Below are 144,179 nucleotides of genomic sequence, written 5' to 3' on the forward strand. Positions count from 1 at the left end.
TAAATCCAGTCTGTTGCCTGATAGGACATTGAACAATTTTAAATGAACTTGTGAAATTACCAATAATGAAGTTTTATTATTTTCTTAATTTCCATTATTGCAAAAACATATTCTGCATATTTATTTTATCCTTTTTTTGGTTTTGTATCACAACTTCTAACATTATGTGTGTCAGTGGCTCCTAAGAACACCATGCCATACCGGTGATATTAATATGTGCCTACTCAGTGTTTAGAAGGAATCAGAGATTCCAGACTTATATATACAATTGCTATTGCTATGAGGGTTAAATAAGATGCGAGTGATAAAACTTATATAGAATCACACTGATGTACGTGTGATATACAGAACCAAGTGGGATATAAATTGTGAAACAAAATTATGTTAATTAACTTGCATTATATTTTAATTATGTTTCAATAGTTTAGACCACAGTTTCCCAACCTTTTTATCCCATCGCTCCCTTCTTCAGAAATTTTTTTCTTCCATCGCCCCCCAACGCAATCTAACCCATAGGATACTATCTTATTCCTGTAGCTTCTACCGCCCCCTTGGAACATTCCATCGCCCCCCAGGGGGCGTTAACGTTGGGAATCACTGGTTTAGACCATTAAGATATGTGAGTTAGCAGTTATTAAATTGTCTTCTAAGTATTTTATGCTTAAGATTTACAGATTTTTGTTGAATTCACACTGATAATTAGAATAAAGTATCGTTATAGATATCAATAGAATAGACATGTCATGTTTGGCAATTTTTTTCTTTTCCAAGAAGAATAAATGCAGATTATAAAAGATGATGATTTAACAACATAAGTTTGACAATGTATGGGTTCCCTCTTTCTGAGCGATGATAAATTCGTTCAAAGAAAAGATTTGCATGCATAATTCTTTATTCATGCATAAAATATGGATAATCCTCTTTGGGAAGGATAAACTAAAATACTCTAACGATAAAAATTTGTGGGAATGAATTATTAAAAACTTATCAATAAATCTTGCAAGTTTAATGCTGGATTAAATTAAAAATTAATACTATTTTATAAACCCTATATATTTCTAATAGCTTTTAATTGGGTGATGAATATTCTGGTGAGTGAATCTTTGCTTTCCCTAAGTTCCTTGAATGATAATTTTTTTCAATGAAGCAGTGGAGATTTAACTTATTGGCCACATTTTTTGTTTCTCAACAAGTAGTATTGTAGAAAACTAGAGAATTCTGAATATCTTTGGCTAAAGTGACAATTTTAATCTCAGTAATTTTTTTTTAAAATTTTGATAGCAACACCAATGTTTGAAAAAATGTCATTTTTGTTGAAAACAATTTGATGGACTCAACAATCAGCTATGTAATTTCCATCATTAATTTTGTTTTCCATTACCAGATATGTATTAGTGGAGAGTGGAATTTGAGTGCTTCATCCACATTCTGGAATCCAATAGATTTTGTCATTTCAACTGCATCACATTGTAATTTGTAAGCTCATTTTCAAGAATTTAATTTTCATTAAAATCAACCTCCAGGTCAAATTGCATAGGTTTGAATTTTTTAAATTAATTTCTTGAACTTTCAAAATAAGTGCATCTGTGTGTGAAGTCATATAATTTTCAGGGAATTAATATCCAAAATAAATTTCATAGGCTACAAAAATATGCTGATAGTTTGGCAAATTGAATTTTAGTTTGTATGATGTTAATGGTTCATATCCCACATACTTAGTGTCATAGATTAGAAAATTTTATGGTCAAAATTGGAATTTTTAAATTTATTGCTATATTTGCTCGAAATTGTCAATTAGGTTATACTTTTAATGGCAATCATATATAACTGCACAAATGCTAGTCCTAGATTATCTCAAAATTTGACTTTTTTAAAATAATTTTTTCTAAATTATAATTTTTTATTAAAAGAATGTAAAATTCAAGAGGCATAGATCATAAATTTAAGATAAATATGAGATATGAAGAGCTACCTATATTGGTCAGATGTGACACCCAAAAAGAAGAAAATGTTGTTAGTTCATGACACAAAATTATCAGTTTAGAGTTAATAGGCAGGGGTTCTCGAATTTTTTCCACCCGTGACTCCTGGAGCAGTTTAACAAAGAATTTCTTTGAAAAACCTTTGTTTTGGGCCACGCTCCATGGCACTCCTGACAAAGGTTGGCGATGCAGTTTGAGAAACACTGAATTAAAGAAAAAATTGCTCATTATAATGTACGTGGTACATGCTGGAGAAAATTCTACTAAATGGTCCACCCATAAACATAGTAAAAAAAAAGAGACATATTTCATGATAATGCAGTATTTTTACACAAATTTTGTGATGATTTTGTGATCTTTTCCCCATTAATATTGTTGTGGGTGTTTCAGATTTAATGTGGAAACTTAATAATTGCCTGTAATATGTATGTTTTAGTCAGTTTTCCAATAGAAACAGAAAATTCTGTTCAACGATGTCTTAGAATATATTCCCATTATATATATATATATAAAAAAGCCAAAAATAGGAAATTTGAACTTCCAATCAATTTTAATATCAATTGGTAGTTGTTAGCACTGTGAGGATAAATTCACTTACACAGGATATTAATATATATGTGGGCTTCTCGCATACATTTTCCATTGAAAACTAAATTCCATTCAAGCATCAACAAAAGTATTCTCATTAAATTTTTAATAAATTCTTGAAGTAATTAAAGCTGCTAGCATATTGTTAGTGGCTGAATGTTGAAGATTTGATTATATAAATGGGAAAGTGCTAACATTGATTGTATTTTTCTGTTTCGATTTTAAAAACATGCTATTTTTCATGCGATTTGTATCTAAATTTTGATTAATAAAATATGTAGTTTATATGATCCCCCCCAAAAATGTTTCATCATGAATGCAACTTCCATTGGTTCCTGTGCATCTAGTATTTATATAATAAACAAAATTTCATTAAATGTTGAAGTTCAAATTATTGGTTTGCTGACATACTTAACGAGAAATAAGAACTAAATATATACCATTTTTTTGAGTATTTGAAAATAAGTTTAGGAGTATCCCACATAATTAAACTTTATTTCAATAAATTGCAGAGATCATTTTGAGGTATAATCTGTATAACAATAAAATGATTTTTCATGAATCATAAATTTGATTTTTTTTAAAAGAAAAACATTTTCTTTTGAAAAAAATTTATATTTATGAAAACCCATGCACATACATATTTTATCTCATATAGCATCTAGACCTGCCAACCTAAACAAGTGGGCTTCAAAAAGTATAAAGCTCAGCCTATGAGGTTGTGGGCCAAGGGTGATAAATAACTGAATCTAGTCGTCTTTTTTTAGACGGGGACAGTTTTAATACTCTTGCTTTGAAGTATTTTTTTCCTTTCAATTTGAAAAACAAATGTATGGTTTTTAACATTAAAAACAAAACATGGTCTTCCCTTATATGTGAACAGTAAAATTCTAGCATACTTTCATTTGCTCTTTCTTGTGTGCTAACAATGTGCTTGTCCAAAAAAATTCTACAAAAGTAAAATTTACATACGTCTCTGGGAAAGCATAAACTTGGCAAGAAAAGCATTGTTAAATGTTGGCAGGTCTATTAAATTTTGTATCATAATGTGAAGTTTTCTACATAAACATTTTTCTTTTAACACGGAAAACCATAATGAAAGCGTCCTCTAAAATGTTCACTTTATTTATGATTGTTCCCAGAAGAAAAAAGTCCAGGTATTTTATTCATTAATACTGAATATTTTTATGTAAAATTGGCTTTGCTGTGATGGCAATATGAAATTTTACAAAATGTTAATTTTTTAAAATAAATATATATACTAATTTAATTTGAAAAAAAAGCATGAAACTATAATGTTGAATTTTAATTTTTTTTTCTGTTTGATTAATTCTGATTTACTATTTGCAATATGATTTTATTAACATTACACACATATAATTTAATTTTTTTCGCATCTTTATATTCTTTGCGTGGCAAAATGTTTCTTGGCATCAGTAGATACTTCCATTCTATTTTTAGATTTTTATCAGACATGCCGTATGGAAAAACAAAAATATAAGATAATTATTTTCCCCTCTAATGATGAAACATTAATCCATTCTATGTGTGCTTTGATGTGCCTTCTGTGACCTAGATGCAAAGTTGTAGTTTTCTTCCTCATTCAGGATTTTTTTTTTTAAACTGAACTTCAAGTACTAGACTATTACAAAAAATTATTTGGAAAGATTTTATTTTGTAGAATCTGAGAAAAAACAACATAGAAATGTTTATTATATTTTTACTGAGAACTAATTACCTAATAACTATTATTCAAAATGCTTTTATTTAGCTTTTTTTTATTAGCGATTGTGTTGTCAAATGCTATCATTTGTTGATTTCACACAATTCAATGCGAGAAAAAAGTTCCTAAATTATATTGCGAAATAATGAAAACTTGATTTTATTTGAAAAAGTTTTGAATCAAATATTATATTCTTATTCTATTTATAAACATTAGGCCTATATCAAATGCAATTTGAATCTGGAAAATGTGACGTATTTTGTCACGACAAACAAAAATGACAGTTGGTTTACTATGATAGTTTTTATTATGTTTCTTCCCATGTTCTCAACTTCAAAAGAAAATTATAAAATTATGAGTGTTTTTGTTGTCTAATCAACTTATTTAAAATTTTTAGGAAAAAGAAAATTAATCTTGTATTTCTTGTTTTGTGAATCATAGAAACCGATTATAGATTCCTGTATAGAAAGCGTACCAGTACATACTGTGCTTCGAATTCTCGCTTAATAAAAAATATCTTCTTAGGTTATAAAGTTTCATATTTGAGAATTTTTCTTTCATCAAATGGTGCATTGTTTTCATTATTTATCTGGTTCAACATTCGAAAAATGTTTTGGAACTTTGACAAACATTTATCAAAACACAAATGAAACACACAAAAATTCCCTTTGATATTTTTAGAGGAATTTTCAACTTTTATAAATTAAAATTTTATTACATGAATTTCTATAACTTCAACATCTTTCAAAAACTTTGTACAGATCTGGAAGGTTTGCTATTTGAAGAACAGAAGAATCCTCTGCAAAGTGTTTAGGAGGTTGAAGTGATGACTTAAGAGCAGGGTAGACAACGTGTTCAACTGTCCATATCCACGTGCTTTCATTACTGTTATCACCAGCCTAAGAAATGATTTAAAATAAAATACTTATACATTGCTATATCTGTACGAAGTTTATCTCAGCCTTTGGTCAATTTGTGTCTTTTCTTACAGTGCTTCCTAGTGTTTTATAAAATTATACTCAAATTTTTTGGCTATACCCGGAATAAATGAAACAACTTTCCATAGAAATCATGTTTCAGCAAACAAAATTATCTTCATTAGTTGAGATATGACTAATGGGGACAATATGAATATTGGGCTATGAATTTCTCATGCAAAATTAGGGAAACAAAAATTTACATTTGAAAATAATTCAATATCAGATAAAACAAACAGCATGTTACTGGCTAAATATTACTTTCTAATGCTTAAAATCAACCGAATGATGTATATGTACTATTTAAAACATTGTTTTAACCAGTCAGATGATTATGATGGCATATGCCGCCACGACGATTTTTATCGAAGTATTTCAATAATTTTTGTTAATGATTTAAAAAAACAGTTAAGAACACGAGTAAGTCAGTTTAAATGTATTCATAAAAAAATTTAATCAGAAAAATGTATTGTATTAGCTTCAAACTTTAAAAAAAGGAAAAAAGCGAGAAATTAATTGAACAGCTGACTGGTTAAGGATACAGTTATACAGGATGATTCAAAACTCAATCTACAAACTTTTAGGGGAGGTAGAAAAAACAAAACAGAATCACATAGCAATGTATGACTGGAAACCTCAACCTGATCAACTGGAGGATAAATAAAGATGCAGGCAGAAATGACAAGTCAATAATGGGTGGGAAAAACTTTATTTAGTGATACTTTACGTGTACACATTAAGTTTCAGAACAAGTGCCCAAAGTTCTTAAGTTCTTCAAAATAATTGAGTCAGTTCTGCTTTTTTTGTGATTCTGTTTTGTTTTTGTGTTTTCTACCTTTCGTAAAAGATTGTATGTTGAGTTTTGAATCACCCTGCATATATGTATGGAAACTTTAAGCCAGTCAAAACTCTACTTAATTTTGAGAGGAGGGGGTAACAAAAATTAAAAAAATTGCTTAAGAAAAACAAGTTATGGAAAATATTATTCTTCACTAGATCTTACTCCTTCAGAGAACAAAGCGTCTGTTTGGAATGCATAAAAATTTGCAGTCTCCCGGCAGAATGTCTCAAAACACTCTTTCTCTGTGGCCCATTCTACTTCTGTGGCCAAGCGAAGGATGAACATGGGTAGCCTAAGCATTTGTGGGATGTACTTGTCAAGAAGCAAAGGTATTGTTAAGAGATATCCTTCCTACAAAATCACACACACAGAAAAGAGATAAAAACTGATTAGAAAAATAGAATGAAATTTGAATTAATGAACTTATTGATTTGACACAAATTTAAATCAATACATAGATTTTATATGGATAAAACTTCTGGTACATAGTGTTAAAGGGTTAACAAGGCCAGAAATATTGTACATACCACTCTTAAACATACACATTTTTGTGTGTGCCGTTCATTCACTGTTCTCATTTGTGGTTACCGGGCATCTATTCAAAGAAACCTTGCAGTGACCCCAAAATTGTTACTTAAACTATATGCATGCAACTATAATTTATGCATTTTTAAATGCATGCTTTTTTTCTAATTTAATTGCTTTTCCAAATTTTTTTTGTTTTGAAAAATGAAAATTCACCCTCCCTTGAGAGTCTGTTGTCATTTTCGATTCATTATATGGGCTTGAAACCTGTCAATGCATGTCTAGTGTTATGCCAAATTAAAATCAGTCTTTATCTTAAAATATTTTTCATTATTTGAAACTTTTTTTGGTGGTGAACCTTGCCCTAGCCTGGCCATTACTGCGTTAAATGATGATAAAGACTACTAACATCATTAATTTCCATAGAAAAGTATTCATCCAGCATCTGGGCTTTTGATTTCAACAAATCAACAACATATGAAGCGAGTTGTTCTTTTGGTCCATCAGCTTCACACCACTTACTTTCTTCACAGTCAAGAGCAAGTATTACTAGTTCATACAGTGGTGCTGGATTCTGTAAAGGGGAAAAAACTCATTTTGCAATAACTGAATTGAAAACCTTAAAAAAATGTTAATTTATACAAAATTAAAAGATAATAAAATAATATAAAATTAAAATTCCTGAATCTCAAAATAAATGTCAAAAGTTCATTGAATACAAAATGTTTGTTAAATTATACTGTCATAAAGGTACAGTAGATTCTGCCTAATACAGTGGAATCTCGATAACTCGACTATCCAGATAACTTGACATCTATTATTCCCTTGGTTGGCCCAATACTAATTTCAATGAAGGGGAAATTCTCTAACTTGACACATGTTTGGCTTAACTCCCCTTAAGTCGACTACGATTTTTGTCCCTTTACCACGACTGGTTTTTACAATTGGCCTTGTGTTATCAGTTCTAAGAATTTTTTGACATTGTTCATGGGTATTTGGACAATCCTTTGTTTCTTAATTCTCCATGATGGGTCCTTTTTTTGCATTGGCGGTGGGGTGCATGTGAAGAATGATTGTTTGAAAGCTGTTGGTCGGTTCATCATTTTGGTGGCGTTTCCAAAAAAGGTCTCTCACTTCTTCTCATGGTCAAAAGTGTGGGTGATCCCTAAAATGTGGTGTGCTTGTGCTCCCTATTGGATGTTGACAATCAAAAACCTTGACATCAAAAGTTGAAATTTTCAAAAAACTAGAATCGGGAAAAACTCTAAGTGAACTCGCTGAAGAATATGGAGTTGCACGGAACACCATTTCATCATTTGAAAAAAATGAGCGAAAATATTTTCCAGCATTTGAATTTTCTGATGAACCAAGCGGAAAACGCAAACCAAGAAATCAGAATTCAGCAATGTAGAGGAAGCAACTATTTTGTGGTTCAAATCTCTTGATCTCACTCAATCCCATTATCAGGATCAATAGAAAGCAAATCAATTCAAGAGAAAGCAAAAGATTTAACAAAAAGTCTCAATCAAAGAAATTACCTATCTATCATATATACACCTATTATCTAATCTACCACACCTTAAGTATGAAAACTTTTCACAGAAAATTAGACAAAAAATTTGCAATATTGTGACTGTTAGAATGGACACAAAAATTTCTGTTTTAGAGACAGTTGAAATGATTGATTCTGCATGGAACTCAGGCACGAGTGCCACGATTCGAAACTGCTTCCGCCATGCTGGTTTTTGATCTGAGTCTTTGTAAAACGATTATTTCTCCGAAGATTCCTCCCAGATTAAGTGTGTAGAAAGCATAAATAGCACTATGGGTGATTGTATCGACGATGAATTAGTGAGTATTGGCTCTGATCTTGTAACTTCAGGACTTTTAGAAGATGACAACATTCTAGAATCAATCAACCAAAGCAAGTGCTTTGTTTCAAAGAAATAGAATCAGAAACTTCAGACGAAGAAGTATCTGCACCATCTCTCCATGATGCATTAAAAACTCTGTGATATGTCGCTTCCTGCACAGTCAGGAAAAAGCCAAACAATTGTGGGAAAAAAACTGAATAGTGTAGAAGAATTTTTGTTTTCTCTTTGGAAAGAAAAACAAGCAAATATACTTGATTATTTTTTATGAGGTAAATTTTTTTTATATGTTTTGATTCTATCTTGAAACAACCCCGAATTAAAATGAATGAGAATTAGTATTTTATTTAATACAATTGTTAGAATGCATATAATTACATGCACAAAAACAATCAGACAAAAATTTAGAGTGAAACCCTGCTAACTCGACATCCGCTTAAGTAGACATGTTTGTCGATACTTTTGGAGTGTCAAGTTACAGAGAGTCTACCGTAGAATCATTTTTGTAAGTAGATGATTAGGTATTTGCATTATGCCTGAGAATAAACTCCCAATTCCTCCAATACTACTGGTTGGCATCATCATCAGGAGAAATCAGATGAAACTGAAATGAACAGTTACTGCCAGCCTTCACTCAACTGAACCGTGGAAAATGTTACTTTCCTTTGATTTTCTTGAATTGGTTGTTTACTGATTAATCCAGAATACATGGTATGGTAAGCAAGTCAAGTCCAATCGAGCAGTCAGTCTGAAAATAGCCCTACATTTCTGCATATAAAGGCCAGTAAAATAGCCAGAATGAAACAAATCAACAAACAATATGGACAAATGTGAAAATTATTAATATTTGTGGTGAATAAATGACTAATTTTCATTCAATTAGAATCCAAACTTTCAGATCTGTCGTATATGTTATAACATCGTATGGTTTATAACATCTGAAATGTTTCAGAGCAAGTTTATTTTTAATGTACTCACGCTCAGGCGCAGAGCTGCAAAGTTGCTGAAATCTTTGAGCATTATTTGATAGAATAATTCTTCACTATAAGGAAAAAAAAATCCATTAAATGATTATAAAAGTAAAAAAATATGTATTGTTTGCTGATCAATACATTGGTTTACCAAAGTTAGTCATTTTATAATTTCCCCCCCCCCCCACAACTGAAAGTTCTTTCTTATGGAAAGCTTTATGTGAAATAAAGGTAATAAGGTGACCGAGATAATATATCAAAGCGCTCAGTGTTGAATGGCATTGTATCATTTTAACTTCATAAATTTTATCATATGTATGACTTCAAGTTTTATTTTTTTTCACTTAACTTTCTAATCACTTTAATTATACAGCAGCTTATAAAGAACCCACAATTAATGAGAGTCTGAACATTTATGAAGGAATTAATGTTTGGTACAATGTTTGTAATTGAAATTCTCTCACCCTTGGCAAGCATTTTTCTCTGAATTTCAGATTTAATAAGGAAACTACAAGGTGAATTTCAAAACAAATCTGGTAAAACTTTGAATTGTCAGTAACTTGCATTATGTGCATTTTGCAAGGTGAACAAAAGTTTTAAATAAATTTTGAGTAGATGAACTTGTGATAACACAAGTATGATATACAGGTATGTATATTTAAGCCTCCAAGACAAGCACTCATCTATATGGGATTTGTGTATTCATATTTTCTGTCAAGCATCACATGATGCTGACAGGGTTCTTTCTTTCACTGAGGGCAAGGCTGTCTTACTGAGTTCAGGGGCCCAGGCTCACGCCTTTAACAGGGTTCCTTCTATTATTTTAATTGGAAGACAAAATTAAACACAAATATTGTATGTGTATATTTATGCATGGAAACCTCAATAGTTTAGGGACTCTTGTTTGATTTAAACTCCTTGCCAGGTCCTTTGGATCCCATTCATTAAGGTGCCGCTGACTACATGGGTGGCATTCATAGTCCATGAAAGGCTACTACTACTCAACCGTACTTGTAAACATTTCTCTGGGAATTAGAATTAAATTTAAAAGTTTAAACATAGGCACTACGAAAAGATCAATATTGACCAGATTAGAGTTGAGCACAAACAAAATTGTAGACTGGGTCAGGTTGACAAGTCAGCCATAGCAGAGCATGCCCTGACCAAGGGTCACAAAATTCTTTTCGCGAACACCCAAATGCTATCGAATGACATGAGATATTTTCCACGTATTTTTAGAGAAGCAATAGAAATTCAAAAGCACAAGAACTGCTTCAACAGAAAGGAAGAGAGGATTAAAATCAACAGTGCTTGGTTTCACATTTTAAAAATGATGAGATTGAAACTCAAACATCATCCAGAGCCCTTAGGAACAACTTCGGCCTATGGGGAAAATCTGGCTCACCAGACCAATCCCGACGAGGCAGTGCAACTCAAGCAAAGAGAAGGCATAAATAGTAGCCTTTTGCCCGCCGTTACATAATTCTTGAAAATGTTTGCCACTCGTGCGAATGAAACATCAAAAGACAAAACTGTACTTCAGGGCAGCCAAAAAAACCTGAAAACTTTTAAATTTAATTCTAATTTACACAATGGCCACGAAAGCCTTTTTTGTTTCATTTCTCTGGGAAATTTACAACAAATTGTTGCATTCTGGAACGTTTCTGTATACGTGTGGCCTTAACATACTTATAATGTCAGAATTATGCATGTTTTGTGTTATACTAGTGCTGCCACCTGTCTTCCATGTTAGAAGTGAAAGTGGTAAGTTCCTGAATTTTTGTGTTATGCACATATTGTGTTGAAAGAGTGTTTTTCTTTCAAATATAGAACAACTCAGGTGTATCATCATCTGTGGGCGATTTACTACCTAGTGAGTTGTGCTGGAAATGTGTGTGTGTACCTAACAGTCTGAGTGCGTATGCAGTGTTGTTTGATTTTTCAGTGCCGCCATCTATATTTCAGAAGTGAAGTGGGTGATGTGTTATGATTAAATTACATTTGTACTGTTTGTAGGTCTGTTGCCCTCTGTGGCGAGACTTTTTACAGGGGAGATCGGTGAAAGAGTGTCTGCACTCTGTGGAGAGACTTCTTTGAATGCGAGATCGGTTACAGAAAATCAACTTCAGCCAACCAACCACTGTGGCACCAATAGGGTCCGAACCTGGGTCTTCATAATGTGAGTCCATCATGATACCCGCACAAAAAACTACACTGAAGAGCACTACTGCAAAGCTTAGTGATTATTGTTATATTGGGATTTCACAGTGTGTATTATAGATTTTATATTTGAGATTAAACAAAAGAACACAAAAACTTCAAGCGGAAGAAAAAATCCCACAATTTTACCTGAGTTTTAAAGTGTTGGCAATATATAACTTTGTCTGGTGCTGGAAGAGAGCTAATTTATAGTCAACACACCCAACAAAAGTATGATTCTGTATAATATCCAGCAAACCTAGAAGAAAAATAATATAAAACATCAGTGAAAAAAAAAGCTGTTGGAGTAATGAATGCCATTTTTTCGTGGTATGATATAATTTCGTGGGTATTTGGGCGTTAGTGTTAGCAAACAGTGTATACTTTTTTGACGGATTTTCTCAGTAATTTTTGTTTTTTTCATTTGGGCCTGATTGTTTTAGTGTTAGTGAATAGAAATAGTTAGCTAATATTAATAAGTATATAAATTGTACTTTGCATTGTAATACTTTCTACGGGTGTGTTGTATTCTTTACATATATATTTCTTTTGTTTGATTAAGTGTTGAGCATTTTATTTTACTTAATTTTTTGTATAATCCTTTATATATATTTTGCATTGTAATGTATTTTAGGTTATTTTAATTTTCTGTTAACGTTTCTCATTTTCCTATTTTGTAAGTATCATTATCTAGTTTTCAGCAATAGTGTTAGTATGCCTTGACCTCGATTAGTGTTGTGTAGAGCTTGTGACGGGAGGTTTCCTTAATCTAGGGGGATAGTACCTGAAAGTTTCAAGTGTAAGAAGTGTTTGGATAGGGCAAGGTTGAAGCGCTAATGGGAGAGAGTTAGGGTTTTAGAGGGTCTGGGTATAATGGAGCCACCTGTTGTCAAAGAAGCAATCTCCAGAAACAACAGTTTAGAGGGCGTCGTGGATGAGGTAGAAGGGGAATTGTGATAGGGTTTAATTATTGGCAGTTCTATGGTTAGGGAATTGGGGAACAGGTTGCACAAGGATTTTCTGGGTTTTGAGCACTGTTTTCTTCTTGGGGGGAAGATTAGCAATGTTCAAGATGGTTTTCATCGTCAAAAATTCCCTGGGCGGGTAATCCTGTGAATAGGAGCGAATATTAGTGAGTCTCTGTCAGAGTACCAGGACTTAATATTATTTGTTGGGAAGTTCAGACGTGGCAGTGATTCCAGTACTGCCAAGGGGTATTAGGGTGTATAGGAGCATGATCCACCACTTCAACTTAGGCCTGAAGGACATTTGCTCTTCACTTGGGGTTGCGTTTTTGGAGCTTCCAGCATTCAGATAGGTGACTTTGTTGGGATTGGATTCACTGAATAGAAGTGGGGGGGGGGGGGGTCCAAGGAGGTTTATGATAGACTTAGGTCAGGTTTTTCACTCCCAGACCATGTAGACGGGAATGCCGTCACAACGGCATTAGTTAATGCTAATCACAACAGTACTAATGGGGAATTACCCACCTCTGACTGGGATGGCTTCTTGATTGGCACTGAATCACTGGGCAAATCAAAATGTGTGCTAATTAATACCAGGAGCTTGGATAATGAGAAAGATTTTTTAGAAACTATGATAGTTGTGGAGGGTCTAGATCTTATAGCCATTATATAATCTTGGGGAAACAATGGCAGGGGTGGGAAGTGACCAAGTCCATTTCGGAGCAGCTTTGGAGCAGCAAAATTCAGGATTTGGAGCAATTTTGGAGCAGCAAATTCAGGATTTGGAGCAATTTTGGAGCAGCAAAATATGGGATTCGGAGCAGATATTTATAAATTGGAGCAGTGAAATTAACAAGAATATTTTCGTTAACCCTCAACCCTTTTCGAAATAAAACTGCACTGTCTTTTGTTATCAAACATCTTTTCGTCAGCTTGATTTTTGTTTTTGGTGTTTTAGGCTTTTGACACCTTGTTTGAAAGAGCGGCTGTCATAAAAAATTTTGCACCCGTCTATTTAAGATAATTTTTGCTTACTGAAGGCACTATTTGCTGCCTTGAACAGCAGCACTTCAAATGAGCTAAAAAAAATTTATAAGTTTTAAATTTTTTTATACTTGGAAAAAAATTGTTGCAAAATGGGAGAGAATTTCGGAAGAATCAACTCTATGTTTGGCGATTCAGCACTCATTATCTGGCGAGATTGGCGATCTGATACTCACTATTTGGCGATATTGACGATTTAACGCTCGTTATTCGGCAACATTGGCGATTTAACGCTCGTTATTCGGCAACATTGGCGATTTAACGCTCGTTATTCGGCAAAGTTTCTAAACTAACATTCGTAATTCGGCGAACATGCGCTTTTTACTCCCGGAATGAAAATTTTTTTCACGAAACATCGGGATTTAACACAATGACAATCGACTACAGTAATTTCTGCTGCTTCCAGTGACTACTTTTTTTTAAACGGAAACACTCGAATTTGCACTTTAAAGCTGAAAGGCATTGCAAACCATCTTCAGTTCCACGATCACGGACAATATCGGGGTTTCGCGATGGAAAGCCCGATCAGGGGCCGATAGTTTTAGTGGAATAAAACAGAAAGAATGTTTCGTGGCTAGCAGGCAAGGGCGTCGGAAGCGTTTCGAATCTGTGGGTGCCCATCTTGAGATTCATGTAGGAAATTTCGATTTTTGAATCAATTCTGTGGGTGCTCGGACCCATTCTACAAACTTCCGTGGGTGCTCGAGCACCCCCGGCTCCGACGCCACTGCTAGCAGGAACAAAAATTTTTTGGCGTCCTTTCCGAAATTCCGGGCATACTGAAGTAAAATTCGCTATTTGGCGCAGAAAAATGCGAAAATACGCTATTGGAGCAGGATGGCGCAATATATTAGTTTTGGCGCAGTGCGGCGCAATTGGCGCAGAGTTCCCACCCCTGCAATGGGGATGAATCTTTCTTACACATCTCAGAATAAGATACTTTTTTGAGAAATAGATCTGATAGGAAAGGGAGTGGAGTGTTGATATACGTGATATCACGTTTGAAGGCTAGAGAGTGTAACGTGCAGAGAAGTGATATTGAAACTATATGGGTTGAGCTTGAAAACAAAAGACAAACTTATTGTTGGGGTTTGTTACAATCTTCCGAATAGGGATCCAAACTTCACGATGAAATTTCCTACATGTGTAAGCATAAGAGGGTTGTCATATTAGGGGATTTCAAGTGCCCGGGTATCAATTGGGAGAACCTTACAGCTAGAGATCAATATGAAAGAGACTTTCTTAAGTTGGTGCTCGATAATTTTTTGTATCAGCATATATCAGAAGCCACTAGTGGTACTGCTATTTTGGATTTAGTTCTCACTAGTTTCGAGGATCTTGTTGAACATGTTTCGGTGGGAGATGAGTTTTCTCCCAGTGATCATTGTGTCATTAGTTTCCTCTGTATTTTTTCTTCAAATAAGGTTGATAACAAAAGAATGGCTTCTTTTCTTTTTGAGAACTAACTCTGATGTTTTGAGAGAAAGGTTAGCAGGATTTTTCAAAGACCGGTTGCAATCAGTCGGGGGAGGGGGGCAAGTCAATGGGAAGAATTTAGTATGAAGCTGTCCTCTGTTTTGCATGATGTCATACTCTTTGTTCAAAAAAGGCTTATACATCACACCCTCTATGGTTCACAGATAATGTGCGTAACCTTTATCTTGAAAAGAAAAGAGTGTTCAGAGAGTATAAAAGTGGACGAGGTGACATCATTGTTTACTGATAAAAGAAGAGAGTTGAATAAAGTGATAAGGGATAGTAAAAAAGAAGTTGAATCTAGGTTGGCAGATAACATTGGCTCTGACCCAAAATCATTTTTTAGATATGTCAATAATGAATGTAAGGGGACAGTTGGCCCCCTCTTGATAGGAGGGTCAAGCTTAGAGAGCAATGTAAGCATGTGTAGTGCTTTCAATGAGTTTTTTTCATCAGTTTTTTATAGAGAAAACGATATTCAATACACGGATGTTGCATAGGGTTAATAGAAACCTCAAGGATATTCAAGTGGAAGATGTGGTTGTTCTTAAATCTTCTAAAAAATGCATGCGCAAGCAAAGCACCAGGACAAGATGATATCTATCCCAGGGTCCTGAGAGAATGTGCTAATGAATTGTTGGGGCCAGTCGTACAAATTTACAGGAGTAGTGTTGCTGAGGGTATCGTTCCTAAGGGATTGGAAACTTTCTAATGTTGTTCCGATATTTAAAAATGGTAGTGAAAACCGTGTCCAATTATCGTCCAGTGAGTTTGACGAGTTCCCTCTCGAAAATTTTGAAAATTATTATCAAAAGACAATTGGTGATGTAGATAGAAGAAAATAATGTATTGCTGCATGATCAGCATGGGTTCAGAAAAAGGAAGTCATTGTGTTTCAACCTTCACCAACCTTCTTTGCTTCTATGATAATATGACTAAGGCTTAAGGTAAGAGCAAAAATGTAGATGTTGTTTATCTTGATTTCCAGAAGGCATTTGATTGGGTCCAACATAGTAAACTCTTGAAGCGTTTATACGAGATTGGGATGGGGGGAAACTTGCTAAATTAGGTAGAATTGTGGTTAAGAGATAGGTCACAAAGGGTTACGATGAACAGGGAATTCTCTGATTGGACAGGTATCACAAGTGGAGCTCCTCAAGGAGGTGTCCTTGGAAGAGCTGCAACTAGGGAGGAGCAAGTGGGTCTGGTGCCCTTGGCACTGGACCAGAAGGGGCGCAGAATCCCTCCTTTAACTGCTTCTTCTACATGGCAAAGGGGAGCCAAAATGGCAGTTTACGCCGGGTGACAAAGTATTTAGTTGTGACCCTGGTCTTTGGCCTCATAATTTTTTTACTTTTTATCGATAAACTTGATCAGGGTATAGATGAGATTATTAACAAATTCACAGATGATGTGAAGCTAATGGGTGTAGTCTGGAATCAAAGCAATAGGGAGTTGCTCCAGACCAACTTAAACAGGATTGCAGCATGGGCAAATGAACGGAGCATGAGGTTTAGTGTTGACAAGTGCATGGTCACTCGTTTTGGTTTGAACACCCAAGTTTCTCTTACGAGTTGAATGGTGTCACTATCCCGGATGCAACAAGGGTCACCGATTTGGGAATTTTGATTCATGAGTGGCTTAGTTTTTCTGAACATTGTTCAGCAGTGGTCAAAAAATTACATATAATGCTCGGTTTAATTCTCACAAAGGTATCTTCGGGTTCTCCAAAAGTAATCATTCCACTTTTGTGGGGCTTACTTTGTTCTTGATTAGAGTATGTCGTCAGGGTTTGGAGATCATACCTACAGAGGGACATAGACTAGGTTGAGGGGGTGTAGAGAAGAACTATACGTGTCCTTGTTGGCACATGAGGCTTGAGTTATGAAGAAAGACTTCATTTTTTGAATATGTTTACATCGGAAGAATGCAGGTGTTGGGGGGGATATGATTGAAGTGTTCAAAGTTTTCGACGAGATGGATAGGATGGAACATGAATTATTAATACGCTGTCAGTCGACTGCTTCGACAAGAGGACACCAGTATCGATTGGTAAGGGACAATTCTAGGTTGTGGTGTTGCAGGGAATTTTTCTCTAATAGGGTTATTAATAAATGGTATAGCTTACCTACCCCCCCCCTTCCCGGGAGGTAGTAAATTCTAACACAATTGACATGTTCAAAAAGAAGTATGATAACATATTGGGGTAAATCGAGAAGCTATCCATACTTTAGAATAAGACAAACATAAATTTTGGGCATTGTATAATATTTTTAAGTGAGTTGTTGCATTTCAGAAATATATGACATCTATATTTCCTATGGATATTTTTTTCTGAGCCACCTCGTTAGGCATTTTGCCTGTTGTTTCCTTGTATTTGTACTTTCAATATTTTTTTAACGTATAAATTTTTAGGAATGAAAATAAAGAAAAATAGAAATATATACCAGCTTTTGTTTTATTGGTATTCACACATCTAATATCTCTTAATGATGCAAATTGTCGATGAGATGGAGAAAAGCTGAGTTGATATGCTAATTCAAAAGAGGCCAAGACAATACTATTCACTACATGTTAGTCTTTTTACCCCATTAACAGAAACAGATCATTCACAAACATACCAGGGTGACATGATTCGGAAACTTCTCTCCTTAAATTCAATACGCTATCTAATTGGATTTCGACTCTTGTTGGCAGATCCTCTACCTCCATATCATCTATGCTTTCACTGAAAAGTAACCAAAAATAAAGTTTATTTATATTTATCATTATACAGGGTTATATAAAACTATAAATGCAGAATGGGTGGGGGAGGGTTTAAAGTATAAAGTAAGAAAACAGTGTATAGTGCCGTTAAAAGTGTTAAAAGTGCAGATAATGTATATCAGGTAAAGTTTGTGGGAGGTGCAAAAAAGTAATAACATTATTGTGCAACATGGTACTGTATCAGTCACTAGACCACATTAACAAGGAAAAAAAAGTCCCCCTCCCCCCACAAGACACCTGTAATAAATATACTTAGCCATTTAAAAGGCTAAAACCTAAAGGTGTTATTTTGATATCATGTAGTGGCAATGGCACTTTTGTAAACACAACGTTTTTGTGTCTCGAGCGAGTAAGCTGTTTGTGCATTTTTACGCCGGAGCTTAGATTATGTATCTCTACATTTAACGTAATAAATAATCAGTTATATTAATGTTAAACCAGTTCTGGAAACATTATTTATAAAAAATGGTGACGAGGAAGTGTTCCGGTAAAGGTAAATAAATCGAACCTTGTACGCGCTGAAAAAGAAACTGATTACGCTACAGCTACAATGTCGAAAGTAGGCTTAGTTGGTCAGTTGTCGATTTACGATGATGCCAATGAAGATTTTGACTTGTACATTGAACGGCTTGAGCAGTATTTGCTAGCTAATGAAGTGGAAGATGAAAAATGCATGATTGTTGATCTCCGTCCTCGGTGCTAAAACATATACAAATACAAAGCCACAACAGGCAAATTGCCCAACGAGGTGGCTGACTTAAGAACATCATGGATCCCGAGAAATTTTTTGGAGGCTCTACCTACTACTGCTACACCACACATGCACCCCCCCCCCCGCGGAACCCCCAACGAATCGGTACATGCGGGAATGTGCGTGTAGTGAAACCTGACGTGAAATTTTTTTTTTGTTTCTCTGCAATGCTTGTTATGTGTAGTGCTGCCATCTGCCACCAGTTTTTCTAACTATGAGTGAAGTGTTATGATTGAATGATTTATCGTTGTAGGACTGTTGCTCTCTGTGGCGAGACTTTTTAACGGGGAGATCGGCTCGCATTTGCGCCTTGAAGTTGGGAACCACAGAAAACCAACTTCAGCCGACCACCACTGTGGGGTTCGAACCCAGATCCTCGCATCGCGAGTCCGTCACTATAACCACTCGACCACCACAGCGTCTATCCAAGGACTGTGAGTATGAAGAGCTCGTCAAATTGCTTCAAGAACATTTTTGTCCTGCACCGATTACTATCGCTGAAAGATTCAAGTTTCACCGACAAAATCAAAAGGAGGGTGAAAGCATCACTGAGTATTTGGTGGAATTAAAACGGCTTGCATCAACGAGCGTTTTTGGCGATTTTTTTGAACGAGGCTTTGCAGGATAGATTCGTTTGCGGTATTCGCTGCGAGGCAATTAAAATACGTCTACTGGTAAGAAAAACTTTGAAACTTGCAGATGCCATTGACATAGCTGTAGCAATGGAACTCGCTGAAGAAGGTTCTAGTAATACCAAGGTTACAGCGGCTGGACTCTCATCGAATGTAAACAAAGTGGGAAAATTGCCTTTTCATCAAAATAAGCCAAGATGGAGTAAAGGTGTTCATGGAAACAAATCAAGTTCTCAGAAATGCCATCGATGTGGTACATCACAAAATGCCGAAAAGTGTAAATACAAAAATTCTAGGTGCCATGCCTGCAATAAAATTGGACATATTTCTCCAGTATGCAAGTCAAAGCAGAAAAATTTCTCTGCTAAATGGTATCTACTGCAGATAAATTGGACACTGAAGAGCTTAATTTATTTTCAGTGAATTCAATTAATAAATTGAATAAAGAATCTCGTTTCTTGGTTAACGTACAGATCTGTGGTAAACAATTGGAAATGGAGTTAGATACTGCGGCAGATGTAGCCATTATCTCCGAGTGTTGGCGGAAGAAACATTTACCTCATGTTGTTCCCAAGTTTACAAATGTATTTCTTAAAGATTACAATCAAAATCCTATCGATGTTTCCGGGGAGGTGATTGTAGATGTCACTTATGAAAACCAGACCTCCACGTCCCGTGCTGTAATTGTTAAAGCCGATCGACAAGCATTGTTTGGAAGGGACTGGATAAAATGTTTCAAGTTGAATTGGCCTAAAATATTTTCCATACGCAAAGTGAATGAATCCGGTGATCCTGCCAAGAGACTGACTGATAAATATTACAAGCTTTTCGAGGAAAGTTGTGAACCAATTATTCATATCAAGGCAACATTGAAAATGAAGGAGCATGTTCAACCAGTTTTTTGCAAATCACGTCCTGTGCCTTATTCATTGAAGGTGAAAGTTGCCAAAGAAATTCAGAAATCCGTACAACGTGGAGTTTGGAAATTTGTGGAGCATTCTAGTTTGGCAACACCTCTTGTGATTGTGCCGAAAAATAATGGTGATGTTCGACTCTGTGGTGATTTTAGGGTCACTGTGAACAAGTATCTTGATCAAAATCAGTATCCACTGCCTACACAGCAGGATTTGTTTTCGACTCTCAACGGTGGAAAGTATTTTTCAAAGTTGGATTTGAGTCATGCTTACCAACAAATCGAACTTGATCAACGATCTCAAGAATGTCTTACTCTCAACACTCACCTAGGTTTAGTAAGCCCATCGAGATTGTTGAACGGCATAAATAATGCATCTGCAATTTTTCAATCATCAATTGAAAAGATCCTTCAGGGTTTGCAATCAGTGATATGTTTTCCAGATGATATTTTGATTTCTGGTGATACAATTGATGCACATTTGAAAACATTAGAGAATGTATTTCAACGATTTTCTGATTATAATGTCAAACTTAATTTATCAAAATGTAGTTTTTTGCAAGAAAGTGTAGAATTTCTTGGCCATATAATTGACAGTCAAGGTATTCATCCTACTGATGAAAAGATTAGGTGCATTAAGCAAATGAAAGCTCCCACTAATGTCACTGAACTCAAGTCATTCTTAGGTCTCTTGAACTATTATTCAAAATTCATTAAAAATTCTGCTATGCTATTGGGTCCTTTATATGAATTGCTTCATAAGGACACACCATGGAAATGGTCGTCTCAATGTGAAGAAACTTTTCAGAAATGTAAAAACATTCTATCATCAGATGCAGTACTTGTCCATTATGATGAAACATTGCCATTACGAGTATCTTGTGATGCTTCCCCATTTGGTTTAGGAGTTGTTTTATCACATGTCATAGACAATAAGGAATGTCTAATAGTGTATGCCTCTAGAACGTTAACTAAAGCTGAACAAAATTACTCTCAAATTGAAAAAGAGGCAGGAGCAATCATTTTTGCTATAAAAAAATTTCAGCAGTATTTGTTTGGTAAACCTTTTGTATTGGTAACTGACCATCGCCCCTTAATAAGCATTTTTGCACCAGACAAAGGTATCCCTGTAATTGCGGCAGCTAGGCTGCAGAGGTGGGATTTGTTATTATCTTCATTCAAGTATTTTATTGAGTACAAAAAGGGTTCTGATCATGCTAATGCTGATGGATTATCTCGTGCTCCAGTAGAATCTGAGACAGATGCACAATCTGATGTATTTAAGATTTCATATTGTGAGGATTTGCCAATAACTAGTTCAGATATTACCAAGGCAACTCGCAATGACCCAATTTATGGTTGGCTTTGAAGTATGTTCAGAATGGTTGGCCTGAAAGACTCGATATTGAGGCTTTAAAACCATTTTTCATACGAAGGGATCAGTTGTCCGTGGACTGTGGTCGTCTTCTATGGGGAATGCATGTGATCATTCCAGAAAAGTTTAGAACATGCTTATTAGATTTACTGCATGAGACACATTCTGGAATTTCCAAGATGAAAGCTATTGCCAGAAGTCATACTTGGTAGCCACAATTGGATAAACAAATCAAAAATCTTGTTCAATATTGTTCTGCATGTCAGAAAGTAAGCAAAGCTTTGCCAGGAACCCCACTTCAACCGTGGGTATGGTCCAAATTTCCATGGGATAGAGTGCATATTGACTTTGCTCAAAAAGATCAAAAGAATTATCTTTTGGTTGTTGATAGCCACTCTAAATGGTTGGAAGTGATACAAATGCCTTCTATTACTTCTGTTAGTACCATTGATGCTTTGCAACAGTTATTTTCTAGATACGGTTTACCGTCAGAGTTGGTTTCTGAGAATGGTCCTCAATTGGTTTCAGAGGAATTCAGATCTTTTTTAAAATCTAATGCAGTTATTCATACTCTGATACCAACATATCATCCTCAATCTAATGGACTCGCAGAAAGGTCAGTACAGACTTTCAAGCATGCATTGTCAAAAATGCAAAATGATCCAAATGATCATAGATCATTGAGTAAGAAAGTTTCTCAATTCCTGATGACATATCGTTCTACACCTCGTTGTACAACTGGTGTATCACCCGCTGAATTGTTTTTGCCTAGACAACTCAGAACACCATTCTCTCTTGTACATCCCAGTGTTCAAGCAAGGGTAAAAAAACAACAAGATTCACAAAATCAAATTGTATTATGACCGTAGTCATAATGCAAAAAGGTATTTTCAACCTGGTCAGAAAGTTTTTGTTCGATCCAGTAAGAATCATCAGTGGAGTCGGGGAACTTTGGTGGAACCCAAGGGAAGCAAGATATGGATTGTTAACATCGCTAGTGAGAAATATCTTGCTCACATTGATCAGTTACGCCCTGATCATGCTTATAATCCAGTGACTACTGATAGTAGTGAATGTGATATTCCTAGGAAATCAATTGCGAGTGAAAGATCTATTACACATGTTCCTGTTGATGAGAACATCACTCATTCATCACTTCCAAATCCCAGTGATGACAGCGGATCTTCATCTAGCTATGACAATTGTATTCCTGTGTCAGATGTCAAAGACAGTGGAGTGAATTCTTCTACTCTTGATAAGAACTGTGCAACAAAAAGTGATTCGGTGAATCATGATATTGCTGATAAAAGTACTGTACCAGTGACTCGTTGATATCCATTGCGTGAGCGGAAAAAGCCTTCACGTTTGATTTATGAACATTAACTTCTGTTTTGCATTCATATAATCATCTATGTATTTCATATTTTTTGGGGGAAGTATTGTAATAAATATACTTAGCCATTTAAAAGGCTAAAACCTAAAGGTGTTATTTTGATATCATATAGTGGCAACAGCACTTTTGTAAACACAACGTTTTTGTGTCTCCAGCGAGTAAGCTGTTTGTGTATTTTTACGCCGGTGCCATTAGATTATGTATCTCCACATTTAACGTAATAAATAATCAGTTATACTAATGTTAAACCAGTTCTGGAAACATTATTTATAAAAACATCAAAAAAGTTTCCTAGAGTGACCGCAGTACACACTGGCAACGATGTGTGGAACAATACCACACAGTACTTAATGTCACGTTTCATTGCAAAGACAATGGTCAACTGTCTCTTGTGCAGTTGTACAGTGTCATGTTCATATTCATAGGTGTCATCATATTTTCACTTCAGAATATGGAACACAGATGGCAGCATCAGCATAGCATGAAGCAAGTAAACTGAAGAGCCAAAAAAACTGGTACAGGCATGCGTATGCAAATAAAGAGATATGGAACCAATCCGAGTACGGTCGGCAACGCCTATATAACACAACAAGTGTCTGGCATAGTTGTTAGATCGGTTACTGCTGCTACAATGGCAGGTTATCGAGATTTAAGTGAGTTTGAACGTGGTGTTATAGTCGGCTTATGAGAGATGGGACATAGCATCTCTGAGGTAGCGATGAAATTTGGATTTTCATGTACGACCATTTCACGAGTGTACTGTAAATATCGGGAATCCGGTAAAAAATTAAATCTACGACATCGTTGCAGCCGGAAAAAGATCATGCAAGAACGGGACCAATGACGACTGACGCAAATCCTTAAACGTGACAGACGTGCAATCCTTCCGCAAATTGCTGCAGCTTTCAATGCTGGGCCATCAACAAGTGTCAGTGTGCGAACCATTCAACGGAACATCATCGATATGGGCTTTCGGAGTGCCCATATCGATGACTGCACGACACAAAGCTTTACGCCTTGCCTGGGCCTGACAACACTGACATTGGACTGTTGAGGACTGGAAACACGTTGCCTTGTCTGATGAGTCTCGGTTCCAATTGCTTCGAGCTGATGGACGTGTACGGGTATGGAGACAACCTCATGAATCCATGGACCCTACATGTCAACAGGGGACTGTTCAAGCTGGTGGAGGCTCTGTGATGGTATGGGGCATGTGCAGTTGGCGTGATATGGGACCCCTGATACGTCTAGATACGACTGTGACAGGTACATAAGCATCCTGTCTGATCACCTGCACCCATTCATGTCCATTGTGCATTCCGACAGACTTGGGCAATTTCAGCAGGACAATGCGACACCCCACACATCCAGAATTGCTACAAAGTGACTCCAGGAACACTCTTCTGACTTTAGACACTTCCGCTGGCCACCAAAATCCCTAGACATGAACATTATTGAACATATCTGGGATGCCTTGCAACGTGCTGTTCAGAGGAGATCTCCACCCCCTCTTACTCCTACGGATTTATGGACAGCCCTGCAGGATTCATGGTGTCAATTACCTCCAGCACTACTTCAGACATTAGTCGAGTCCATGCCACGTCGTGTTGCGGCACTTCTGTGGGCTCGCGGGGGCCTTACACGATATTAGGCAGGTGTACCAGTTTTTTTGGCTCTTCAGTGTATAACTATGAATACATTAGGTAGAGTAACCAGACATCCTTATTTTTATGTCATTTCCAGCTTCCCCCCCCCATTAATTCACTTGATTACTGACTGAGTCACTCATATGGTCACTCGTACCATCATTCACATGTTCACTCATACGGTCACACACGTACAGTCAAGGTAGGCAATATGACAGGTGGGGTCAATTTCCGATTCACTTGATTACTCACTGATTAACTCATATGATCACTCACTGGGTCACTAATATGGTCAGGGCAGGTGAAATGTTTGGTGGAAAATTTTCAATTCACTCGATCACTCATGTATTCACTCACTTGGCCACTCATGCGGTCAGGGGAAGCAAAATGTCACGAGTAAATGTCCAACTCACTCGATCACTCATGTGGTCACTCACTTGGTCACTTATACCATCATTCATATGTTCACTCATATGGTCACGCGTATGATCAGGGCAGGCGAAATGTCAGGGGGCAAATTTCCGATTCACTTGATTACTGACTGGGTCACTCATATGGTCACTCACTTGGCCACTCGTACCATCATTCATATGTTCACTCATACGGTAACGCGTACGGTAAGGGCAGGTGAAATGTCTGGGGATAAATTTTCATTTCCCTCTATCACTCATATGTATATTCACTCACCTGGTCACTCATGCGGTCAGGGGAAGCAAAATGCCCTGAGTAAATGTCCAACTCACTTGATCACTCATGTGGTCACTCACTTGGTCACTTGTACCATCATTCATATGTTCACTCATACAGTCATGAGTACGATCAGGGCAGGCGAAATATCAGAGATAAATTTCCGATTTACTTAATTACTCATTGAATCACTCATATGGCTACTCACTGGGTCACTCATATGGTTACTCACTGGGTCACTCATATGGTTACTCACTGGGTCACTCATATGGTCAGGGCAGGCGAAATGTCAGGGCGAAGTTTCCGGGGGCCAAACAAATGTACCGGGGACGAAACGTGCCAGGGGCGAGATGTCGGGGATGAAATATCGGGGCCAAAGGTTCTGTGAACCATCCCAATGTGGGCGCACAGGTGTCCTCCTTTCTGAGTTTTTGAATCTGGTAAGATTAGGGCCACATACAAAAACATATCACATGCACATGCTCCTACACGTACCAAGTTGTTAGCAATTCCTCAGAGGAATGTTTACAAGGTGCATGTATGGTTAAGAAGTTGTGCTGTAAAAATAAATTGCATGTGTAGAATGAGAAGTTATTTAGAAAAATACTGGATACAATATTTATGTAGCAAAATACTGTTGAATTTTTTTTTGAATTTTTCTCACCTATCCTGTGTACATGCATTATTCATACTATCAATAATATCATACAAAGTCCTCTTCCACTCAGTTTTGTGAAAATTTTTTTGGAAAATAAATTCTATTATTTATGTGTAATAATTTTGTCTTCTATGATCAACTTCTAGGTCAACTATAAGTAATTTAGACAGGAAAAAAAAATTCCAGGCACAGTGGAGCTTTGGTTAGCGAGCAATTTGTATAACGAGCAAAAATTTTTAAAAGATTTTGACTCAGTTAATGGGCGGTTCAGTTAATGAGCAATTCACACACACATTTTGCTCTTTTTTCCATTTATTTTCACGTTATCACAACTGAGCTGATGGTTTTTTGCTTTCCCCCACATACGCTATGGAATTTTGGGTAATATTCTCTCCTACAGTCTTCAGTAAGCATGCCTCAGTCAGAAATTTAACACACTTGTGAGTGTGAATATTTATGATACGAAACTAGATGCAACATAGCAGCGATGCATTTGTGCACCTGAAGTTTTTTTTAAAAAATTCTGCTAGGAAAAAAACTGTGGGTTGATTGCATCACTGAACATGACTTTGAGGGGCTAGCTCTTGAACAAAAGCCACTACTTGTCTAAGAGATTTTGTGCTTTGGGACTAGAGGTGCATGAAGATGACATCCAAGAACTAGTGGTGAAAAATGTCTAGAAGTTGACAGTAGATGAATTTATGGATCTCTTTTGCACACACCAGTAAGAGTTCATGGATGGTATCTCGTCTGAGGAAGACAGGAGAAGTCCCTCACATAAATTGAGATTAGAGAGATGTGTAGAATGTGGGAATCTGTGCAAAACTCTGTAGGCCTAGAAAAGAACCACCTAAATAAAGCTGTAGCAATGTGCAAGCAACGAATCTCTTCAATGAACACTGCAATTTACCATTTTCCTAAAAAAGAGGCAAAAGCAAGTGTCATTGGAGATAAGGTTCTTTTTGAAAGTCACCCAAAAATATTAAGTTAAGCAAACAACAGTGAGTCTGTAAATCGTTCTAAACGATAGTCTTCCTCTCTCTCATCGTTTAGAGTAAATTAATTTATAAACATTATTGTATTGTATGTTTATTTATGGCGTTATTTATATTATGTATATTTTATTGCACTATGTATAATTATTATTGTGTTTAATTACTGACATAATGTCATTTTTACTAGACATTTTTATGTGAATGAATAACTGTGGAACAAATTATCAGAATTTCCATTGTTTCTTATTGGGAAGTCTGATTCAAATAATGAGCTATTTGAATAATGAGCACATTGGCAGAACGAATTAAGCTCATTAATCAAAGTTCCACAGTATTATCATTTCAGTTTAAAGTCAAGAGAATAAGTTTTTCTTTTTACTACTGATAGAGTATAATAATTTTCATTACAATGAATAGAATCAGTCAAAAATAAAATAACAGAATCAATTTATTTTAAGTTTCATTTTGTCTTAATCATATGAAACGCAACATATTTAAAAAAAAAGTGAAATCTTGGTCAATATACAGTAAAACCTCAATAAGTCGTCACCTCAAGTTATAGAAAAATTATGACAGCTTAAGCAGAGTGACAACTTAAGCGGAGTGCCATCAGTTTCAATGTGCAATGTTGTGAAAATCATATAAATTTCAAGTAATATGAAATTTATTAAAGTATGAATCAAAATATTATTAATAAAATTTATAGATCGCGAAAGAATAAATAATAGAAATTTTTTACCTTTTTTATCGCTTATTACTTAAATTATTGTGGTGAAATGTACTGTACACTTTGATTTATACTAGTAATTTTTAATTTAGATTAACTTTAAGTAGCTTTTCTTCATAATAGAACTCTCTATTGCACATTAATTTTACACAGACATAAAATTTAATTTTAGTATTTTAATTCTTTTCAACAGTAGTTCATGACTACTACAAAGCAACTACAAAGTAATCTTGAACACTTTTGACTTGGTGGAGGGGTCCTGGGCAGGGAAAAGTAAACAGAGGACCTCAACTTGGGAAAGAATGTCTCTAATTTTTTTCAACAAAGATATTTTGTTGAAATTTCAAGCCCTAAATTAGCAGAGCCCATGCTTTCTATGATTATTTATTATCCGTGCCCGTTGCACTTTGACTTGATTAATTTGATTCACATAATTTTTGATTTCCTTGCACACTTTGACGTATCAATAAATTTTGGTTTTGCCGGAAATGCCCCATGGGCCAAAGTGCTTACATTGCTTCTTGCGACAGAGCCGGGGTGTCTCGCAGTTTCTCCAGTAGAGCCCATGCAGAAATGAGATCTAGCTTGAACAGTCCCCAACGTTTCAAAAACCTTAGTCGGCAAATGAACTTCCCCAGCGTAACTTTCGTTACTTAAACTGTTCCGTTTGGGTGTATATAGGATTTTATGGTGACTTTTAAGCATATGGCAATGCTGTTAACAAGCGCTTTTTATAATGGGAGCCATAAAAATAGTCTGTTCCACTTTCTCAAATTATTTCATAGTGACGAGTTAACCGAAATTAGCGATGAATAAACGAGTGTTTAATAACATTGTTGTCTATGAGAGGTGGAAGGACCTGAAGAAAAATGACGACTTAACCGGAGTGACGACTTAACGAGGTTTTACTATATTTAAATAATATAGGAAGAATTAATATGGTAATCTATATATTATAGAGGTGGCAACAAACTTGTTTTGAAGAAGTTTTTGTTCTTGCTCTGCTGACTTTCGTACTAGTGGCTGTCCAGGCTGAAAAAATGCATCTAACTTCTGTTCCTTGCTGTCGGTCCTAACTAGATGTTGATCGTAGGTCTTCTTTTCTGATGTGCCAGGGGACCTGAATGAAACCTTATTTAAGGAGTCTTGCACTGAAACAGAAGTTGATGGAAGCAGCGTCTAGAAAAAATGTCCAAAGTATTGTGAATTTGGGATTAAAAAAGTATAACTACTTTTAAAATATATAATACAAGGTGTTCTTTTTAAATAAAGTTTTTTGATAAAGAAATCAAAATAGTGGCTAAATGTCTCTAGTCTGGATGAAATGGAAGAACGTTATACCTGTGTCAGAAAACTCCTGGAAGAGTTAGATCCAAGAAGTACTGCATCTATGGAATGAACAATTTTTTCCGTAATCTCCTCTTCATAAAGGAATCGAACTTCATGTTTGGTTGGATGTACATTTACATCTATGTTTTGAGGAAGAATACTTAAGCTGCAATCAGACAAATGAATGAACATTAAAAAACAAAACAAAAACATTCATATATGATAAAGAAGTATATGCAAACATTTAAAGAATTCCAGGTTCAACTTGCATCAATTTGTTGGCAACAATGTGTGATACACAGGTATGTGCAATAAAATTCAATTATGAAAAATTTACACAAGCACAGTCAAATATGTATCAAAAATGTGAGAGTCCCAGTAAAATTTCATTTCAAAAAATTTGTTGCACATAGGCCTATAGAAATCAATCACATAGTGGATAAAACATTAGAATATGGAGTTATAATACCATAAAAAAATTTTCATAATTTTCAAAATCTTCTCTCAATAAATTTATGATGCTCTAGAACAGGTGTTTTCACATACTCTGGCTTGTGAAAAAAAGGGCCTAAGAATCCATAGCCGGCAAAAGGTATTCTTTAAAAAAAAAATCAATTCACACATTGCTGCTGTAGTAGCCATCTCACATAATCTGACGAGCAGAATATTTATAATCTATATATATAAAACTGATTTTGTGTGTGTGCGTATATGTTCTCTATGCAAATCTGCAATTTTAAATCCTTTGTCGCCGAATGGGACCCGACTTAAACAATAGGCTACTTTAAAATTTCGTCAGAGCAGGGCAAAAAACTGTCGGGCAACAATGGTTTGTGGGTCTCAGCAATCACTTTCAGAACGTTTACTTTGGTTACCATGGTTCCCTAGCGATGTGTTTCAGACGTGTATATACTTTTACAATGGTTTGCCACTTCTGTAATGCTATCAGTATATGTATAATAGTTTATATGCCTTTATAATGGTTTGCCACTTTTTCAATCCTCCCAGTAATGAGAGCTTTTTGAATAGACGTCAGAATCATCATCAGCTTCACTTTGAGGGTAAGGCACTGATTTCTATGATCCCCATAGAAATCAGTGTTAAAATTGTCGATTTTAACACTGAGAAATGCGGAAATTTAGTGGGGTTTTCTGCCACATCAATACTTTAAAAAATTGTATTGAATTCTCAATTTTTGAAATATTGAGTTCGCTTAGAGATATGAAGCCCAGAAAATTATATATGAAGTAATAAGTCGGACCTACTTTGAATTGGATGCAACAACATTGATTTCAACCGTTTATTTATATCTTCTCAAGCTCAAAAATGAAAATGTGTCTGTATTGTCTTTTAATATTCAACTGCATAAATTCATAAAGTTTATAGGTTGTTTTAGAATGAATTATGGGCCTATAAAGTACATCGAAGAACTTCCACAGCTTTGACTAAGCATTTTTGGAAGCAGAAACAGGCAGATGCATAACTTGAATTTCAAGGGGAGGGGGGAATCGAAATACCTAGCACCCATTGAAAAAAGAAAAAAGAAATTTTCATTTTTACGTTTCTTTAAATCTAGATTTGTGTATTTCAGGGGTCGCGCAGGAAGACGCCATATTGGTTAATTTGGACACGGTTTGCATGTTCCTTAAAGAAAGAGGGAGATATCATGTGATCCAAAAAGCCTCAATGAAGAAAACCTGAGAAGCGCCGGGTATTATACCTAGTAGTTTATATGTAATACATACCCACCTTGGGACCAAGCCTCACCATAGTTGCAATGTTCACTGGTAGAACTTCCCCCTCTCAGTTTTTTCTCCTCATGACTATTTTAAAAATTCAAATCAATTTTCTACAATTTGACCACACCCAACTCTGACGAACATTTAAAGTAGTCTTTTGTTTAAGTTTAGGCCTTTTTGCCATGAATATTCTTCATGAAATCAATGAAAGTTTGAGTGTTTGGAACAGGAAGTTATCACTGCTTCGTTGTCATCGACATCCCTCTTCCACTTTCTTTGTAGAAACTTATCCATGAAAACTTGATTACTTGAAAACTAAAGAAACTTGATTAATTATTAAACTTCTGCCCATTTGTTTTTTTCTTCAATTCAGCAGTTAAAACGTTTTCGGTTTTAGGGCCCATATGGGGATTCAATTCTTGAGGATGTGCTGACATCAAAACAAAGCAATCCTTTACAACTTACGACTACTATCAACCAGGTTGCTTCACTTTATTTCAAATTCAGCTCAATATTCATTCTTTGGACATGTGGTCTTTCTGTGTCATTGTTTTGTACTCGATAGGATAATAGAATTCAGAGAAATCTCCAATCAAAAGCAAATACTTTTGAAAAAAAAAAGACTTCTGTAGTTTTCACACACAATCCACCATAATTCACCGTATTTTATGATAGAAATCCACAGAAATCATGGACATTCCATAGTAGTTGACAAGTATGTAATATGCATTTATAATATTTATAAATATAAAATGCAAGATTTTCCAGAATTTTTTGATAAGAACATTAAGTAAATGTTATGTTACTAATCATCAAAGAGCATTTCTTTGATGATCTAAAGTCTGAATAATATCTTGCTATTACCATAATATGCTAAAGACATATCGTGATGCTGCATGCACATATATGATGCATGAAATTTCATAGGATTTAAAAATTACAAACAAACCTCAAATACAGGAAAGGATGACTATGTTTCGGCAGATATGAAGAATACACAGATTCTATTGCTTTTCTGAGAGAGACACTGTCTACAAGACGATCTAGGATAAAAATATGTAAATTTAAATGCTTAATACGAATATTCCATTACACACTTTGATATCATACGTATAAATCTAAAACAAAGCTATACATACATGTAGGTATATATTATATTTTTTATGGAATTAATTGAAGAATGGTTCAAATTGTAACTCTCTGAAATAAAAGAAAAAAAAAAATCAAATTCGAAAAAAAAAAAAAAATATAAAAAATCCACGTAGGCTTATATTATGTTATTATAGTATTTTATTATGAAGTGTTTTAAAATATAGATTCATTGAACATAATGGTTCAAGAAATCTATCTCTATAGCATAAGCTTACAGAAGAATATTTAAAACATGAATTAGATGAAAAGTACAAGATTACACCTCGAATGATTCAAAGTACTACAGTACTGTGCAATAGACTCATTTCCATATAAGTTTTTTTATTTTTAAATTAAAACAATGAAAATGTTATGTATCAAAATAATAGTTTTTGGATCAAAAGGATCAATTTAAAATGCATTATTTTCCTACATTCATGTCTTGATAAAAAGCTGCTGTTGTAGTAGTTAGGGTATTAAAAAAAATTTAGATATAATGTCGAACACTTACTGTTTATAAATAATAAAAATGTTGCTTTCTTCATGGAATAATTGGCATTGGACACAAGTCCTTTAGCACTGAAATGCAATTTCTCATCTTTACACTCAAGATCTAGCAGCTCCCTAACATGAAACATTTTCATTTTTTGAGTTTTCAAAGCTTGAACTTAACTACACAGAGATATATATTGAACTTAAATTTTAATTAGATTTTAACCATTATTATAACACTCATTATTACATGACATTACTTAGTAGGTATCACAAAACATCAAATAAATAAAATATTTAAATGAGAAAAATGTTTTTTTTACTTATATCATACAGCTACATTCATAAAACAATAAAATCTATTGAAAGAGTTGTAAGGAGTGTGCTCAAATGAATACACAATAACAGCAAATAGTCACAAGCAGCTTTGCCACAAGATGAATAAAAACAGATAAGACCAACCTATTTTCATCATCATTCAAACGATAAGTAAATGTCCGATCCTTACAAGCGTTTTGGAACAACCATGGTTCTGAACCAACCTGTTCTCAAAGAATAAAAAAAATAAAAATAAAATGAATGTTTAAACTCTGAGATACTGGATGCTGAGCTCTGTTTTTCAGCATGGCCCAGGTCTTTGACCACCTGCTTATATCTCTTAATTGAGACAGAGCGGTGGCCATATTCTGGTCAGGCGGAGGAGGATGCTGAGCTCAATGCTATTAGAGCAATAGTGTTGGATAAAGGTTTTGATATTAAACTTATTGACAACATTTTTAAAAAAATTAAAAGACAAAAAGGTGTTAGTGAGTGTACATTAGTTCATGACAAAGAATTCTTGGCTATACCATTTGTCATCTCTGTTTTCCATCTAAAATCAACTCTACACTTTCTCATTTTGGTTTTGACATTTCTTTCATACCAAGCACGAACATTTTTTTTTTTTTTTTTTATTAATTGAACAATACACAAATATACATATGAAATTGAGCGCTAAGCGCGCACACAAACAATAAAGACATCTGTGTGGCCCCAAGGGACAATTGTCCTTCCAGGAAGCCTATAAGAATTATGTCTTATCCGTTTACACAAGCAAAATAAGAGATTAAAAAAAAAAAAAAAATTAAATTAAATAAAAAATAAAAATAATAATTATAAAAGTAATACAATGAGTGATACATATACACACACATATATACATATATATATATACACATATATATATCTTTTTCTCTTTTCCTTTGAATATTTCTATTTGTTTAGCCGCCAATTTGAACCAAAGTACATTACAATGTTATTAGGTTTTCTATTTGCATGAAGACATAAAGCAATGGGATAAAATTTATCACAGAAAAAAAAATAAATATAAAATAGACGATTGTAACTTCACAATTGTGAAGGTTTCGCAAAAATTCGAGAATTATATATATTGTAGGTGATTCAGTGTGCAAGACATAATTTATGTAATAGTGTCTAGATATGCTATTGGCAGGACATGTGAAAATGAAATAGAGCAATCAAGAACATTTCATAATGCTAGGAAAATATCATTTTCGTTATTTCAGACGTTTTTACATATTGATATATTTCGTACTTTTTGTTAGTGTTGTTAGTTGTTTGGTACTCCGATTGGAAAAAATTCATTATTTTAGGTGCATTGAAAGAGAAACTTTTCTGGAAGAGATGTTTTTTTAGTTTTTGGTATTTGATATTCGTTTTTAAGTCTTACCGAGGTTCTATTTGTTTTTCTCTGTAACCATTCGTTGTTTCTTGTTAAGAAGTTAATCATTCTGTAAATATATAGCTGTCTGATGCTAAAAATATAGCTATTTATATTATTACTGTTTTCACGATATGTGTCCATTATCATACTTCTTATTTTATTATATATGTTGCTTAGTTTCTCAATGTTGGTTTGGTATGCACCTTCCCAAGCACATAAGCCATAGGTTATTATCGAGAAAACCCAAGCATAGAAAATATCTTTTAGAAAGTCTGCATCTATTAGGTACTTTAATCTATATATCAGGACTGTGTGTAATCTAAGTTTTTTGACAAGTTTGTTGCAATGAGCACTCCATTTTAGGTCATCTTGAATGATTATTCCTAGATATTCATACTCGTATACTCTTTCTATGAGTTCGCAATTACAGTTATGTTGTTCCTGTGGGTGACAGCTATGGATTTTAACGTGAATTTCAGTGTCATGATGAATACTTCGTGTTTTTATGCATTGATATTTTGTTTTACTAATGTTTAGTTTAAGTTTATTTTTTGTCATCCACTGATTGATATTTCTAAGGTCATTTTCAGTTTTTATTAAAAGATTTGTTATATCGTCATCTTCTATATATAATGCTGTATCGTCTGCAAATGAGATTAGCTGTCCGTTCAGGTGCATTTTGCAAAAGTCATTTATATAAATTAAGAATAATGTGGGACCCAACACTGATCCCTGGGGAACACCTTTTTTGGTTTCGTGGTAATCACTAATTTCCTTATTTATAGTAACAGCTTGGTGTCTATGTAAATAATAAGTTTTGAACCATTCAAGTACATGTCCCCTGACTCCAGCCTTATGTAATTTTATTGTTAATATATTTAAGTCTACGTTATCAAATGCTTGCTTTAAATCCAGATAGACTATTATGCAATATTTGTTATTATTGTAACCATTATTTAGATAATTACAGACTTTTAGTATAGCCATTTCAGTATTTTTGTTTTGCTGGAATCCATACTGATTGCATGCAATATAGTTGTTATGGTTTAAGAAGCTAATTAGTTGTCCATTCATATGTTTTTCAATAACTTTTGAAAATATTGGAAGAACTGAGATTGGTCTGTAGTTAGCCATATTGTTAGGATCTCCTTTTTTGTAGATTGGATGAACAAGGGAGAACTTAAGTTGATCGTAAAAATGACTTTTACTTACTGAAGAATCAATAGGTTTTTTAAGATATCAATGTGGTATAGTGCAATAATTTTCAACATTTTTGGTGTTAGCCCATCATATCCATTTGATTTATGTTCATTTAAATCATTTATTAATTTTTTTAAAGTGGGTATTTCTATTTCCATGCTCACCATTGAATTTGAAACACAGTCATTTTCATCCTCATACATGTGTTCATTATCTTCTCTATCCAGGTTTCTTGTAATAAAGTCTATGTTAAGTTGATTTGCCAATGTTATTGAGTCTTGGTGATTTGGAAGAATTTTATTTAAATTATTTTTGTTGAGTACAAAGTTGTTAATATATTTCCATTGTTTTCTTTTGTCTTTATGACATTCAAAAAATTTGTTTTTTTGATATTCACATTTGGCTTGCTTAATTTGGTTTTTCAGTGTCTTATCATAGTTTTTGTATTCCATTTCATATGTAATTATGCCTGGATACTTTTTGTATTTTTTATATAATTTTTCTTTGACGTTTATTTTTTTTATGAGCTCTTTTGTAATCCATTTATTTTTACCTGTTGATCTTTTTGCTTTTTTTTTAGTCTACAGGTTTGAGTTAAGTGTTATTACATTTCATTGAGACCCTTTGTAAAGATCTTGTTTCAGCAGGCTAATAATATGGGGCATTAATTTTATTCCATGTGTTGAATGCTCCCCATGGATACATAGGTCAGATAAAACCGTCATTGGATACATGATTAAGGGGAACACATCAGATATAATAAGAATGAGAACTTTGAAAAATCGGCTATCACTCATTGCTGAGTCATAAGCTCAATTTCTCTGAAGCTAAGATAATTCAAAAAGCGAAATTACCTGCATATTTAGACTTCTACGAAGGAAGTATAATTAAAACATAGCCTACATGAAATACAGTCTACGCTTATTGTAGCAACCATTCTATTACAATGACCGGTAGTATAAGTCCCAAATGTTTTCATAGAATGACTATCATATATGTTTTACTTTCAATATAATGACCCTCCTAATATAATGCATGTTATCAATGGGATGAAGGAAAACGACCGTATTTAGTTAACAAAATGGGAAACCAGCTCAATCGATTCCTTCTCCATGGAATTGATTCTTTGTAGAAAATATATTGTAATACATCACTAATTCATAAACCTATCAGAGAATTTACATAGCTGAAAGAAACATCATCAACTAAGCATTCATTGTGTTTTTTCAATCTTTAGTTTATGTCCATCGTGATAGCTGGATTTTTGGTCTTTTTCTTCCAAGACCATTTTATTTCATTTTTTATCCTTTGAGAACAGAACCCATAGTTGTTCTGAAACAATCATAAGGATGAAGTTTTAGCTTATCATATGGATTTTATAATTTGTCAAAGAAAAAATTCTTTTCAGTTTTTATGTTTAAACGTTTTGGATCCACAGTCAGTGCCCGATTTTACGAACCTTGAATTTACAAATACGCTCTTTTTAAGGAACTGGTCTTTTGTTCTAAATTAGGCACGCCATAGAGCCAATGTTAAAACCTGCTCCATTTTATGAACTATCATTTCTATCAACTCTTTATTTTAATAAATTCTGATATTTTTTTTGTTATTTTATTATTCCAGCCGCTTCTGAGATAGCTGCAATCAAAAGTAAACATTAATTTAGACGTTCTATGTGTCTTGAGAGAAAATAGTGGAACAGAGGGGAGGCAGAGAGTTCACCAATTTGTCATCACCAATATACAAGTATTTTATGAACACGTGCCAGGAAGGAGGTTTAGATTGTTGGCTGGGGTAACTATGAATTAAAGATGTGTTGACAACATAATTTACTCTTTGTGCATTATGATTTTATCCGATCATGACTGGTGTTTCCAGAAATGGGGTAAGATACAATCAGATTATTGATAGGTTATTTTTAAGTTGAGAGTCGATCAAACTCTATTTCAACCACTTGCTGTTTGTCTCTTTTCCTTTTCGCTATTTCAACAAAATAGAAAAAATTGTGCTTGACAGTGAATGAAAAATTTTTTTTGAAATAAATTATTGTGAAAAACAGACGGATTAGGGTCGGTTGAAGCCCTGGGTGCAGATAAAAATATTGGGCCCATCAAAATTAGAAAAGAGTGTACATTTGGGGTTTTGTGGGGACCCTTCAGCTCTAGGGTGCATGTCTGGTCTCCAATCAAAGATCGTTTCCATGGCAAGTGGTTCTGACAGCATTCCACAATCCCGAAATTATTTCAGAAAAGCAAGATTCGCATGAAATGTTATCCTACATCAGTTCAATGAAATCTTACATTTACCAAAATGTTGCAATGAAGCAAACAAAAAGTAATTTTTATGGAAATCACCAATAAAGGTGAATGACTAACTCCTTTTTTATTTCCTGCATTTTTTTCATTATCATTCTCATTTATGAACTATTTACCAAGTTCATATGAGTTCATAAAAATGAGCATGGACTGTATAAGCCTTTAAACATATTTTTTGACTTTTTCCAAAAAATTTGATGTACGCTTAAGAAACATGTAAGAAAAATTAGGATATAGATTTCTTGTACCATTGTAAAGTGAATTTTCATGTGTCAGTTTGATCTAATTAAGTATGAATTAAAAATTCATTTTGTTATTAGCCTGACATAATTATTCTATTAGAAACAAACTAAACTAGATGAAAAGAATGGACAAATTAATTGATGGAAATAAATAAATACATATGTTACTGTGTATGACTGAAATTAGAGAATGTTAGTATTCTGTGGTGAATGTTGACACATACCAAATGCGTCAGTGAAAGACAGAATATTTGGTTATATTTTTATTTATTCGGACCATCGCCAGTGTATGTCAGCAAGCACAGGTAAGCTCTGGTGGGGGGTTGAAATGAGATGAGGTCATATGAAAGAATCACATGAGGTTACACAACAAGTGATTGATGTCACATGGCATCTATTTGTTAAACTCTCGAACACGCTACTGTTTGTCTGTCTTATGCAAGGTTTGCTTAATTTTTATTTTTTTATCCGACACTATAATTTATATTGAATAGCTACTGCAGTGAACCATGATCTTTTTTGGAAAAATGACGTGCATTAATTTAGAGTAAATGAGAAGACAATTGTTTTCATTTTTCTCAAGAAAAGTACTCTAAAATACTTTTTGAAGTGATTTCTGCTAAACTTAAGAGCTGTTCACTTTTGGATTACAGATGACTAAAACATTTCCACATTTTAAAAATTAATGATGAAGAGAAGTTAATTGTGCCATTAAAACCAGGAGAAACAAATATACAGTACTATACCACCAATTTACTATGTTACCAATGATGAATTGTTCAGTATACTATCCAAACCTCACATCAGAATAAGCCATGGGGGAAAAAAACATGTATGCTTAAAGAATTGCAAGTTAAATACAAAAATATTACATATGAAGTTGTAATGTTGTAATTAAATTTGTGTAAAAAAGAACAAATGAAACATAGTGCATCTAAAAATGGTATTTGTGAACCTAATAGTCAGTTTGAAGTTGTCAAGTCGATTCAAGTTGTCAACTCGATCTGACAGACCTCAAGTAGTTTTATACCCGTAATCAGTTCGTAATTTGTAAAGAAAAGTTACTTTCCATGGATGAGATTTCTTCCCAAGAAAAGTCACTGAGAGAAGCAGCTGCAACTAATTCGAGAAGTGAAGGGCAAGGCTATACATGCTGTAATTGCAAAAAGAAGTGTTCCACAAACGAAATGCAGTTGTAAAAGCAAGGAACTCTTGTGCAATTCAAAGTGTCATAACAGTTTAAGTTGTAGCAATAAATAAGATTGTATAACGTTAATCACATATATGACGTGAATGTCGCTCTCGACTTGTTAATACAAGATATACAGAAGACTGGATGTTGTGAAGATATTTATTATTTGAGATGTTAATTTTTTAAGGAAGGAAAAAACTCATCTCTGCCTCTACCGGGAGTCGAACCCGGGTCCCTCGATTGCCGGACGAGTGCTCTGACCACTAAGCTACAGAGGAGATAGAGATTTTCCTTCGCTAGAGCGTATATATGCCGAAAAAAAAAATTAACATCTCAAATAATAAATATCTTCACAACATCCAGTCTTCTGTATATATCTTGTTAATCACATAGTTTATATGTAAGTTTATTATTATTCTTTTCTCATTTAGAATGTACTGTTGGTTTTAAGTTATAAGTTTATTTACATGTGTTATACTGTAAAGGAATTAGCAAAGTTAAATAATAGTATCGTTCGAGGAATAAAGGTATGAAAGGATGGACTTTGAAATTATGTATTTCAAAGCCATACCAGCCAGGTGTTATCCAGGTGTTAGAAGTTAGAGTCCCAAAGAATATGGATCATGAAAGAAACCTATAAATTTGGCGCGTAGCACGTAAGGAAATACAGAATCGAAGAAGTAGTATAAAAAGTAGCGATAAACAGATCTATAAATATGGGGACTGAAATGAATCGTATAAAGGGTGCAGGACATTATGAAAGAAATCGGTATAAGTTGTATAAGAAGAATATGGTAATAAAATTCAGCGGCCGCGCTCATATTTCAATGATATTTGCAGCTGGTCAGAATTTTGTATACATGTAAAAGCGTGAGAAAGTCCAGGGTTAGAGCAGATGGTATTAGGTGAAAGGAGATTTGCGAATTCCGGGAATAGTTCCCACAGGAACGTCAACCGAACCAAAGGGATAGCAGTAGCCAATGAAACGCATGTCCATAGGAAAATGTTATCCAATAATGTAAAGTGAAGAGAAGTTCGGTAAAGAAAATTTAGAAAAGAAAATCGGAATTAGCGAATGAAATGAAGTTTATGGAATATAGGTAGGAGTAGGCGGATAGCCAAAGAAAAATATATATATGAAGTTTGAGGGACACAGAGGGAGAGACTAAAAGAGAGATTGAGAGAGACTGAGTGAGTGAGATAGAGAGAGGTTGTGGAAGTCCACAAGATAAGTGTGAGATGGGCAGCTACGCCGTAGTGAAGTTGATCTTCACCGGATTTGGGGTAAGTCACACTTCCGATTTTACGAACCATTTATCACTCTCCATGTAAATTGAAATTATGTAATTGCACTATCCTAGCTTCTATTTGTAAATCGTATATTTAATGCCCTTATTTATAGTAGCCTAATAATTAAAGATTAATTAACTGTTTTATCTTTGTTTCCTTGGACTTGTCATTTACACGGGCCTGTGGTTATTGACTTAGATTCACTGCGCAATGAATATCTATGGAGCACAAAATTCGTAAGATTATGAATAAAATTCGATCACGGCATTTTGGGATGTTTACATTAGTGGGATGATTAGAATCAATGTTGCAGTAGGGTCACACTCGATATACAATAAAAACGTGAGCTCGTTAACAATGGTGCCTCAGACCAGTACCGTGTCAATGTGAGTCCAAGGTTGCATTAATATATAACGTAATTTCATATTAATATTCAATAACTTTTCGTAAGCGGTATATTACAATGCCTAATCACGGTGGTAGTAGTGTGGTGCATTCATCGGGTGAAGCACCCCAAGTAAAGGTTAACACAATCACTGGCTATTTAGGGCTAATCGCAAATTTTTCCGGTTCAGAACCGTCGTTTTCGGCCGAATATTTCATTGAATCCCTAGAGGATACAGCAAAATTAGCAGACTGGCAGGATAATGAAAAATTAATTGTCCTGAAATCAAAATTAAAAGGACGCGCTGCCGAATTTGTTGCCACCAGCCCGGAACTGAGATCGGAAACAAATTATGAACGTTTCAAAACTGAATTTTTGAAGTTTTTCCACAACGAATTTCCCTTAACATATCATTTGCAAAATTTCACGGGTTGTAAACAAAAGGCAAATGAGAACGTCAAAGAATTCGCTTCACGAATCAAGAATGCGGCTTTCGGTTTCCTTGAAGGGGCAAATTTTTCTAGCCCGGAAGTGGAGCGTCTCGCCGACCGCACAAAATTATCCCAATTTCTAGCGGGACTTAATCCCCGAATTCAAAAAAGTGTGTTAAACCAGGATCCCCAAGATCTAGCAACGGCGATTAAAATCGCCACGTTAATAGAAAACAACGAAGGTCTTTGCCGTTCATTCGGGACAGTTAATGTAGCCTCGAGTCAACAGCCGCAGTCAAATTTCGATTTCGCATCTTTGCAATCAATGATGGCCGAAATTATGAATGAATCGGTACAACAGCGTACTAAACTTGAGGAACTCTCCAAGGAGATGAGAGAGGTAAAAGGGTCTCACAATAGGAGCAGTTTCGCTCCCATTCATAATCAACAATCCCACACTCGTAACTTTCCCCAACGATACAATAACCCACCACGGCCTTTAGCTAGAGCGCCCCAACAAGGCAACCGCGCCTGTTTTCAATGTGGATCAAGCGCACACTTCATTCGACATTGTCCGAATGTCAGCGTTTTTCCGAGGAGGCCTACTCCAATGAATAGAGCAAACTTTTCCTCCCGAAGAGGGAATTATAGAAGTCAGAGCAGGAACGGTCAGCAAAGGGAGAGGCAGTGACAATTTTTGGGTAGGGGAGGCCAACTACACAAAAATTGCGTATCCTTCCTTAACCAACCGGGAATTTTAGGCCATAACCTACCTATTATAATAGTACGAGTGGGTTCACTCGAATTCCCCGCTCTCGTGGATTCCGGGGCTTGTATAAGTGTCATTGACCCCATTCTCATGCAAAGAATTGTAAATAATGCGCAATGTCAAGAGATACTAAATGATAAGATTGAAATTCGTGGTGTCACGGGACAAACACTGCCCCATAATTCATGTTTTAGTGTACCTATAGAAGTTGGATCTTTTACAATTAATCAGAAAGTATATGTTTCCGACTATGAGCTCAGTAAAGAGTATAAGGTCATTTTAGGTTTTGACTTTATAAAATCGGGAAAGTTTATTTTGGATGTAGGAAGTGGATGTTTGCGTAATCAGTCTACGAATATCCCCTTATTAGTAGGTACACCAAGTGCGACTCCTAATGGCAGTAGTAGTGTAAATATCACATTGAGCGAAAAACTATGGTTACCGGCGCGATCGTCTAAAATTATATCAGTGAAGGTTCCACAACTTCAATGTGGAAATGAGGTAGAAGTTTCACCAAGGAATAGAAATATGACAAATTCGGTATGGGTGGCCCATTCAGTGGGAAAGGTCGATGAGCATGGGAAAATTAATGTGTTAATTGCCAATGTATCACAACATCATAAACATGTAAGTAAAGGTACGAAGCTGGGAAGAGTTTCAGTAATCGATTGTGACGAAATAGGTGAACCTCCAATACCATTGGAGAATAAGAAATTAAATAAATTATCAGAACAGGACTTTGACTTAGGTGACTTGCCACCAGGGATCAAAAGGAAACTAACCCCTTTGCTTTTGAGCTATGCCCATGTTTTCGCCCGCGATATCAGTGAAATTGGGCGCACGTCTCTTGGAAAATATAAAATCTCGTGGTCGGATCAGGAAATAAAAAAGTCGCCGATATATCGGACACCTTATCACTTACGAGGAGAGATGAGGAAACAAATTAACGACATGTTGCAGAGTAAAATAATTGAGCCTTGTGTCAGTTCTCACCCCGCACCGACAATCATGGTGAGAAAACGAGAACAAAATACGTATCGCATGGTTGTCGATCTTAGACGGACAAATGAGGCAATCAAATCGGATGAGTATGCATTACCTTTAATCCAGGACATTTTGGCACAATTAAAGGGAGCCAAATATTTTAGCAGCCTGGATCTTTGTAGTGCATATTATCAGCTTGAACTCGCCGAAGAGGATAGACCCCTAGTTTCCTTCCGTAATGAGGAGGGCTGTTTCCAATTCAATTGTTTGCCGATGGGGATGAAGAATAGTGCTGTGGCTTTCCAAAAATTGGCTAATAGTCTTCTATCAGAATTAAATGATGATTATATACATTGTTTCATTGACGATATATTAATTGCTAGTCCGGATCTTGAGTCACATTTACAGAAATTGGTCAGAGTATTTAAATTACTCGAGAAGTACAATTTAAAGCTTGCACCGAAGAAATGTAAATTCTTTCAAACCGAGATTAAATATTTAGGTCATATAATTTCGCAAAATGGAATTCGTCCCCACACGGATAATGTTAAAGCTATCGACGAATTTCCGCAACCACGGACGGTAAAGGAAGTTTGACGTTTCCTGGGCATGTGTAATTTTTTTAAGAAGTTCATACCATTTTACTCTGACATTGCCAAACCCCTTACTGAATTAACTAAGAAAAATGTAAATTTTATATGGGGCCAAAGGCAGCAAGAAGCTTTTAAATATCTTCAGCAAGCGCTACGAAACCCACCCGTACTGGCATTTCCCGACTTTACCAAGGAATTTATTATGTCCGCGGATGCCAGCAAAATAGGAATTGGGTGTTGTTTGTATCAAGAGTATGATGGAGGTAATCACCCCATAGCGTACATGTCCCGTAAATTTAAACCCGCGGAACAAAATTATCCAGCAGTGGAGCAAGAATTACTTGCTATCATGGAGGGGATAAACTATTTTAGGCCCTATTTAATTGGGAGACGATTTCGGGTGAAGAGCGATCATCGACCACTCCAATACCTAATTTCGCTTAAGACAAAAAACCCTCGGTTAACCAGGTGGTGTTTGAATTTAGCCGAATATGATTTTCAAGTCGAGCACGTTGCTGGACAGTCGAATCAAGCACCAGATTGTTTGAGTCGTGCTATAAATACTGTAACGACCGACCATTCATCATTAGAACAACGAATCCGTGAACAGCAAAGACGCGATGCTCAATTAAAACCTATTATTGACTTGTTAACTGGGCAAAACGAGGAACCAGTTAAAAAGATGGGTGACGCTTATTTCATGAAAAATGGTCTGTTATGTCACTATGCGTCTAAAGATATCCGTCCCATCAGGGATGATTATATTGAACAGGTTGTAATACCCCTAGTTTTGCGTAACGAAATATTAACCGAAATACACGACAATTTAAGCAGTCACATGGGATTTGACAAAACTTTTCAGCGCCTGAGGAGTCAGTATTTTTGGCCCGGCTATTACAGAGACTGTCAAATTCATGTCAATACTTGTCGTATTTGTTTAGAAAGGCGTAGTCATGACCCACGTAAAAAGGCTTCATTACAACGTAATTTTATCCCTACGGAGCCATTTCAATTAGTGTCGGTTGATATAATGGGTCCTTTTCATATAACTTCGCACGGTAATAGATACATATTGGTGATGATGGATAATTTTAGTAAATTTATTGAAGCAGTAGCGTTACCTGACATCAAGTCCGAGACCTTAGCACGGACATTTTATTCGGAAATAATTGCGCGTTATGGCCGACCGCAATTTTGTCTCACTGATAGGGGATCCAACTTACATAAGTCAGTTTTCCGAGCAATGCTGGAAAAGCTTAAAATAAAACCACTTTCAACATCCGCGTTACATCCGCAAACAAATAGTTCTAATGAGAGGTGTCACGCTACCTTAACGCATACCTTGTCATGCCTTTTAGACGAATCAAATGAATGGGATGATCTTTTACCCCATGTTCTCATGTCCTACCGGAGCGCTGTACATGCGGTACTGAAAGAAAGTCCATATTTTGTCCTTTTTGGGAAAGACATGAATACAGCGGAGGAGTTATTGAAAGAACCCCAAACTTTTAATTACTATACGCATGAAGATTATGTTCTTCAATTGCTACCGAAGTTGCAAAAAGCGCACTAATTTGTGCGAACAAGTATGCTTGCAGCGGCTGAGCAGCAAGAGCAATATCGGGAGAAAACCGCATTCGATAAAAAGTTGAAATTAGGTGATATGGTTTATTTATATAATCCGGGTTTACTTAAGAAAGGAGTTAATCGTAAATTATGCAGATTATCTTCAGGTCCTTACCGTATTGTTGAACAAAAATCACCAGTACTATTTTGTATAAAACATATTTATAGACCAGAGAAACCTAGTCAATGTGTACATAGTGACAGATTAACGAAAATTCAATTAGAAAGACCCTATGAACCTTACCCGGAAATAATAGATGATGAGAATTCCGCAGACGAAGGACAAGAAACGACTGAGGACGAAAATACGGAAATACCGCAAGCTACAGAAAGCAACAATGACGACAATGCCTTTTTGGATCTCCCCGAGTTTCTCTATTCATACCAATACCCAAAAAATAACACAATACCAGTTACAGATGACCAGGGGGGCAACACAGACGCCGAACCGAATGTCACCCCGCAGAATTTTTCTATTGCTTGGGATGACCTTCCTTTTATAGACGAAAATGAAATGGGGGGTGAGCAAGAATCCATTGAAAGGGAAAGTTCCGGAACTATAAGAGAAGAGTCCCATTATAATCTTCGACCGCGGGATGAATATGGTCGAGTACAGAAGTTAAATATTATTGATCAAAGGGCGGACAGTAATTCCGTAGAAAATTCTAATGCGTCCAATAGCGGTAACAGTCATGTAGAAAATGATGCAACCATGGCTGAAAAATTCATGTCTTGGATATCACAACCAAGTGATTACCAAGAATCCGAAAAGACTGTTCTGGACCGAATCGCAGATTCGCTAGCTCAGAAACTATTGAATGTCATTACTATTAATTAATAAGCAAATAGTAAATGGTAACATTTTGTTGCCATTTTAACTTTAATATATTCATGGAGAGAGATATCTAATATAATCTGGTTTGTATATAGGAAGGTGACTTTCCTTAATCACTAAGAATCAGTACAAAAAAAAAAAAAAACACCGCAACTTTTCTCTTTCTAGATTATATTCCTAGTTTTCACCAGCAGCAGCGCAATGGCGAGACACAATGTTGAGATATGTGAAATGAAGGATGCCATCCAAAGATGCTCACACGTGTTATCCAAGGCACAGCATGCGCACTTGCCTGCGACTAGTTGTGCAGTGACCAAACGATGTCAAAATTGTGAACGTGTGTGGAAAAGCTATATATGGTCTCCGCGCACAGCACAAAAACTAATACAACCCCGTCAATTCGTAATGAAGCAGAATCTTACGGTTCCGGGAACTACTAAAATTTTCGAGTGTACAAGAGACGGTTTCCCATGCGGATGCTCCACTAGCACACCATGCAATGGGGCGGCCGAATATTGCCAAGAAATGACGTGTAAAAGCCCAGCGACGTGTTTTTGTGAAATCAAACACGGCAAATCCACTATTTTTCACATAGATGGATTCAATGTTATCGAAGATCCGCGTATAATTTCCTTAACCTTTTGTGATCAACGCGTAGATCATGATAGTGTGCACAAGCGCCATCGCCGCGCTTTGTTAGATCAAGAAGAAGCCATTTTTAATCATAACGGACAATTTATCGAATTTCATGACCCTGTAGTCAGAGTTTCTACATCGGGTGTTTTAATAGTAAGGAAGGAAGGACTAGAAGAAATTGTTCACTTCAATAATTCCGTTAAGCAAGCAGTGGTGCCCGAGAATTTCCTCAGATTTCCGGGACTCCTTCAATTTATATTTGTGGCTGAACAGGGCGGATTAACGATGAGAGAAGAATTACGCATCAATGGTAGAACCATTTGCCGGAAATTGCCATGTCTTTTCTGTGTAGCGGCCTTTGAACATTTACGATGTTTGCCACCGACCATACAATACACTGTGTATGCATTGTGTATACTAATGACTTCTATTATGGTCATATATCTCAAAACAGCATTGACGACTGTTCTCACAATTATCAAATCGGTTTTCAGCGTGGTGTACCACACCTATCGCATAATTAGAGGTACAGCGAGATTAACAATGATTGGAGGGGTCCATGTCGGTCGCCGGTTGCGTCACTCCGTTGATCAAACGCAACAATTTTTAAACGGGATTGGAATGCCTAACCAAACAGCGACCCTGTTGGTGCTGTTCGCTTTATTATCGGTAGTATGCTCGCTAGACACCACATGCAATAACCATTTAATAGTGACTTCAACGATTACCGAATGTGAAAATGTGCATGACAAAGACACTTGTAAACTTACCACACACGCCACGATTACCCTTGAGAATTTGAAATTCACCCAGTGTTTGTGGTTCCAAGATGAAAACAAAAATAATATATTTTCTCTAAGTATAAAATTGAACAAGGTCAGGTGTAATTGGAATACCCAGAGACAATACTTCACGTTTCCTACCGAACTGAAAACCGTCGCCCAAGTAGCGTGTCCTCAAAACACTATGTGTGGATGGGGCGAGCATTGTGTTCCAGCTAAAAGTTTTGTTGCGGAAACGACTGAGTCTAAACAATACCCAGGAATAAATAGATGTATAGCGATGGACTCGGGTTCCTCAACATGCACAATCATTGACTCCCAAGGTTGTTTGTTTTATAGAGCCTTCCTAGTCCCTGATCATTTAAGGACTTATGAAGTACGAGCCGTCACGGGATACTCGTGTTTTTATGATTTGGAAATTACAGAGAGCATGAACGCGTCATCTCAAGCGACGGTCACAAATCATGTCATGTCCACGACAAAAGGTGTTAAAATTCATATTCTTGGCGCGTACGATCAACCAACCCAGTTAATGCAAAATTCACTCATAATGCGAGTAGGAAAACAAAGGGAGGCGTATATCGAACATGCAGCTCCAGCAGGAGTACCTCAAGGCAACGCTATTGGACAAATTCAAGCTAACAGTTCGCTAACGAATTCTTTCATCTTCGATGAGAACAGTATACAGTGTAGCGCTTATGAAGAAGTGCTACATTGTCACATGGTGACGTCGGCTCTCCACAGAATGATCGAGAATAAAGTCTCAGCATTACCACGAACTATCGGTTACCACTATTTTTATATTGACGAAAATGAACAGCTAATGTCTGAATTGTTGTTCAGCAAACCTGTCAATGTGCATCTGTCATTCGAAGATTACCACATCGTGATGGAACGGCGTACAGTGTGCCCGAAATTCCATACGGAAGAAATTACAGCAGAAGGTTGTTACTCGTGCAACCCTTTAGCACGATTGACCTTTGTCGCCTATAGTTCGTGTGCCGAAGGGACAGTGTCAGTGAGTTTTCAACGCATCACGGTGGCGACAAGTACTCTACATTTGGGAACTACGCCAGAAAAACAAGTGGTACAGTTCAAAGCAGAAACCAGGTGCATATCGGATAAACTGTGTTTATATGGAAGGACAATTCATACATGTCAACCCCTAACTTTCTGTTTGGAAAATCCCAACCTCGAAATTCTCCACCCGAACTTATCAACTTTGGCCTTTTATGCGAACCATGTATCGCCGAGTCATTGGTTTGCACCATGGACAAATATTACTGCATCTTTTATATCGCAAGGGATGCGATTCCTATTACTCATTATGTTAACTATCTTCCTATTTGTATTCACTTGTTCCACTATGTTATCATTTTGTAAACGATGATATGGTTATACTCATGGAAACAAACACGTGCTATATTTTATATTTATATATTTCAGGAGAATGCAGATATGTTCACCAAATGACTTTCAGAGGATGAAAAAAAAAAAAAAAAAAAAAAAATGTCAATATGTCCCTATAATCCTATTTTATGCAGGTGATGGAGAAATATTTTTTGATAATTTTATTTATGTGAGATTGTCTATTTTCTACAAAGTCCAAAAGTTCTCTTTGCAGCTGAATAAGTATAGTGTTTGCGGTTGGACTGTCATAGAGTGGCTCTAATGCATAGAAGATTTTATGCCATGTACCATACCTCATCTTTTATTAAGTTGATGGTGAAATTGATATCATTGCTTGAGTTCATGTTTATTATATATCGGAAATGTTTATACACTGTTTATGTTCAATAACTATTCATATTTCTTCGTGTTTCAATATATTGTAAAAGAAGTGGTGACTTACCCCAACAGTTTTTGGCAGAACCCAAGTAATAGTGTAGTACAGTGAGTAACTATAGTCCTCTTCACAACCCCATATTCTCATAAGTTGATTGTAAAATTAAATTCTTTAAAATTTGCTGTAAGCAAATTTTAGCGTCAGGGGGAGGAATGTTATACTGTAAAGGAATTAGCAAAGTTAAATAATAGTATCGTTCGAGGAATAAAGGTATGAAAGGATGGACTTTGAAATTATGTATTTCAAAGCCATACCAGCCAGGTGTTATCCAGGTGTTAGGAGTTAGAGTCCCAAAGAATATGGATCATGAAAGAAACCTATAAATTTTGCGCGTAGCACGTAAGGAATACAGAATCGAAGAAGTAGTATAAAAAGTAGCGATAAACAGATCTATAAATATGGGGACTGAAATGAATCGTATAAAGGGTGCAGGACATTATGAAAGAAATCGGTATAAGTTGTATAAGAAGAATATGGTAATAAAATTCAGCGGCCGCGCTCATATTTCAATGATATTTGCAGCTGGTCAGAATTTTGTATACATGTAAAAGCGTGAGAAAGTCCAGGGTTAGAGCAGATGGTATTAGGTGAAAGGAGATTTGCGAATTCCGGGAATAGTTCCCACAGGAACGTCAACCGAACCAAAGGGATAGCAGTAGCCAATGAAACGCATGTCCATAGGAAAATGTTATCCAATAATGTAAAGTGAAGAGAAGTTCGGTAAAGAAAATTTAGAAAAGAAAATCGGAATTAGCGAATGAAATGAAGTTTATGGAATATAGGTAGGAGTAGGCGGATAGCCAAAGAAAAATATATATATGAAGTTTGAGGGACACAGAGGGAGAGACTAAAAGAGAGATTGAGAGAGACTGAGTGAGTGAGATAGAGAGAGGTTGTGGAAGTCCACAAGATAAGTGTGAGATGGGCAGCTACGCCGTAGTGAAGTTGATCTTCACCGGATTTGGGGTAAGTCACACTTCCGATTTTACGAACCATTTATCACTCTCCATGTAAATTGAAATTATGTAATTGCACTATCCTAGCTTCTATTTGTAAATCGTATATTTAATGCCCTTATTTATAGTAGCCTAATAATTAAAGATTAATTAACTGTTTTATCTTTGTTTCCTTGGACTTGTCATTTACACGGGCCTGTGGTTATTGACTTAGATTCACTGCGCAATGAATATCTATGGAGCACAAAATTCGTAAGATTATGAATAAAATTCGATCACGGCATTTTGGGATGTTTACATTAGTGGGATGATTAGAATCAATGTTGCAGTAGGGTCACACTCGATATACAATAAAAACGTGAGCTCGTTAACACATGTGCTGTTACTTAAGTCTTCTCCTATTTTGACATATATCATAATATGTTTTAATAATAAAATATGATTTAAAAAGTGGCATTTTTGTCTTAACATAAAATCTTTATTCCTCATTAACCATCAGCGCATGCTGAATGTTGACATTTGACGGTGTAAGTGAGAAGTAATGATATTTAGCAAATATTTCAGACATACACCAAGCAACATTCGCTGGAGCATATAGACACATATGCCAGATATCGGTTTTTCACGGTAATGCACACATATATACACTGAAGAGCCAAAAAAACTGGTACACCTGCCTAATATCGTGTAGGGCCCCCGCAAGCCCACGGAAGTGCTGCAACACGACGTGGCATGGACTCGACTAATGTCTGAAGTAGTGCTGGAGGTAATTGACACCATGAATCCTGCAGGGCTGTCCATAAATCCATAGGAGTAAGAGGGGGGGGTGGAGATCTCCTCTGAACAGCAGGTTGAAAGGCATCCCAGATATGTTCAATAATGTTCATGTCTGGGGATTTTGGTGGCCAGCGGAAGTGTCTAAAATCAGAAGAGTGTTCCTGGAGCCACTTTGTAGCAATTCTGGACGTGTCGCATTGTCCTGCTGAAATTTCCAAGTCCGTCGGAATGCACAATGGACATGAATGGGTGCAGGTGATCGAATGGGTGAGTCGTTGTTGGCCCCGTTCTTGCATGATCTTTTTCCGGCAGCAGCGATGTCATAGATTTAATTTTTTACCGGATTCCCGATATTCACAGTACACTCGTGAAATGGTCGTACATGAAAATCCAAATTTCATCGCTACCTCAGAGATGCTATGTCCCATCTCTCATAAGCCGACTATAACACCACGTTCAAACTCACTTAAATCTCGATAACCTGCCATTGTAGCAGCAGTAACTGATCTAACAACTATGCCAGACACTTGTTGTGTTATATAGGCGTTGCCGACCGTACTCTGATTGGTTCCATATGTCTTTATTTGCATACGCATGCCTGTACCAGTTTTTTTGGCTTTTCAGTTTATATATATATATATATATATATATATATATATATAAAACAAGTAACACTACACTTTCACTTCACTTTGAAACTTTTGCAATTACGTTCTGATCAAATTTGCAATTTATAGTAAATGTTGCCAGAGTATTCAATTTTATAAAGATTGTAACATAAAAATGTTTGTCATTTGTATAATTAGTTATGTAGTGATTTAATGTGTGTTATTACCTTGCTACATTAACACCAAAAACAATTTTAATATTGTCACGTGAAGTAGAATTCCCAACTGTTTGGACATCACTTGTTGCTTCACCATACTGCATAAACGAGAAAAACAAAGAGAAAGTGAAAAATAAATAAAAACTCTTAACACAAATGAATAAAAACTCTGATATAGTTCATCTCAAGTTTGATGCAAAAGTGAATTTGACTTTATTCACCAAAATTTTCAATTTATTTCAAAAATAAAATGTTTAAATAAAATTACTTTTTTCAAACAAAATGCCACACCAGAATTATGGATGGCATAACGGCTCACTACTTCAATGATTTTGGCATACTCTTCAGAAGAATTCTTCAAGGCTTTCTTCCTGATAGCCATATTGTAAAACAGATCTTCAACCTGTTCAACATTATTCCAAATGACTGAATTTGTAAACAATCAGATTAATATGGATATGGTAAACTAATTAGTAAAATTATCAAACACATTCAAAACTGAATATTACAAATGGAATATTTTAATCATGATGCTGAATTTAAAAAATTCTGTAAGTTTTAAATTCAACTGAGCAAAGAATAAATATTTTGTATAGAAATTGGATATATAAAAAAACAATTAGCTAATATAGTAACAAAGAAAATAGTGCATATTTTGTACAAATAATATAATATAATATAATGCAAGTAAATACATGTAAACCATGTTCTGGAAGCATTTATTATTTATTGAACGCAAGTGACTGATGAGCAAAACTTCAGTGTTTATAATGGAAATTTTATTTGCATGTCATAGCTGCCAACTTTTGAAAATGAAAATTCTGGAGATCTTCGCGCGAACCCGTATTTTATGCTAAAACCACTCCCTAATAAATACAAAAGGGATTTTTCCAAATCAAATAGGGATTTTCCACACATAAAAGTTAAAGTGTTGGGGAATAAAAACCCCAATGCAAAAAACAAGTGAAATTGGAGGACAAAACTTCAAAATGGTGATCTAAAAAAATAAATATTGTGTTCAATCAGAAACGCTGTGAACAAACATTCTGCGCGAATGACCCCAAAATCATCTGAAGATGAAGGGGAAAAAAGTGTCAATTTTTGAAGAATACTGACTTTTTGTGACACTTGCTTGATGTTTTTTTTTTTCACATGAGTGATGATGACAGTTTTTCCATGACCGATGTTTATGTCCTTAACACAACTTGTACGAAGGAAAAGTCGGCAGTTTTCTGGAACGTTTAGTGAAAGGAAATTCATGGGAATAAGTATCTTTAAAATTGATTAAATATGTTTTTGCTTATCAGTATTCATGTTTTGTTATATCGCAAGTACGTAACTTCAACAAAAGAAATTTTGACCATATGTGTGTCACTATAATCTTCAATTATTATCCAGGACTATTGGCTGCTAAGCCATTTCCCTTCACGATAAGACAAACAACTTTCTTGTTACCATCAGAGTGTTTGTAAAATGGGGAATTTCCCCATTTACGACGTTTGACGTCATTTCGAAAGGAGAAAAAAAGAGGCTTCATGTCCCACACGAAATTTCTTAGGGATTGTTTTCATAAGTGGGGATTTTTTTAAATGAAGTAGAGAATTTTTAGGGACAATTAGGGATTTTTTATTTTCGTAAAAATTCGGGAGATTTAAGAACTTTTCGGGAGGTCGAGGGGCGAAGCTGAAATTCGGGAGACTTGGCAGCTATGGCATGTAATTATCTAACATTTCAGTAAAGTATCACCACTGAAATATAATAATACTAAAGATAATGTTCTTACCACAATTTGAGTACCTTGATTTCCTGCACAAGGCTTGGGGTTATGCAATGGTTTTCCATCACTATAACTCACCCTAGGAGTTTAAATAAAAATAAATTTCAATAAATCAAGGTGAATATAAAATTTAATTCAAATTAAGAATTAGAAAAAAAATTAGATACTTTTGACATTAAATACAAATAATAGAATAGAAATTATTCATCTCTAATGGGAAGAAAAAACTATTTGATGTAAGAAAATGTAAATTCATTTTTGATTGAAAATGATAATTCAAAATTAATGCATTATTTTGGACATTTTTTTCCCCATTCAGGAAGAACAATGGAAAAATAAAATACTGTGTATGATGACCAATGTAACACATTTTGCATTTCAAGAAGTTATGAAATAAGTAAAATTAAGATTTAGAAACATATTATCTGACTTATTGCATAACACAGAACTGCTCTAAAATTTAGTTCAGACACACATCAGTTTTCATGCAAAAGTCAGCTAAGATCTTGTAGCATATCTTTATGGAAAGACATCATATCAACTAACTTGAATGCACACGGAGAATCAGCAGTCTTTGTTGTGATGGTAACATGAGCAATATGACTTATACTAGCAAGTGCTTCACCACGAAAACCATATGTAGCAATGTTGGAAAGATCATCAAATTTACGCAACTTACTGGTGGTAAACCTCTCACAAACAATATCGAGATCTTCTTTCTAGAAATTGCAAAAAAACCCCATTTTTTTTAACGTAGCAATTTCTAGAGAATTTATCAATACTAAAAAAAAGAAATTAGAATGAACAACTGATGATGATGTTTCACGATGAAACAATAATTAATTGTTATACAGTGATACTCTTCCTCTGCTAACAAAGATAATTCATTCTGGAATCGCGGTCATTAGCTGAAATCTTAGTAAGCTAAAATGCAATTTCTCATAGGTTTCTACGGAAAATTGTTTTTAAAAAACCAAGGAATGCTACAAAAAGGAAAATTGATCGAAGGCTAAAATGAACAGCTTCAAAATAGGATAAATGAGAGTTTACAAGATGAGATACAGAAGAATGAAAGCGTTTGTTAAGCTGAATCTGTATTTGTTAGCCAAGGCAAAAAAAATCACAGAAAAAAATTTGCAAGCAAAGTGTTCGTTAGCCGAGGTGTCACTATATAACAATTTTTAGAGAACTCATCAATAATAAAGAAATTAGGATAATGTTGATGTTTTACGATGAAACATTAAAGAATGTTTGTGGAATGACAATGTAAAAAAAGTTTCCAAATAGGCAATGACTTTGAATTACCTGCAAGAGTAAAAAGCTAGCTCTTGAAGCTATATAAGCTGTGACTTTATGATGGGAAATCACAATGAATAAAATATTATTTTCTATACTTGACTACAACATAATTTTGAATAGTAAACTGGCAGCCGAAACTGAGTTAAAAATGTTCTATTTTTTTAAAAAAGTTTATAGTTACCCTGATACCAGTACCATTGTCTTGTATCTGTAGCAATTTAATGCCACCAGACTTCACTATCACTTGTATACTGGAGGCTTGGGCATCAAGACTAAATAAAACAAATCAGAAACACAATGAAAAGTAACTGTCAATTTTGTTGGACATTAGCTAGAAAATGAAAGAAACCAGAAATATGTTTTGTGTGTATAAGTTACAGCAATTTTAATGATCGTTCAGTTTATTACCCTGCAAAATATTTCATATTTTTTCAACAATTTATTTTACATTGAAGTTCTTGGATACCCTCTAGTCAGAGGTGGGATTCGAGTAATTTCACAACCCATTCACTACAAACTGGTAGTTAAAAATTAGCAGGTACTCTTCCATTATAAGGTACCATACATATTTGCCACCAAATTGGTGAATTTTGGCTTGTTTCTTTCCTCGCGTCTTTTTTAAAAAACAAATTTATAGACTAAAGAGAATATGTAACACTAAACATGAGGCATAAATTCAAAAACAATTTGCCAAGGCAAAAAAGGTGGCGAGTGGTATGGTTGTAATGGAAGAGTACCAATTTGCATGCCCCCAAACATATTAGTTGACTACCAATGCGCCAATACTGCAATATGTACTGCTTTATCCAGAAGAAGAAAATTTTTTCAGGGTTATTTATTTTTATTGGGTGTGTGACTATAACATAATGCTATCATATACAATATGCATGTAACTCAGCTGTATCCACTACCTATTTTCGAGCATTTCCTTTAAAGCATTAGCAGGTCTCTGGACAACTTCACCAGCAGCAATCCTATTTACTACAGTTTCTTCAAGTTTACGAATTATACCCGGAACCGCCATATCTGTCCTGCAAGAGGAGAAAAAATATTCTTTAACAAAAACAATACATTATTATTTGATTATACTGCACCAGTGTTCGCCAATATGCATCTAGATGTGTGACACATACATGAAAATTAAATTTTACACTCAAAATTTCATTGGGGAATGAGAATACTCCTTCAAATTTTAGGTAATTTTGTTTTGAATAGAGTTGTTTCAGCTAGAAAAATGTAAAATTCTCAAGAATAATCTTTAGGAGAATGTTCTTATTGAGGAGAATATTTTCTGGAAGGACTATTATAAATAACTTGAGAATATGGGTCATTCCCAAAAAAAGTGTACATTCTAATTTGTTGAAATGAAAAATTCAAACTCGAATTTTCAAAATAAAATTGATCTAAAATTATAGCCAATGACTTGAAGTTTAATATTTTATAAATATTTTTCACTTTTATTTTGTGACAATATTTTATTTTTTGGGTTTTATGACTGAAAATCATGGATTTTGTCTACTTTGTTACAAAAATAAATATTACTGTAAAAAATTAATATTATTTCTGCTCTTTTTATCTCTTTATAACAGTTTTAAAAATTTCTTGACTTTTTTTTTCTGTAATCTTCACGGTTTTTCATGATTTTTCAAAATAGCACACAGAAAAGTTTATTTTAACTACTCAAAATCCAAACTTTTTATTTCTGGCCGACCATAGGTTTGTAATTTATAATTTAACATCTTAGTTTGAAGTGTTCTTAAAATTTTCTGCCAGTTGAACTGCAAAAATGCTTCTCGTAAGTGAATGGACACCATTGTAACAGAGTGGACATTATTGCAAGAGTGCACAGAAATGTTTGACTGAGAAAAAAATATCTCAATTATTCTAAATAGGCCATGCAAATAGACATTTATTTTCTCAAAAATTACATGCAAAATGTGATAGATGAACCAGAGACTCCTTTATAACCTTTAAAAATGTCCACCCCATGACAACATTCAAAAAACATGCACCCATCCCTCGTGGTTTTAATTTTGGTCTGGTGAAATATTTAAAATCTGGTCAAAGTGGACTCTGAACTTGCATATTATATTATCAGGATGATTCTTCTTTAACTTCAAAATTTTTTGTTAAAATTAAATGGTAATTTGTTGTTGGTATAAATTTCACGTTTATGCCTCACACATTAGTGATCCAGAGTGGAATGGGTGGGGGGGAGGGGAGTAGAGCTTGTATTAGGAAGTATTAGGAAGATAATAGTTCTGTCCCATAAAATACAGAATGTATTGTCATACAATCGCCTTTACTTATACCAAAATTCCCCTTGTGCCACATCTCCCTGGACCTGTGCCTGGCAGTGATTTTGATGATCTGTACTACTTAACTTTCATATTTAACTGAAAAATAACATGATGTAGAATGTGGTAAAGGGTTTAAATTGAATAGATAACTTATTAAATTTAACTTAAAACTTCAAAATCTCTTAACTATGAAAACTTTACTTTAAATCAGCGGTTTTCAACCCTTTTTGACTCACTGAGCTATTTTTAGGTTAAGCGGCATTAACATTAAAAATGCTATTGCGGAGCCCCACTGACCAATTTTTTAATTATTCATCAAAGTTACTGATTTATTTTTACTATTTACAAATATTTACAATTATTTTTGTTAAATTTTATTGTTTTTTTTTTTTTTTTTACTTTCTTCGAGTAGCCATGGTGCCCCTGGAGAGTGCACAAGGACACCACAGAGCACCAGTTGAGAACCGCTGCTTTAAATCAAAGTTTCCATTTTGTTGCTTGAGTTTTTTGAAAATGTAACAGAGTAGACAAATTAGTCTAAATTATATATTTTTCATTATAAATTTAAATGATTGATGAAAACTTTTATTATATTTTGAAGCATACATGTACTATCACTTGATGCTGATATAAATGAAAAAATTTTGTTATTTATGATAATGATGTAACAGAGTGGACATCTGACAGAGAAATCTGGATACTAAAGAGAGAGACTTAACGTGAATAGCCTACTGAATTGTTTTGCAAAAGTCAAATCCAAAATTGTTGATTAAGCATTAAAAATAAACCTTTCAATGAGCTCAAAAGTGTTATCAGATTTAATCTGGTATAAAAATATATTTCCCAAATGACCGTAACACAGCGGACATTTTAAAATGGGAAAAATTTTGGGACACAAACAAAAAAATAGTTTTTCATAATTTTTTCTAAATTTTACTGTCAATTTTATTTATCAATGGCACATATAAACTGAAGAGCCAAAAAAACTGGTACAGGCATGCGTATGCAAATAAAGAGATATGGAACCAATCAGAGTACGGTCGGCAACGCCTATATAACACAACAAGTGTCTGGCATAGTTGTTAGATCGGTTACTGCTGCTACAATGGCAGGTTATTGAGATTTAAGTGAGTTTGAACGTGGTGTTATAGTAGGCGCACGAGAGATGGACATGCAACCCTTCCGCAAATTGCTGCAGATTTCAATGCTGGGCCATCATCAAGTGTCATGCGTGCGAACCATTCAATGAAACATCATCAATATGGGCTTTCGGAGCCAAAGGCCCACTTGTGTACCCTTGATGACTGCACGACAAAAAGCTTTATGCCTCGCCTGGGCCCGCCAACACCGCCATTGGACTGTTGAGGACTGGAAACACGTTGCCTGGTCTGACGAGTCTCGGTTCCAATTGCTTCGAGCTGATGGACGTGTACGGGTATGAAGACAACCTCATGAATCCATGGACCCTACATGTCAACAGGGGACTGTTCAAGCTGGTGGAGGCTCTGTGATGGTATGGGGCGTGTGCAGTTGGCGTGATATGGGATCCCCGATACGTCTAGATACGACTCTGACAGGTGACAGGTACGTAAGCATCCTGTCTGATCACCTGCACCCATTCATGTCCATTGTGCATTCCGACAGACTTGGGCAATTTCAGCAGGACAATGCGACACCCCACACATCCAGAATTGCTACAAAGTGACTCCAGGAACACTCTTCTGACTTTAGACACTTTCGCTGGCCACCAAAATCCCCAGACATGAACATTATTGAACATATCTGGGATGCCTTGCAACGTGCTGTTCAGAGGAGATCTCCACCCCCTCTTACTCGGATTTATGGACAGTCCTGCAGGATTCATGGTGTCAATTACCTCCAGCACTACTTCAGACATTAGTCGAGTCCATGCCACGTCGTGTTGCAGCACTTCCGTGGGCTTGCGGGGGCCCTACACGATATTAGGCAGTTGTACCAGTTTTTTTGGCTCTTCAGTGTATAATGTGATTGCAATTTTTTTGGGAAAAAAATCTAAATTTGCACCAAGTCTCTTCGTTTAACACTTTTTCCAAGCTGGGAAAGCCAGATTTTGAGGTTTTGTTAAAAACAATGATTTTTGAAAAAAAATTAAATAATGTCTGAAACAAATTAAGAAATATCATATGATAGAGAATTGAATGAAGAACTAGATAAAAATTAAAATTACTATCAGAATGTTTTGAAATTTTGTAAAAAAATTACAAGGTCTCAGAAACAGTTTGTACACTTTTTTTGGGAATGATCCATATTCTTATTCTTCTTGATGAGAATATTCTCCTGTTATTTATAATATAAATATACTGTTTATAATATCCTTGAAAATATTTTCTGGAATGACTACTTTTACAAATTACTGGGGAATATTCTTATCGAAAATAAGAATTATTCTCAAGTTATTTATTATAGAATATTCTCGAATTCTTGAGTTATTTATAACAGCAGTCATTCCAGAGAGTATTCTCAAGAATATTTGTAATACAGTGAATTATAATAAATAATCTCTATAAATAACTTGAGAATAATAATAATTATTTTATGATAAGAATATTTTCTGGTAATTTATAATATAGTCCTTTGAGAGAATATTTTCAGGGAAATTCCCTGTCTCCCATCTTTCTTCCCACCAAAAAGATGGGGAGTATTAAAGTTTGTAGCCCACAATATTAAAGTTTAAAAGCAAGAAAATGACTGAATTGCACAACTTACAAAGAAATGTGAGTGATACAGAATTTAAGTGAAAACAACAGTTCTGTATCTTCTTAGAATGAAGGTGATTGTATAAGAATAGCTTCCTTTGTCAATCAAGAGTAAATCAAAGAGTTCTACTCTTTGCTTTGAACTAATATCTGAAAATTTATCTAATTTTAAAATAATTGTTTAAGGTTTTAATATTTAATCTGAAGGTTTCTAAAATCTTCGTACCCAAACTTTAAAAGCCTCTGATAATGACCAAGAGAATATTCTTGAACTAAAAAGTTGTCATTCATAATATAAATAAAATTAGTAGAAAAATTTAAATTATTTAAAAGAAAAATGAATATTCTTGATTATTTTCCGATTCTTATATATCCAGGAGAATATTCTCACCTCACATCTCTAGTTTCAGCTATTGAAAAAAAATACCCCTTTCCTTTTTACAAAACTACTCCTAAAAATTTTGGACAGAAGTGCAATTACTCTCTTCGAAACAATTTTTTTTGGATAACATTCTACTGTACATATATTAAAAGAAAAAATTTCATGCAAACCCCCCCCCCCCCCCCACCCATAAATATTGTGTTGATTGTAAATATATTGAACCTTTTAAATATATAATAATTCAACGCATTGCTGTGGTTTTTAAGCACACGAAAAGTGTGCCAAATCACACTTTGATGATATTTTTTTGTTCAAAAGACAACACACACCAAACTGCTGCTACTTTACTGTAAACATTCCTCTGGAGAATTTCTAACGAATTAGTTTATGCAGAAAATGTAGTGTGTGTATATATGAAGGTGCAGCTCAAATGAATTTATGGTGTCAGAGTTTCTGCCATTGATGATGTCCAACAGCTTCTAGCCTTAAAGATTAGGTCATTATAAATAAATTAACTGACATTGCACAGAACCTCCATCAAAATCAAGCATCCAATGTTACGAGCATAAGTCAATCGTTCATTTGAAATCATCAATATGATTGGAATCTTGAATTCCATTACATATGTACTGTTTATCCCTGTCAGCAGCAGCCCCCTTTATATTTCTGGGGGGAATCTTCAACTCATCTCTACGAAGCTGTTGTCCTTTGTTGCAGCACGTATGTTCACCCTCAATCCAGACCAAGTAACAGGGGGGTGATCACTTGGCTGAAAAATTTCACCTCGTTTTTTCCTGTTACCAGAAGCAGCAATCGCCTGAAATTTATGGCTATTGATCACACGCTTTGGTGTAATGTAACAGAGAATCCTCTTGGTAGCATATGCATCTACTGTTGCTGGACGTGTGGACGATATAGCTTGGAAAAAAACCATGTTTAATGACTATAATAAGCACAGTTTACCTTTTCTCCAGACCACACTTCTCATTGCAATCTTATATTACATTGCATTTCGCACGTCTTTTAGCTCCTCCCATCCACCCATACCATGAGCCAGGGCTGAAACTAGATGCTGGGTTACCAAGGGGCAAGTATGCATTTAGGCGATCCCTTGTAATGTTGAAGGAGAGTTTTGAGAATAAAATTTACATAGGGCACGAGACCCGCCTGCTTCCCCCTAATTGCAGCCCTGCCATGAGCACACACTCATCGAAGGGTGGTTGCAACAACAGTACGTTCGATCTCTCGCCTATGCCACTACACTTTTTTAAGTGAACTGCCTCCCACCATCAATCATAGTACCTGCCTATGATTGATAAGACCCATCATCATAATAGGTTTTAATACTGAAAAAAACCCTTTCTAATCAGTTTTTTCACCTCCAAAAGAAAAGGAATTTCAGTGTTTTCTTATTGCTATTATTATGGCTGGGCCTTCAAGAGAGAGAGAGAGAGAGAGGTGAAAATGCTTGATTTAGTATATTACTACAGTAAATGCAAGATTTTTTTTCCTTTGAGATATAAAATTTTTCAAGAAATAGAATTTCGAGAAAGAGAGGTTTGACTGCAAATCTATTGAGCCAACTGCTATCATGTGACAATCAAAATATATTTAATCTGCTAACCCATGATTTTTTACATTATATTTGATAACCATGTTCACTTTCTAGCACTCACGCTATTTAGCCAGACCACCGTATAAAAATTTTCTAAAACCTCAAATGAAATTGGGAAAAAGCTAATTATAATCATAAAAATTATCAATTTTAGTTACTAATATTTTCAAGCAAAATATAAATAGCAGTGAAAGTTATTCATCCTAAAATGCATGGAAAACACTGCAAATTACTTTTACTGCACAGAAACAGCATAAAATGTATGATGTACATGATCAAGCAAACAAAACGTAGCGTGTCGGTTGACAAGCCACGCTATGATATGCTTGGTTTGAGAATGTTCATGCTATGATATGTGCTATCTAACTATCTGTCATATTTTCATGTTGAGGGGATAATCTGCTACTTTCCCTTTTTTCAGTTTAGTCAAAAATTTAATTTTTTCCTCCTAGACCAGGCCCGTCATTTCAACTTTTTTCAGGGGGGGGGGGCAAAGACATATGCTCAATGTATGTATATATACATTTGTATATATATGTTATTTTTAATATATTTTCAAAAGCCACCCCCCCCCGACCTCCCAGATGATGGGCCTGTCCTAGACCAGGCATCTTGAACCCATTGCTCGGGAGCACCACAGTGCTCCTAGAAGCACCCAGAATGATCGTGTCCGATTTTGGGCTCGCCAGCACTTGATCAAAGTTCCAATTAAACACCTCGTGCTAAATTGCATTCTCGCGACCAGGAAAAAGGTTGGAGACCTCTCTCCTAGACTATCAAAATTGCACAATGTACACCAGTTGGCGCTATAAAAAATTTGCATTATAACGGGTTATTACGTTGTGATCACCGTAGAGTAGATTTGTGTAAGTGAAAATTCAGGGCCCCCGACCAATATAATATCCCCCCCTAATATCAACCTCTAGCTACCAATAAAAGAAAACTACAAAATAAATGTGCACATACAATTCGACGTGCTCATAAAGAGCTATTCGTTGACTGTTTTAACAGAAAATAACCTAACATAAATAAATGACTATAAACAACACTTACAAGATATCGACTTTTTCTGCATGAATTGTTTACAGAGGCGCGAAAATTGATGTTGCCATATATCAAAACTAAAAACAGTTAGGCGAGTCAGATGTTGCCACTCAATCAGGAAACAAAAAAGGAGAAGATCGCAGGGTTTTTTTTCTCTGCACTTGACAATTTTTATATCATTTATTAATTTAACATTTATTAACTATTTCATCACTTATTTATCTATAGTTTTTGATAGAACTCCGCAAATAAGGGTATTGCATTGGTCCTGGTGCCTACAACCCAGAGACGCTTCTAAGGAGTCATTCAAGTATTACGTCAGCATCGATGTGAGGGGGGGGGTTCAGATTTGATGACTTTTGATGGCAAGGGGGTTGGATGACGCTTACGTCATCAACCCCCCTTTATGAAGATATGAAATATTCTGAATGGCATCTTATTCGGTGCGCCAAAAACGAAAAAAAAACTTTCGATAGTTATTGGGCTCCTGAACTAACATTCTACCTATTGATATGTTTATTTATTTACACGCCTCAACAGGCTGAGCCCAATTACAGAGATGGGAAAAGTAATGAAAATCAATAGAAAAGCAAATAATAATAATAATTTACACGTTAACTTTATAATGCCCAGATCGCCCGAAGTCGACCGAGTAGGTTAATGCCCATAACCGCCTCAAGTCGGTCCAGCTAGGGGGTATGGGTATGTTTTGGTGGGCTTTTGTCACCAAAATCAACGGGGAAGAAGATGAAAGCTCTTGTCAGAGGCGGGAACGGAAAAGACAACTGCAACGCCCTATCAATGGGATTTCAAAAGCTGATGTACTAGAATGTTCCTTGAGAATGGACTAAGGGTACTCAATGCATTTTACAAAGAAATAATACTGTGAGGAAAGGGGTGTTTTCAGTATAGACGAATTATCTCCCGAAAATCCATTGAAATGAAAGGGTGAACGTCAATGCAAAGGGTGGCATGAATAGAAACTTATGGAGAAAGGGTGGGGAGAGGGAAAGTGGCCGAAATTTGGACGAGTCCACTTCGAACACAAAAAACTTCGTATTTTCACGACCCTCCCAGGTTTTCTATCTGGGCGTTAAAGAGTTAAAGATAAAATCATCAACAAATGTATAATACAAAAATATATATGCGAAACGGAAGCAAACATTGAGAATTCAATATGAGGAAGACAAAACGACCAAAATAGATGAGAAAACATAAAATATATACAAATTCATATAGTACCTAGTAGAACATGGAATCCCTGTGAAATATATCTGGGAATTCACCCTTATTATAATGCTTGCATGCTCGCAAAATTGGTGAAGCATTTAAAATGTTCGTGCGTGCACGAGGAAAATAAAAGACATTTCGGGAACTATGAACCCGTCGCTCGCGAGATGGCACGGAGATATTAATTAGGCTCGTCAAATAATAGTCGTCGATTCTGCCGTGAAGAACTTTATGAAGGAATGATAGATCTCGCTTAGTACGTCTGCTATCGAGAGATGTCATCTTGAAAAAAGAGAGAAGATCTGAAGTAGGTGCATCTGGGACGTACACATCAAAAGTCTTTCGGAATAATGACCTCAAAAACTTTTTCTGTGCACGTTCAATACGTACGTTCATCATTGCAGGAACATGGCCCCATATCACTGAGCCATATTCAAGTGAGGGCAAGACATACGCGAAATACAGCCGTACCATCGCTGGAACTGAGGTGAATGGCCCAGACGACCTTACGAGAAAGAAAAGTGACTTGTTGGACTTAGACAAGACACTTTCCGCGTGAGCGCTAAAGTTCAAATCACTCTTGAAAATTACACCTAAATCCATTACCATGCTCTTTCTTTCTATAGCTGCTGTATCTACGGTGTAATCGTAAAGCAATGAATGTAATTTTCGCGTGAATGAAACGACACTGCACTTTGAAACATTCAGACCAAGGTTGTTGTCACGACACCAATCATTTATATACAATATACATACATACAACAGATGCAATATATCATTTTGAAAAGTCAAGCAGTCTTCTATGGACTGAATTCATCGATGAAATTTTAGGTCATCAGCGAGCATGAGGCAGCGGCTATTTTGAAGAGACAACGGTAAGTCATTTACAAAGATGAGAAAAAGTAACGGACCAAGATTGGACCCCTGAGGAACACCAGACGTGCTTGTATATGGTTTAGAAAGATGTCCTGATGGTAGCCTAAAGATGTTTGTTCTGTCACTCAAATAGGAAGTGAACCAAGCTATAGGTTCATTTGACAAACATCGTTGCGAGCGTAATTTCGTTAAGAGTACATGATGATCTACGCGATCGAAAGCCTTTTCAAAATCTGTGTATATGGTGTCTATCTGTTCCCCATTGTCAAGAGCAACCGACAGATCATGGGTGAAGTTCGCAAGGTTGGTTACAGTTGAGCGTTTGCGATCAAAACCGTGTCGAAACGGACTCAACGAAGGCTCAAAGTGATTATACAGTTTTTCATAAATCAATGATGATTAGAGCCTACTGGCCTTGCACAGGTTTTGTATATGATAAATAAATAAATAAATACACTGCTGGCCACCCAAATTGCAACACCAAGAAAGACAAGAGATATCACAACAATATGTATTTTGTAGATAACATGTTGACCAAGCATCAAATGATTAAATTTATAGACTTCTGTGAAGTGTGGTTCCTGCCAAAATCAGTAGCCAGAGTAGCCGCCATTGTTGGAGATCACCGCTGCCACACGCCTCGGCATTGATTCAAAGAGACTTTGGATGTGTTCTTGGGGTACAGCAGACCAAGCAGCTTCCACGCGTTGCCAAAGTTGATCTGGTGTGGCAGCTGGGGATGTAATCTGGGTCAATCGTTGAGCAACCATGGACCACATGTTTTCTGTCGGCGAAAGATCCGGAGAGCGAGCTGGCCAGGGAAGCAATTCAATCTGGCGATTGACGAAGAACCTTTGGACAATGCGTGCCACGTGTGGTCGCGCATTATCCTGTTGAAATATGGTTGTGGGCAAGCCCTGAAGGTAAGGAAGGACAACTGGCTCCAACACCTCGGAGATGTAGCGCTGGCTTTTTAAAGTACCGGCAATGCGTACTAGAGGAGTGCGAGAGTGATATCCAATACCGCCCCATACCATAATACCCGGTGCAGGACCAGTGTGGCGGTGCATAACGCAGCTGTTCAGCATCCTCTCTCCACGGTGTCTCCAGACTGGAATCCGACCATCGTGGTGTTGCAGACAGAAGCGTGACTCGTCAGTAAAGACAATTTCATTCCATTGTGCCGTCCACATCCTTCCTTCATCGCACCATTGGCGGCCGAGACGTCTGTGGTTCTGCGTCAAGGATAGACGAAGCAATGGACGTCTTGCGGACAGACCACTCTGCTGTAAACCGCGTCGAATGGTACGCGCAGACACTGGATGATGCGGTACAGACTGAATGTGCTGTGCTATGGTTCGTGATGTGGCTGAGCGATCCGTCACTGCCATACGCCTGTCATCACGTGAAGTGCTGCACTGAGGTGGATGCGATCGAACACGTCGGTCCGTCGTACCCTCCTGCATCCAACGATCACATATCCGCATTACAGTTGTTTGGTTTCGTCCAACACGACTACCGATTTCCCTGAAAGATAATCCACAATCTCGGTAGGCCACTATCCTTCCTCTGTCGAACTCGGACACTTGATCAAAAGATGATCGCTGTTTTCTACGAGGCATAATTGATCGTTTTTTTGAAAAAACCACAAGAAAAACACAATTGCCGTACTTCAAATCGTCGAAATCTCCAAGCCTTAAATAGCGCTTTGAAGTGGCGCCACAGGCGCGCGTGATGTGCGTCTGCGCTGAAATTCTAATCATTTGCATATCTCACCTCCGCTAATGCATGTTGTAAATTTCATATTATTTGCATGCTTCCTTCAGGGTGTTGCATTTACGGTGGCCAGCAGTGTAAATAAATGATTCTGGAATTTTGACGAATGAACTTAGAATCGAAACTGGTCTGTAGTTAGTTACATTGGATGTGTCGCCCTTTTTATGAATGGGAACTATGCTTGCTAATTTCCACGACGAAGGGAAGCAACCTGTACTCAATGATTTATTAAATATAATTGTTAACGGACGTGCCAGTAATTCACCACAACCTTTGACTACGTAAGCCGGAATACCATCTGGTCCGATGGCCCTGGATGACTTGAGCTTCCTTATAACGCATAAGACGTCAGCTTCCCTAAACTGCATATGGGCGAGATGGAAGAGGTCAGTTTCAGTCAAAAACTGCCCTTGTGAAATCGACTGTAAAGAAGTATGTAGTGACCGATCATAAACGATACTCTGTGACGTCACGATGTCACGTTTTCTCGTTGTAGCGCTTTTCGCCTTGCGATGGATGGTAACCTAGCAACGGATCGCCAGAGAGTTTTTCGAACGTTTTAATGAGTTGATTGTATTTCGTCATAGAGTATGGATGTCGCGTATAACTTGTCCGTGTGTGTGTGTAAATAAAATGTTCATGTCTTTAAGAATGAAATTTACATCTTCTCATTGCCGTCGCCTTTACTGGTGACCCGGACGTGATCCCGAACCTGCCAAGAACTTATCGCCATGGCTGAACAGCAAGAGAGCGATCTTCGAATTCAAGCTGTCCACGCGAAACTGCCGACATTCTCGAAGGACAATATCAAACTTTTTTTCGTCCAGCTCGACGCTGCCTTCAAGATCAACCATGTTACTGCCGAAGGAACCAAGTATAACTACCTAGTCAACTGCCTAAATGTGGAGATCTTGTCAACGGTAAGTGACATTGTTTACGATCCTCCCGCATCGGATCCGTTCTCGAAACTCAAGGAGAGACTTTTCGCTGTGTATAAACATTCAGCCGCGAAAGAGGTCAAGATATTGTTAGAAGACCTATCCCTAGGTGATCAGAAGCCTAGTACGTTGCTACGTAAAATGCGCGAGCTTTCGACAGGGCGAATTAGCGATGAGACTTTCCTCAAAAATTTGTGGCTTCAACGGCTACCAAAGAGTATACAAACGGTGTTAGCAGCTAGCAGTGAAGAACTGGACAAGCTAGCCGAGTTAGCTGATCGAGTAGCTGAGCTCACCGAACCCAATTACGGTCATGTAGCAGAAGCCTCGTCTTGCTCGGAAATAAGAGACCTTAAACTGCAAATCTCGGAGCTGACTAAAAGAGTTGAGCAGTTGGGCAAATATCCGAGGAATAGCCGGAACCGCTATCGAAACTCCAGTCGAGACCGACGTTATTCTGATTCTAGGAATCGCTCGCGATATCGAGACTCCGATGAAAACTCTAACGTGTGTTATTATCATAGCAGGTTCGGAGATAAAGCTTTCAGATGCAAGTCCCCCTGTGCTTACAACGCTCAGAATATTCAGGGAAACGGTCCAAGCCCCCCGCAGTAACGGCATGCGGTGGCGGCGATAACAGTCTTCATCATAGCCGTTTGTTCATTATGGAAAGGAAAAGCGGCATGAAGTTTTTAATTGACTCTGGAGCTGATATATCAATTTTACCTTACAAAGGCAACGGCAAACCGACAACTTTTGAGCTTTTCGCTGCAAATAGTTCCCGTATATCTACCTACGGTTTGAAACTCCTGGAATTGGACTTGAACTTACGGCGGAATTACAAATGGCATTTCACCCTCGCTGACGTTGAGAGACCAATTATCGGATCGGATTTCCTTGCTCACTACGGACTCATCATCGATATCAAAAACAAGCGACTTATAGATCCACTCACTTCTCTCACGTGTAAAGGTTTTACTTACAATGGACCTTCGACAACGATTAAAACAATCTCAGGGAACAGTGCTATAACTAAAATTTTGAAGGAATTTCCCGAATTAACGAGACCTCGTCCGTTTTCGAAGAAAGCCTCCCATAATACCTTGCACTACATAGAAACTAAAGGTTCTCCTGTTTTCGCAAAGCCACGCAGATTGCACCCAGCTCAACTCAAGATTGCCAAGACCGAATTCCAGATGATGTTGGACCAAGGTATATGTCGTCCATCGAAATCAAACTGGGCTTCCCCGTTGCACATGGTTTCAAAAGGACCGAATGAGTGGAGACCAACTGGTGATTATCGAAGTCTGAATCGAATTACTGTGCCGGATAACTACCCAGTGCCACATATACAGGACTTTGCGCAGAATCTGCATGGATGTAAAGTTTTCTCTAAAATAGATCTGGTCAAAGCATTTCATCATATTCCTGTAAATCCCGACGACATTCCCAAGACAGCAATCATAACTCCCTTTGGTTTGTTTGAATTCGTAGTCATGCCGTTCGGACTCTCAAACGCTGCACAAACGTTCCAACGCTTCATCCACGAGGTGCTACGCAATCTCGACTTCTGTTTCTCGTATCTTGATGACGTGCTCATCGCCAGCCATGACGCAGAGCAACATCACAAGCACCTTAGAGAAGTGTTTGAAAGACTCGATAAGTACGGACTGACAATCAACACATCTAAATGTGTGTTCAATGTACCGGAAATTTCCTTCCTGGGCTATTTGGTCAATGAACACGGCTCGAAACCTCTTCCAGACAGAGTTCGTGCAATCCAAGAATTTCCTCTTCCAGAAAATATCAAGCAGTTGCGAAGATTTCTGGGAACTTTGAACTTTTACAGGCGATTTCTACCATCTACAGCAGCTGTGCAAGCACCACTTAATTCCTTCTTGTCCAGCACCAAGAAGAATGACAAGACATCAATTCCTTGGACTCTTGAGACCAGACAAGCATTCGAAAAATGCAAAACGCAGCTCGCTAATGCCACTCTTTTGCACCATCCTTTAGCATCATCACCATTAGTTTTACATGTGGACGCCAGTGATTTTGCTATAGGTGCCGCCTTGCATCAAGTATCTAACGATAAGCAGCTACAACCACTTGCATTCTTCTCAAAGAAGCTTTCAAGCGCACAAAGAAGTTATTCTGCATACGATAGAGAATTACTTTCAGCTTATTCTGCTGTCAAGCACTTCAGGTATATGCTAGAAGCAAGACAGTTCTGCATTTGTAGTGACCATAAGCCGTTGGTGTATGCGTTCAGGCAGAAACCAGAAAAGTGTTCACCTCGCCAGCTACGACAGTTGAACTTTATCAGCCAATTCACAACAGAAATTCTTCATATAAAAGGTGTCGAAAATATTCCAGCTGATACTCTTTCTAGAATATCGACCATTTCTGTACCCACAACTTTAGATTATGTGCAACTCGCAGCTGACCAAGAGAATGACAACGATCTCAAAACCATCTTAAATTCTAGTGTATCATCTTTACAACTGAAAAAACTCAGCCTTCCTGACGCAACAGCCGAAATTTGGTGTAATGTGTCAAACGCCAAAATAAGGCCTTTTGTACCAATTTCTCAACGACGACGAGCGTTTGAATCATTGCATTGCTTATCACATCCTGGCATCCGAGCAACATCAAAACTGCTGAGCGACAGATTTGTTTGGCCTTCAATTAGATCTGACTGTCATGAGTGGACTAGAGCATGTATTCCATGCCAACGCTCTAAAGTTCACCGACACACTCGATCCGCGCTGGCTGAATTCAAGGTACCTAACAACCGATTTCAGCATATCAATCTTGACATAGTTGGTCCATTACCATTATGCCAAGGTTCTCGGTATCTCCTAACGATGATAGACAGATTCTCCAGGTGGATCGAAGCCTCTCCAATGCCAGACCAAACTGCCGAAACAGTCGCCAAAACATTAATTGCCACTTGGTTTTCAAGATTCGGCATACCGCACAGGATCACCACCGAACAGGGCAGACAGTTCGAGAGCCAGCTTTTCCAAAGCTTGAGCAGATATCTAGGATTCAAACATCATAAAACGACTGCTTATCATCCACAAGCAAATGGGCTGATCGAGAGACAACACCGATCGCTGAAAACTGCCCTGAGATGCCGTATTCAATCGAATCCTGCTTGGGTTGATGCTCTTCCATTCGCTCTACTGGGGTCTAAGAGCAGCAGTGAAAGAAAACCTGGGATGCTCTTCCGCAGAAATCCTCTACGGAACACCATTGCAGTTGCCCGGCGAGTATTTTTCGAAAACACCAGACATTATACAATCCGATTTCGTCCATCAAATCCAAAAGCTAATGCGTTCAATGAAGCCGGTGCCTACAACAACTCACGGATACACGCCGACGTATATTCCTAGTGATCTGCAATCCGCGTCGCATGTCTTCGTACGCAACGACGCACCACATCCTTCCTTACAACCAACATATCAAGGCCCGTTTCCTGTCAAAGATCGCAGAGAAAAATTTTTCGACATTGGCATCAATGGGGCAAGCAAGAGGATCTCCATTGATCGTTTGATTCCAGCTTTCCTTGGAGATAGCTTTAAGGTACCTTCAGAAGTGCCCATTCAGCCATCCAGTACAGCGTTGCCAGCACAAGCAGTACCAGCAACTGTGACTCGCTCCGGTCGTCACGTCCACTTCCCCGACAGATATTCGACCACAAATTTCGTTGACACTAGGGGGGGGGAGTGTGTAGTGACCGATCATAAACGATACTCTGTGACGTCACGATGTCACGTTTTCTCGTTGTAGCGCTTTTCGCCTTGCGATGGATGGTAACCTAGCAACGGATCGCCAGAGAGTTTTTCGAACGTTTTAATGAGTTGATTGTATTTCGTCATAGAGTATGGATGTCGCGTATAACTTGTCCGTGTGTGTGTGTAAATAAAATGTTCATGTCTTTAAGAATGAAATTTACATCTTCTCATTGCCGTCGCCTTTAAGTATTTCTATTCGTAAACACAGATTCAAAGTAATCCGCGAAGGCATTGCGTTATAAGTTCCCCTATAGAGCCACTTTATTGATCTCTAAATGTTTCACGGATCCTTCAAGTGCTCTGGAAATGTTTCCGAGCCGCTTAAGTGCTCTGGAACTGTACAACGCATCACTCAAGTGATCCGTAATTGTGCAACGGATCACTTAAGTAATTTGGGAATGTTCCGCGGGTAACTTGGGTGATGTAGAACCGCACTGGCATCGGCGTATGCAAAGGGGTGGGGTGGGATTCTAACACGCCTTGAGCCAAGATTATAGTGTTATTTTACACGAAAAAACGTAAAATCTCCCCCCCCCCGAAGGAAAAAAAATCTGAAAATCCTCCCTCGAGAAAATTCTGCGTACACCTATGCGCACTGGGAGCCGTTTAAGTGCTCTAAAACTGTGCCACATGTCACTCAAAGGATCTCTAAATGTGCCACGGATCGTTTAAGTGTTTTGTAACTGTGTCGCGGGTTACTTACGTTATCTTTGAATGTTTAAGTGATCTTTGAGGCCTAATTCAGTGATCTGAAAATGTGCCACGGGCCACTTAAATGCTCTGTAATTGTGCCACGGGTCATTTAAGCGATTTGTAAATGTACCGCTTAGTTCATTTTCACAAAATTAGGTTGGGGGGGGGGTGCAAGCCACATCAGATAACCTTCAGGGCCACATTTGGTCTGCGGGTCAAGGGTTTACCATATATGGCTTAAAGGGTGGGTCACAATGAATTTCTAGAGAAATTCTGAGTTCTTACCCTTGAAATGGCATTGAAATTAACTGAAATCGATTATAATAATTATTTTAATCGATTTCTGTTAATATTTCAACATATATATAAAGATATTTTCTTTCGAAATTTAAATTTTTTCAAAAATATTTTTGAATTAAAAATGTTTTTTTCCGTCTGGGGGGGGGGGGGAGAAGGCGCACGAGCTCCCCATGCCCCCTCTCCCGCGTACGTTTCTGATTCCACCCAAGGAGGAAAGAATAACAGGAGGTGACTCGACCAGCGCGTCCGTTGAGAAAGCCTGGGGAATCTGGGTTGCCAGATGAAGCCAGTGATCGCTCTATTAAAGGGACCAAGTAAGCCCAAACAAACCGTGGCTTCCCATGCTTTCCTATGAGAAACATCCCCGTTTTTAAAAATCATTCAAAAATTTACTATTCACTTTAGGAACTCCATTTTTTTCCCCCAAATTCTTTGGATATATTTATACAATTGAACGAGAGCTTTTAGAATTGTAGTTGTTATTTGTTTTCGAATATTAATTTCAACAGCATGGAACCTTTTACAAAAATAACCAAAATTTCTTCTCGGCATTTTAATTTTTAAAAAATTATGCCAAAGTATGTAACACCTCAGTGCTGAGAGAAAGCCAATGTTTAAAGACACTTGAACAAACGGTGTTTGAAAAAACCTGACTTTTTTTGGCGAAAAACATTATATATGCAAAACATTAGCATATATAATGCTTTTCAGCTGTTTATATTAAAATATTGTTGAAATATTTCCAGTCCAGGTAGAACAAAAACTCGAAAACAGACAATTTTAGATTTCAAATTCAATTCGAAACTGTTTTTTGTCAAATTTTCGTACACACACCACTTTAAGAGCAAAGTAATTGGTACAAAATGAAGAGAAAAAAAAACAGCCCAGATTATTTTTCTAAATACTATAGGCCAGAGAGATGACTTATCGCGGCTCGTAAAAAAAGTTTTTTATTTTTTAATATTTTTTCTTAATACATCTACATAGCGGAAAGTTCGGATGGGCGGCATATATTTCCAGTAATACGTATTCAAGAATTTGAGAGTGGAACGGAAGAAGAGGGTGGCGAAATTTGTACAGCCTACAGGCAGCAAAACCATAAATACACAGTGGCGGACGACGTTCGAGCACCTCCAGTACTTTGAGGCACGGGGGCGGTAAAATGCTGTTTGCCCCGGACGGATGAAACGTGTTTGCCCCGGATGGCAAAAACCCTAGCTACTGCCCTGTCAGAAGGTGCTCGATCACCTCAGAACTGATTCAGAAATCAAAATTCCTCATGTAAAGCTTAAGACGAGCGCCCACGGCCCTGAAACACTTTCGAAATGTCCCGGATCTATCATGATGACGAACGAAACAAAAGGGCAAGATAAACAGTTAAAAGAAAAAAATTATGAAATTGCATTTTATTGCAGCTTCATATTATTTTAATTAATCATATTCCCATAGACATTAATGTGATGCATCAAATTTTTAAAATAAATTGAAGGCATTGAACTAAAAGCTTATGACGATTCGAGAGTGAAAAGTGATCTTCCCCTTTTTCAAAAATAAATTAAAAATATAACAACCCCTTATATAAGGATAAGATTTTATTTTTCCCCTTTATTAGATCATGCAAATTACCTGAAGACGCATTAAATGGTCATGGTGCTTAAATTTATTTAGTTATTAATATTTTAAAAGAATTCGATCCGGCAAAACACATGTTAAGTAGGGAAAAGAGCGGTTTGTTTGGGCTTACTCGTCAGCCCATAGGGTTGCCACAACGGCTTCAATTTTCGTTCCTGATGTCACCTCCTGTTATTCTTTCTTCCATGGATTCCACCAATATGCATTAGGAGGTAGGGGGCAGTGATGACTAAATTTTGCTGACAAGGGGTAGGAAGGAGTTAGAGTTTTGCTGACTTTTGCTGACAGGGGGGTCAAAAATGACTAAAAATTTGCTTACGTAATACTTGAACGGCCCCTAAATGAATGCTCAGTTGGATTCGTCTTCGAAACTAATCGCTAGAATATCTGGCTGCCAAGTGACGCCCGCATCTTTAGTTTGGAATTCGTGCGTAAAAAATTAGTAATAACTCTAATTTCCATTAAATAGACATGTATTCCCCAATGCCGAAAAGCTTGATTAATAAATTGATTCAAATATTTTTGATTATGGTCACTCAACTAAAATGTTGTGTCTGACTGAAATGGGACTTTGTAGGTGGTAATAGATGTCTGATAAATGAACCCTTATTCTCTCCGTAAATGGTACGGTTCTGTACGAGCTGGAATATCGAATTGGAAATTTGGGATTTTTGTTAAGGGAAATTTGAGTTTGACGTGAGGTGAAAAAGTATATGAATGTAAGTGTTGTGCGTGGGAAAAATGTGTATAGGAACATAATTTAAGACATCCAAAATTTGTTTTGCCAAATAAATCAATTTAAATTGCAAACTTTTTCTGCAAACTTTAATCGAATTTTATTCGGATTGATCGATTCGATTAACTCAACTAACATTTTTAACTGCGATTAACAATTGATCGATTAACCGATTCGATTAATCGGACCAGCCCTAATATTTATCAATACGAGCTTGGGGTTATATCGGGCGGGCAAAAAGTCCGTGGAAACTTTAAAAATTCATAAAAACCGGAAAAATAACCGAAATAAAAATGTTTTGCAGGGTTAGCATCTCTTAGTCACGGGAATTATTTTAAGACAGGCAAAAACACTAAAAAAGCCAGTAGATGGCGTTGGTACGAGCAACTTAGGTGGAAATATGCAAATGAGACGGTTATAACAACTTGCGCTCCTAATACACAACCAGTTCACCGTTATAAACCGTGTATGTGGACCTGCTGCACTCTGCCGTTGCTGGATTTGCGACTCGCCTGCAATGTGGCATCCCCCTGTGGTGGTGGTCAGGTGGAACACATACTGCTGTAATAAACGATTTGGAGGCATTGGTTCGTTATTTGCGTATCTTTCCTTTGACTTGTGTACGTGAGCTCCACCTATTGGCTATTTTGTTTCCTGTCTCAAAAAAATTCCCATGAACTAGCGATGCTAACCCTTCAAACCGTTTTTTATTTTGGTTATTTTTCCGGTTTTTATGAATTTTTAAAGTTTCTACGGACTTTTTGTCAACCCTGTATTTAAATAATTGTAATAAGAAATCCTTTCGCGTTAAACTACTCAACACCTTAGTGTTGAGAGACACACAAAGCTGCAAGACATTTGAACAAGTTGTGTTTGAAAAACATTTCTTATCTGACAGAAAACTTAGTTTGAAAAAAAAGACATTTTAATGGAAAAAGTTTGCATATGCGTATAATACCAGCTAGCTGTTTATATTAAAATCTGTTAAATATACTAATTCTAGTGCAGGTAGAATGAAAACTCGAACATAGTTGGACGCAGAAAATTTTATAGTATTTGAAAATTGAAAAATTCGAAAATATATTGCTTAGAAAATTTGCGTGCACCAACCCCCTTAAACGTCTGCATGATTCGGTGAGACGCAAACTACCAGATGGGTATACTTGGCATTTGAAAAGCCAAGTCGTGGGTGCTTCATCTTGATATGACGATGGATTCGACATTCACTGTGTCGTGTCAGACACAGCAAACGTTCTTTAACATAAAAATGCCTGTCTGTGCAGCCACGATACGATAGATATGAATATGTTAATTGGTTTCATGTTAAAGAACGATTGCCGTGTCTGACACGACACAGTGAGTGTCTGTAGATGTGATGTGAATCCACCCTAATGCGCAGATTCACGAGGTCCCTCCTGAAGTCAGATTACCTGTAAAAACATATCATTCCGATACTTCCGCAACCAGTTTATTCCCTTGATCATGTGACTTTTTCATTTTTCCTCAGATAAAGAATTTGCTTGAGGGGCAACGATTCTCAGGTTCCGAAGTGCAGCGAGTAGCTACCAAGGCAATGGAGGATGTGTCAAAAAAAGAAAAGAAAAAAGGTTGCAATTCACATTTATATCTCTGTATGAAAAATGGCAAAACTGAATAATTGCACAGAGTAGTTACTTCGAAGGAAACAGAAAATAAACAGTTTCTATCTGTACTCATTTTTCCGTAATAAAATAAGTTTTGGAACGTTTTGAACGTAGTACAGTCGTCCGTCGCCATGACGACCCCACGTTCCCACGTTATAGTGACCATTCCATTACAACGATCGGTAGAAAAAGTCCCAAATGTTTACGATCGGTAGAAAAAGTCCCAAATGTTTTTATATTTTAAACTATATTTTGTTATTAACCTATTACGTAATATAACCTTTTATTATTAACCTATATGTTATACCTTCCAATATAACGCCCGTTTTCGACGGCACGTGTGTGTGTGTGTGTGTGTGGGGGGGTGTTATAATGAGTGTCACTTGTAGTGTGGCGTAAACTCTGGAGGAATAGGAAAACATTTTGCCTGAAATATTATAATATTTAGTGATAATGTTTTTCACTTGACACACACCCATGTGATTAGCGCAGCGACATCTACACCGTGGATTGTTTATTATAGTATTTATTCGAAGTCCACTGTTTGTAACTCGCAGGTATCAGATTAATTCAACCGCCTAAGTGCATAAAAGTAGGTAAAACTCGGTTATAACGACATTCGAAGACTTCACAAAATTTTGTCGTTATAACCGAGGTCGACGTTTTTAAGACCTTTCTTGACGAAAATATAATCAGATGAAATCAAATATTGCGCATGAATTTTTTTATTTCATTATTGTTATGGTGACCATATGTGATCGAGGAAAGTACGGGGAATCAGTATAATTATTACATGGCAATGCCGATTCTTACCAAACATACTACTAATTGTCGACGAAATCACCAAATATTGCTTATCAATATTCCTTGGTGAGAAATACAGAGCTACAGCAAGTCTTCTAAAATGTATTTCACAGGAAAAAATTTAATAGGACAAATACGTGAAGTGAATATTTATATTCATATTCATTATGGTACAATTTATAAATTATGCATATTTCCTTCATCTCTGATTCTAGGGTGAAGGGATAGGGATTTCTAGGATAAAGGGAATTTCAAAGATAGGAATAAAATTTCTAGGATATCTACGATAGGGAATATCTAAGATAGGCAGCGACCAGCTTCGCTGAAAAAAAAAATGGATATTTTTACAAGAAATAGTCGGGAAGGGCAAAATACGGGAATGTGTTTTGTATACCGGTCAATGTGAATCAGTAAGTTGGAGCGTCAAACATGTAATACAATTTAGTTTTTTCAACGTTAGGTATAAACAGAACGACTGACGAATATTCCTTGAATGTGATCAGCTCTAAGCTTAAAAGTTTTTTGGGAAAACGGCATACCGAAACGAAAACAAGATCAAACAAAAATTTGTCGTTATATCTGAGGTTGTTCTTTTCATTGACGATATAAGCCAGGTTCGTTAACATTTTTCTATATGGCAATCAGCAGAGATGATCAATTTTTGACGTTATATCCGAAGTGTCGTTACAACCGTGGTTGTTATAATTTAGTCTGACTGACTATATAAGAAATTAAGTGGGGATTAAAAATTAAGAATTCCCACTTTAGAAAGAGCGAATTAAAAAATATTAGTTTCTTTTTAGAGAATATATATACATATATTTCTTTATTTTCGTCACGCTTTTGCTTCAATTTGAATTTTTATCCCTATAGAGATGAACTCCTGAACTCCCTTTTTTCAACGTCACTCATTCGATTTTACTCTTTTTTTCCTTTCTTGAATATTTCTTTTGGTTCCCCTAACGACTTAGACACCCTCTTTCTCCATTTCGCGCAAAATGTATTATCTGTCCAAGAGTTGGAACCCAACAGGAAAACAAAAGTTGCTTTGCGATTATCTCTTTCTTCCTCTCTCTACTTTCCTAACTCGTTCGTATCTGAAAGAAAAACGGTGTTTCTTTCCTACCAGAAACTTCGAACACAGTCCGAAACTTGGTGCTATTTTTATCTCTCTCGTTTTCTTCAAAAGCTACATGCTATATTTTGGGTGCATTTCGGAAGATGATCGTTTTTGGATTTCAGTGGACTATATAACTGCTGATAAAGTATTAAATATGATGCAAACTCAGCACAGTACAGGCAGGGCCGTCTTAAGCGCATCATGGGGGCCCCCGGGCCAAATGGTTTTTCTGAGGTCCTACCTCGTAAATTGTAGAAAATCTTAAAGATCTCATTTTTGTGAGGTCCCTCTTCTCTTGAGGCTCTCGGGCTGTGCCCTGGTGGCCCATGCGTTAAGACGACACTGAGTACAGGTTTTACGCGGTTTCGCTGTACAGCAATTTCTCTATAACGCTGTTTTTAAAAATTTGTTTTAGGAACTGCAACGTTCAAGATTTTACTTGGAGTTTAACTTTAAGAGTTTAGCTTTAACTTTGCGAGCCCTAAAAAGGGCTCGCAAAATGAAGAATATATAACATAGAAGTTGAAGATATATAGCATAGTTAAATCCATTGACAATGAAATACCTTTGATTTGATGATGCAGCTGAGACAAATATGAGAGAAATTCTTAGATACAACTCACCAGTTCTCACTGATGAACAACGTTTGGTAACACATTGACCATGCCATGAGAAATTTAATGGGAAAAAACGGTTCCGGTGAAACTATAATTTTCATATTTGCGAAGAAATTCTCTTAAGCCAGAGAATTCTACTAAAGTTTTAACAAGGAGACGAAAAATGCTGCTTGTCAGCCGAATCTCGACTGTTTCATTATGACTGGGGATAAAATTATATGAAATGCATGCTAAAAAATATTTCGATATGCAGGGTGCAATAACTCAATTCCCTTTATCCATGCAATAAACCGTCGATCATAGACGCGTACTTCCAGTTATTAAAATTATTCAAACAGCGTGTAGAACTCAGATACGTCATTGATATTGCAAGGGATTGTATAGTTATTGAAATAAAAAATTAATCTTTTCATATGAACAACCTGTCCTAAAAAGCACAATTAAAAAGTTGTTGGCCTCCTGAGGCCAGCACTTTCCTAAGTGTAATATTGATGCACTTATATATGATATTGATAAGTGAATTCGAAAAACGTTGAAAATGAGGGGAAGACAATATAACGGACAAGCTTCTCCTACGCTTCATATGCCGTTCTTTTCCTCATTTTCAGAGAATTTTGAATTCAAATATCTCAGCGAAAATTGCACTTAGGAACGTGCTTTATTTGGGTGGGGAGGGGGGAAGCTCAGGGGAGACGGGGAATCAACTTCCTAATTGGATTTTTAGGACACGGTGTCCGTATTGAAAGTTTTTTAAAATTTAATAACTATACAACCCTCCTTACAATGTCAGTGACGTATCAGATGTCTACACGATGTTCGAATACTTTTCTAATCAGAAGTATGAGGCTTTTTGGATCACGTGATATTTCCTCCTTTCTTGAGGGACATACAAACCGTAGACGAAGTTACCAATATGGCGACTCATGAAAGAAACAAATCTGAATTAAAGAAACGTAGAAATGAATCGTTTCTCTTTTTCTTTCTGATGGGCGCTAGATATTTCGAAAATTTTCTTGAAATTCAAGTTATCGATCTGCCTGTTTTTGCTTCTTGATTAAAGCTACGGAATTTTTTCAAAGTGATTTATGGGCCCATAATTAATTTTAAAATATCCTAATTTATGCGGTTGGATACTAAAAGACAATACGGAGACATTAATTTTCATTTTAGTGCTCGAGAACATATAAATAAAAAGTTGAAATCAATGTTATCGCATGAATATCCAACCCAAAAGTATATATATCCGGCTAATTATATTACATATTTAATTTTCTGGGCTTCGTATCTCTAAGCGAACTCAATATTTCGAAAATCGAGAATTCAATTAAGTTTTTAAAATTACCGATGTGTCGGAAAACTCCCACTAAATTTCTTCATTTCTATGCTTAAAATCGGCAATTTTAACATTGATTTCTGGGGATCATTCGGTGATGCTGATGATGATTGTGATGTCTATTCAAAAAGAATGATGCTTATAGTATCAAAGGTTCACGACTTATTCCAGGATAAAGGGACTTTCCCATGCACCCTGTATATAATTAATGTTATACTGTAAAGGAATTAGCAAAGTTAAATAATAGTATCGTTCGAGGAATAATGATATGAAAGGATGGACTTTGAAATTATGTATTTCAAAGCCATACCAGCCAGGTGTTATCCAGGTGTTAGAAGTTAGAGTCCCAAAGAATATGGATCATGAAAGAAACCTATAAATTTGGCGCGTAGCACGTAAGGAAATACAGAATCGAAGAAGTAGTATAAAAAGTAGCGATAAACAGATCTATAAATATGGGGACTGAAATGAATCGCATAAAGGGTGCAGGACACTATGAAAGAAATCGGTATAAGTTGTATAAGAAGAATATGGTAATAAAATTCAGCGGCCGCGCTCATATTTCAATGATATTTGCAGCTGGTCAGAATTTTGTATACACGTAAAAGCGTGAGAAAGTCCAGGGTTAGAGCAGATGGTATTAGGTGAAAGGAGTTTTGCGGATTCCGGGAATAGTTCCCACAGGAACGTCAACCGAACCAAAGGGATAGCAGTAGCCAATGAAACGCATGTCCATAGGAAAATGTTATCCAATAATGTAAAGTGAAGAGAAGTTCGGTAAAGAAAATTTAGGAAAGAAAATCGGAATTAGCGAATGAGATGAAGTTTATGGAATATAGGTAGGAGTAGGCGGATAGCCAAAGGAAAATATATATATGAAGTTTGAGGGACACAGAGAGAGATATATACAGAGACTAAGAGAGTGAGATAGAGATAGACAGTGTCAGATAGGTTGTGGAAGTCCACAAGATAAGTGTGAGATGGGCACCAACGAAGGAGTGAAGTTGATCTTCACCGGATTTGGGGTAAGTCACACTTCCGACTTTACGAACCGTTTATCACTCTCCATGTAAATTGAAAATATGTAATGCACTATCCTAGCTTCTATTTGTAAATCGTATATTTAATGCCCTTATTTATCGTAGCCTAATAATTAAAGAATAATTAACTGTTTTATCTTTGTTTCCTTGGACTTGTCATTTTCACGGGCCTGTGGTTATTGACTTAGTTTCACAGCGCAGTAGTACAATGGAGCATAAAATTAGTAAGTTTATGAATTAATTCGATCACGGCATTTGGGATGTTTACATTAGTGGGATGATTAGATTTCAATGTTGCAGTAGGGTCACACCCGTTTACAAATAAAACAATGCACACGTTAACATTAATCGGACGATGCGCATTTTTTCAATAACTTTTCCCATTATACATTACCTATTATTATTAATTTTTCTTTTGCTGTACAATTTTGTCACAAAAATTCTTTATGCATAATATACCTAGTTATATACCTACCTCTTCACGATTTAATTTTTTCTTATATGCTACTCGCAGCATTATTTCTTGATCATATATATCGCAATTTATGAACGCTTCAAAGACCAATTATTTCGAGAAATATAATATCTATATATTCTGTCAACATGGAATCGGCTTAAGAATTCAGCAACACGATTAATAAATCCATGCATAAATAAAGAATTATAACAAAAGATTGGGGTTTTAAAATTCTCGGGAGTGAGTTAATGGAAAAGTATTTATAAACCGTTAGAGTGAAAAACACGAGAAAAACAGTTCTTTATAAAAGTCAAGATATTTATAATATCTCATTATTTTGAAGTGTCATTAATAGATTGACGATGAAAAAAAAGGTATTAAAATAATTATCGCCAAAGAGAATGTTTCTTTTTTTTTTTTCAATTTAATCACTTCTCGTGATTTTTCGTTTAATGAGTTTAAGTGCGTCTCATCAAGGAACTTTAATTTTGTTTCATGAATTGAATTGATAATTATTAAAAACATATATTTCTGTAGATGTGCTGTAGTAGTAAGAAATACCGAATTCTTACAAATAATATAGAATCCTTTGCTTGATTTTGTAGTTTCACTAAGATATAATACAGTTTTTTGACAAAGCGATAGCGCGCACATTCAATGTCTTATAGAAAAATTATAATACTTTGCCTTAAAAGGCTCGTTTAAGTAATTTAGTAGATAACTAAATTTTAAGTCGTCAAGTACTTTAAAATGTATGCAGATATTAAGGGCCATTTACACAGGTATTAATTAAGTGGTGTATACATATTATACATATATCAAATTTTATACCGTGCACCGCCCAGGCTCTACCAACAATTGTCAATCTTAGCCATTGCCAAAGATGAGGGGCTGAGCGGTGTCGGGTGTTTTATTGTGCATATATAAAGTTCTATGTAGTGAAACACATTAAAAAAATGTTACAAATAACAAAAATTCACAATAGCATAGAGATGAATGCAAATAGGAAAAAACGAAAATTCACAAAAATGAGGTTAAGTACACTGCTCAAAACAATTAGGGGAGCACATGGTTTTAACAAAATTACGTTAAGATGTATACCGATAAGTAACATAAAATGAATCATCCATAATTTAAAGCCTAGCAGGAAACGGAAGAAGAAAACTTCATATGCAAATCAAAGTTCATGACGTCAAAAACCAGAAAAAGGAGATAAGGGCAGAAATCGGGATGTTGCAGATACGTATGTTTTACTGCCGTAACTGTGAAATTCGATTGCGCAGTATTGTTTTTTGAGACAAGGTGACTTGAGGATGTCTCAAAAACGTGATTTACCGGAATCCATGGCATAGCGTGTTATAGGCAGACTGGAATCCGGGCAAACACAAGCACAACGTAGTGTCGCGGACGCTGTTGGAGTCGCCAGAAGTGTTGTTGCAAGGCTGTGGAATCGATTCCAAGAAACAGGAAATGTTAGACGTCGACCAGGGCAAGGTCGGCCACGCGCCGCTACAGCAACTGATGACCGGTATATACGGTTAACAGCCCGTCGAAACAGAACAGAGAATGAATGCTACGCAGCTGCAAAGACAGTTGCTCTTGGCAACAGGACGAAGGGTCTCCAGCCAAACAGTACGTAATCGGCTTCATGAGGGAGGGCTCTATGCACGTAGGCCAATGGTCTGCATTCCGTTGACCCCACGCCACCGTGCGGCCCGAAGAAGATGGGCTGCTGAACATCGAGATTGGGAGCAACATGATTGGAGCCAAGTGCTGTTTACAGACGAGTCCCGATTCAGTCTGGAATGTGACACCCGACGTGTTTTGGTATGGAGGGACAGGGGCACTCGAAATAACCCCGCATTCGTTCGTGAAAGGTCACAATACAGACGAGCTGGTTGGATGGTATGGGGTGGAATCAGCATAGGCGGACGTACGGACCTGCATATCATTCGGAATGGCACTTTGACGGCCCGAAGGTATGCAGACGAGATACTGCGACCTCATGTCATCCCTTACGCTGGAGCCATTGGAGATTCCTTTGTTTTCCAGGATGATAATGCCCGACCGCATAGAGCTCGTCTGGTGGAGAACATGCTTGAAGCTGAAACAATACAGCGTATGGAATGGCCAGTGTGCTCTCCTGACCTGAATCCAATAACATGCTCTGACGACGCATTGCTGCGTGACCAAGGCCGCCTGTTACTGTCCGAGACTTGCAGATTGCACTTCTTGAGGAGTGGAACAGTATTCCCCAAAGTCTGATCGATAACCTCATCGCATCCATGGCATGGCAAACAGGTGTGCATCAGTCTTAGCTGTTCGAGGAGACCACACGCCCTATTAAAACTCATGCATCATGTCTAAACAGTACTTTTTTTTATCGTTTACATGTAACCAAATTGTTGCTCTAAATCATCTTTTCACGTTTTTTCCATATTTTCAAAGAGTTAAAGCTTAATTCCAAATTTTTTTACGTCTTTTTTCTGTATTGCGCATTGATACGCGTGTACTATCCATTGTATGCAAATACGTGGCTGTCTCGCACGGTTTTCTTCACTTTTTTGCTTGCTCCCCTAATTATTTTGAGCAGTGTAGATAAGTGAGTAGGAACCGATCCATTTGTTTTCGGTGAAGTAGGTGGCATGCACGTACGCAATAGGCGCATTAATAGCTGTGGACTCGTATAATCCAATGAGCATTAATGACTTAATTACTCACGCCAACAGTGTTTTTTGAGCACTTGACGACTTAAAATTTAGTTTACTATTTATTACTTGAAATGTGTAAACGGGACATTGAATACAGTCCCATTATAACGAACGCCAACAGACAGGGAGAATCACTTTGTTATAACGAAATTTCGTTATAAATAAAGGAATTCCAGGTTACCTAGCATTAATCCTATGTAAACTTATTTGGGGATTAGAAAAGTGTTCGTTAAAACGAGATTTTCGCTATAACGGTATTCGTTAAAACGGGATTCGACTGTATAAAAAATGCGCAACCTTATTAAAGACAAAAAATACATGGCGCGTTCGGCTACCTAATGAATGCCATTTTTAATGGATGCCATATTTAACGTTGTCAAAGATATAGCTGAAACACATCAGATAATGTTTACGGTATTTTGTATTTGTTTTTAGTATGGTAGCAGAGAGAATGGATTCTAACCAAGGTTTCTTTTCATGTTTGTTTTTGTGCACGAAACTATTCTAGTGACGAATAGAATATATCTCAGGTTGAAATACTTCATGTTCAAAAAGCATAGCAAAAGTACGTGGTTATAGAAAGAAGAAAAAAAAAAAGAACCTCATTCACTTGAGTTTGCAGCGTAGGAGTTTCTTTGGTTCGTCGCAATTCCACGTCACTGAGCATCAGATGTATTTATTGTGTTTTTAGTAATCGATGTGGAAAAAGCTCTTGACAAACGACGTCATAAAGTAAAACAGAAGCGATCCAGAGAAAGTAGGTCATCGCTTACTCCATTTCTTATATACGAGAAACAAAGGACCATATCTTGACGTATGAAGTTTTTTTTAATTATGTATTTTTAATTATTTAATTGAATAACATTCCGTTAACGTGCGTAAAAAATATAGTAGTTTTTTCGAAATTCTTCATTAAAGGTGCTGCTACCCATGTGATTTTTAAAAACGAAAAACGAATTTCATTCTTCAATAGCTTTTGTCATAGATGCACTCCTATGCCAACGTTGATTTGTCTGTATTTAGACGGCAAAAATATTCGTTTTATCTGTTGTAGATATCGATGCACGTCAAAAAAATATTATGGCCCAAGTACAGCCATGTCTGAGAAAATAGTGTTTTTGTTTTTAAACATTCCACTACATCTCCATGTTTCAAACCCTCACACAATAATTTACATCAAAATGAGAAAGATGAGAGGTTTAATAAATGCGAGTAAAATTTAAAATGACTCGATAAATTCCCCTTTCTTCTCAAAAAACATCGGGAGTTATATGACCATTTGTGTATTGTTTTATTTTCAGGTAAAAACATACGAGCTATGAGATTCATTGCCCTTGAAATCAAAGAAGCATATGCAAGAAGATATGCTCTACTAGCGAGATCGAGGTGATTTTTTTTCACCCCCTATGTACGGGGTGATTATAAAAAAACTATCCCGACATATGGGTCCCTAACTATCATACCATTCACAGAAACTGAATGAAATTTTGCATAAGGTATTTTGAGGTATGCGCTCAAGAATGATACGAAAAACAACAGTTACGGTTACAGTGAGAAAATTTCGAAAATATCAAATGGCAACACCAAGTTTTTTGTATTGGAAGGTGATCTCCATTGTGAAAAACCCTAAATAGCGTTGGAATGGCACCTGTAGCACGAAAATCCCCGGAGCTAGGCAAGGAAAAAGTAAAAAGGACTTTGCCGTGCACCAGAGCATTAATGTTCGTTTCATTCGTCACACCGTTTCTTCGGCTGAGATCCCAGCCTGATTAGTCCTCCACAAGGTCATGTGGAAAATTGGTGAAACACTATAAAATGCTTTATTTTATGTTGCTTCTCTGTCCTTATTGGTAGTCCTCACTTTTAGCCCATCTTCCGCCGGTGATTTTCATGCTACAGTTGCCGTTCGAACGCTATTTAGGGTTTTTCACAATTTTCCACATGACCTTGTGGAGGACTAATCAGGCTGGGATCTCAACCGAAGAAACGGTGTGACGAATGAAACGAACATTAATGCTCTGGTGCACGGCAAAGTCCTTTTTACATTTTCCTTGCCGGGGGATTTTCGTGCTACAGGTGCCATTCCAACGCTATTTAGTGTTTTTCAGTATGGAGATCGCATTCCAATACAAAAAACTTGGTGTTGCCATTTGATATTTTCGAAATTTTCTCATTGTAACCGTAACTGTTAGAGTGACACTGTTGTTTTCCATATCATTCTTGAGCGCATACCTCAAAATACCTTATGCCAAAATTTCATTCAGTTTCTGGGAATGGTGTGATAGTTAGGGGCCCATATGTCAGGATAGTTTTTTTATAAATCACCCCGTATATAAATTGTATCGAGATGAAAATTTTATTTCTTTTTCCGCAATGAACGATTAGTCTCATAAAATCGATTCTCAAGCATAAACACTTTCTTTTTTCTCCTTTTTTAGTCATTTTTTCGTACTACATTTGATTTCACTTTTTCGTTGACAGTGTTTAGTATCGAAATCATGCAGTGATCAAAAATTTCTCATATCTCAGCAGTGATCAAAAATTTAACGACACGACCAATCGGTCTATTTTTAGTTAAAATATTCTTATTAAATATTTTTCTGTTTAACAAAATGTTCAGTTTCCAAAGTTAGTGGAAACCAGTTGAGGTGTTAGCAGTGCCTGAATTCAGGGCGCAAATTAAACAACGGGGAAGGGGGGGGGTCCAAATTATAGAAAGCTGTCTCGAATTCTGAAATTATTCCTTTCATAAATTCTGGATTTTCTTCTCTCACTAATTTCCGATTATTTTACATCAATTTCAGAATTGTTTTTCATTAACTTTAGAATTATTTTTCGTTATTTCTGGAATTGTGTTGTACATTTATTTCAAATTGTCTGTTTGAATTTTCATTAAGGTTTGTTTAATCTGTTCATGATTTTATATAGATAATTTTCAGCATTCCTGTGCATTCTATAATAATGTCATGCCAAGTTGTATTCGAACTCTCCAAAAAAATACTTTGCATAAAATCATAGTTCGGGGGGTGCCCAAAACTTTCTGAGTCCAAGCTCAGGCTATTGAAATCGTTAGGACGCCTCTGAAACCAGTGATGCAAAAAATGGATTTATAACCGGATGGCAAGTGAATTCGTACGACCAATCTCAAGAGCTCCTGCGACTCAAGTTTAGGTCGTGACCCTTTTTAATATATCAGTGTAAAAGTCACTCGTTCAGAGTCAGTTTGAACAGAAGCCAGAATATTTGTGAAGGGACCAAAGGACAATATTTTATCTCTTCCAATTCTATTTAACATCTTGGAGTTCAAAATTAATAAAAATGTTTTTGTGACCCATTACTTAGTTATAATAAATTGTACCACCTGCCATAGATCATCCTCGGAACTGCGATGTAATGATCTACTAACCTACTTGTGCATGATTTCGATACTAAACACTGTCAACGAAAAAGTGAAATGAAATGTAGTACGAAAAAATGACTAAAAAAGGAGAAAAAAGAAAGTGTTTATGCTTGAGAATCGATTTTATGAGACTAATCGTTCATTGCGGAAAAAGAAATAAAATTTTCATCTCGATACAATTTATATACGGGGTGATTATAAAAAAACTATCCCGACATATGGGCCCCTAACTATCATACCATTCCCAGAAACTGAATGAAATTTTGGCATAAGGTATTTTGAGGTATGCGCTCAAGAATGATACGGAAAACAACAGTTACGGTTACAGTGAGAAAATTTCGAAAATATCAAATGGCAACACCAAGTTTTTTGTATTGGAAGGTGATCTCCATTGTGAAAAACCCTAAATAGCGTTGGAATGGCACCTGTAGCACGAAAATCCCCGGAGCTAGGCAAGTAAAAAGGACTTTGCCGTGACTTTACCAGAGCATTAATGTTCGTTTCATTCGTCACACCGTTTCTTCGGCTGAGATCCCAGCCTGATTAGTCCTCCACAAGGTCATGTGGAAAATTTGTGAAACACAATAAAATGCTTTATTTCATGCTGCTTCTCTGTCCTTATTGGTTGTCCTCACTTTTAGCCTATCTACCGCCGGTGATTTTCATGCTACAGTTGCCGTTCGAACGCTATTTAGGGTTTTTCACAATGGAGATCACATTCCAATACAAAAAACTTGGTGTTGCCATTTGATATTTTCGAAATTTTCTCACTGTAACCGTAACTGTTAGAGTGACACTGTTGTTTTCCATATCATTCTTGAGCGCATACCTCAAAATACCTTATGCCAAAATTTCATTCAGTTTCTGGGAATGGTATGATAGTTAGGGGCCCATATGTCAGGATAGTTTTTTTATAATCACGCTGTATAAGGGAAAGCGTTTTTTTTTATGGGATATGAAATGAGCTGAAGTTAAGGGAGGGTACTCAGCCTCTACTTCTGCTTGTCACGCCACAAGTGCGTAAATAAGGAAGGAATTGTCGTTGTAGTGGTGTATACGTATAGCGCGCTTGCCTGGTTTGTAAGAGAACTGGGTTAGATTCCCGTGAATTTCTGCGGAGACCAGTGGACTTTTCTTTCCGAGTTCACCTCGGCATAATACTGGGTGTTTCAAAAAGAATCATCCGATTTAAAAAAATCATAACTATTCAGCTTTTAATTCGTTTCGATCAAATATGTATAGGTAGAAAGAGGGAAATCTCGAGTTTCACGCAGTTGCCGACAGGTTCTAACGCTCTTCCGTCGGCCACCGCTTTAGTGTTTGTCAAGATGGCGACTGCACAACAGAAATCATTTTGTGTTCTGAGCTTTGCGAAGTGTGAGTCCGTAACAACTGTTCATCGTGCTTTCCGTAGACAATACCTTGGTGTCGAACTTCCTACCGCTCAGAGCATTAGGCGATGGTATAAACAATTCCGAGACACGGGCCGTCTGTGTAAAGGGAGATCCCCTGGCCGTTCCCTCATTTCAGACGAAAATATGGAGCGTATCCGACAGAGTTCCGCACGTAGTCCACAGAAATCCACTCGCAGTGGATGCAAACATGCTCGCAAAAGTTTGGGACGAATTATAGAGGGAGTGGAGTATATATATAGTTATGGGGCTACCGTATAGACATATGCCGTGCATCCCAAGGTTGACATATTGAGCACCTTCAAGTTAGTTTTTAAAAATTTTATGATTAGCCATTAAATAAAAAATTTTTAAGTGTCTATGTGTTCAATATTTTTGGTAATATACGCATTTCAAATCGGGTGATTCTTTTCGAAGCACCCTGCATATCCACATAAAAGTCTTTCCTTCATATACTGCAACACTTGCAAACCGAAGATGCGTCTTTATAGACAGTATGTGCGCTACAAATGTAACTACATTTTTTTTATCAAAAACTGAAACAAATTCTTTGTTTTCCAGTAAAAAAAATCAACGCGATAAAATCATTAATGGTCTACAGTGCTCAAGAAAAAACCCACTTCGTAGGTCTCTTGAAAAATAAAGTAAAATAAATGTTTTTAGTAGATTATGGTGATTATATATGGTGTGGTTTATATTTTTCTAAAATATATATCCTATAGATATGATTAATATTTCATGCTGCCAAACACTTTTAACAAATCGGCTCAAAGAAATTGAAAAGGAAAACCATTCATTCGTCGATGTACATCATCTCCGACAAGTAATACGAGATATAAGAAAAGGAAAGAAAAAAAAAATATATATATATTATACCTAATGATCAACTTATTCCTCTTACTTATTTCTCAAAATAAGTTCTACTAGCACACATACAAACATGAGTGCTGTGCTGAGCACGAAATAAACTCTTTACCCGCGTTCCTCACTCCTATTTCATACACAGAACCACTGTAATGTTGATATACAGCTCTCATAAAATTAAATCGCTGGTGATATAATAACTATATTCTATACGAAAGTTCTGACAAGAATACCAATGGGCAGACATCAGACTCCTCGGCGATTTATGCAGCTCGTTGATGATGCGTTCGTCGTACAATATTTTACCCTAGACCTTGGTTGTGTGCGATTTTTGTCCATCGCTGATCAATGACTTATAATAAAAATAAAATGAAAAGAAAATCTTTCTGTTCAATTTCTATTATGGTTTTTGTTTATCATCATATCCATTTCAGTTTTTCCTCCTTTTTCTCATATTTTTCATTCTCAAGCAAACATTTTCCTGACATGGTTCTTATATATGTATTGGAATTTAAAATGCCATCAAATTTAAACTTCAAGAAATCATGTGAAATCATTGATTGTTCAATATCAAACCGCTTGTGTGTATTTGAAAAAAGTTGGTCGTTTCTAGTTCAATACGAAGCTGTGTCGATAAGAAATGATGGGGGAAATATTATTTTGAAATTAGAAGTCTTTCAATGACACCGAAAAGCGTCGATAACACGTCTTCAAGTATGAAATCAGTCAGGGAAGTCCCTCGTACGTCTAACGAAAGTAATTTCCTCTCAAAAGACTTTTTGGTGATGATGGCATTCTATTTGTTTTCCGAAGTAAATTAGCCCCACAACAGTTTCACGAATGAAGATAGTCCCCACCTTCTGAATAATTAGTATGACAATGAAGTTAACATGTGTTAATGAGCATGTGTGGGTGAACATGAACTGTCTGCTTGATAGTTGAGTGCTTTAAAACAGATTTTGGGTATCATTTAGCTGAATAAGAAGAGCTAGTAAGTCTTTGTGAGTATTGGAGGAGGGAGAAGTGCCAAGTCTAGTGAACGTGCGGACGCACTTCCTTTTCAAGATCTACTTCTGAAGCTTCGCTTCGTTCAAAGGGGACGAAATTTGGGAAAGTTGTTTCATTAAAAGTTTTGAAAATTTAATTTTCAGACACACCATGAATGATAGAGATTTAGAATAGCATGGTGATCTATTGTCATTCAGTGTTTCCATCAGAGGTGATGTTTCAGCTCAACTCCGTTTCATATTAGGAAAATGTAGAATTTTTGTAAATTCACATTGTATTCTTTCGACTGTGACGCTAAAGATGTGTATGAGATGATAATCAATCTAAACAAACGTCATATAATTTGGCTGTGGATAACAACGATTCATAGCTGTGATTCTTTCGAAGTTTCTGACGACAATCTTCGGAGTAAGAATTACGTGTTATAAATATGTAACACTTAAACGACCGCTCACGAGATTTCTCGTGTTTCAGTGCTGAGACGTAAAAGACCGGCAACGTAGATTTCTTGATTTTTAATTTCCTATATGTATTTGTTTTCCGTTTCCAAACGAGAAAATCGCCGGTCTCAGGGAAATAATAAGCTGTCATTTAAGTGTTAACATATGTGAGAAATGAACGCTATTCATTCAAGGTCGACAAGAAGTCCTGAGCACATTTTAAAAATTTATAACAAATCAACCAGTTGGCATAAAAAGGTATGTTTTGAACTAACATACTTACAATATATATTGCCTAGAGTATTTTTTATTATGTTTTTATTTTTTGACGAATTAAAAGAATGAATATTTCAAGTTTCACTCACAGGAGCGCCGTAAAACGAAAACCTCGACATAACACATAAAATACAAACAATGAATAATTAATATTTATAACAATTTGCGTTAAATAAAACTATCGCATTTCGATATGAACGCCTTTTTTTTAGATCGAGCTAAATCTAGGCGGGTGAAATGGTGCTCACATGTTGAACTATGGTAGTTTTAGGTAACGTAAATTTGCATAAACATTAATTATTCACTGTTTGTGTTAAACTTTATGTGTTATGCCGAGTTTTTCATTTTACAACGTCACCTGTGGGGGAAATTTGAATTTTTTTTTCAAATTATCAAAAAAAACTCTAGTCCATGATAAGTGTTTTAGAGCAAACCACTCACCTTTATATGTCAATTGGTGGATTCATTATTAATTTTTACTATGTGTCCAGAATTTTTCATCCACTATGTTTTTTTCAATGTGTAACAACGAATGCTGTCTTCTCAGCATCTTCATCTGTATTTCCATCTTCAAGGAAACATTATTTTCTCTTGCGCTTTCACATACTCATAGATATTCATATAATAAATACAACTCAGATTTTTTTTCTGAAGCATCGAGATATTCACATCCGAAAGGAACATTCATTTTCTTCTCACCATATATTTCAATTTAGGCTGTATATTTATGGAGATTCGGCGTAAGATATATTTCTAAAACAGAACTAATGCTTCTCTATTTTTCCTTTCCTTTATTCTGCGTTCTATCTGAAGATAATGTGACATTGATGAGAGTGGGGAACCAAAATATACTATGTTTGTAAGTGTAACATGAATTGTATTTTTATGAAATTTACTAAATACCTAGTACAGTACCAAATAAAAGTTTAAAAAAAACAAGAACACACACAACGCTTATTTAGGTGTATAATGATCAGTACTGAAGTCATTTTAGTGGTGTTGAGCTCTTGTGAAATCATTTTTCACTTCTTTTCTTTCACAACCTCTGCGATTCAAAAGTTACCTTCAATGAGTGCTTTTGTTAACATATGAACTCATACATTCATCACAAATGCCATTACCGGAAGTACTATAGGAGCTTTTTTTGGACTAATTCAATTGTTTAGAACAGTTTCAAAACGAAAAGTAATTACAGTATAATAATCTTTTTATTTCCGGAGTTTTTGTAATGGACCGACAAACTCAGAGGGTTGTTAGTAAGCATCAAGAGGAACAAAAATTGCCATGGAACGTGGTGTCGCAAACCACGTTGAGAGGGTGAAAATCGCGAAAAGCGCATGCAGGCTCCAGAGGAGACGAAAGGTGGATGTCAATTGATCGCTGAATGCGTTCGTGGGTTCACTCACCATTTCTGACGTAATCAGCGTCGCGAAACGCATGTGCTGGGGAAGGATCACGTGCTGCGGAAGACGTAAATTAGCGCTATTGCGGTAGTAGTCACGTGTAGCAGTTAGTTGACTGTTAGAATGAGTATCGTGATGGCTGACTACACGAAAGAGGAATACGCTGATATGCATCTGATTTACGGTCGAGCAGATGGCAGTCGGCGCTTAGCTAGCACAGCGGATGTACCAACAGCAATACCCAATGAGGCGTTGTCCCCACCATAGCACCTTCGCCACGATCGATCGACTATTACGGGAGATGGGACATTCCACTCATCACGGCGTGATGCAAGGAGACACCGCAATGTGACCTTAAATGGAAGAAACCGTAATGCAACGGTTTCCGATTCCCCGTCGACAAGTACACGAACAGTTGCAGCTCACGTCAAAACCTGCATGCGTTTTTCGCGATTTTCACCTTCTCAACGTGGTTTGAGACATCATGTTCCATCGCAATTTTTGTTCCTCTTGATCTCTACTAACAACCCTCCGAGTTTGTCGGTCCATTAACAGAACACCCTGTATAAGCACACTAATTTTAACTCCGGTATGCTGCATTGGTCGTATTTATCATTCATTTCAATCACCATGTCTTTAGGTTTACGACAATTACTTTCACGTCAACGTTTGCTAACAGACGAATAATTTTTTCTCCCCTTTAAAAACAGCAGCTTTGAAACAAACTTTTTTATTTTTTTCCTCTAAAAATTAGCTGCGTGAGAGGTTGCATACAAAGAAACTGACAAAGAAATTCTTGACAGAATTGACACCTGGCAAATTGTCTTTACTGCAGATAACGGGATGACTAACGTTCATGGTATGAACAGTTCAAAGAAGCGTTCTTTCAAAGTGAAAAATAAACTTAAATGAAATATAAAAATAAGTGGGATGCCATTGTGTGTGTGTGTGGATGTTACGAGGACAAAATCGCAAAGAATCCACGAAGTTTATAGTGTTAATGACGTGTCACTTAGTGATAGACCAAAGTGATGAATTGTTTTTCTTTCTCCAAGTACACAAATGCAACGAAGATAAGAAAAAAAAGATGAACGGAAGTACTAAATTGCTCTTCTGATCTCTCACGTACCTATACTTTGAAGACAAAAAAATAAAAATGAAAAGGTTATAAAAAAATTGTTTTCGTTTTAAAAGTGATTTTCTGCTCGACTTCGACGAAAACTCATTTCCCTAAAACCTATAACTGCTTCTCACAAATTTTTTTTCTTCCTCCTTTTTTTTCTCTCATAAATCTACTTTTTTTTTCCCTCCCGCGGTCATTAAAAGTTTTCCTTTCAAAAATACTTTCAACTAATATTTGACTTCGACCCATCCAAATACGATGCAAAATCATAAACTTTTACGTATCCGCATCCAATATTTATATATTTACCCTTATCTCATAAATGAGGGAAGGGAAATAATTATGGTTACGATCAGCAACTGAATGTTAAAAAAATTCTAATTTTTAATGACATGAAGAATAAATTAGGCATAATTCATTAACTTTAAATATATCATTCGAATATCTCAACTTTTTTATAACGTTTCCCATGAAGCGAACGCATGTAACATAATAACTATTTTCATTGAAAGCTCAGCAGTGAATTTTTTCGATTGCATACAAGAGATTGAATCAAATGTGAGAATATTGTAAAAAGTGTAGGAAAATAAAATCTACAAGTGAACACTCGTTATTAAATCCCCGTTTAAGGGGCATATATCTCGTTATTGCGGATATAGTTATTTTTTCTACGTTTTTCTCTATGGGCCGTTATGGACATCGCTTTAAGCGTGCATCTCATCAGATAATACGAAAAAAAATATAGCAAATAGAAAATATTGTTTCACGGGAAAATGCACTGGTTTTGGTGCAGTGAAGAATGGGTTAATCTATTCAAAAAACACATGGCATTGTTTTCCGTTGGAAATCAGTGGTGAAATCAGTTTCTGATGTTATAATAGAGCGAAAAAACATGTCCTTGTCCATAAGCGTAAGCAGGATTTTCAGGGGGGGGGGGTTTCTTCTCATGGACAAGGGTACTTTTTTTTCCTGCAAAATGACACTATTACTTCGGCTCAAGGAAAGGGAATTTAAACACCCCATCCCTCTCCTTGTGCTAATGCTCTTGTCTTATTGATGAATTTCAGTTACGAATGGGGTGTACAATGTGTGTGAAAATGGTACGACAAATTAATTCAAAGAATATTCCGATGGCTCAACACTACTACTACTTAACGTAACAAGTACGGTACGTATATCCTCCTCTGCAGAATTTCTAACGAGTCGGTACATGACAGAATTTGTGTCCTGAGTTGTATGTGTGGCTCTTAACGTATTTATGTTGTGAGAGTTGCACTTGTTTCGTGTTCTTGCTGGTGCAGCCATCTGCCTTACATATATTGAAATGAAAATGGTGAATGCTTGAGTTTTCATGTTATGTAATTATCATGTTGTAGGTCTGCCTGCTCTCAGCGGAGAGAATTCTGAGATGGCTCAACACTTGCATTTTTTTACGTCATTGGTTCGGGCTTCAAAAATCTGCCTGCTTGGAAGGCCGTAGTAACGCGAGTTCAATGTACATGTTATACACAGTTTTTTCCTCCCTCTTTTTACCCCTTCTTCCAAAAATACATTTAGAAACAAATCCAATTTATGGAAAATAATATACAAAAGTCCCAGGAAAAATTTAAAACGCTCCAAACTTAAAATTTTTCGTACCACAAAATAAAATGATAATTCAAATAAATTACTGTATGCATTGAAAGCTGGATCTCTCTCTCTCTCTCTCACTTTAATGTACTTCGTTCACACAGAGATATTTAAAAATTTACGAAAGGAAAGTTTTACGTGTTACAAATTACATACACTGAGACATGATGATTATTTATAATGAACACCGAGATTGCGTCCGTTTGCTCTTGTTCAACGTAAAATTATCCATCCCTGAGTGAGGTTTCTACTGTTATGTGAGTGTGCTTGTGTGAAGATTCATATAAAGGAATTTAGGTAAATGAAAATGAAAAATAAGTAAGAAGACGTTCTTCAATCTATGATTCCATAATACCATTGTTAAAGGATCATAACACATCAGTTTCAAAATATACAACATCCATTGAATACATAAAACCTCAGTATTATCGAGCTGAATGCGTGCCATGCAAAAGAGAAACAGGAAACCATTTTCATATTACGTGCATTGTGTACAGTCTTTTTCTTGTTCGAGGATTGGCTGTCAAGAGCAATAACGACTTGCTCTTCCTTCCAACACACGAATTTTCCTTTTCTCGAACACTCGTTACTTTCTATTCCTTCAGGCAAATAAGACGCATGTATTTGTCATGGCAGATCAATCGAGTAAGTATTGGGTAGAGTGAATCGAAAATGATGAATATATTCAGCTTCGTTGCCGGGCTACCTCTCTGTCTTCCAGCATCGATGGAGAACCACAGAACGAATTCCAACGGTCATATGCTATTCATCTTTGTACATCTTTTTTGCTTTTCCTTTGTTCAGATTTCAAATTTTCCGATCATAAAAAGTACACATTCATTTCACAGATCTACTACTCAACTTCCAATAAAAGGTATGAAATGGAATACAGGGTGTTTCAAAAAGAATCATCCAATTTAAAATAATCATAAATATTCAGCTTTTAATCCGTTTTGATCGAATAATGATGAATGAAAAATACAGTTTTGATTATTATCACAGTAAATTATAACGAATATAGTTATAATATAGTAAGAAAAATTCAAAAATCACTTCAACCAGTACTACGAGTATCCAGTAAACGAAAAAAAAAATCTGTATACTTCCATTATCCTTCATCCTCAGATGAATACACATATACTGTGTTCCTAATGAAAAACGAAAGCACAGAGCAAGTACTGTATTTCGCGATAAAGTAAATACGCATAAGTAACATCTTTTCACATCTTCATTTTACGAGTAATTATTAACACGTCCACACTTCCCTTGCAACTTTGAGATCTGAAATTATTCATCCATTCTAGAAAAATTTGCAGTCAGTTACTAAGACTCTGTAGCTTAAACTCATGACAAGATTTGCCTAGTACCTTTTGGTCGTCGGACTGGAAGAGGCGACGTCTTGCCACGTTGATTTATTCCCGGTGGATTCCTTCAAGTCCATTATCGGTCGTGTGTTGGGATCTTCTAGCTGAGCCTTCCGGGTGGTCTTGTCAACGGTTCTGTGGACCCAGTCCTCTGGTCAGGGCGTCGGCATTTCTATGCGTTTTTGCTTCAGGAGGCTGAACCTTCTTCTTCATGCAATGGGAGATGAACTTTTTCCGCTTTGGAATGGCCATCATTTTTTGTAGAGGAAATTCATCGCGACTACACCCGAGTGGGATGATGTGTTTCCTCGGCGCAGCTGGTCATTCATCATGTCCAAGGAAAATCCATGCTTTCTCAGGAAGTCCAGTCCGATGGTACAAGAGTTCTTTATATCGGTCACGAAGACGGGGGTGTCGGTAAGCGATCGTGGTGAACTTCATCGAGACTTCCAGTTTTCCGCGCACAGTCATTTTCTCTCCCGTGACTGTCTGCAGCGTCAACAACGATGGTGGTACGAAGAGAAGTCGTTGCTGAAATTTTGAGCCAGGTTCGTCCTGACGATGCTTACGTTGGCTCCCGTGTCGATTACCATTCTACGTGGGCGTCCATCAATTTCGCTTCTCACGTAGAGTCCATGGTCTCCACCATGCAGCTGTAAAATGTGGTACACTCGGCATGGCGTATTTCTCGTACCGGTAGTCATGACTGCGAATACGCTCCGCGGATGACCTTTTTCAGGGCTTTTCCAGCACAAACGTGACTTGTCTTTCCGGTTAACACGATCGTTGGTGGCACTCTTCGGTAGTTCTTTCAGCTCTCTGATGATGTCCTCCGTAGAGTCCTCCGCAACAGCACCGCTGACCATTCGTCTGTCTCTCCACAAAGCTTGCTGGGCTGCTTCGAATCTCATAGCGTAGACCAGAGCAATTCTCACGTTCCTTGTATTTGCCCAGACACAACGCCTGCTGGATGTCCGGACCCTCGACGGAGTCGACAAAGTACTGTAGGGTCAATCCGTCCCTGATGTGTCTTTCTGTCGTAAGTCGAAGTCTTGATGTTTGGCCGCATGACGTCAACTATGGCTGGCAGGACCTGATGAGCGTCCGCGGAAAACGTAGGCTCTTGAATTCTCTTATCGACAGCGTTCATCTCTTGGGAGAGTTCTTCTTTCACTTCAGCGATGGCAGTGTGTTTTTGTCATCCTTCACCCCAGCTATGGCAGTGGCGACGTCATCCTTCACCTCAGTTATGGCAATGACAACACTCTCTACTCTCTCTATTTCTCGCATCGTTTTTAAAGAAACATCGAATTTTCTAGAAATTCTACCGTAGTACCAGTCTGGTGGAGCCACCGTATGGAGGCCAACGAAGACCTTCTCGATCTTTCCACACGATTCGAGTGTTTATCTTTACACTTCCGGTTTGGCAATAGGAAATTACTGTCCCGATGGTTTCGCCAAAAATTGCGCTACAGATATTTTTCGTAACACTATTAATCACCTGAATCAGTAAATTTTGAATGGATTAAAGAAATTATTAATATTAGAGTCTCTATCATTTCAGTTAAAAGTCTAATAACGTGATGTGTTAAAAACGTTCCTTTGAAGAAAAAAAAAATTGGAAGCTCAAAAATGGATATCATTCCATGTAAAAGCTACAGGTTAAAGCAAGAACTCCTCGCACAAGAATAAACACATTTAAGGTACCAATTTCTTAGAGATTTTTCATAGGAGCGAATGCGAATTGTGCATACAGTTTTGTAGTAGTAGTAAAGGAATAACAAAATGCCAACTCATAGTGCTTTGTAACACAAGAAAAAAAATGTGCGTAAATTTTTTGAGTGTGTTTGATTTCTACAAACATTACCTAATTGTAGAAAAGGGTTCATAGGCATATTTCCCCTAAACAAGTGGTTTGAGAGGGATTTGTTTTCTCAATGTGTGTATAGCTAAAAACAAGAGCAAGTTTTCTTGATGTTGTGAAATTTTATCCGATAAACGAAAAGTGAACTTGACACACACAACTGCATTCGTTCTTCTTACTTTTTTTAATTAATGTTGCAAGCGTTTACTTATTCTTTGAATTTTCATAAGAACTAAACCCCGATTTGTGCATATAAAAGGGTGAGATAGCTATTTCGAATATGGTTTGTGAAAGTTTACATTACCATTTCATTGCTCTTGTAAAAATTTTTTTATTATAAAAAAGCTTCATACGAGTGACCTTAATGCACACATGCTCAACCCATTGCCCGCGGGCCAAATGTGGCTTTTGGAGTCATCTGATGTGGCCGGTGACAAATGACCAAACCAATCAAGTGGCTCACGAAAGATTATTAAATCACTGAAGTGGCCCATGGCACATTTTCAGACTACTTCAGTGGCCCGTGGCACATTTCCAGACTACTTCAGTGGCTAGTGGCACGATTGCGGACTATTTAAGCTGCCAACAGCGCATATAATATCAATTAAGCGACTCCAACTACATATTCAAATCACTTGAGCGAACCGTAGCACACCTCCAGTTCCCTTAAGTAGCCCGTAGTACATTTTCATATTATTTCAGTGGCTGGCTGGCACATTACCAGATCAGTCAAGAGGCCAGTGGCACACTTCAAGATTACTCGAGTGGCTCGCAGAACACTTAAAAATCACTCAAGTGACCCTCGGCACACTCACAAATAACTTAAGTGACCTTCGGCACACTCACAAATAACTTAAGTGACCTTCGGCACACTCACAAATCATTTAAGTGACACATTTAAAACACATTTACAGTTCACTTAAATTTCCCGCGACACATTTCCTGATCACTCAAGTGGCTCGCAGCACAATTTCAGATCATTAGAATTGTTCTTAGCTCATTTCCAAATCACTTAAATTACCCACGATACAATTCCAGATGACTCCGACGACCCATGTCACACTTTCAGATCACCTGAGTGAATCGCCGAACGTCTTTAGATCGCTCTAGTGGCCCGCAGCTCCTTTTAAGATCACTCGACACTCGAATTCATTTCTAGATCACTTAAAGTGCTTTAGACACGTTTCCAAACCAATGAAATTGTCCACACTGTCCAAAAAAAGGTTGAGCACCCTTGCCTTAATAGACAATAAAAAAGTTCTTAATTTGGGGGGGGGGAAGGAAATGTAAGCATGATTTTGCATTGAATGCCATGAAACTCAACGTTTTCAGAATTATTGCCTCACCATACACATGAGATACTGTCTGGTCAGGTCAGGTTACTTAAGATTCTCTCGCGCGAGTTCCATTTCTCATCTTCGAAGCATCCTTACACCAAGTGAAAGTGCACACCTCAAATTAATCACTTGAGCGCTAGCTCAAAACATCGAGTTACTATAAAATGCACTCTGTGAGTGAGTGTGGGTGCGTGTGTCCGTTCATCCAGCTGCTGCTCCTCTCATCCTTTTGTTTGATGCTCTTTCATTGCGAAATTATAATGCACGAAGCAAAAGAATGTCATTCTTCCATGAAGGAGGCGAAGTTTTCAGAGCACTCTTCCGTAAACAAGGAGACCGAGGCTTAGTGTGGAATTTCGGAATTATCGAGCGAATAATTCGATGTGTATGTGTTTGGGGTTTCGGGAATATAAAGCAAGATTGATGATTATGAGCTTATCCCCATCCCAGCATTGCCTCTGCCATCTCTTCCCAACTTCCCATTATGTAAAGCAGTTTTGTTCGTCGGAGTGATTCTTGGCTAAAGCATTTTCGTTAAAGCACAAAAATACTGATGTACTCTACCGAAACATTGATGACTTCTCAATGAATGGTTCGGGGTGTAATTTAATGTAAAAGTGGATTGATATAAATCAATAAATACTATGCTGTATTGCTTGTGGTAATACACAAAACACTGATTTTTTTTTTCGTTTCGGTCATGATATTTTTTCTGAACTTTTTGGGGTAAAACTTCTTTTCACAGAAAAATATTTCATAATTAGAGTACGTTATGCAGTCATGGATATCAATGAAAAAAAAAAAAAAACAATGGTACAAGATCCATTTCTTTTGTTAAAAGAAAATAATTGAACCTAAAAATACTTTAGAAGTAAAATAGGCGGTCTATATGCAAATATTCAAACAAAGGAACTTCATACTTTTAGATGAAAATCATTCCTGTAAATTTCTTTCAGTTAATTCGAAATACTAGCAAATAAGAGAATAAAAGAAACTAATAAAACTTTTAAAATCGATTATTACAATTTTTTACCTTTCAGCATATTCAAATGCAGTTTTCACCTTATGCACTTTCTTTAGCATAATCAAATTCTGAAATCATTGAACAGTCAGTGGTTGAAACGTCTTGGACTTGCTGCTAGAAACGAATCTTTGAATTCGAACCCATGTGCAGTAACACAAGGGACTCCTGTGGATGATGCTAACCAGTCTTGGAGGAATGTTGAGAAGAAAATGAACTAATACACATAGACGGCCCTTTGCTCCAAGAATCTGTTTTTCAATTAAAATGCATTATAATGATGTTCCTGATATGTTTGTTCTTTTAAAAAACTCTAGTTTTAGCAGAAACCTCTTAGTATTAAATTTAATGGGTTTATTGTAATTATTTAACAAAAACATTAATAATTATTATATTGCATTAATGCGTTATACGGAAACTAGTTTCATAAATGAGACAAAATAATCCAAATGAAACGATTCCTCATGGGAAAGGAAATTTTTTCCCACAAGTAAATGATGCAAAAATCGGGGCATTTCCAGAATTTTTAATACTTTGTTTGTGAATTCGTATACACTATATATGTGATATTCGTGTGTTGCAGAGGAGATAATGAAACATCGCATTACTTCTAGAGGCTCCAGCAAAATTACTTCCCATTTCTGTGTGGAATTTCTTCTTTTTCTCACCTACGGAAGAAAAATACCTTTTCTTTTAACTCTCTTTATTTGTAGAGATAAGAAATAAAATCTTTTTCTTCCTTTTCTTTTACTTTTTTTGTGTGGAAAAAGCAAGTAAAAAAAATATATGAAGTTTGATTACTTCACTTCCTTTTTATCTTTGCTAACAATTTTAATACTTTTTTTCAGCTACTTTTAATCAGATCAGCTATATAGTATATCTTTCCCTGTGTTGTCTACAGCCAAGGTTGTTTTTTTCTTTCATACTCGGTAACGATTCAAAATGTTTTCCTTCACGAAACGAAAATATGTTATGTGTAGAAACGTTAAACCCAGTCTCTCTTGAATTTTTTTCTTTCCTTTGTTTTAAAATACTCTTTTTCATTTCACGTGCTAGGAATTTTAAAGAGCAACGGTGGATTTTTGTTATTTTGGTTCTGTGGCACATCTTTGTTTTTGGATCAACATTTCACCAGAAACCTTCATGTCAAATAATATATATATAATATATATATATATACTTTTATATATAAAAATATACTTTTTTTTGTACTTTTATATATATATATATATATTTTCAATGTTTAAATTCTTTTCCCTCTCCCGAAAGATGACACTTATAAAATATCATTCATCACAGCGTTTGCTTTTATTTTTTTACTTATCGACCGGAAAATGTGAGTGCTTTTGCATACAGCATTTTAAAAAACGTCTTGATAAATGGTTAACTTAATATCTAAATACAAGAACATGAAGTAGCTTTAATTATTTATATAGTTTCACCTGCCTATTTATATATAAACCAACTATATTTAGTTATAGACACAGAAGTTCACTAATTTATTTTCATATAATTTTAGAAGTAAATATTTTAAATTCTATTCTGTTACCCACAAACCACACGATAAGCATATACAAATATGAAAAAAACAAGAAAGAAAAAGCGTTATTTTCTTTTTATTTCAGCTCGCTTGTATTTTCGAAATGGAAAACCCTGACACTTTCGCATGATTCTATTTGGTCCTTGCGACTAAATATTTTGAATCATTTGCTTAAAATATTTATAACGATAATAACTTCTGAAAAAAAAAGTTTAGGGTAGGGGAGCCCAAATATCGCCCATTTAAGCCATTATTTTAATTACAGGACTAATTCATGTGCAATTTGTGTAAAAATTGTTCCATTCTATTGTCTAGACTCTAGACTATTATCTAAAAATAAACTGAATTCTAACTCTAGCAGATGATTTTAACACACCCAAAGAAAATTTTTTTTGCGACCTCAGAATTTTCCCATTAAAAAAGTGTTCCCAATACGCCCACTATATGTTCCTAATATCACCTACGTAAAAAATGGGTTGAAATAAAGTTTAATTTATGTTATGATTATACTTTCTTCATAAAACGTGAAAATTAAGACACAACAAAATCGAAAGTAATACAAGAAAGTAATACAAGATGATGTTAACGTACGCTTTTAACGCTTTTCCTAAATACAACATAAAACGCAGGAGCATTTTACACAGACATAACATTTTGTTTTCTTTACTTTACTCTTATCGCATTTTACGTGGGACCATTTGTTACACATCAAACATTTTAACCATGTTTTTCCATGAAATCGTTTGAGTAAAGTCCTCCACAAATTTAACATTGGGCATCATTATCGTCTTCTCCACAACTGCTGTCGTTGTCGTCAGTTGACACGTATGAAGGTTCTTCATCTTCCGAAGAGATCCTTACTCCTTCCGTTTTCCCTATTTGCGTTTTTTCGAAGCAGGTTCCTTTACATCTTTGCATGATGTTTTTTGCCAGTGTCCTGCCAGAAGTTGACGAACTTTCAAGTGATAATGCTTTTCCCCTTCTTTTCCTTTTCCAGAGACAAGTCAGAGTATTTGTTGAAAAAAAGAGGGAGGCATTTCCTATATACCTGAACTTTTTTCTTTCTTCAGAAAATGGGTGGTGTAAATTATTTCTAATGTCAAGTTGAAATTCCATCCTTTTTACATCCTTTGTCCTAAGTCCATAATAAGTTTTGTCCATTTGTAAATAATACACAACAATTTGATCTTCCTCATAAGGAGATAAAAAGGCCTTCGTCCTAGTGGCACCTCAAATAATTTTTGAGGTATATCTTCAGATTTTTTTACGTAGACTTTTAATGTAGGTCCAGGTACTTGAAAAGCATCCGACGCTTTCCACCTCTTTATTTCTTTCATTTTAATTTTGTTCCACGTCTTTCTATGTGACATATGGAAAAAAACCCCTACGTCGAAAGTGTTCGTAATATCGCCTAGGGCGATAATGGGAACAACCTAACTCTCAAACATGACAGTCTCCACCCTCAGAATCGAATCGCAAACCAAGAAATAAACTACACAAAAATGTAGCCCATTACAGTCCCTATCACTGCCTCAAATGATATAACGTTATCACTTAAGCATTATTGATTATACTAAAAGTAATGAAACGTGTTTATTAACTCATCGTACACGAAAATAAGAAAAAGTTCCCAGAGAAAAGATGAAAGAAAAAACAATGCAGGTGCATCTAGCTAATTGAAGGGGAAAGCTTTGTAGTTCCGGTAGTGGCCACCAGCTACCAGCATTAATCAAGAAAAAACCGTATTAGGCGATATTAGGAAAGTAGGCGTTAATGGGGGACCCCTACCCTATAACATCAGAAACGAGATTTTATAAGCATTTTTACCCACAAGCATATAAAGGTTTTATTTGATAGCTACGTAAAATGTTTGAAGGGCTTTTCGCAAGATTTGATAATTGCTCTCTTTCTAGACATTTTTCTGTCTTTACCCTTTGTATATGCTCTTTTATCTCCTGAATGGCTTTTATATTCCTTTTTCATTGTTTTGTGTTTCATCTTTGTGACGCGCATTTGTTTTCGGATCTCTATTGATATTCTAGTTATTTCCGAAAGCTGCATAAGATAGAGGAACTCTTAAGTGAAAATGGAACTGCGTATTTTCTTGGAAGTGAAAATAAAAGTTTTTCCTTGAGTTTTTTTCACTCTGAGGACAATTTTCACGCGAGAAAGCAATCACAGTTTTTATTTGCTTAACAAAGATAATGCAGATTCTCTGCATTTGAAACAAACATCAAACATTTCAAATGGTTTGAAAAGAACGATTGATTCTTTGAGCGGACGGTAAACATTCTTTGAGAGATAAAGAAAAATGTTTTACGTTTGGGCTGTAAAAAATATGTACAGGGTGATTATAAAAAAACTATCCCGACATATGGGCCCCTAACTATCATACCATTCACAGAAACTGAATGAAATTTTTTCATAAGGTATTTTGATGTATGCGCTCAAGAATGATATGGAAAACAACAGTGTCACTCTAACAGTTACGGTTACAGTGAGGAAATTTCGAAAATATCAAATGGCAACACCAAGTTTTTTGTATTGGAATGCGATCTCCATTGTGAAAAACCCTAAATAGCGTTGGAATGGCACCTGTAGCACGAAAATCCCCGGAGCTAGGCAAGGAAAAAGTAAAAAGGACTTTGCCGTGCACCAGAGCATTAATGTTCGTTTCATTCGTCACACCGTTTCTTCGGCTGAGATCCCAGCCTGATTAGTCCTCCACAAGGTCATGTGGAAAATTTGTGAAACACTATAAAATGCTTTATTTTATGTTGCTTCTCTGTCCTTATTGGTAGTCCTCACTTTTAGCCTATCTTCCGCCGGTGATTTTCATGCTACAGTTGCCGTTCGAACGCTATTTAGGGTTTTTCACAATTTTCCACATGACCTTGTGGAGGACTAATCAGGCTGGGATCTCAACCGAAGAAACGGTGTGACGAATGAAACGAACATTAATGCTCTGGTGCACGGCAAAGTTCTTTTTACTTTTTCCTTGCCTAGCTCCGGGGATTTTCGTGCTACAGGTGCCATTCCAACGCTATTTAGTGTTTTTCAGTATGGAGATCGCATTCCAATACAAAAAACTTGGTGTTGCCATTTGATATTTTCGAAATTTTCTCACTGTAACCGTAACTGTTAGAGTGACACTGTTGTTTTCCATATCATTCTTGAGCGCATACCTCAAAATACCTTATGCCAAAATTTCATTCAGTTTCTGGGAATGGTATGATAGTTAGGGGCCCATATGTCGGGATAGTTTTTTTATAATCACCCCGTATATAAATTGTATCGAGATGAAAATTTTATTTCTTTTTCCGCAATGAACGATTAGTCTCATAAAATCGATTCTCAAGCATAAACACTTTCTTTTTTCTCCTTTTTTAGTCATTTTTTCGTACTACATTTCATTTCACTTTTTCGTTGACAGTGTTTAGTATCGAAATCATGCACAAGTAGGTTAGTAGATCATTACATCGCAGTTCCGAGGATGATCTATGGCAGGTGGTACAATTTATTATAACTAAGTAATGGGTCACAAAAACATTTTTATTAATTTTGAACTCCAAGATGTTAAATAGAATTGGAAGAGATAAAATATTGTCCTTTGGTCCCTTCACAAATATTCTGGCTTCTGTTCAAACTGACTCTGAACGAGTGACTTTTACACTGATATATTAAAAAGGGTCACGACCTAAACTTGAGTCGCAGGAGCTCTTGAGATTGGTCGTACGAATTCACTTGCCATCCGGTTATAAATCCATTTTTTGCATCACTGGTTTCAGAGGCGTCCTAACGATTTCAATAGCCTGAGCTTGGACTCAGAAAGTTTTGGGCACCCCCCGAACTATGATTTTATGCAAAGTATTTTTTTGGAGAGTTCGAATACAACTTGGCATGACATTATTATAGAATGCACAGGAATGCTGAAAATTATCTATATAAAATCATGAACAGATTAAACAAACCTTAATGAAAATTCAAACAGACAATTTGAAATAAATGTACAACACAATTCCAGAAATAACGAAAAATAATTCTAAAGTTAATGAAAAACAATTCTGAAATTGATGTAAAATAATCGGAAATTAGTGAGAGAAGAAAATCCAGAATTTATGAAAGGAATAATTTCAGAATTCGAGACAGCTTTCTATAATTTGGACCCCCCCCCCCTTCCCCGTTGTTTAATTTGCGCCCTGAATTCAGGCACTGCTAACACCTCAACTGGTTTCCACTAACTTTGGAAACTGAACATTTTGAGATAGTGTGATAGTGAGACAGTGTGATAGTGTTCCTCGATCAAACTTCATAACAAATATAAAATGGTAAGGTCATGGTGAGAATCCTAATCAGGTCAACGTTTAATTTGTATTGTTCCGTGCTTAAATGTTTGAAAGAGAGAGAACGCAACGCTGTAATTCTCTTCTCCAAGAATGAACACAATTAATTTTAATTTTTGCTGGTCGATATGCCTGAGTTTTCAAGTCTGTGTAAAGGAAAAGATAAACCAGAGGAGAAGACTTCCGCAAATTCTTTCAATGCCCCCCTCCCCATCACGTAAAAATGCTTGCTTTTCCAGTGATGAGAGTGTTTAGACCCAAATTAATTAACCTAATAAAACTCATCTAATTAGGATTCCGGATACTTCACAAAAGTTGAATATACTCGAAGATTATGTGAAACCTTCTTATTTTGTATTGAGCAGAAGAAACTCGCATATAATTAATGATTTAGTTCAATTTATATATAGCAAATTCTTTGTTGAAAATTTTTCGAACTAAAATTTTCCCTAAATCAAATAAGAAGCAATCTTCCATAAATTAATGATTAAAGAAGGTATAGAAAAAAAAACTTTGCGATTTGTATCTTTAACTTCCATTCTTTCTTTGAAAACTCTCATTACCATAATGGATGCATCAACTTTTCTGAACATATTGTATATAAACATTAAAATCGTAAAAAAAAACAGTGAAAAAATAGAACTTCTTACCCTCAACTTATTCTCTAAAATTATGGAAATAAAGATATGTTACAACATATATTTATATGCAACATAGAAATACATGCTGAATATATGCATACATGAAGATTGATCAGCACAAAATTCTTTACGACGTAGAAGTTCGGTATTTCCATTTCATCCGTAATGTCAGACATACATCGCGAATTCATCTTAAATCTACATAAAAATGTATCAAGTTATCCTATGTAGCTACTTGCCTAAAAGTTTTTAAAATCTGAAACGAAAAAGTATACACTTAAGGTAACTTATGAAACAAATTCTAGCCTTATTTCTATCGAAATCTGCCGGTATTCTTGTTTCCGTCGAACGTGAAAGACCTGAACGTGATCAGAATAATCTTGAAAGCTTTCGAAGGAAATTATCAATAATATTGGTAAAACTATTCGAAATTTCTTCTGTCTGAATCGGTTTTAGCAGGAAAGGATTCAGTCCATCTTTTGTCAATATTGAGTTAGTCGTGGGAGCGAGTTCTTTATTGGTTTTTTTTATCAATATGTGGAAAAAAGATTTAAATCCACGCTCATAATGCTGTTAGAATACTGATCTTATAATGCCACTCTATGCAGAAAAGACCGGTACAGAACTAGTTTTTTTTTCAATAGCTGGATAAATTTTGTGATATATGTGCAAAAATACACAATTCTCTATGATTCATTTCAAAAAACACTTTATTCACGGCAGTTAACGGTCAACTTTGTTTTTTATACATAATATTTGATCCAATTCAGCTAAAATATAGGCTACTCATATCATTTCAATATCTTACAAGGGTCGTGGTGAGGGTTGATCCTTTTCGTTTCATTACCTAGAAACTGTACATTCTCGGATCACAGAAATTCGTTTGCTTTTATACAACTGCAATGGACACAACAAAAACCCTCCCTAACAACATTTTTACTCGCACCAACATTCTATGCTATGTTTTGGAATTCTGAATAATTATTCTCTTCTTAAAAAGCATTCATTTTTATCTTGTCACGGAGATTTCGCTTCAATAAAGGGGCAACTAGAAATTTAAGGAAATATAAGAAATATTTACAAGATCAGGAGAAACAGGAAAGCCGTTTTTTGACGCAGAAGAATGATTTTGATCATCCCCAGAAGCTGTAAAATTCGATACAAAAAACTTGGTGAAACCATCAGCAACCAAGGCGTCTGTTGATAAAACATTGTTTTCGAAATACCTATACTTCGGTGCATTCTTTTTTTTTTTCACACGATAAGACCAAAACTGTAAAACTGTTTTGGGCTTTTGATTAAATTCAGATGCTTCAATATTATCAATATATTTTTTATGAGCTTGTGTAATATGGAGTTTAACCTTAGCTCTATAACATTTGTATTGTACCAGGTCAGAGACACTATTATTTTCGAGTGAAATTCTTTCTTAATGGTACAAACATATGAAAAATTGCATAAATATAGAAGGGAAACATTTGAACAGTCCCATTGACATTAGTACACAAATTTGTAAAATTCTAATCAAAGTGGCAAAAATAGTTATACAAGAAATGAAAGTCAGTTTTTAAGTTAAAATATTTCATAGTTAAAATCCATAACTCTTGTGGTAGGATGACGCTCAACAGAAAGTTTTTCTAAAGATATCAATAATGCTGGATAGTGGGTGTCTTCTTTTATAAGTGGAAATTCTTCCCTGTTGACCGACACAGAAAAATACGTAACATATATACTAAGACCAGATCCAATATTCTACCGAATGAGTTAACGATAAAATTGGATCGAATTAAGGAATATTGTTGCATGAAGTTGAAAAGACTAGAAGCGTATCTCGATCGACTATCATGCAAATCATATCATATCATACTTAGTACTACCACTATCTTATCACTATCATACTTATCACCACTCATCCAAAAAAAACCAAAAACAAACCACAAGCAGTATAAATTAATGATATATGACATGTTTATGACAATTTGCGTCGCATGAAACTATCACGTTTCAATTTGAGCGCCCTTTTTAGCTCGGGCTACATCTTCTAAACGGATGAAAGGGTGCTCATGTTGAAATATGGTAGTTTTATGTAACGAAAAGTGTCATAAGCATTAATTATATACACTGTTTGTGCTGCATTTTATGTGTTATATCGAGTTTTTCGTTTTACAGTGCCACTTGTGAGTGAAATTCGAATTTTCTTTTAGTTTATCAAAAAAACTATAGGCCATGATAAGTACATTTAGTGTAAACTGTACTTTTTTTATGTCAACTGGGTGATTTGTTATTAGTCTTTAAAATGTGTCCAGGACTTCTCTTCCTCTCCCTATTATGGCTGCCTTACTTGTGCTACAACTCAGAGATATCGCTATAAACAACAATATATCCGGCAAATTTATTGTCAAAGAAGTACAAACAGGCAAAATTTGAAAATTAGTGGCAAACATATTATAAAAGAAGTTGTGGTTTTATAAACAAACGCTCCAGAACAAAGACAAAACACATTTTGTGATTGCTTTGCTCATATATTTTATTTACAACAAAAACCTTCTTGGCACTACTGAATTCAGGAACTTTATTGGCAGCTTAGTAGAAGACAAACATTCCGAATGTCATATGATCAGTAAGTATAACCAACGTATCCACCTCCCGTAGCCTCCATCCCAAGGGTAAAGTACGGTACCAATGGAGATAGCGAACACTAAGGATATAAATAACCCAATTCTTTATGTTCCCTAGAATACATAGATTTCTACGCGAAGAAATAATTAGCAATTATCTTATACAACAGAAGCCATGGCTGTCGAAATCTGAGATGACAAACACAAAATGAAAATTCTCATGCACATGATATGAAGATGTAAATTCTGACCACAATAAATGGTATTTTTCGAAAAATGAAATGTCTCAGTATATTAATAGTTTCTTAGAGACATAATATTTTGTTTCAAAAACATGTGACTTAATAATATGCACCTTGACGAGAGAGTTTACTCGTTTCTTAAAAAAAAACAGTGCAGACTGTGCAGCTGAACTGCGTGAGCCGTTTTCATTCATTTTTCTTTATAATGGGGAAAAGACCAGCATATGAAGCGTAAAAATGAGCTTGTCTATTATTTTTTGCTGTTATTCTTCCCTCATATATTCGGATTCAAATATCTAAGCGAATTTTGCACTTAAATTTATTTTTTTTTTGTGGGGGGCTCAGGAATGACATGGCAACAACTTTCTATTCGGGTTTTTCACTATAGGGTGACCAAATAATTAAGATAATTTTTTAATTTTAATAACTATCGACAATATGAATGAAGTATCTGAGGTCTACGTGTTATTTGGATACCCCCCCTGTAAGTATAATTCTAGAATCTTCGTGTTGAGAGAGTTATTCCAGGATAAAGAAACTTTTGTATGCACCCTGCATACTCGCACATAAGCCGACCCTCACACTTGAGGACCACTGAAATGACATAAATTTGAAATTCGACGATTTCTAAGCCGACTTCTAAAAAATGGACGCATTTTATAAGAAAAAAAATGTCACATACAGTAAAAAAGAATGTATTTTATTACTTAATTATTTTTTTCAGTCCACCTTACGAAAAAGCAAAATTTTTTTATTTTTCTATCGTATCAATTAGGTATTTGCGGGTGTGCGCACTGGAAAGATTCTGAGACGTCACCCACGACATTCTGAGCATTTTGACGCATGGGCAATATATTTAACAAAATTACTCGGCTTTTAAATCTTGTGGAAAGAATGACAACGTCGATATCAATAAACAGAATATGTCTCAAGTTTCTTTAAATGAATATCAATCCGTCTACGTACGTATATAGATAACTGAATTGTTCTCACCCCGGAACTTACTTCTTTTCGGCAAAACATAACGAGTGCGCATCGATGAAATATGAGTGTGTCGGAATTGATATCGGGTGAATTACAGTATATTAACCTAGATTAGATTAAACGTCTCCGTACATATAAACTTGAATATGCCAATCGTGGACAACGAAATGAAGGATTTTGGTTTAAATCACAGATATTATACAAATACAACGCCACAACAGGCAAAATGCCCAACGAGGTGGCTGAGAAAAAGATGCTCATAAAAATATGGATGTCATATATTTATAAAAAACATATAGCAAAAAATGCAATTAACAAAAATTATAATCAATAATATACACAAGATAAAATATTATACAATGCCCATAAAGAATACTTATGATTGTCTTATTCTAAGAATGGATAGCTTCTCGATTCACCCCAACATGTTTATCGTATTTATTTTTAAACGTGTCAATTGTATGACGGGTCGTACTCTGCTTATTGAAAGTTATTGACATCCTTTTATTAAAGCGTGATTAAAATTAGTTGAGCATCCTAGCAGTATCTGTGGTTGTGATTCGAAATGTGAGAATGACGTGTGCTCTTCGACTGCTCCAATCCTCTCTGGGTTTCGACTGTACTACGTTGAAATAAACTCCCCGAGTCTATCTTCGGATGTCAAGATCGACCGCAAGTCGTTGCACGAAGATTCATTAGTGGTACTACCATATGATTCAAATCGGACACTGTCAGTCGAAATTTGAGAAATTACGTAAATATCTCTAGCGTGTCTCAGAATGTCATCGGAATACGACATTAGAAATGTTTCGATGTTCGTCGTGAAGCAATAGTTCAAGAAACCAGATTTCATTTGGCCAAATTGAAGCTCAATTCCATTATCTAATATCGACAATAATATAACCAGATTTATTTGACAATTTTTTAACCCTCTAATTAATTTTTATATACCAATGACACTGGAAGTGAACATTTTAAAAGTGACCCTATTGATTTCTGTAATCAAGCCAATAAATAGCCAACATGATAATCACCACTGTCGGACACATTTACAACAAGTAAGAGGACGACCCGTATGCACTTGGGGGATGGGGATAACCCCTCCCCCGAGCTGTTTCCGGGTGGGCCCATGCGTTTCTTTTAATTTATTTAAGGAAAACTCTTAGTTTATGGGAACATTTCGTAATTTTTTGTTTGTAATATCCATTTTTATATTACTTCAAAAGAACGTTAGAACTTATTTTTGAATACATATAGTTCAATTTTTCAGTTTGAAGAAATCTACGTTTACCGGACCTCTTTGAACACCGTTGAGCAAATAAGTCTTCCAGGCAGAGGATAGAGAGCGAATAACTTGAAATATTCCTCCCAAAAAAATGGATCCAAAAAAAGCAGTCGATTTTCTCAGTATATATGGTCTAGCGTTTAGAAAATAAAATGTTTTTTGAGAGCCGAAAAATAAACGTACATAAGTATCGGGCACAGACGTCAGCAACCATTACTTTATGATGATCGCTATATTACGATAATAACGATAGGTTGGAGTTTCATGTTTTTTCTGAAATACAAACAATATCATTAAAAAAAAGTTCTTATTCAAAAGCATATTTTTTCTTCGGCTTCCCAACGCTGCTTGTGTACAAATTATGTTTCGTATACAATATTCTTGAATGAATATCAAATTAAACGATAACAAAAATATTTTTAACGCAAAGTATGTTCTCAATTCAAAAACGAACCGAGAGCATTTCTATTAGAGTAGAATTGTGCGGTTTTTTTGTTTTAATTTGTATGGATGGCTCAAATTTTTATAGAGCGTAGTACCAAGGGGATTTTAAAATCTATCGTGGGCCACTCAAGGGATATTGCAACGATTTGCAGGCCACAATAAATTGAAATGGTTCATTATTTTGGGTTTTTTTAAATTCGGTAGCGTAATACGCTTTTAAAAATGAAACCAAAATAAATTTTCCGTGGGACGATTCTGATATCTGCTGATGCCGTTTCAACCAGTGCCATCCATAGTGGAAACCAACTACAAAAAATCCTGATTAGGATACCCTAATTTGAAGGAGGAGTAAAACAGCAATTATTTACAAGTCCGGTCTCCCATGTGAAAAACTCTTTCAGCGGAGAGCAGGCAGACTCTTACATAACATTAAAATTCAGTCATTTGCCATTTTCCCTTCAAAATATGGAAGAGAAATGGCGGCAGCAGTATAGCATGAAACAAGCATAACTCTAGCAACATAAATACGTTAGGGCCTCGTATGTAAGCACATCCAACATGTTTCTGAATGTACCGATTCGTTAAAAATTCCTCGTAGGAATGTTTACGTACGGTTAAGTAGATATACAAGGTGCTCTGTTTCAGGAATGTCAGTAATTCATATTTTTTAAATTAACCATTATGATGAGTTTGAGTTGACTGGCCATGGTTTGAACATGTATAGGTTATGGCTACATCTAGTAAGATGTCCGTATCTGCATTTAATGAAAGCTTAGCAGTGTCCAAACTATATAAAGTTTTTATCTGATTATATGAATTGAAATAACTTGTGAGTAATTGAAAATTGGGGGGGGGGGGCAGTGGGGCAATGGTACTAATGATTAATGTGTCGAGGATCTCTTCTTCAATTCAGACAAGTTTTCAAATTTTGATTATACGAAGACGACATTGAGTTTTTTTTTTTTTGCTTTCTTACCTAGTTTCTAGAAATTTTAAGCATGCTCGGTACTTAGAATATTGGTAATAGTAGTGTCGGGATGAATTTTTATGATATGTCAACAACCTCAACTTTCGCATCATTAAAATTCACGCATTTCAAATTTTCACTTCCAGGTATGGAAGATAGGTACTGATAGCCAGGGCCGTAACTATGATTTCTGCAACCCGGGACAAACATTATTTTGCCGCCACAGCAACTTTAAAATTCGATAATTCTATAACGGTGTTCTTTGTTCCCACCTTAAACTGTCGCCCCTAAATTTTTCCGCCCGGGGCAGTTGCATCTCCCCCTTCTCTAGTTCCGGCCCTGCTGACAGCACCGGCATAACACGAAGCAAACACAACTCTGACAGCATAAATACTTCTCAGGGCCATACATATATATGCACGTTCGTTGGGAATTTCCAAGAAAAAGGTTTACAAGGTGCATTTACGGAATAGTATTGTCGAGTAGAATTAGAGATGTTATTTAGAGGAGCGTGGATAGAGTTAAGTTTTGCTCCGATCGGAGAGAGCTGAATATTTATAATTGAAAATCACAAATGAATTAAACGTAATCATGTGCTTTGAATTTTGTGTACGAAATGTGAATATTTTAACGTTTGTGTTATCAAATGCATCCGAGCCGATTGATTCACTTCAAGATACCATTAAATGCAAATGTATTATAGCATGTGCATAATAGATACAACCAGTGTTTAAACAAACGGCAATCTTTCCAATTGCGATGTTTGGCACGAGTTTGAAGGTAAAGCTGGATTAGTATTCGCAGAGAGAGAAAGTTTTACTATTGTGTGTTTGGTTTAGATGATCTAAGGTCTTTGTAGCGGGAGAAGCGTTGCAGGCCAATTGGAAATACGCGAAGTAGATGCTTTGTAGGAAGCATGTAAAGGGAGGTAGTTCGACATCGCTGAGCTAACGTGTTTCGACAAGTGGGTACGCATCTGAAACAGCGACTTGCGAGTAATGGAATTCTATTGAGAAGAGTGGAGAGTGTGAGGAATAGAGAGAGGGGTTATACACACAACACACACATCCCGATCCAAAACTGCATTACGATTTCTCTCTTCCTCGTCCTTACTCCCTAAATTCATTTCGTGGATTTTCCATAAATTTCTGCGTTTCAAACTAAAATTAACCATTACTTTTCTTCAACCTGAGAGAATACTTACTTTTCCACGTTTTCATTTTATGAATTAATTTTTGATAGATTCGAACTTCATTATTTTATTTGACACTTTTATCGTAACAATAGCTTATGGTTATGTGTTTTCCGCTACCGTGCAATACGTAATTTGAACTTCTAAAAGTTTTTTCCCATTCTTCGAATGTTGGCTTGTAAAATGGTGATTCCATAGGTGACCTGTAAATAGGAGATTTTTCTCCTCTGGGGGGGGGGGAGGGGGAGAGATTTTCCAAATAAAACTTTCCTCGCGGGTAACCTGTAAACAACTTGTGTTTTTCGCAAAGTTTGAGGAAGGAAACGTGACATTTGTAATGTATTTTTCGGAACTACGCACGAAGGTTAAATATATATCAAAAACCTTTTTCTAAATCCATGAAGCCTGTCTAAAATTGAGTCTTCATAGAATGGAAGTTCATCCGAAACACAATTTTTTCGAAGTCCCTTGGAAAGTCTGAAGCAATTCCGTCTGAAAGTTTGAGCTTGAAAATGTCCAAAGTTCATGAAACCTTTGCGAAACCGGGGGAAAAAACAGTGACACTAACGTTGAAAAGATAATTTTCATTATTTTTGTCTTATCAAAAGATCGATTTCAACGCAAAAATGAAAATAAAACAAAAGGTATTTCCGGTTTCTGAAAAATAAAAGGGACGTTATATGATCCTGATCAAGCAGAAAACGCATCTCAATGAATGCATTCGTTATACACATTTGAAGAATATAAAAAAATCATTAATTCAAGGATGCTTTTGTTTACATAAAACATAATTATAGAAGTTTTCAACGTTAGTGGATATGAGAGAAGCCTCATCAAAAATAATTTTCATTTTATTAATATTACCCAACAGTGTGTACGAACTATACGCATTCGTACACATATATATTACAACACTTTCTCTCCCACACTTCCCCCCCCCCCTTAATTTCACTTTGTGTTCTTGACGGAACAAAAAAAAAATTGCTCGTTGCAATAATATTTTTGCCGGAGGAAATAGAAACTCTCTCAAGTTTTTTCAAACTTGAATGAACAAAGAGTCAAACTCTCAAATACACGGAAGAAAGAATTTGTTTTATGTTGCCGTGACACACACACACACACACATACAGAGGCACTTTTATTTATATTAATTTCTTTCCCCGTTTTCTTTTCGAAATTTTCATGAGTATAATATGCGTTACAGTATAAACGGAGAAAAAATTGTTTTTTTTAACTGAACTTCCGTTTGTTGAAGAAGCTCATTTCATTATTGCCAAAATATTGTCTCTCATGATCATTAAATTAAATATATACAACATCCGGAATTTTAGGCCATGGTCCGGTATATTTACGTCCTGAAGTTTTAGTCACGTATTTGGCTACCATTTACCGTTTTGAATCTCCAAAGCTGTCGGTCACAGATGTAGGCAAAACATTAGGACGTATTTATTCCGGACCATAGCCTCACAACCCGGAAGTTGCATAGATAATATTACCTAAAAATTGGAAAATATATATAAGTATAAAGTGTTATCCGAAAATAACAGTTCTCTAGAAAACTGCCTTCTTCTAGTGCGAGTGACTAAATGGTTTTGATGTTAATTTTCTGCATACTCTATTCATTTATTAATTAAGTTTAGGTGATTAGTTCAGTCAAATATGCAAAATATCTTGGTGTACGGTAGTCTATAGAAACACGGATAGTATACAGAGTTACACGTGTACGAATACTTTGTCCCTATACATTTTTTTATAATGCGTACAATAATAAGAAAAGCAGGCAAGAAAAGGGAAGAGCAAGCGAGTCTTGTGCTCCGGGTGCCGGACAAGACGGGGGACAGGGGCGCAAATTTCACCCTTTAACATCTCCTCCAACATTATTTACTTACTACAAGGGACACCAAAATACATACTTACCCCAACGGGCATCTAGTTGTGGTCTTACTGGTATATATCAATCCGATTTTTTTTCTTAAAAATATTTTTCCCTTCAAGTATATCCTGCTAATGCACCGACTTCTAGGAGAGAAAGGTTTTTTTCCCTTCCAAACGAGCACAACTCCTCGGGCTATCGCCACAGGCAATTTACTACCGAATGAGTTGTGCCGGAAGTGTGAGTGTGTGTACCTAACAGTCTGAGTGCGTATTGTGAGTGTGTGTGTGTTGTGGCTGATTTTCAGTGCTTCCCTCTATATGTCAGAAGTGAAGAGGAAAGAAATGCTGTGTATAATTCTTTCCTCAACAAATTTTAGGTAGTTTGGAAAACTAAAAAAAAATGTTCCTCTTCGATGTTAAAATGATAATGTGATCAATATCTGTAAATTGTGGTTGTTGAGGGTCAGGAAAGGTGTATGGGATGCTCAATTGAAAGGTTCTCGATCCCAATCATATAGACTTGGTACCAAAGGTTACTGTAATGAGTATAATTTAGTTCTGCGAATAAAAATATGTCCGCTCTTATATGAAATGCATTTTCCAAGATCAAGATGTTTTTATTACAGCCATCTAAACCTAAAAAAACAAACAAAAAACATGAATTTCGATACCGCAGCTCAATAAGCGTTCAATATTAGCACGATAAGACAAAAACAAGTCGACGAGTTTTATGTTTTAGCTGCTTAAACTCTCCGATGAGACCATCTTTTACGCTTCTTTGATCGTAATAAAAACAATGGTGACGATATGCGCTCGCAAAATCGCAAAAAGAATATCTCCAGGGACCTGCAAAATTTCAGACGCCTCCTCATTTTTATGATCCATACTTTTCAACTCTAGATATGTGTAACTTTATTTTCTACGCCGATATTTTGCATTTGTTTCTTTACATACGAAATATAGAGAAGGGTTCGTCGTCTAGATTAAAAATACAATATCGGTATTTATGTACGTAAAGGGAGAGGAAGGAAAGAGATGAAGAAAGTTCTTAATCACAACTAGGAAGAGAAAGCTAAAGCACACAATCTGCTATACACGATAATCACCCACAGTATCACTGTTGGGTTATTAAAGTTTTGAGATGATTCATTAATTAAATAGTTAATGATTTGGATTATATGATTTGGTCATATGTGCGATTTGGATCTTATATTTTTCTATCAAATTTTAGTACAAATCGGATGAATTATGTACAGATGTAATATTTGTTTTTCATTGAACTCAGCCGAGAGATACGGCACTATAATTGACATAATCGATTTTCAAGATCCATTTGTTGGTAGAAATTTTTTAATTATCATTTTTCTCTCGCTGTACTTTTGCTGTTTGTAACATCTTGCCATGCAACTAAATGCCTGAACAATGGATTAAAATACCAGAAACAAAATCATCGATTTTTCTTTCACCTCTTATTTTCACCCGAGAATTCTTTCTATTCACCTGAAATCCTCTAACAGGATTCAAATATTTCCTTTTTTTCAGTCATAGATTATTCACTAATTGAATAACTTATTGAATTAAATAAATTGAACGATTATTGTTCTTTCCCTTATTTTGCTTCTCGTCATGCATGCTTGATTATCTGAGACCTATTCACTTTTCTATAGATTAAAATCAGAAAAATGTCAAAAAGATAAAATTTTCGAACGAAATTTTTAGTCTTTCTGCTCAAGTTTTACCGATCACGAACTTGCAAGCAGATTTTCTACGTTGAGTACTTATCAGAGGAAAGAACCAAAACTGGTTAGGCACTATTGACTGCCGCCTTGGGGGAGTGTGCCATCTTAGGCCGAACACATACTGGGGATGTGAGCGGAGAGGTACGAAATAGCGGCGAAAACAAATGTACTGTTTTGTTCTGCGCCTCACATACTCGGGCAGCGAGACGAGGAGGAGAAAGAGGCGGCTCAAGAGGTACGCGACTCTTTCAAGCCGGTTTGTTTTCATCGCGAGGTAAAATCAGACGCTATTTGGGGATTGGTCAGTTTTCTCCCCTTTTTTTTTCTCCTCACTCTCTTGGAAAAAAAAGAGAACTTCTGAGGGGGATCATCATCATCATCACCCATTTGGTTTGGAGGGGGTTTTCGGATGTTTTTCCACTTTTGGCGCTCTCTCTTCTTTTCGATTCCCATTTTTTGTGCTTAACCCAATCTATCCTAATTTAAAAGTTTGACGATTGTTGTGGTAGCATTTTACGGATTAATTACCCCGTCATTTTTTTAGACGTGAATATTTTTCAAAATCTTACTGGGACTACGAGATAGATATTTCGCAAATTTCCGCCCATCCCATTGCGCTTTTTGCATGGAAAACTACACTATGTGCAAGAGAACTTCCTTCTGACGAACGAACAGTTCTGCAACTAGGAAGGGAGCGGGAGGGGGTGTGGTTTCCCGGGCGTAGTATCAGAAGGGGCGCAAATTCCATCCCTTAAATTTCATCTTTTCAATTGTCCCTGAATAGTTTTTAATAACAAACGTACTGCCATGGGACATAGGCACCAGAACATAGCGGGGGGGGGGGGCTATTTCAACCCCCCAATAAATTTTGTGTTAGGGGGCTGAGAACCCCCTTCCCAATTAATGAATAAATAATGCGGGGGCACTGCACCCTTCTACATACGGGCTCGAGGCTCACCACGGAACGATTGGCAATTTTCAGCCCTCTCAATGTTTTTCATGCCCACGCCTTTGCCCTGGGCTGCAAAATGTAAAGGGTGGCAAATTTTTGTCGGAAACTGGAAAACCACTAAAAGATCATAAGTTATATACCACTATAAATCATTATGCAGTCGCTGGCGCGGAAAAATCATTTCTTCCCCACAAAGACATCAAAAATCTTTTACAAAGAAAACTATCTATGTACTGTCTATACCAGCGGTTCTCAACCAGTGCTCCACGTGCACTGGTTGAGGGGGCTCCGCGTTCACTCGATGAAAGTAAAATGAACCAGTAAATTTTATGACCAAATGAAAAAAAAAAAAAAAACGTAGCGTACGGGGCTCCGTCGTAGAAATTATATACTAAAAAGGGCTCCGTGACTCAGAAAAAAGGTTGAGAATTGCTGGTCGACACTAATTTTCTACTCAATACTGAACATGTTCTTAGAATTTCAACAAAAAAATTTGTAGAGATTTTTCCATGAACGTCATTTCAACGTTTTCCAGGGTAGGGGGGAAGGCAAAGAGAGAAAACACACATGAACTCAATGTATGTATATCTACTCTATAATATAAAACACAATCTCGAAAAGTGCCTGTTTCTAAGCAACCGAAATTAGTGACGATTTTATGTTACGGAAGTGGGTGACGTTTTTTGAGTGGCGGAAATCTGTTACGATTTTGGGTCAAGTATTCATTTAACTCTAGCATATTCGGGACCCATTTGACCCATCGGGACCAAGTTACGTGCATTTACGGAGAGGCTCCCACATCCTACAGCAGGGCGCCAAGACTGGAATAGATGGCGAGCCCCCAAACCAGCTTTTCAGGGGCCCTCTATGGTTAATTTATAGTGTGAAAAATCAAAAAGTGATAAGAATCGTTCCGGCCCCTGTCAGCCCTGCCCTTGTGGGGGGGGGGGGCATGTCGAGAGGTATAATATACATATAACACCAGTGCTCCCAACACACAGGGTCGGGGTATCCGGGGGATTGCACGTATACCTTAATGGGGAAGTTAAAAGGTTTGATTTCCAGGGCCCTTGATGGATCTCGTTGTTTTCTTGCTGCTTTAACGTTGAAAAATTTGCGATAGCGGAAGCCCAAGATATATCCAGTCTGGGGACCCCATAAAATTTGCGAATTCGGTCACGGGTAACTGAGGGGGGGGGGGGCGCTGGAATTTATTCGTTGGTAAAATGAATACAAATGAACATTTGCCATGGCACTCACAGGGGGATGTATGACAAGCTCCGAGTCAGAGGACCGTTTCATTTTGGGAGCCTGGATGAATCTCATTTTTTTCTATTATTTAACATTTTAGAATTTGCAACAGCGAAAGCCCGAGATAAAGCCAATCTGGGGGCCCCCCCACTAAAAATATGCGAACTGGTGTCCCAGGTAATTGGTTGGGGGCCTTGGACTTTATTCGTTGGTAAAATGAATACAAATGAAAATTTTTCATGGTACTTGCAGCGGGGAATGACCAACAAGCTTCCAAGTCGGGGCCCCATGTTTACAGGTTTCATTTTGGAGGCCCTGGATGAATCTCATTCTTTTCTGTCGTTTAACATTGTGAAATTTGCAACACATCGATAGCCCGAGATAAATCCAGTCTGGGCCCCGCTAAAATTCAGCGAATTGGAGTCTGGGGACCCCATGGGCAAGTTTTCTGGGGGTACTTGATGAATCACATTTGTTTTATGTTGTTTTATTATAGTAAAATTCGCTTCTTCAGTAAGATGGTGCTTTCACATGTCCCTTTCCATAACGCTGATGAAGTGGGACGAAATAAATAAGACATGTTGTGATGAGAAGGGGGGGGGGGTGGCCGCCAAAGGCTGCAGGGGCACAGAGCCCCTAGTATATATATATTTTAGTATATATATATATTTGTATGTACATATACAATTTTTATTGTATTTTCAAAAGCTCCCCTCCCTCGAATGGCGCCCCTTGATTTGTCAATACGTTGATGGATTAGCAGGGGTTCTCAAACTGTGCGCGCCAACCTTCGTCAGGGGTGCAGCTTCGCAGTGGTCCTGACAAAGGTTTTTCAAAGAAATGCTTTGCTTACAACTGTTCTTCACATAGGCGTACGTACGGCAGAATTTTCTCGGGGAGGGGGGTTCAAATTTGTTTTTCCTTCTGGGGGTTTTACGTCTTTTCCGGCAAAATAACACTATAATCTTGGCTTAGGTGTGTGGGGGGGGGGGGGTAGAACCCCAAATCCCCCCTTTGCGTACGCCAATGGCTCTTCATAAGGGAAATGGGTGACGCGGGTGGAAAATGTTTGAGATCCCGTTTTTTAGGAAAACGAATAAACACCGTGATGATTGCTCATCGCTTACTAACATTGTCGAAACATGGTTTCTGTTTTTTCTCTTTTATTTTATTATACTGAATACTGTATCTATTATTTCCGTGGATTTGAATTGGAATGTCGTGTGTTATGAAAGAGACACGAGATTTTTTTTCTGATGCAAATAATGAACATCTCACACACAATACATATTTCTGTATTTCTTAAAAAATCGAAACCAGTTGATTGCAGCATCCGTGCATTCATTGAAATTGGTTATGCACAGAACATGCCGGTTATAAGCAGTGCCGTCGTAAGGCATGGGCCCACCAGGGCAAGGACCGTGGGACCTCAAGATAAAAAAGGCTTCACAAAAGTGAGATGTGGTTGAGATTTTCGGGAATTTGCCTGGTAGGGCCTCAGAAAAATCCTTGGGCCCATGATGCTCTTAAGACGGCCCTGCATATAGGAGGAATCTGTAATTCTGGGATTTCATAAATAATGGATCCACACTGATAATTTGTGCTTAACCACCACGTATACACGTATACATTTATCGCTAATAACAATCATTTTCATAATGATACGCTGGCCATAAAAAAATTACGGTTTCATCATCGAGGTGTATGGATAACTTCTCACTTCATCTCATTAACGGTGATATTTTCTTTTGAAAGTATCAAAATTAGCTTCTGCGGATTGTAGGCATGTAGTGTCTAACTAATTGTATTGTCTCTCTGTCTTGATTGAAGTATAATTATTTCAATCTTTATACATATTGTGCAATAATATTCGAAACAACGGTTTGATACAAGAAGTCATTAAAAACATATATAAACAGGACTTGTAGTCTTTTGAGGATTAACGCGTTTATTGCAGCGCTTCTCAACCTTTTATGACCCACGGAGCCCTTTCCGGTATGTAATTTCTATGGCGGAGCCCAGACGCCTATTTTTTTTATTTACTCATCAAAGTTTCTGACTTATTTTTATTATTCAAAAATATTAATTATTTTTTTCGAATTTACTGGTTTTTTTTATTTATTTTCTTCGAGTGGCCACGGAACCCCTGGCAGTTTGCACGGAGCCCTAAGGGATCTGCGGGGCACTGGTTGAGAACCGCTGGTTTATCGGAATCCTCCAATATTGCCAAACTGATTGATTTGGCATGAACAGGCTGGTAGGGTTACTAGTTGGCGAGATGTCACTTTTCCCGCTCAAAGGCTTTTCTTCTTTACCCTTCAGAAAGCCTGCGGTCATTTTCGCTCTCCTCTGCCTCCTCAGTATGTTACGGGACATCGATGCTGATCTCGATGTATTTTCTCTTTTGAAATCGCTCTCTTTGTCGTCTCCCCAGTATGTGTTCGGCCTTACAGCGCTTTTTCTGCATCGGGTGTTGTTCTAGCACATCTTCTCGAGTGTTCGGTAAATATTTTTTCAGCTACCAGAAAAATCATCTGTTTCTTACCGTTTCTTTCGAAAATGCTTCGCCAAGAATCTCTTTTTCTGGAATCTGTCTAAGGAGGAAAAACGATTGTATTATGCCCTGACATTCACCACTTTTGAACAAAATAATTCATAAAACATGAATATAAACATTGCAGATTAAAAAAACATTTATGACATTATACTATTTATTGAATTAAAAATTGCGTTTTGTTTAAATATATGCTAAATATGATAAAAGGTTTCATGGTATGTCCCAAAATATTTCAGTTAAGAAAAAAAACGTCCTCAATTGCAATGAAAAAATTTTAAAGAAGCAATATTTATGGACCTTAATTTTTTTTCTCTTGACATATTTTTCTTCTCGTCCTCTTCAAAGTTTCATCCGAGGAAAATCACTCTAAAGAAGGTTAAAATAATAAATAAATTACAGATATATAAAAAAAAAATCAGAAGAAACAGATCTGTGAAATGAATTTCTCTTTATTACGTCATAAAGAAAATCATTGAACTTGGGAACATATGCAAAAATTGAATGCCGACAGTGGATAAGTGAACTCTACACATCGAAGGAAGCGTCTTCTTTCCCTCAAACGAAACAAAATCTATTTGAATTTATGTGAATTTCCCTTCGACGAATAAGAAAAAAAAAGGTCTTCTTCCAAGTCTTGGCAATCTTCCAAACAATAAATATTTGAATTTTACAACTTATTTTCTCGTCAGTTCCACTCTTATTCCCCCCCACCCATCTCTCTATTTTTCTTTTCTATCCCTTTTTCTTTCTTTCTCCATGGGACAATTACTCATATGAAAATAGGTTGTTCTGGTTGTAAAGAAAATAAAAGCCCAGATTATATATATATATATACATGAAAAAAAAAGTAACAATCGGAATTGAAAAAAAAAAGCTGATCAGATTAAAACGAAAATATATTTCTCAAGTTCAATCTGTGCAATAAAATTCCATGTCACAAACATTTTCTACTTTTTTTTTGTCATTGTTACTGCGCTTTAGAGCTATAGTCCGTTTCAGGTTCACTTCGCAGTGAAGAGAAAGGTAGAGAGTGTGTATTCCTTCGCCGCAAAATATAGTTCCCATATATCGGAGGTTTATGATGATCATATGAGGGGTTCACAGCCATAACAGACCAAGGCCATTTTATTGCTATTTTTCATTATATTAATCATTTTCCAAGCCAAAATGAGTTGTGATTTTGAGTCTTCTCGAGAGGAATATGTTCCTGATTGGGCGCGGTAGCCCGGTCGATAAGATACTCGCCTAAAGTACCAAAGGATGTTTAGAGGTGTCGCGAATTCGATACCCGGTTCGTCAGAAAACTTTCTTGACACAGGGGTACAAAAAAAAAACAAAAAAAAACGGCGACTTGACCGTGGCAAAAAATTAAATGCACTAAAATTATGCACTAACCTCTCGATGAGTGTAAAAAACAAGCCTGCCGTTCGGAATCGGCAATAAATTGTAGGTCCCGGTCTAATTAGCCCTCGTGTGCAGAAAATGACCGTGGTGCGACAAAAATGATCAAATGTTTCTGATTCATTATACGAATGATCCGATGATAATATTGACAACGGTAGGTACCTAATATTGCAACTTAGCTGCGGACGTGTTTATAGATATTTGAATAAGTATTGCATCACATCAGCCACTTCAGACTCTAGAGGCAGACATACTCCTGGAAACAAAATGGACATTATTGATCACATAAAGTCATTTCCAGTATATCAAAGTCACTATTCCAGGAAAGATAATCCTAATAGAAAGTACATTCACCCTGATCTTTCGATTCGGAAGATGTATGACATTTATGCAGAGGAATGCGCGGCAAAGAATAAGATCTTCGTAAAAGAGAAATTCTATTACAAAATCTTCAGCAAAAAATTTAATTGACACTTTAAACAAACAAGTACAGACGTGGAAGTGATTCCAGTACTGCCAAGGGGTAGTAGGGGTATAGGAGTAGGATCCACAAATTCAATTTAGGCCTGAAAGACATTTGCTCTTCACTTGGGGTCACGTTCTTGGAGCTGATTTACCGATAGGTGGCTTCGTTGGGATGGGATCCATCTGAATAGGGGGGGGGGTTCCAGGGAGGTTTACGATAGGCTTAAGTAGCCAGACTACGTAGTCGGGAATGCGGGTTAGTTAATGATAATCACAACAGTACTGACGGGGAATTACCCACCTCTGACTTGGATGGCTTCTTGATTGACACTAAATCAATGGGCAAATCAAAATGTGTGCTAATTAATGCCAAGAGCTTGGGTAATAAGAAAGATTTTTCAGAAACTATGATAGTTGTGGAGGGCCTGGATCTTATAGCCATTACAGAATCTTGGCAAAAGATAGGGATGAATCTTTCTTACGCATCTCAGGATACGATACTTTTTTGCGAAATAGATCTGATAGGAAGGGAGTGGAGTGTGATACGTGAAATAATGTTTGAAGGCTAGAGAGTGTAACGTTAGTGACACTCTTTAATCACTCTCACACTTGAGCAGAGAAGTGATATCGAAACTATATAGGTTGAGCTTGAAAACAAAAGACATCATAAAAGTATTGTTGGGGTTTGTTACAATCTTCCGAATAGGGATCCAAACTACATCTCCAAATTTCATGATGAAATTTCCTACATGTGTAAGCGAAAGGGGGTTATCATACTTGGGGATTTCAATTACCCGGGTATTGATTGGGAGCATCTTTCAGTTAGAGATCAGTATGAAAGAGACTTTCTTAAGTTGGTGCTCGATAATTTTTTGTATCAGCATATATCAGAAGTCACTAGGGGTACTGCTAGTTTGGATTTAGTTCTCACTAGTTCTGAGGATCTTGTTGAACACTTTTCGAATTTTCTTCTAGTGATCATCGTGTTGTCAGTTTTCACTAACTTTTCTTCGCGTAGGGTTGATAACAAAAGAATGGTTTCTTGTTTTTGGAGAAATGACTTTGATGTTTTGAGAGGAAAGTTAGCGGAAGTTTTCAAAGACCGGTTAGAATCAGAGGGGGGGGGGGGGGGGTAGGTCAATGGGAAGAATTTAGTACGAAGCTGTCCTCTTTTTTGCACGACGTCATACCCCTTTTCACCGGGTGTTTGTACATCGCACCCTCTTTGGTTCACGGATAGCGTGCGTAACCTTTATTTTGAAAAAGAAAAGAGCATTCAGAGAGTATACAGTATAAGTGGACGAGGTGACCTATCTTTGTTTACTGATAAAAGAAGAGCGTTGAAGAAAGCGATAAGGGATAGTATAAAGGAAGTTGAATCTAAGTTGGCAGATAACATTGGCTTTGACCCAAAATCATTTTTTTGATTCGTCAATAATGGATGTAAGGGGACAGTTGGCCTCCTCTCGATAGGAGGGTCTAGGTTAGAGAATAATGTAGGCATGTGTAGTGCTCTCAATGACTTTTTCGTGTCGGTTTTTAATGGAGGTAATGATATTCAATATACGGGTGTTGCATGGGGTAATAAAATCCTCAACGATATTCAAGTGGAATACATGGAGGACCTAAATCTTCTAAAAAATGTGTGTGAAAGCAAATCACCAGGACCAGATGATATCTATCCCAGGGTCCTCAGAATGTGTAAATGAATTGTTGGGGCCAGTCGCGCAGATATACAGAAGTAGTGTTGCTGAGGGTATCGTCCTAAGGGATTGGAAACTTTCTAATGTTGTTCGAATATTTAAAAATGGTAGTAGAGAGGTTGTGTCTAATTATCGTCCAGTGAGTCTGACGAGCTCCCTCTTGAAAATTTTGGAAATTATTATCAAAAGGCAGTTTGTGAAGTGACGACAATAATTATTGTAATGTGGGATAATCAGTATGGGTTCAGGATGGGAAGCCATATGTGACTAACCTCCTTTGCTTCTATGATGACGAAAATGTAGATGTTGTTTACCTGGATTTCCAAAAGGCATTCGATCGGGTCCAACATGTTAAACTATTGAAGCGTTTACACGAGATTGGGATTGGGAGCAACTTGATGAATTGGAAAGAATCGTTGTTGACAGGTAGATCACAACAAGTTATGGTGAACGGGGAATTCTCTGGATGGACAGGCGTCACAAGTGGAGTTCCTCAAGGAAGTGTCCTTGGTCCCATACCTTTTTTCACTTTTTTATCGATAAACTCGATCAGGGTATCGATGGGATTGATAGTAAATTCGCAGATGACATGAAGCTAATAGGGTTAACCGGGAATCAAAGCGATAGGGAGTTGCTCCAGACCAAGTCAAACAGCATTGCAGCATGGGCAAATGAATGGAGCATGACGTTCAGCGTTGACAAGTGCATGGTCGCTGATTTTGGTTCGAACAATCAACGATTCTCTTACGAGTTGAATGGTGTCACTATCCCGGATGCAACTAGGGTCACTGATTTACAGAATACAATAGAATACAATAATTTATTAGTCAGAAATGAGGAATACAGAAAAAAAGAGAAAAAAATTACCAAGGAGCCAAATGACCCTTACTGGCAATCACAATTTACAATTTGATATGAAACTTATAAACATAAAAATAAATAAATAAAAAATAATTGACAGAACATGAGTGAACAGAAAGTAAAGAGAAAAAAAAAAAAAAACTAAGCACAATATAACATGATAAGGTCATGGTGGCCGCAGGCATGTGGTGATAATATTTCGATTATAAAGAAAAATAAGTAAGGGGGAAGAAGTTAATTTGAAAAAAAAGAATGTAACGTAAGTCCAAATGTAATAAGGGGGAAAAAAATTACCATTTTTTCCTTCCATTTAAGGGAAAGATGTTATAAGTGGGAAATTCATCCTAAAAAAACTCTTCAATATTATTTATTGAAAACAGCTAGCATTTTAATTTTTTTTTTAAAACTAATAATGAAGTATTATTGTTAAGGAGTTGATCAGGCAAAGAGTTATAGAATTTAGGGATAAGATATGAAAAATGTTTCTTACCAATCGTTTTATAGATTCTAGGGAGTAAATAGGTGGAGTTGATTCTTGCAGAAGAACGAAAGGTGTTCAAAGGTAAAGAATGTTGTTTTTTATATAAAATAATTAATGATTTGAAGAAATAGAGATGTCGAAGAGGTAATATGTTTAGAGAATGGAAAAGTTGTAGTGAGGGAGTACAATAATCATTGGTAATCAGTCTAATTATTCTTTTGTGCAAAGTGACCAAAGGATATAGGTTAGTAATGTAGTCACTACCCCAGGCAGAAAGACCATAAAGTAGTTGAGAGTGAAAAAATGAGTAGTACAGAACTAAAAGAAAAGAGGAATTGACATAAAATTTGAGGTAAAAAAATTTGTACAACAAATAACGAAGTTTGCTGTGAAGTTTTGTGATATCAGAATTCCATTTAAGGTTAGAGTCAACATAAACACCAAGATATTTGATAGAATGTACTTGTTGAAGAGGATTACAATGACAATCATTAGGGGAGCAGTTAGAATCATGGAAAACAATATTAATATTATGTAGAGGGTTATTAAGTAATGAAAAATAGATGAATTTGGTTTTGGATACATTAATAGTTAATTTATTAGCTGAATACCAGTTGCGTACTTTAATTAAGTCTTGGTTAATCATATTAGTCAACGTTTGGTCGTCTTTAGCGCTATAAATAATGACTGTATCATCAGCAAATGTTATTATGTTACCAACAATGTTAATGTTACAAAAGTCATTAATGAAAATGAGGAATAATAAGGGGCCAAGAACAGAGCCTTGAGGGACTCCGTTAATAATTTTCATAATATTGCTATATTTATCACCACACTTAACAAATTGGTATCTATTATTAAGGTAAGATCGCAAAAGTTTAAGAGGAACACCTCTTATACCACAGAAACTAAGTTTTTCTATCAGGATTTCATGAGAGACGCTATCGAAAGCTTTTCTGATATCTAAGAAAATAGCAACTGTTTTGTAAGATTTATCAATATTAGTATAGGCAGTTGAAGCAGATTCTGTGTATCAAGAAGAGCAGATTCTGTGTTTTTGTTAGGTAGGAATCCATGTTGTTTGGGGGAGAAAAAGTTAGATTTAAGTAGAAAAGGAAACAGTCGAGATTTTATTATGGTTTCAAACAGCTTGGAAACAGAGTTAAGGATTGAAATAGGTCTGTAGTTATTGAAGTCGTTAGAATCACCGGATTTATAAATTGGAATAACTGATGCAATTTTCAAACTATCCGGGAAAACACCTTCTGGAATGCAAGAATTGATAAGAGTAGACAGAGTGGAGACTGTGCAAAAAGGGAGAATTTTTAAAATAGATGAGTTTAGAATACCAGTGGAAGTAGAAGTAGGTAGTTTTCGAATAATTTGAAGGATTTCGTGGGGGTTAGTAGGAGAGAAAAAAATAGAATTTGGATTACGAGAAAGAAAAAACTTAAAAAAAGGTATAACACAATTAGAACGAGATATATTTATAAAATGTGAATTAAAATTATTAGCTAGTAGAGAGAGGTTAGTTACAGAAGGCAATTTAGATTGTTTATCTTTAGTACCTGATAATTTATTGATAAATTTCCATTTCAAATCTAGGTTATTGCATCTGTGTAATTGTTGAGAATAAAAATTTTGTTTGGCAATTTTTACCTTTAATTTGACATGGGAAGCTGTACTTTTATATGCAGATAAGATTAAATTATCAAATGGATATTTTTTGGATTTTAAATGTAGCTTTTGCTTGATTTTAATCAGTTCATAAAGATCTCTCGTAAACCATTTATTAGGAATCATACGTGAGTTAACCAAGTGACAACGGGAATGATTATTAACAATTGTTTCAAGGGAGAGAATAAAATCAAATGCTTTGCCCGGGTCATTTGAACGAGAATTAAAACTATGGTTAGAAAGATAGGAAGAAAAAGCTGTATAATCGATAACTTTCACAGTAGGAGAATTAAATGTAGCCGTCAATCTAGGAGATGAAAACATAAACTTGCAAAGAATAAATTTGCAATTTTGCAAAACTTGCAAAGAATAAATTTGCAATTTCGCAAAACTTGCAAAGAATAAATTTGCAATTTTGCAAAACTTGCAAAGAATAAATTTGCAATTTTGCAAAACTTGCAAAGAATAAATTTGCAATTTTGCAAAACTTGCAAGGAATAAATTTGCGATTTTGCAAAACTTGCAAAGAATAAATTAGCGATTTGGGAATTCTCATTGAAAAGCGGCTTAGGTTAACTGAAGGTTATCTATCTATTAGGTTGTGAGAGAGGCTATCCATACTTAGAATTAGAGAGCCATAAAAAAAAGTATTCTTTATGGGCATTGTGTAATATTTCATCATGTGTATTGTTTTTAGTTGCATTTTTAATTGAGTTGCTGTATTTTTGAAATATATGACATCCATATTTGTTATGGGCATCGTTTTCTCAGCCACCTCGTTGGTCATTTTGTCTGTTGTGGCGTTCTATTTGTATTTGTAAATTCCAAGTTCAGAAGAATGGGCTTTTAACAGCAACAGGTCTCATAAATCTTGTTCAGCGGTTGAGGAATCTGGAACGCTGGAGGATCGTGTAAGAGTCGGACGACCATGTTTAAGGAAGGCACGTTCGCCGCGTGTTGCAGCGAAATGGCAAGCGTTAGCGTCCGAAGTAACTGCGGGGACCAGCAGTGCTCCTGAAGCTTCCTGATGCTCGGGCTTACCACCATCCTCGATAGCAATATTCTTCATGGAATCCTTGATCTGTACCCATGTGCCGTGAACTTTTACCAGCGGATACCGTAGCGAGGGAAGCATTTGCGAGGTGAGCTTTCTCCAGAACCGAACAGAATCCCACCTAGATCTTTAACATCTTGTGGACAGGTGAAGATCATTTTTCGCTTTATGGCAACGTTAATACCTATAACTGTCGCATCTGGGCGACGTCTAATCCGCGTGAGTACACGCAGAAACCATTGTATTCCCCAAAAGTGACAGTGTGGTGTGTGTTCACAGGTTCGTTCATCATAGGAACACTGCAAACCGTTTTTTATTTCGGTTATTTTTCCGGTTTTATGAATTTTTAAAGTTTCTACGGACTTTTTGCCAACCCTGTGCATTTTATGGCACAAAGTAGGAGTAAATTTCAGTGATTTTTGAAAAACCTGTATATTGTTGCAGTTAAAATTAGAGAAGAAATAACCAACAATTAAAATCCTAAATGCTGTCGTTAAATTACATAAAAATATCTATTGTATTTAAGAAAAAAAGATTGAGTGCCTGTGTGTGTGAATTAAAAATAAAACTTCTAAGTGTTCCTTAAAGGAAGGTGATTTTTTTCCATAGGAAAGCATGGGAAGCCAAGATCGTGTATCAACCCCCTTAAGGACTCCCAGGTCCCTCCTGGTGTCAGATTATCAGTCATCAAAGTGAAGAAATTCATCCAAGCGCGGGTAAACGGCGGGAGTAACTATGACTCTCTTAAGATTATCAGTCAAAACATCACATTCGGCGGCAAATTCGGATACTTCCTCAACCAGGTTTTTCTCTTGATCTCGCCCCCATGTGACCTTCCTTTTCGTCAGATAAAGAATTTGCTTGAGGGGCAACGATTCTCAGTTTACGAAGAAGTGCAGCGAGTAACGACCACCACGTACGATGTAGCGTTAAAAAAACGAAGTGGGGGGGGGGTTGCAATTTGAATTTATATATTTATATGAACAACAGAAAAAAATGCGTAATTGTGTATGTGTGCAGTTACTTCGAAAGGAAACACCAAATAAACAGGTTCTATCTGTATTCGTTCTTCCGTAATAAAAAATGTTCTGGAACCTTTGAACGAGTAGTATAAATGAATATGCAGGGTGACCCGTAAATAAGGTAAAAATTATAGGAGAAGGTGAAAAAAATCAAAAGGATTGGATTGAATTTTGGTTTTATTGGCTCAAGGATCAAGTGATTCAAATTGAGCCAAAAGAAATGACCATTTAAAAATATGATGAAATTGGTTCTTCTCATGTCAGGAAAATAAAAGGACGTATGATAAAAAACAATGATGCTTGAAACGGAAAACAATGACGTTCAAAGGATTGAGAATTGCACAGGACCACATGACCGGAAACGTCATCGTACGTCGCTAGGCGGCGCTGTTTATGACAGCTCTGCAAAGCCGCTTGAAAGATAACTCTTAAATAAGACTGATAAGAAAGATAAAGACTCTTAATGCAGCTTTGCAGCTCTGGAGTGGAAACGGAATTTTTTCTCAGTCTAGCAGCAGTCGCTGTAAAGGCGCGTATACATTAGCGAGCCAATCTTGCAACGCACGACCCCCCCTGCAGCGGTTCTAATCCGCTCGTGGGTACACAAACTCCCCCTTTTTGTGTTCGTTGAAAAAACCGATTCCAGGTGGGTCCAGTGAAAACAACTCGTTCACAACACCGTACAAATTACTGAACAACCAATTGTGAATGATTTCATTGCATGATCCGCGCGCTAGTGTATACGCGCCTTAAGAGGAGCATGTAACGATATACGAACAGGGAGCTGGCAGAAAAAAATGAGCGCCGCCTAACGACGTACGATGACGTTTCTGGTCATGTGATCCTATGCAATTCTTTTGATGTTCTCTACTTCCCCTCTATTAGGGACCTACCTCTATTTAGGGGATACCCCGTACAAATAATATCATAAAAAAGGTAAAAAAATGCTAAAAAAAAAGGTAAAAAAATGCTAAAAAAAAAGGTAAAAAAATGCTAAAAAAAGGTTTTACTGAACAAAATGAGAGTAAAAAAATAGGAAACTAATTCAAATATAAAAATAAGCATTTCCGAAATAATGGGCTCGTAAAGGTTTTTTTTTTGGTCTTGAACTTAAGCTGTGGAAACGATACTGTACATAGATAGATACACTAGATTTCGATCTGGGGAACTTTTCACTTTCGGACACTTTTGGGAAATCTGATAACTCATTCACTCTGGCCACTTCCACGGAACGTGACACGGATTTGCGAAAACCCAAGAGAGGAGGGATTGCAGTGGTTTTTTATGAATTGTTCTGACTTTCGTATTATTTTGTTGCCATTTTTTTGTCTCGTTTTAAATCGATATAAAGAGAATTCATGCAAGGCACTAGTTTCACAGTTTACCGAATTCGATTCCGATTTTTTTTCCTTTTTTCTATTTATTTATTTATATATTTTTGCTCTTTTCCAGAAGGAGCAAACACTGCCCAGATATTTGATTGCGACTAAGTGAAAGCTGACCACAAATCCTTCGGGAAATGTCTCTCTTTACAAGCTTCATTGACTTCGGAAGAGACGAACAGGAAATTGGATTCGAACTGAGAAAAAATGTTTTCTACATAGCACGGAATAAAACGGAATTCGCATGGTAGACATTTTATTTCTCGATTCATTTGTAAACTCTAGTAAATATAAACATTCGCATTTGTCTTTATATAAATAAAGAAAAATATACATCAATTATAAATGGAATAGAATCATTCTATCACGAGAATACATAAGCTTGAAATCAACAATTCTTCTCGATATTTCATCATCAATTTCTTATAATGAATGTATATCTATCTATCTTATATATAAATGTGAAAGTATGTATGTATGTATGTTCTTTATACAAATCTACAGTTTTAGACCGATCGTCGCCAGATTTTGCATATATACCGAACAGGTCCGGGATTGAACCGTAGGCTACTTTAAAACTTCGTCAGAGCTGGGCAAATGCCCGAAATGGGCGAAAAACTGTCGGGCAACAATGGTTTTGGGGCCTCAACAATCACTTTCGGAACGTTTACTTTGGTTACCGTGGTTTCCAACAATGCGTTTCAGACGTGTATATATGCCTTTACAATGGTTTGTCACACCTTTATTTCTGTCATTATAACCGTTTATTCCTTTATAGCGGTTTGTCACTTTTCCAATCCTCCCAGTAATTGAAGAAAACCCGGGAAGAGCGCCGGGTATTTCTGCTAGCCTATATACAGGGTATCCTGTAAGTGCTAATGTGGCCTTTATCTCATCAACCGCCCATAGTATAGGTATAGTTTCAATTTAGTAATTGAAGAAAACCCGGGAAGTTCCGGGTATTTTTGCTTGCCTGTATACAGGGTGTCCTGTAAGTGCTAATGCGGCCTTTATCTCATCAACCGCCCATCGTATAGGTATAGTTACAATTTAAAAAATGCGTAAAAGGCGTTTGAATAATATTCGCTGCACAAGCAGGACGTATGACGTCGCTAACAACAGAGAACAACAACTACGCTGACAAAACTGGGAGTAAAAATGTTCAACGCCAACTGATGAACTCAATGCTTGCCTCAAATCATCAACACTCTGGCACGAAGTTAAAAAATTATCATTATCCACCAACATGCCAGTTCAACTGCAAAATGACTCAGCACTGCTATCATTTTCACATCATTTGACCAACCAGTAGACCCAAGCACTGGATCGATTACGTTCCCAAATGGATTTTGCCAGTTGTTAAACTCAGTTCAAGAACTTGCAGACAAAGTCTTCAAAAAATTCAACAAAATGACCAAAACCACGAGTGGCTTCCTGAGAGCGATTCTGGCACCGAAAAATGACAGTGTGAAGAAGATCAACGAAAAAATCCTAAAAATTATTCCGGAGACTCCACATCTTACAAATCGGTTGACACTGTCACAGACACAGCGCAGACATTTAGTTCTGTATCCTGCAGAATTTCTGAACTCCTTTGGATATTCCGGGTGTGCCACCTCACAATTTGACCCTCAAAGTCGGAGCACCTATAATGCTTTTAAGAAATTTGGACACACCGAGACTCTGCAATGGGACCAGACTCTGCGTGAAGAAATTACATCATTGAAGCGACGATTCTAACTGGATGTGCCAAAGGAGAGAAGACGTCTTCGTTCCACGTATCCCAATTATCACTGAAGAAATGCCATTCACTTTCAAGCGATCACAGTTCCCGAATCATTTAGCTTTTGCCATGACAATCAACAAAGCGCAAGGCCAGTCGTTAGCAGTGGCAGGTATCAACTTCCTTGAGCCCTGTTTTTCACACGGACACCTTTTCGTCACCTGTTCGCGTGTTGGTAATAGCAAAAATTTGTACATCTACACACCAGATGGAAAAAGAAAAAATATTGTGTATCCACAAGCGATTGCCTGAAGATTTTAATTAAAATATTGAAAAATAAAAGTAATTTTTTCTTGATGCAGAAATTTTTTTGAGTAAGAAATAATTAATAAGCTATACATATATAAATTTTTTACGGGGCGGGCAACGTCGCCGGGTATCAGCTAGTCTTATATATGAATGTATGTATGTATGTTCTTTATACAAATCTACAGTTTTAGACCGATCGTCGCCAGATTTTGCACATATACCAAACAGGTTCGGGATTGAACCGTAGGCTACTTTAAAACTTCGTCAGAGCTGGGCAAATGCCCGAAATGGGCGAAAAACTGTCGGGCAACAATGGTTTTGGGGCCTCAACAATTACTTTCGGAACGTTTACTTTGGTTACCGTGGTTCCCAACAATGCGTTTCAGACATGTATATGCCTTTACAATAGTTTGTCACATCTTTAACGCTGCCATCATAACAGTTTATTAATTTATAACGGTTTGCCACTTTTCCAATCCTCCCAGTAATTAAAAAAAACCCGGAAAGCGCCAGATATTTTTGCTTGCATGTATACAGGGTGTTCTGTAAGTGCTAATGTGGCCTTTATCTCATCAACCACCCATCGTTGAGGTATAGTTTCAATTTAAAAAGTGCTTAAAAGGAGTTTGAATAATATTCGCTGCAGAAACTGGACATCTGACGTCACTAACAACAGAGAACAACAACTACGACGATAAAACAGGGAATAAAAATGTTCAACGCCAGCTGATGAACTCAATGCTTGCCTCAAATCATCAGCATTCTACTTCACCAAACACCAACTCTGACCATATCGCTACATTGCAATTTACTGCCATTAGTGAGATGGGTTGGAAGTGAAGGTGCTGTCTATCGGTGGTCGCCTCGAGTTTGTTAGGACATGAACACTCTGGCACGAAGCTAAAAAATTATCATTATCCACCAACATGCGAGTTCAACTACAAAATGACTCAGCACTGCTATCATTTTCACATTAGTTGATCAAACTTGGCAATGGAAGAATTCCCGTAGACCCAAGCACTGGACTGATAACGTTCCCAAATGGATTTTGCCAGTTATTATATATATAAACTCAGTTCAAGAACTTGCAGACAAAGTCTTCCCAAACATTCAACAAAATGACCAAAACCATGAGTGGCTTTCTGAGAGCGATTCTGGCACCGAAAAATGATCACAGACATTTAGTTCTATATCCTGCAGAATTTCTGAACTCCTTTGGATATTCCGGGTGTGCCACCACACAACTTGACCCTCAAAGCCGGAGCACCTATAATGAATTTGGAGATACCGATACAATGGCAACAGACTCTGCGTGAAGAAATTGCACACTTACATCATAGAAGCAACGATTCTAACTGGATGTACTGGAGGAGAAGACGTCTTCATTCCACGTACCCCAATTATCACTGAAGAAATGCCATTCACTTTCAAGCAATTACAGTTCCCGATTCGTTTAGCTTTTGCCGTGACGATAAACAAAGCGCAAGGCCAGTTGTTAGTAGTGGCAGGTATCAACCTACTTGAGCCCTGTTTTTCACACGGACAGCTTTACGTCGCGTGTTGGTAATCCTAAAAATTTGTACATCTACACACCAGATGGACAAACAAAAATATTGTGTATTCACAAGCGATTGCCTGAAGTTTTTAATTAAAATATTTAAAAATGAAAGTAATTTTCTTTTACTTAATGCAGAAATATTTTAATTAAGAAATAATTAATAAGCTACTTATATATATATGTATATATATATGTAAATTTTTTACAGGGCGGGCAACGTCGCCGGGTATCAGCTAGTCTTATATATAAATGTGAAAGTAAGTATGTATGTATGTATGCTCTTTATACAAATCTACAGTTTTAGATCGATCGTCGCCAGATTTTGCACATATACCAAACAGGTTCGGGATTGAACCGTAGGCTACTTTAAAACTTCGTCAGAGCTGGGCAAATGCCCGAAATGGGCGAAAAACTGCCGGGCAACAATGGTTTTGTGGCCTCAACAATTACTTTCGGAACGTTTACTTTGGTTACCGTGGTTTCAAACAATGCGTTTCAGACGTGTATATATGCCTTTACAATGGTTTGTCACATCTTTAACGCTGCCATCATTACAGTTTATTCTTTTATAATGGTTTGGCTCTTTTCCAATACTCCCAGTAATTGAAGAAAACCCTGGAAGCGCCAGATATTTTTGCTTGCATGTATGCAGGGTGTCCTGTAAGTGCTAATGTGGCCTTTATCTCATCAACCACCCATCGTTGAGGTATAGTTTCAATTTAAAACAAATCGGCTGACACTGTCACAAACACAGCGCAGACAGTTCTGTATCCTGCAGAATTTCTGAACTCTTTGGATATTTCGGGTTTGCCACCACACAATTTGACCCTCAAAGTCGGAGCACCTGTAATGCTTTTAAGAAAATTTGGAGACACCGATACTCTGCTATGGCAACAGACTCTGCGTGAAGAAATTGCACAATTGCATCATTAAAGCAACGATTCTAACTGGATGTTACAAAGAAAAAGAAGTCTTCATTCCACGTATCCCAATTATCACTGAAGAAATGCCATTCACATTCAAGCGATTACAGTTCCCGAATCATTTAGCTTTTGCCATGACAATCAACAAAGTGCAAGTCCAGTTATTAGCAGTGGCAGGTATCAACCTACTTGAGGCCTGTTATTCACACGGACACCTTTTCGTCACCTGTTCGCGTGTTGGTAATCCCAAAAATTTCTACATCTACACACCAGATGGAAAAAGAAAAAGTATTGTGTATCCACAAGCGATTGTCTGAAGTTTTTAATTAAAATATTAAAAAATAAAAGTAATTTTTTCTTACTTGATGCAGAAATTTTTTTGATTAAGAAATAATTAATAAGCTATACGTATATAAATTTTTTACGGGGCGGGTAACGTCGCCGGGTATCAGCTAGTCTATCTATATATATAAAATTGATTTTCTGTCTGTCTGTGTGTGTGTGTGTCTGTGTGTGTGTGTGTTCGGTTTACGGAAAATTCACCGACCAACAATTCACCGCTAGGAAAATTCACCGACCAACAATTCACCGACGACAGTTCGATGCGAGTCAGTTATCGAGGGAATGAGCGATTGAGTTACTGAGTGAGTGAGTGACTGAGTGACCGAGTGAGTAAGTGATTCAGTGAGCGAGTGGGTTACTGATTCAATGAGCGAGTAAGTCAGTCCGTGAGTGAGTGAGCGATCTAGTGAGTGAGTGATCTATTGAGTGAGTAAGTGCCATGTCCTAAAGATATGGCGGAAAGTTTAAATAATTACTTTATGAGAAGAAATTCAGATGATACGGATTCGGGTTGCTGTATTTTTTAAATATATGGCATCCATATTTATTGTGGGCATCTTTTTCTCAGCCACCTCGCTGGGCGTTTTTTGCCTGTTGTGGCCTTGTATTTGTATAAATTACAAATTGCCGTTGCCCAATACAAGATAGTATATTCAACAAAATTCCATTAACTCTGTTTTACTCAGAAACTTCTAATGAAATGTTAAAAGGGATAATAACAGAATTAAAAGATAATAAAGTAGGTGGATACGCGATGAATTAACTTCCTAAAAATGCTTAAAATCATCTCCTGTTATCACTTTGATGTTATAAAAAACATCGCCGATCATCAGTAACCAATGGATTTTTTTTTATGATGAACTAGCTGTTACCCGCGATTTCACGTGATGAACTTTCAGAAATCTCGCCTTAGTGCGTATCTATATCTACTCTATATTTACTATATACGTATATATATATACTTCCTATGCAACGGAAATTATTGACGATTTTTTTATTACGGGAGTCGGTGACGTTTTTTGAGTGATGGAAATCTGTTACGTTTTTGTGTTACGGAAGTCGGTTACGATTTTGGGATCAAGTTTTCATTTAACTCTTGCATATATATCGGGACCCATTTGACACATCGGGACCAAGTTATGTGCATGTACCCAGAGGTTCCCACATCCTACAGCAGGTCCCCTAAGCTGAAATGAATGGCGGGCCCCCAAACCAGCTTTTTCACGGGCCCCTCTGTGCTTAATTTATAGTGTGAAAATATCAAAAAGCGATAAAAAAAACGTTCCGGCCCCTGTCAGCCCTGCCCTCGTGGGGGTCATGCCGAGAGGTATGTATACGTAATATATACATATATAGTACATATATACATAGTGCTCCCAACATACAGGGTCGGGGTACACGGGGGATTGCACATATACCTTCATGGGGAAGTTAAAAGGTTTCATTTCCAGGGGTCCTTGCGATAGTGGAAGCCCAAGGTATATCCAGTCTGGGACCCCATAAAATTTGCGAATTCGGTCAAGGGTAATTGCGTGAGGGGGGGGGGCTGGATTTTATTCGTTGGTAAAATGAATATTTGCAGTGGCCCTCACAGGGGGATGCCCGATTGGCTTCCGAGTCAGGGATCCCGTTTCATTTTGGGGGCACTGGATGAATCTCATTCTTTTCTGTCGTTTAACATTGTAGAATTTTCAACAGCGGAAGCTCGAGATAAATCCAGTGTCTGGGTGCCCCACTAAATATCTGTGTATTGGGTCCCCGTTACTGGATGTGGGCCCTGGATTTTATTCGTTTTAAAATTGATAAAAATTAAAAATTTTCGTGGCCATTCACAGGGGGTATGTCCGACACATACCCCCTGAATTTGCAACACATCGGTAGCCCGAGATAAATCCAGTCAGGGCCCCCACTACAATTCAACGAATTGGAGTTTGGGGGACCCCCATGGGGAAGGTTTCTGGGGTTATTTGATGAATCACATTTGTTTTTTGTTGCTTTATTATTATAAAATTCGCTTCTTCTGTAAGCTGGTGCTTTCACGTGTCCCTTTCCATAGCACGCTGATGAAGTGGAACGAAATAAACAAGATATGTTATGAAGAGAAAAGGGGGGGGGTTGGCCGCCAAAGGTGGTAGGGGGACAGAGCCCCCTAGTACTGTATATAAAATAACATGTTCTGACTGATTCATCAAACCGCTGAAGCTGTAAATATCAAATTTTGTGAATTGTTTTTTTCACGACGTAAAGACTCACTACTCACTAAGAAATGGTTTTTCCATATTCGACAACCTAAGGGTGTCATAAGAGGGGGGGGGGGGGTCAACGTTGAAATCATTCCGAGCCGAAACAGCTGAAGCTATAAATATGACATTAGATCAATATTGTAATATAGACTCACTCAGATTTTTCCAAATTCAACCCCCTAAGGGGGGTTTCAAAAGTTATATGGAGCAATCAGCACTGAGCCGAAGTCGCTTAAGCCATAAATATGAAATTTAGTTAGTATTATATTTTATAATGTACATACACACTAAGACAGGATTTCTGAAAGTTCATCACCCATGGGGGTTATGAGGTGAGAGTAATTTTGAGATTGCAAAATCCACGCGAGTGAAGCCGCGGATAACAACTGGTAATAAAATATAATGCTTACTAAGTCTGGCTGTATTGCTTTCACTTTTAGAATATTGTTCTAGAGCTCTTTTAGTTATTTTCTAACATTTACCGGTGATTATGTATGATTCCCACCTCATATTAGTTCGCTACGACGCAGTTCGTTTTGTAGAGGCCATATAATTATGTCCTACTACTGATGCTGGAAAACAAATTAATGGAATAAAGTGAATATAAAGATAAGTTTAATTTTCTCCATCAGCAAAACTGGTAAAAGTAAGCCACAGCCTCATATTGTTTAAAGTTATATGCGTGAGTTCAAAAATCGTATGAAGTTATCTCGTTTTAAACATCCAATTCTTGGACATAAAACCTCTTGGGTGACAAGTAACATTTTCGAAAACTGAAACTCACGGAACCACAGCTTCAAGAAACGATATAAAAAATGACATTCTTTTTGGGCAATGTTAGAGGAGTATTTTAGAAGGATAATTTTCACACAGTTTTCATTACATACATATTTAATTGGTAATTTTCAATCAAAACCTACAATATTTAATTAGTAATATCTGACAAAATTTTCATTCAAAACATACAGTATTTATTTAACAATTTTCGACATGATTTCCTTCCTTACATATTTATAATTAAAGGGTTCCAATCTACTAATCTAGAAAAACAGATAACACGCAAATGTAAGAAAAAACGGGAGATAAATATTCATTTCTCACAAATATTGATATCATAATTAAAATGATACATTATGAGCTATAGCTCTCAAATAGTCTTTAATGTCACATCCTTGATGATACTTATCAACTAAATTCTTTAATCTCTGCGCAGAGTCCCGGTATTTCTTTCTCCTAATCAATGTGATGGTATTTGCTCCATCCGAACTTCATTCAAACTCTGTTCTCTTTCGTTCTGAACGTCCATATATCTGGGTGGTGAGCAGATAATTGCTGTTGGAACGCTTGATGCCATCCTTCTATAGAATTGTTGGTAAATCGTTACGCGTTCCTTGAAAGCAGTTCCGAATTTCGATGTCAAAGCGCGGCTGACGACGACCACCACGACGAAGAGGACGCCCGATCCAAGTGTCGGAACAATCGGATTTTTTAATCATTTGTGACACTACTAGGTTAAAAACTAACTAACTAACCAATTCACTCACTCCCTCACTCACTTACTGACCATTCACTCACTCCCTCACTCACTTACTGACCATTCACTCACTCCCTCACTCACTTACTGACCATTCACTCACTCCCTCACTCACTTACTGACCATTCACTCACTCCCTCACTCACTTACTGACCATTCACTCACTCCCTCACTCACTTACTGACCATTCACTCACTCCCTCACTTACCAATTCACTCACTCCCTCACTCACTAACCAATTTACTCGCTCGCTCAATCACTTACTCACTCGGTCACTCAGTCACTACTGGGTCACTCAGTCACCCGCTCAATCACTGACTCACTCGGTCACTCAATCACTCACTGGGTCACTCACTCACTCGGTCACTCAGTCACTACTGGGTGCCTCACCCGCTCAATCACTTACTCACTCGGTCACTCAATCACTTACTTACTCGGTCACTCAGTCACTCACTCACTCGGTCACTCAATCACTTACTTACTCGGTCACTCAGTCACTCACTGGGTCACTCACTCACTCAATCACTGACGCACTCGGTCACTCAGTCACTCACTGGGTCACTCACTCACTCAATCGCTCACTCCCTCGCATTGAACTGTTGTCGGTGAATTGTTGGTCGGTGAATTTTCCTAGCGGTGAATTGTTGCCCGGTGAATTTTCCGGCGGTGAATTGTTGTCGGTGAATTGCTGCCGGTGAATTTTCCGGACACGGTATGTTCTCTATACAAATGTACAATTTTAGATCGATCGTCGCCAAATTTTGCATATATACCAAATGGGACCCGACTTGAACGATAGGCTACTTGAAAAGCTTGTCAGAGCAGGGCAAATGCCCCAAATGGGCAAAAAACTGTCGGGCAACAATGGTTTCTCGACCTCAACAATCACTTTCCGAACGTTTACTTTAGTTACCATGGTTCCTTAGCAATGCGTTTCAGACGTGAATATGCCTTTACAATGGTTTGTCATTTCTTCAACGCTGTCAGTACATGCATAATATTTATGCCTTTATAATGGTTGGCCACATTTTCAATACTCCCAGTAATGAGGTTTTTTGAATGACG

At 36.6% G+C, this 144,179-nt stretch overlaps 2 protein-coding genes across 3 annotated transcripts; one reads left to right on the top strand and one right to left on the bottom strand.

Annotated features, from left to right (window-relative positions):
* Window positions 1-4,979: 4,979 nt before the first annotated feature.
* On the bottom strand, window positions 4,980-63,045 carry Mlh1 (DNA mismatch repair ATPase Mlh1). Of its 2 annotated transcripts, XM_089244231.1 has the most exons (17): window positions 62,966-63,045; window positions 55,792-55,911; window positions 55,062-55,152; window positions 54,128-54,300; window positions 53,588-53,660; window positions 52,073-52,207; window positions 51,814-51,902; window positions 32,416-32,528; window positions 31,723-31,816; window positions 29,047-29,200; window positions 28,679-28,884; window positions 17,784-17,890; window positions 11,828-11,936; window positions 9,486-9,549; window positions 7,046-7,210; window positions 6,274-6,462; window positions 4,980-5,192 (listed from the first exon to the last, which is right to left on the bottom strand). In XM_089244231.1, the coding sequence occupies exons 2-17, from the start codon at window positions 55,902-55,904 to the stop codon at window positions 5,028-5,030; spliced, it is 2,040 nt and encodes a 679-aa protein (XP_089100357.1). In that variant the 5' UTR covers window positions 55,905-55,911; window positions 62,966-63,045; the 3' UTR covers window positions 4,980-5,027. The 2 variants fall into 2 exon arrangements, with proteins under 2 accessions (XP_089100357.1, XP_089100358.1); XM_089244232.1 differs by lacking the exon at window positions 54,128-54,300 and having other exon boundaries at window positions 62,966-63,010.
* Window positions 63,046-67,569: 4,524 nt separating this feature from the next.
* LOC149076616 (uncharacterized) lies at window positions 67,570-68,391 on the top strand. Its single transcript, XM_089242260.1, has one exon. The coding sequence runs from the start codon at window positions 67,570-67,572 to the stop codon at window positions 68,389-68,391; it is 822 nt and encodes a 273-aa protein (XP_089098386.1).
* Window positions 68,392-144,179: the final 75,788 nt, after the last annotated feature.

Source organism: Pholcus phalangioides, unplaced genomic scaffold, assembly GCF_987345545.1.
Source record: "Pholcus phalangioides strain wild (caught in Gottingen) unplaced genomic scaffold, Ppha-v1.0 ptg000015l_1, whole genome shotgun sequence".
NCBI classification, from domain to species: Eukaryota; Metazoa; Arthropoda; class Arachnida; order Araneae; family Pholcidae; genus Pholcus; species Pholcus phalangioides.

Excerpts from the sequence above, each read along its gene's own strand:
- Mlh1 (XM_089244231.1), bottom strand. The coding sequence starts at position 55,904 with ATGGCGGTTCCGGGTATAATTCGTAAACTTGAAGAAACTGTAGTAAAT. Across the intron at positions 32,529-51,813 it reads TTTGGTGTTAATGTAGCAAG|GGAGCTGCTAGATCTTGAGT; the intron begins GTAATAACACAC and ends GTTTCATGTTAG. Across the intron at positions 31,817-32,415 it reads ATTTTTATTATTTATAAACA|ATCGTCTTGTAGACAGTGTC; the intron begins GTAAGTGTTCGA and ends TTTTTATCCTAG.
- LOC149076616 (XM_089242260.1), top strand. The coding sequence starts at position 67,570 with ATGGCTGAACAGCAAGAGAGCGATCTTCGAATTCAAGCTGTCCACGCG.